Source organism: Candoia aspera, chromosome 9 (assembly GCF_035149785.1).
Source record: "Candoia aspera isolate rCanAsp1 chromosome 9, rCanAsp1.hap2, whole genome shotgun sequence".
Classification (NCBI taxonomy): Eukaryota; Metazoa; Chordata; class Lepidosauria; order Squamata; family Boidae; genus Candoia; species Candoia aspera.
Window position 1 is genome coordinate 15020943 of NC_086161.1, and position 123630 is coordinate 15144572.

Genomic DNA, 123630 nt, shown 5'->3' on the forward strand with positions numbered 1-123630 from the left:
GGACTGCATATATCCTTGCATGTACATCAGTTAGCTTTATGACTTCTGGGTAGAGCTTGAATGCAACAGCCAAGATTTAAGGGGTAATCCCATTGTGACATATGAGCACATCCATATCACCTCTCTGAAACACCTAAGGTGACTCTGGGCCAAATCATAAAGGAGCATCTCAGTACAATCTGATAGTCCTCAGATTAGGAGAAAACTTTGCCACGGGCCACTGTCAAGAATCTATTAGGGATATGCGAACTTCAAAAATTATTCAGAAGCAGTGGTTTGGACATTGTGCAAGTGCAGCACTTCTGTGCTAACTATTAGAGCAGCCTTGCTCAACCATTTGACCCTGGAGGAACCCTCAAAATATTTTTCAGGCCTCGGGGAACCCCTGAACATTCAGGCTCAAATATAAGCCAGAAGTTACAAAACTATTATATTCCTTTCATGGGTAGGCCTGTCTATATGCATTAACAGTGTTCTTAAACTCAAAATAAAGAATGAAACTTACCTCTTTAATGTGAAGTTGCCCAAATTTGAAATATTTTTTTAAATAAGCCATGATTTCCCAGGGAACCCCTAGTGACCTCTTGCAGAACCCAAGGGTGCCATGGAACCCTGGTTGAGAAACCCTGGGTTAGAGCCTTTTTCCAAGCAATAGTAGATGTCACTGTTTTAAGGAATCCACTCAATAAAGTTGGGTTGACTCTTAACAACCAAATTCTTTCTTATATACCTAACGATTAGGATCAAGCCAATCAAAGTCAAGGGAGTCATAGGAGCCCACAAGAATGCCTTTTGCACTTCTTATATTTAAACATTTGGAAAGGATAGGATGGTGGGAATTCAATCCGCTGTAACTCTAACACCAACTGGTCTGAGCTTTTCACATGTTAAACTAACCCTCCCTTAACCCTGTTAAGCACACAGGGCAAATGCAGCTAAGTTGTGCCTGGTTTTGTTTCTCTTGCTGCTGTTCAGAGCATCTTCAGTGAAGGCAACGTTGATCAGGAAAAAGCAGGGGGAAAGAACGCATAGGCACCCTTCTTAGATGGTAGGAATGTGATCAAAAAAAGATCCTCTACATCAGTGTTTCTCAGCCTTGGCAACTTTAAGCTGTGTGGACTTCAACTCCCAGAATTCCCTAGACCAAACACGCACACACAGCACACACACACACACACACAACTGTCCCTTGAGGGTGACTTGTCAGTGGACTTTAAATCGTTCAGTAGTTTATATTGTTTTATATAAATAAATAATTTTATATTTCTACAGCAATAAATATAGCCAAATGGAACATAGCGATTAAGACAAACAGTATAGTGTAATGGTCAAAGCATTGTACCAAGGAGACTCAGGCTCTGGAATCAGCTGGATCATGGAATTTACTGAGTGAATTTGGGTCAGTCCTCTTCAGTAGAAGCCCCTTCATAGGACTGTCATTATGAGAACAATGCACAGAATGGCTCTTCTTTTCATTGTTCTCACTCTGCAACCTTGTAGAGGTTGAGCCATTGTACAAGACTTTCCTTGCACACACAAGCAATGGAGATTTTTGCCCTGTGTCCAGAGGAGGACCCAAATGACAGCTGCACAAGGGAGGCCATTCACTGATCTTGAAGAGATGGCAACTGTTTAGCTCCCAAAGGAGCACATTCCAACCTCATCACAGAAAGGATATATAATTTCTTCCCTCCCGGTCACTATCTCTGCTGGCTGTTTATGGAAGCAGGGAAGTTTATCCTCTCCTTACTTTATTTTTTTCCTGTCTCGGGCAAGCTGGCTTTTCATTAACAGCCCTGTTAGTATTGGTGGAAGTTCTGCAGATAACTTCACATTGGCAAGCAGGAACTTCCCCTTGCTGCCTGTCGCTGTCCACCCTGAGTCTCTTTGCGCAGAAGAGAAGTCCTCCGCCCTGAAAGGGGCTTGGGGGGAAGCATCTTCTCACGCCAAGAAGTCCCTCCAAAGCAGTGGCATCAGCTGCCCCTGGCAAACATCAAGGGGTTATGTAGGAAAACAGCAGGAAATATCTTGGTGAGGAAACAGATTGGGTATTAGCGAGCTGATCTCCGGTTTGAGATATCAAGAAACAATGAGACTCTGGAGAATGAAGGTTGCCAGGTCTTCCTGCTGGAGACGGAAGAGTAAGGCATGGCAGATTGGGGGATGGAGCCTATAGGGGCAGGCCATGATGCTAAACTGGTTAGGAGACAGCAATTTGAAACTCTTGGGCTCCCCCTTGGACCAATGTTTCTCAACCTCAGCAACTTTAAGATGGGTGGACTTCAACTCCCAAGCTGAAGTCTACCCATCTTAAAGCCACTGAGGCTGAGAAACATTGCCTTGGACTCACCCTAATTGCAATGCCCTCTATAACTGATTCCAATTTCTGGACCAAATATCTTGTCCAGGATTGGTACATAGGATGTAATATTGTACTCAGTGAGAAATTGTTCCACAGTGCTCTACATGATGCCAGAGAAATTATCTAGAATGTATAAAGGCATTCCAAATGCATGTTGGAAATGTGAACAACATGAAGGGACATTCGATCATGCTTGCTGGACATGAAAAAAGCTAAAAAAAAATTGGATTCAAAAATACACATTGCCACAGAAGATTTTAAAGATTAATATTCAACTGAAGAAAGAACTTTTCCTTTTAGGACTGATGGATACACAGTTAGAAAAGAGTCAGGGAAGATTATTTCAGTATATGATTACTGTGGCAAGATTATTATATGCACAAAGTTGGAAAGATTCGGCACTACCCACCATGGACGAATGGATGGTAAAATTGACAGAACTTGCTGAGATGGCCAGACTGACTTCTTTGATTAGAGACAAGTCACTATTGCCATTCATCAATGACTGGAAACCCCTTATGGACTTTTTGGATAAAAAAGGAAGTGATTTTGTGACTTATGGTTTTGAGGATTAGAAAGAATAGGTTATAGAAAGAAGGGAATTAAGATGAAATCTTAGAAAGAAGGGTTTGATTAGAATAGAATTGTATGTATAACTGCCAAGAGGAGATTGGAAGCCATTTCTTTATATTTCTTTTCATGTTTTCTGTTCTTTTTCTTTTTTCTATATCCTTTTTTCTTTGTCTATTTTTTCCTTTCCTTTCTTTTATTTTTTTCTCTTTCACATCTACTATATTTTTTTCTTTGAACGAACTTATTATATATGTAAAATCTTTTTAATAAAAACTATTTAGAAATTGTTCCACTGTTCTCAATGTGCTGGTCTTCTTGCCCCATCCCCCTGAAGGCTTTCCCACAACACAACTGTAGAACAGATTAGATATATTTTGAATTTAATCTATGGAACTGCCAATGTCTGGTAAAAGTGATCATTCAACTTTGGAGCAAGACCTGAATAGAAATTGGGAAATTTAACCGGAGTTCATCGTTTCCCACCCCTCCCACCCCCGTCACTCAATTTTGGCTTGATGGTGAATTTTGTAAGTCTTGTAAAATTCATTTTGGTGCACAAGTTGCCATTTTAGGAGGGTGTGAATGAAAGGGCTTGTGAAAACCAAAACCCATCAGCTACTCTTATTTTACAATAATTCGATAATTGCAACCGAAGGAAAAGCATTGCAATTAACCTGCTGGGCTTCTTTAGAAACAAAACATTTCTTTCCTCTGAAACATTTTGGTAACTATACTCTCTGCTTTGTGAGCTGTGTTGCTTGACAGTCAGCTTCTGGGTGCAATTCAAGGTGTTGATTGTCACCCTGAAGACCCTATATGGCTCTGGACTAGGTTATTTGAGGGACCACCTTTTCCTGTATTCATCTGCCCATCCAATCAGGTTGAACAGAGGTAGATGAATGTGGATATAACCTTGATGAAGAAATGCAGGCACTGTTAAGGGAGGGAAAACTACAACTTAGTCCTAGGAAAGGAGAAAGCATGATAATAAATTCAGAATAACTCCACCTCGATTCTGCTTGGTGTCAGAAGGAGCAGGCTCTCAAGTTTCTGAGATTATACCCTACAGCAAAAAAGTAGCATTTATGCAATCCTTGCAAGGCCTGTTTCCTGACCAGGCCTCCCATTTATATGATATTGTCATCTGACAAGGTCTTAGAAGTAGGCATTTTTGATTGCTGCCCCCAGCAATTGACATTAACATGCTCTTAATGTTTAGGAAAGTCATCAAGACCTGATTATGTTACCAGGCTTGGGGGTCCCAGGGAACTGGCAACATTTTAAGGTGGCTCCCCTATTGTGGGTGATACGTGGTTGTTATCTCTCTGTGTGTTTTGTGGTTTGTATATCTTAACTTTTTTAACTTTTTAAATTTTTTAATAATGATGGTTTATATTTTTATAATGAGTGTTTTATATGATTGTTTTTATATTGTGATTTTAGTTGATTGTTGTACGCCACCCACAGTCACTTTCTGTGTGATGGGAGGCTATATAAATTTGATTAATAAATACATTAATTAAAATAATCCCTAGAGAGATCCCATCTGGTCCTTCCTTTCTGGGAACCAGGCAACAGTAAGGCATGGTCATTCCATCAAACATAGGAGGAGGGCATGCTGTGATTGAAGTTTTGAATTAGGTGGGCGCATGCTTTTATACATTTTCTTTTTCATATAAGCTTGATACTAATTTCTTTTGTGGGTGGGTTTATTATTTTTGAGAGGTTTGCTTTGCTTTGTTTAGTTTTTAGCTTGGTGTGTTTGGTGATGTTTCTGATCGTTAGCTGCCCAGAGCCATCAAGAATGGGTGGCCCACAAATAAATAAATATAAATAAATAAATAAATAAATGTTTTTGTTTACTTTGAACTGTCTACTGTACATGGGGGAATAGCTATTTTTCTGTGTTTTTAACTACATCTTCTTAAGACTACTCCTTAATGTATTTCTTCATCTTTATGGCTTTATTGATTTATTTTCCACATAGCTTGGAATCTACCCAGAAAATTTTGGCCTTTAGGCAACAGCAACAATAATGTGATGATCATGATGATGAATGTTGTAATGAGCTGTGAGAAAAATCTTGGGAGACAGAAGGAAGAGCTGCAGCCCAGACAACAGTCTGACAAGAGAAATCTGAGTCCAAAACAAGAATGGGAGTGGAGAAAGCACTGACCCTCCCTAGTACTTTGGGAAGTAAAGGAAGGAATGGGGGGAAGTGCATTTAGACTCGCAAGATTCTGTTAATGTAACCTTGCAATAAACGAAGTGTTAGTGCTCATGGTGTTGGTTTCCTGTCTGGGCTACCTGACAAATGTGGATAGTTATTCACAAAAAGTTATTTGATAATAAATGTGTTAGTATTTTAGATTCCACAGGACTTATGGTTCTTGTTTGTTGCAAAAGATTAACCATATCTGCCACTCCCTTGGAAATAATAAGAATTAAAAATCGTTTCTCTGACTGGAATGGAAAATTAACCCTAGTAATGCCTTCCAATGTTCACCTATGAATTGGCATTAGCATATTGAAATAATATGCAGATTTGTGCCTCCCCCCAGACCCATGACTGAATCCTTGCATTGTCCAGCAGTGCCCTGCACACGTGCATGGATCTCTTGGCAATGTAGAGCTGTAAAATCTTATGCCTTAAGGAACATTCTTCAGCCTAGGAATAATGAACCATCTTCTCCTGGTAAGATCTTCTACTGCAATACAGGAGGCATTGGATGCAATTCCAGGATCACCCAGGCTTTAGAAAGCCAAAAGTCATGCATATGTTTCCACTTCTGTATTTTTACCTCTTGGTGTTATCGGTCTGGAGTTGTCATTGTTTGGCCAGGCAGATGCTTCATTCCCGGAATCCAAGCTCTGGGTAGAGCATCTCTCACAAAAACAGCGCAGCTGTGAGCTCATGTGAGACTCATCAGGCCCTTTTTCTCTGCTCCTCTCAGCCAGAGCAGTTATCTCAAGATTCACCAGTTCTCTTATCTCAGAATTTCCTTAAGAATGTACTTCCATCACAGAGTTCTTTCTTGTGGCAGCAGACTTGGTCTCACAAGTGCCAAGAAGTTGTTAGTCACTTACCACACTATGAAGAGGAAAATCCAGCTGGGGCAGAAGGCTGCTTAAGGTCCTGGAATCATTTGGCTATTAAAGTCATGTGTTTCTGCTGCATTTGAACATTGTTGGCCTGGCTTTGGAAAAGTGTTCCCTCCCTCCTCCTCCCCCCCCCTCCCCCATGGGCAAGCTCTTTTTCCTGCCAAGCAAACAAGAGTTCTGAGTGCCTACTTACCCCAAGATTGCTGTACTAATATTTCATATCTTTCCCACTTTCCTGCCACTCCTGATTTTGTTATGCAGCATTGAGGGTAAGGAACAGGGTATAAAAGAAGCTGATTTAAATATCCCACAAGGACTTCCACACAGTATTGTTGCCCTTGTCTTTCTGTTCAGATGTGTGCTCAAGACTGCTAAGAAAGAAATTAAAAAGCAGAAATTAAAAACATAATACTTTAATCATTTCTAGCCATCACTGGGTAAAGTCTGTCTGCATGGGTGTACAGACACAAGAGCACAAGGGCATCCATGGACATCCACGGTTGGCAGGAGATGCCAGTGATGACACATGCTGGGTTGATGTAAGCATGCAAGTGTCAAATGTTCTAATGCAAGTGTGTAATCATGGTATTTGCAAGATTATGCCATTCCACACATCATTTTGGTGTCATTGTGGCTTGCTGCAGATGCTGCTGTCTGTCTACTTTACTGGTCCATCACCATAGCAAGTTATGTGACATTATAAATCACTAGTGTGAAAGTCTTTGGACACAGTAATACAGTTACATGCAGTGGTGTGTATGTGTAGAGATAGCTATAGGTGAAGATATATACTGTAGTTTCATAGAGGATTTCTTAAATTGCAACTTAGATTAGTTCAGCCTTCCCTATGTTTAAACACATAAGCATCCAACTGAAGCCATGATGACATCACACATGTCATGATATTTTCATGTGAATGATGCAAATTATTTGGTTTATTTCAGTCCCATCACTCCCTCCCCCACCATGAATGCTTGTTCTCACACCCTCCAGATGTGCTTTGCCTGAACACTCAGACAGTAGTCTGGAAGTGCCAGGTCTAGAGGATGGAGTAGTTGAATAGATAATGGGTATAGCAGAAGACATTTTGGCATAAAGAGAGTCTCTAGTTCAATCCATAGCATTTCTCTATAGAAAAATAAAATAGAGGGATGGTGGGGATGGGAGTGGGATTCTGCCAAGATTGAAAATATACTAATGTTCTGGGTAGATAGATTGGTTGGGAATAGGCTTATTCCTGGAAATGTTGGACACTCATTCAAATTGATGAAAATGATTTCAAAAAATATTTCACCATTCACCATTCAAAAAATGGTGAAATTCTCATGATTGAAGTGGGTTCTTCACTTACTTAGTTATGGATTGTGAATGGCCTGCCTTTCATTCTACAATCTTCTCCATAGCAGTCTGCATCCTCCCTGGCTTTCCATGCCATAATTAAGAAGACATCAGGAGGGAACTCTTCCTATAGAAGTTTTTTTTTTTTTACTAGCAATGTTACTTTTCTTGACTTCTCAGTCTTGAGAAATTCTTGGAGAACGTCTTTTTTCTCCTGGAGAAATTTGGAGTAATTGTCCACTCAATCTGCCCACACAGTTGGTGGAGAAGTTTGAAAGGCCATTTGGAACTAAGTCAGATGATCTGTTGGTCTAAGTTGCAGGTCAAAAGTAGAGGCACTTCCTGTTCCTTGCTATCTGTTCCCTTTCACCTGAAGATGTTGAAGCTTGGATACACAACTTTTATCATATCATGCATATGCTGTACTACCTCTGAACTATAGTCTCTCCTTAATGATGTGGCTTACTATAATGGAGATAAGAAGACCCTGCAGTTTCTAAGTTCATATGAACACCATATGTGATATGGGAGTGTGTGTGTGTGTGTGTGTGTGTGTGTGTAGCTGATATACTGGGATTTTGTCCCAAATTGCCTTGTCTATATTTGTTTATCTGTCTCTTCAGCAACGCAGAGAATTGGTTTCAAGAAGTGCCAGCCTTTGTCAAAGAGTGAAATAAGACTATCCTTAGCAGTGTTCCCCCCCCAAAAAAGTTTATATTTTAAGGGCATTCATAGACAGACACAGACACAAATGAAATGTTCCTGAGCAGTTGGCATGCATTCTTGTTTTAATCCTGATGAAGATAAACACAGTTCCATGGGAAAAACAACAGATAAGAATGTGGGGCAGCTGGGAACTTTGAGGCTAAGGAGAGTGCAGAAGACAAATATGCACACTGCAAGTCACTGCTGTAAGCCAACAATAGAGAAGGGTGCCTTGAATGCAAGGAAGGTCTTTGATTCCCATGCTGAAGGTCAAGTCCTCTGAGATGCTGGGTACCTTGACCTCCAACAGTTAGCCTTCAGTATGTATTTCATGAATGTTATGCATCAGGAGTGAGCAAACCATTTGACCATGGGTATATTGGAAATGTCGAGAGCATGCTTGTTTTATTTATTTATTTGTTTTTTATCCCACCTTTATTATTTTTATGAATAACTCAAGCCAGCAAACATACCTAGTACTCCTTCCTCCTCCTATTTTCCCCACAACAACAACCCTGTGAGGTGAGTTGGGCTGAGAGAGAGGGACTGGCCCAAGGTCACCCAGCCGGCTTTCATGCCTGAGGCAGGACTAGAACTCTCAGCCTCCTGGTTTCTAGCCCAGCACCTTAACCACTAGACCAAATTGGCTCTCATAATACTCTAATATTGTAGATGCTCTCATAAAAACAACCCTGATAAGGTTGTTCCTCTCCCATAATTTTCAGTTGGTTCCTTACTATCAGATCTTACCTTCCTATGTGGGTGCACACTGAACTGCACCCACCCACTATTTTTACTTTCTCCACATGCTTTCAGGTCCATCAAGAAACTGACATTTATATTATAAATGAGAGGCTAGCACTTTGCTTTACCATCTTTGTTTGCTCATCAGCTTCCCATTTATTTATTTACTGTATAATGAAAAAGAATCTTCCAAAAGACCTACTAAGGGTCAGACAGGTAGGAAGGAGATGTCTGTAATGAAATGGATATCCATAGGCACACAGTTCCCTTGTCCTTGTGTCCCTGAAGTCTGTCCTCTTTGCATTTAAGTCCCAAAACAAACTGATCTGAGGATATCTCTAGGGCAAGGCAGGCAGCAGCCAACTGAAATGGGTCTTTTTTGAGCTGCACTATTGTTAAGGAGAGCCAGTTTAGTTTAGTGGTTACTGGCACCAGGCTAGAAACCAGGAGACAGTGAGTTCTAGTCCTGCCTTAGGCACAAAGCCAGCTGGGTGACCCTGGGCCAGTCCCTCTCGCTCAGCCCTAGGAAGGAGGCCATGGCAAACCACTTCTGAAAAATCTTGCCAAAAAATTCCGGGGACTAGTCCAGGTGGTCATCGGGAGTCAAAGACTGATTCAAAAGCACAAATATATGTCATTGTTATTATTATTAAGTATGTTTATCTGCTGGTGAAAGCTAAGCTGGTATGCAGATTCCGGGGGTAGGGATGGGGGGACATTGTTCCAAAGGGCAGGCATGGCGACAGGGAAAGCATGCCTCCTGGGTGCCATAAAATTACACTGCTTTATTGATGGGCATGCTGATCCTGTCAGATCTTAGAGGAATGCATTGGGTAACAAATCCCTCAGCCAGACATGGCTATATTAGCAGGACCAGTTTTAGTGGCAGATTCTGGCATCAGATTCTGTGAAGCAATAGCAAGGAATTGGAAGAGATCACATCTCACGCATCATGACTCTGCTCCATAAAGTGCCTGTCTCTCTGCCTCAACTGCCCAACATAGCTTCCATTGTTCTTTCCCTTGGGGTTTGCATATGGAATGGGAGGGGAAGACCATTTAGTTCACATCAGGCAACAAAATACCTTGGAGTTTCCCTAAGTATTGAAAAAATACTTATGGAAAGCACCATTAATAGAAATAGAAAAGCCCCATTTGTCTATCTGTATAATCCATACAGAAAGTGCAAAAGCTGGGTTGCAGCTAAACCTCAAAAAAACCAAGATTATGGCAACCAGCTTGATTGATAACTGGCAAATAGAGGGAGAAAACGTAGAGGCAGTGAAAGGCTTTGTATTTCTAGGTGCAAAGATTACTGCAGATGCTGACTGCAGTCAGGAAATCAGAAGACGCTTAATCCTTCGGAGAAGAGCAATGACAAATCTCGATAAAATAGTTAAGAGCAGAGACATCACACTGACAACAAAGGTCCGCATAGTTAAAGCAATGGTATTCCCCATAGTAACATATGGCTGCAAGAGCTGGACCATAAGGAAGGCTGAGAGAAGGAAGATCGATGCTTTTGAACTGTGGTGTTGGAGGAAAATTCTGAGAGTGCCTTGGACTGCAAGAAGATCAAACCAGTCCATCCTCCAGGAAATAAAGCCAGACTGCTCACTTGAGGGAATGATATTAAAGGCAAAACTAAAATACTTTGGCCACATAATGAGAAGACAGGACACCCTGGAGAAGATGCTGATGCTAGGGAAAGTGGAAGGCAAAAGGAAGAGGGGCTGACCAAGGGCAAGATGGATAGATGATATTCTAGAGGTAACGGACTTGTCCTTGGGGGAGCTGGGGGTGGTGTCTGCTGACAGGAAGCTCTGGCATGGGCTGGTCCATGAAGTCACGAAGAGTCAGAAGCGACTGAATGAATAAACAAAATCCACATGCAGGTTTCCCTTCTCCATGAGAAATTAAACCTGAGGCTGGGAGATGTTTTTTGTCCTTGCATCTATCTCTGGTTTCATCTCTGGACATCCAGTTTAGGTCACAGCAGAGCCTGGCTGGTACAGGAATGGTACACCCAACATCCCTAACAATAGCTCTTCCGTTTGGTTCAGTTCCATCCCTGATTTCCCCGCCCCCATGGGGCAGGAGACACAGGCCCAGGATGCAGGGGCATCTGCTGATGTGACAGTGGAAATAAATCATTGCCCACAGGGCATTGTGTAGCACAGAGACAGGAAAAGGAATTCCAAATATTCTCCATTCTGTATATACACAGACAAGGTACAGCTTGGCAAAAACAGCCTGAAAGAAAGTATGTAGAGAGAAATAACTGTAACCTCGAAAGACTTAATGTGTTCACACAACAGACTAATTCACAGTTTCTTCATTATAGCTTGCTGACTAAATCATAATTGGCTGAGTTCACACAACATACTAAATGCCACGCTCCATACCCACGAGGGCTCCATCATTCTTTATTGTCCTTTTTATTAGATTTTTACAATGAAATAACTAAATGGAACCATGATGAAAAGCCAAATAGCAGTCAGAAGCATAATTATGATGCCCAAGGATACATCTGGATCCGACATACTGTATGTCCTGCAGCCATTCTGGACAAAATTGAAGTGAGAGTGACTGCAGCTCATGGCTGTGTTCGGAAGAGTACTCACTCATCCAGAAAATTCAGAGGAAGTAGTGAACATCCTCTGGCTGAAGTTGGGAAGATTTTTCAGTAGTCAGTCTTCTGATGAATGGGCATTACAACGTACTGTGTGTGCTTCTTGGGAAAATCCATTGTTTCTCAAGTATTGCATACAAATGTCATCATACAAAAAAAGAGCTTTCAAGTTAAACAGAACACTCCTAGCATTGCTGGGTTGTGTGCCAGAAAACATAAAATAATTGGGCCTATACTCTTTACTATGCCTTCTTTGGTGGAATAAGTCAAAAGTGGCTAACTTTATATGTTGAAGCAAACCAAATCAACCACATGTTGGCTTAGGGCAGAGAATGCAGTGACTAAGTTGGATTCAAATTTTTACGAATTTCAAGTATTGAAATCTTGATTTTGAGGGTATTGAGTATTCAATGGATTTCAAGAGTATTGAATAGAGTATGGAAATGTACTGAAATCACTGGGGCAACTTGATTCTATTTGAATTTGACTGATCCTTGGCTGACTTCCTGTGGTGACCTTTGATCAAGTTCTTGCTGTTGCCAGCCTTCTCCCCAGCTTTGAATGTTGTCCTTTCAAAGAAATTCCTTGACCCCTTCATTCCTGTGGAGAGGAAGTGGTGACAATCCCTTCCTATAACGTTCAGGCCTCTCAGAGTGGAGAGATCCATGCTAAAGTTATTCTTTTTTGCAGGATGTATGCATTTCCTGTGCCAGGTCCTCCCTGATAATTGGATCTCCATCTGGGGCCTTAAAGAAACGAGTCCCCATGGCACAGCAGCTCTCATTGAGTGGCAGGGATAGCGTCCTCCTGGAAGATCTCCAGAACTGCTATCCTTGCAGACAAGAGTCTAGAAAACAGATGGGTGGTGGCAATTTCTAAGACACCTTGGGCAGGATCTGTCTGGACTGTGGAAGAAGGGTGAGGAGATTACAGAGAAGTGATATCAGTTCAGAATATTTCTTTGTGCCTTATTGTTTCACTGTGCTCAATAACAACAGGACTTTATGTAAAACGGACTCCAAAAGCAAAAGAAGAGATGGCAGGAAGAATTTGAAGGTTCCACTTCAGGCCTTTTCAGTCCCCAGATCAAAATGCTTAAGGGACAGGAGAAAAGTAGAGTATTTTCCATTCCTTCAAGGACTGTTTCTTATCCAGGATTCTTTATTGTGCACCTTCTTGGGTGGTGGTGCATTTTGGATTAACACTGCAATTCAGGGCAGGGATGTGTAAGTTTTGGCATCCAGGTTTGTGTGGTGTGTCAAGGTCTGCACTGTAAAAGGGGTTGGGATCAGGGCCCATTTTGGGAGGCAGGTTTGAAAGGATGAAATGTGTGCCCAAAGCATCTGCAAGGCTTAAGACACTCATTTGGGTCCTTAACACATCCCCAAATACCCCACCCCCCGAACCACCAAACCATCTTTTTTTTTGGCACCACTCTCTCTGGGAAAATCAGGGGGGCATGTAAAGGCAAGCTGCAAGTAGCCCTTGGGATTGGCTTTTTGTGCCCTCCCCAAAACACATAGGTTAATGGCAGGAATCTCTCTACTTTAGGGAGTAAATCTGATCAGTCCTTTTCTCCAATTTTTTTGTAATACATTCCAGCAAAAGGCTATAAGGACTATCTCCTGTTTCTTTCATGGTGTGCTGTCTTGTTTTTTGCACTTAACTCATTCAGTTTTCTTATCAGAACAGTTTTTGTGAGTTTTGGAGAAATGCCATTTCTTCCACTCTGGTCATTTTCACCTATCTTTTTAGTCACTTTTTTTCTTGGTTATTTTTATTTACTTCTGTTATTTATTTATTTACTTCTGACCAATTTGATAGTCTCTGTTTTTTCCAAGCAGAGCACTTTTGAGCTTCTTGTATGATTTTTGCACATTTGATTTTAATCATAGTTCCTTATGAAACATTTATGTTGGTTCCCCTTCTTTTCTTCATCCCTTTAAATAGTACCACAGCAAAACAGTCCATTAAAATAAAGAAATAAAGCCATACCAATGTGGAACTGTTAAAAAGGAAACCTGAGTGGAACATACTGAAGCTTTTTCTCTTGAGATAAACAGCAAAGCACCACCACCTATTGGCCAAAATGAAAATTTGGAAATGCTGTTTAGTTGCAACATCTACTTGTAGGATCAGGCAGGATTGGGCAGTGAGCTTTGAATCTTTCTATTTGCTTGCTTGCTTGCTTTCCTTTGAGTGCTGCATAATTAAAACAATTTCATGACATTTTGTTATGCTTAGCCCTCATTAGCTGACTTCATCACATTGTCCTAAGCCATAGTTAGATTTTAAAAAGATATGAAACCACACCAAATGGCATAGTGGTAGTCCTGTCCATGTGCTCACACGCAGACATGAGACCAAGACCCTTCTCCCCTAAGAACACTTAGTTGGCAGAGAACCTGCCAAGAAATGTATTGCTTGATTGGCCATGCATAAAACAACTTAATAATTGCTTGAAGGAGAAGGGGAAATTCACCCAGGAGTTTAGAAAGAATGCCACTATGCAACTACCATTCTAGGTACTCTGTTTGTCTAATGGGCTTGAGTAATGAATGAAAACAGAGGGCCCAATATTCTTTGCAGGTTGGAAAGTTGAAGGAGGAAGCTACTGTTCAGCTTTGCAGTTATACTCCTGTTTCTTAAGTTAGGGACATGTGATTTTTTCATTTAGGTTTCCTTCCTGAATTCCTAATTGGAAAAAATCATACATCTTTATTAAGGAGGTAGGCTAATTCAGCCGTTGCAAGCTTTCTCAATAGTTCAAGGAAAATCACCCTTTGCATGGAAGACAAACGCAGCTGTGGCAAAGTGTTTTCTCTTCCTTCAAAGGCACTTGAACAAGTTGATTGAGGGGAAATGGAATGAATGGGCTGTGGGCAAAAATCTGGATTTTGGAAGGACCCGGGGTTTCTGTAGATTGTGAGCCAAATGGAGCTGCTAGAATAAAATTTATAAATAAGGCAGTGGTATCATTTGAATGCCTTTATCTGTATATTTCAGATTCCGCACATTGCAAATTGAGTCCCCTACAAAGGAAACGTACACCATGAGATCAGGAAAAGAATAAAAACAAGCATGGCTATATCTGGTTGTTTAAAGATTGTATCTGTTTTACTCATGCACATCTGAGAATAAAATTGCACCACTTCCTGCAGCATCATTGAATACCAGGGGTTGGATAGCTCCTAAAGCTCACATACTGTACATAATCATCTGCAGGGGTTCTGAGTTCAATTTCTTGAACCCCACTGAGTAAGATCTGACTATGTATCTCTGAGGATTCCTGGTAAGGATGAAATGGGTCTCATACTGCCCCCTGATGGTCAATGTAAGTGAAAACAGATTGATCGGGTAAAAGCCAGAATGTGCTCTTTTTGAAACAAACAGATAACTTTTAAACAACAACCCATTTATTTATTTTTGTTACCTTTTTAGCAAATTTGTTGTTTTAAAGTGGTGACTAGTTGTTGATTGGATAGGAAGGAACACCAAAAGAAGAAGAGCTATGTCATGGTTTTGAACTGGAAGCCATTTATGGGACTTCTTCCCACAGGGCCTGCCCTTGGCCTCACTTGGGCTGACTTTCAGTGGGCCTTGAAGAGCCATTTGTTTAATTTTATTGGACTGTTTAGGTGATTCTGTAGTTTAAATGCTACTATTGTGAAAATGGATTTTAGCAATTAAAAGAAAAACATTGTGTTAAATGCCAAAATGGGTCTTATACAATGGTGATTGGCAGCTCATTATTTCTTTAACTCAGCCACTGGCATTTGATCATAATAATAAAAAAGAATGAATGCATAGATCTACCTTCAGTGGTAACCTTGTTACGTGGATCAATGAAATGCTACAGGGGAAGATCCAGAACTGCCTTCCTCCATCCTGAGAACTGGTCCTGGTGCAAACCTTACTTCGGCAACTTTTTGCTTTGTTTTTCTCTCTCCTCCTCCTCCTCCTCCTCTTCTTTCTCTCCTTATTTGCAAAACATCCATCCAGACTAACTCAAGGACTTCCTGTCTTTACTGTATTGCCAAACCTCATCTTCCTTTACCTTTTGAAACAAAAGCAACATTGTGGCTGAATCTCTTTTTTTTCAAAGTTAAATATTAGACTTTGTCTTTCTCACGTCAACCTTTAGTCATTCTACATTGCTTAACTGGTTAGCAAACACATTCAGGAATCCAGAAAAAGCTATTTCCTCAGAGAGATAGATGGAAAGGAAGCATTAAAGTTATTGTTATGACTCATGGATTGTTGATGGATGAAGCAAAACAGGCAGTAAAAATTCTCTCTCTCTTCTTCCTCCTAGGCATCCACACACACACACACAAAGACTGCATTCAAGGTTTCAGAGAGATGAAAAACTTCACATCTATTTCCATAAATCTCCTCATCTGGTAGGTAGATTTGATTTTTGGCAAATTGTGAATACATTTCCATTACAATTTTTTTTTATCTGCTTTCCAAAGTTACAGATTAGCAATCTTCTTCTGTGGCTATCCAAAAACTGACTGATTTAGGGGCTAAAGTTCTCTGTTTCTCTCTCAAGGAGAGGAGACAGAGTTAAATCAAAGCAAAATAATAAAGTATCTAATCCCACTCTCCTTAAGGCTGGAGAAGAGTGACTGAGTGGTGAGCAGAAGGTACTTAATCTGTTGCAAAATGGCTGAAGGGGGTGCCGTGTTCCTTCCCATGGTTATATCTTGTACTCTCTGCCCCCATTCTGACGGATTGCAAGAGAGCATAAATCCATTATAGTACAATGATAACACTACAGGAGCTTCAAAACTCAGAGAGAGTGGCTAAAAGTGCCTAGAAATGAATATACATTGGTGTATGTGTCTCATGTTCTATTTCCTCACTTTATTTTCCACTTATTAATACATCTTGATATATTTCAGCAACTGTCATTATTTGCATAGCTATTTCTCTTCTTTTTTTTAATAATTAAGGCCCACCTGTTTATCAACTGGCAGCAGACTACAAATATTATCTCCCGTCTCCAACAAACACACAACAGTGTTATTACATAAATAAGCCAGTTCTTTGTTTCCCTTCTTTACTTTGGGAAGCTATGGGGCCCATCAGAACGTCATGAGGGAAATAATTTCCTATCAGAGGGCTTTTACTTTTGAACTGTTGATGTTGCAGTTTTTATATGACTGCTGCACAATGCAGATGATTGCAGACCCCTTCACCACTTCCTTGGTAAGAAAATGGGAATCAGAGTGGTTTCGCCTGGGGAATTTAACAATTATATTCACAGACAGAATTGCCGAGATGAATGAGATGCATGGGGAGATCAGTTTCATTCCTTATAATGCTTTGATAATGGATTCATGGCTTTATAATGCTTTGATAATGGATTCATGGCTTTATATAGCTGCAGAGAGTCATTTTCTCTGGAAATAAGGCAGGGGTTAGGGAGCTCAAAGTCACACACATGAGCATATCTATTAAGAGTCGTTAGTCATGAAGACTCAATATTACCTGAGCAGCATATCTTCAGATAATAGTTGCAGGGAAAACGGTAGGATTTAATGTGTCTCCATCTCCATCCTATGAGCAATGGTGACTGAGAGATACAAAATTCTGGATTAAGGTGGACTTTGGCCCAATCCAACAGGGCTATTCTTATGTACTTATGAAATCTTACACAGAAATAAATGTGAAGCTTATTTTTTTCAGTTATACTGCCACATTCCCTGTGCTTTAAGCTTCCATTATACCTGCTCCTAATAGAAGACCTTAACATTCCCTAGTTTATTTTTTTAAGAGACCATCTGTTCAGAACATATCCAAATTTTTCACAGATACTGTCTCCAATTTAAAGGCTGTCTGTATTTATGCCACTGGAAAACATAATATTATTCTGAAATGGAGAATCAGGATTTGGGGGTTTACAAACTCAAACAATTCAAAGCTCTCCAAACCAGGACAGGGGGTACATTAACTTGAGATAAATGGAAGGATGTTAGTACACCCAGGTTCAAGCAAATAATTGCTGCCCCTTTAATCCTTGGACTCTGTCCAGGGTCCTAAAACGTCCACACTTTCAGAAATTCTGATGCTGACTTGCTGATCACCCTCTCCTAGACCTATATCCTCTTGACTTACCAGTTATGGGCTCTGCTTTACTAGGAAAATATGCACTTTTAAATAAGGTTAAAATTATTGACTAACTCCACCCAACATAGCCTAATATAAATTTCCCCAACTTGCCACCCTCCATTTCAGTTTGTCTGGTACTTGGATGGGCCATCTTTTGATGAGATGGAATTTACAAGCTGGGATTACATCATGGCATCAGCTGGGCCAGAAAGACTCACAAAGGCTACTACATTTTAGATTTGACTACCTCCTTAAGGTTGTTAGAATGACAGAATTTTGCTTCACAGAGGAAGAGGAGGAGGAGGAAGAGGAAGAGAAGGAGGAGGAGAAATTTCTGACAGAGGTTTTGATAGAAAAGACTTCCTGGATGAGCCACCTTCAGCAATTTGATGGCTTGCCACATGGGGGAGCAGCAGCAGCTTCTGAAGGATACCAATCCTACCAAGCAAGTCTTGGTATAAAAAGATGAAACCATCATAAATACAATCAAAATGAAATCAGACCCACGATCATTATGATAACGGAAGATAGAAATGGTTTGTTATTGAAGTTAAATACTAAGGGACAGCCTGCAGTGTCACAGAAAAGATTAATGGTCTGAAAATACTTGTTTTCTGATTTTCTTTAAAAATCCTTACCATCTCTCCTCATAGAGAAACTGATATTTATCTGCATAGTACCAGGAGGGTGAGTGGGGTGAGCAGAGATGGAAATGATTGTTCTTTCTTCCTTTTCCTTACCTAATCCGGGTTTGTTTTCCCTGCCGCCTCTGTTTCTGTTGTGTTGCTTAATTTTTTAACAATTTGTAAACCACCCAGAGTCGCTGGGAATTGGGCGCATATAAATTTAATTTATTATTATTACTATTACTATTGCTTATTTTTCAAGCTATATAGGAAGAATTGGAGAGATGGATTCTTGCCGTGCAAAAAACCCCGGTGAATTAGTCACATTTCCAAGTGAGCACAGGAATTACTTCTGATCCTGCTACTGGTAGTTTAACTTCGGACTGTAGCAGCGCTTACAACTTGACATTTTTTCTTTGTGCTTTGAAATGTGCTGTGCTGTTGGCAGAACCCATCCTTGGCATGAGTTCCCAGGTTCAACCCAAGAGGTCACCAAGCAGGACCAGACTGCGAACCTGGGATGTGGGAGGGGTGTGAGTGTGGAGGTAACTCCTGGAACTCACATTCACCATGCTGCTAAAGTGTATGGCCTATCAGAGTCAAGAGATAGGTTTAATCTCAGTTCTGCCAACATAGATGAGACCCTATCCATTTGGAGCAATTGTGCCATCAAGATTTTCATTCTCCCCCCTCCATTGGAAAGGATGGCCCCAACCCTCAAAAGTTTGCCCACTGCTGATTTTGCCCCTATAAATCTTGATCGACCAATGCTGTAAGTTACTGGTTGTGTTTGCATGTCGCAACCAGTCACTCAGCCACCACCCCAGGGGAATTACTCATCCCTATATGCCAAGAGCACATGATCACAGATACCTTAGTCAAACACGGAAAAGCTATTTTTGACCCTTCCTCCAATGTAGATCAGGAACTGTCAACTGGTGGATGCAGAAAAAGTAAAACAGATACATGCGAATGTGTATGTATATGTATATGTACAGTATATGTACTGTATATGTATAATAAAATCAACTGGAATACAGTCAAAAGTGCTAGCATTTCCATTTTCAATAAATTCACTTAAACATATTCCCAGGCTTCCCCCAGGAAGGATACAAGAACCATATTCATCAAAATACCATTTTCCAATTGCAACTAAGAGTGGTTTGTTCTTTTGGTTTGATGTGCCACTTGGTCATCTTCCTCTTTCCTTCATGTGTCTCCTTCAGGACTCAGCAGGAAAGAAAAGGACAGAGATTTGGGCCAGCTGAGTCACACTGCTATAACAGTTCCTTGAGTTACAAATGCCAACTTGTGGCCATTCTTTTATCAGCCACAAAAATGCCAAGGACACAGTGGGGCACACACAAATGGCACAGACCACACCAGATTCAAAGCTGTGAGGTTGTACATTTGACCATTTGTATATTCAGTTCATCTGTTGGAGAATTTTTCTTCTCCTTTCCCCTCCTGATGAGAAGGAAGGGAAGGGAAGGGAAGGGAAGGGAAGGGAAGGGAAGGGAAGGGAACTAAGATACAGGAATTTTCAGATAGCAAAGCAGAATGGTTGCAGTACTGTCTTGGGCATAGGGCATCTGTAGGTGTCCTCCAATAATAAAACTTTCTTTCACATTCACAGAAAAAAAACCACATAAGGGACAATGGGCATGCTGATCTGATACAGGATAATCTCAAAGAATATTTATTCAGATGTCAACTCAGTGGCTGTGTTCACATTTCACATTAAGTCACACTGTAGCTGTTTGGTTTTGACTTTACATGTTGTATGAACCAACCATTCTGGTTTTTAAACCATAGTTGATGGATTAAGATGCCAATTGTGGATTATTCAATAAAACAGCTTTAAAATGGTTTAGCATGAGATTCAAGCATGGGAGAGTCCTTGGCTTCAATGAGGCTCCTTCATCAGCATGTACTACAGATTGCAGCACTAGATTTATACTGGGGATCCCCCAAATCAACACACTGGGATTCTCCTTAGCTCCTCCCCCACTTCTTGCCAACACTAATCCTGCTCCTCTAGCTTTACTGACACCCATAACTCCTTAACCAATAGTTAAGTTGGAGAAAAATATGGGGCTGGGATTCCAAGTTGTTTGGAAGTCCCACTGGCCTAGTTTATAGAATGCACTAAGCCATAAGGTGGCTTGATTTTGGCTCAATAGGTTATGCCCTCTCTGCCAGTGTGATTTGAAGACATTGGTTTATGGCTTCTCAACTTACTGACCCTGGGGGAAACCCTTGAAATATTTTTCAGGCCTCAGGGAACCCTGCCCATTCAGGTTCAAATATGTTTATTTATTTATTATCCAGAAGTTACAAAAGTATTTTATTTGTTTCATGCCCAGGCCTGTCTATGTGCATTAACAGGGTTCTTAAACTCAAAATAAAGAATGAAACTTACCTCTTTAATGTAAAGTTGCCCAAATTTGAAATATTTTTTTAAATAAATCATGATCTCCCAGAGAACCCCTAGCGACCTCTCGCAGAACCCTAGGGTTCCACAGAACCCTGGTTGAGAACCCTTGGTTTAGGATAATGTAATGTATGAACTCAGTCAATTGTGCTTTACTCAATAAATCCCAGTTAAAGAAACCCTAATTTAACATAATGCATGGAGCCCACCGTTGCTTACCAGGACAGTGTGTCCCCAACCTGTTGAGTATCTAATTAGCAGTGTTTTCTTACACTATGTTTTCTTCACCTTGATGTTATCTAAATGCAATACAGGGAAAAGACCATCTGGCAGGTGTGATTCTTCCATGCCTTTCACTATCATCTCAACAGGTGAACAGTTCACACTAATGCAAGGTCACACGGCACCAAAGGCTTCTGTTTCTGCCGTACTTCCATGGAGGAGGAGCAGGAGAAAAGATGTGGCTGTAAAATCTCACACCACGTAGTTTCACAACTGCTTCTAAAAACCACCCAAGAAGGCCACCTCAGGGATGATGATGATGATGGTGATAATGATGATGATATCCCCCACGACCAAGGCCAGGCCACAGATGTACAACAAAAGCGTAAATACATATTTAATATCAATAAGCAGCATAAGTGGAGAAAAGAAATTATTGACTTGTCAAATTATTAACAGGTCTCCTTGGGAGATTGAACTGAATTTGCAGAAACTGGGAAGAAGAAAAGAAGATCATGGAGTACCATATTATGATTCATCCTCTGGCATGTTCCCAAGAGAGCTGATACAGTACTGTACCTGCAAACATAACTCCAGTTTTGTATCAAGTTTAATTTTCTACCATAACTCTTCTGGCTTCTGAATACACATTATTGCATTCTTATTGCCCATTTTTTCCAGGACATAAAAAGTTCTTTCCCCTACCCATTTCCCCACCCAACAGCCCTCTGAAAGAGCCCTTGGCTCAAGGTTACCTAAGACTTGGATTAGTTTTGAAAGCTGAAGCCACAGTTCCTCTGCCTAACACATCACTGACTTTAACGGACCTTCAAGGTTTTTTTTTTTTTTAAACATCAATAAACTGAAATTTTCAGGTTATTAGTTGCTACATTAACTACATCACTCTGTGCTTTTTCCTTCTGTACTACACATGATATTGTACATTTAAGAATATAGGAATAACCCTGTTGTATCAAGTCCAACAGAGGCCAACCAGACGCTATGATCCTATTATCTTCTCTTATACAGAGTGGAAATAATGATCTCAGCCAGGAACGGTTAAGCGCTGGCCGTATACAGTTAACTGCACGATCGGATAACTTAGAACAAAACAGCTAATCGTTAAAAAAAATTAAGGAGAGCAGAGGAGAGTGCTAATAGTCAAATGCCTTCACTTCATCATCTCACCAGTATGCTATGACTGACAGTGCAGTTTGCGAGCACATGACTTTGGCATTGCATTTTTGTTGACAATGTTGATTTTGATTTTTAGGCAGATTTTTCTCCCCTCCCCACTTTCTCAGTGGACAATTTTATTTTATTTTATTTTATTCTGGGAGATTATCATCTACCAGAGCCCTTGGGACAAAAGTAAATAAATAAATAAGTCAAGATTGTTTATGAACAATCCCTGTCCTCTTCTTAAAGGTAAAGGTAAAGGTTTCCCTTGACATTAAGTCCAGTCGTGTCCGACTCTAGGGGGCAGTGCTCATCTCCATTTCAAGGCCGAAGAGCCGGCGTTTGTCTGAAGACACTTCCGTGGTCATGTAGCCGGCATGACTACATGGAACGCTGTTGCCTGCCTGCTGAAGCGGTGCCTATTAATCTACTCACATGGGCATGTTTTCGAACTGCTAGGTTGGCAGGAGCTGGGACTAGCAACGGGAGCTCACCCCGTCACGTGGATTCGAACCACCAACCTTCTGATTGGCAAGCTCAGCAGCTCAGCGGTTTAACCCGCAGCGCCACCGCGTCCCTGTCCTCTTCTTACACCATTAAAAAAACTTGCCCATTGATTCCTACTCTTTGCTTCCCCTTTTTCACCAACTAGCAATATCCCCTCATTCTATGAGTTAATTTACTCCAGAACTTTTGATGAGGTACTTTCTGAAAATCCAACTACATAATACAGCATTGACAAGACTATCTCTGCCCACATCTGACTGTCCAATCAGTATCATCTGAAAATAAACATAATCATAACATCATTCGATTTCTGCTTCAAAGAAGCCCTTGTGTGAGTGTCCCAGAAAGGAATTAAAGAGAACAAAGATTTCAAAAGCTGCAGGACAGGATATAAATGGTACATTAACTTTCTCAGACAAGAACAATAAAGTCTATTATGATGAAATAAAATTGAAAGGATTAAGACAGCAGCATCAACAGACAAGTGGCAAATCAAGGGCAGCCCCCATGACTTAGGTGAAAACAACATGGGAAACCCATGAGTTTACTGAAGGAGTGTACCAAACAGATAAGCCTCGGGTCTGGCATAATCAAATGAGATCACCAAGCATGGAAAAGCGAGAGTCACCTTTAAGTAACATGGGACAAGACAATGCCTAGTTCCTCAGATCAGCTGGAGAAGGAGCAGATGCCAGCAATCTACCCCAGCAAATGCAAAGAACCTCTCCTGAAGTTTGTTTTTTTCCTACCAAAACTCACTCCATTTGATGAACCAGTATTTGCTTCTACAGTTTCTTCCAAGGGAGAAGACAAATTATGAGAAATTAGGATGGATCAAGAAGAGTATTGACTGATTGATTAGATGTATGCCCTGCAATATATGTAATGTATTAGATGTATGCCCTCCAGAAGCTCAAGGCCATATACACAGCACTCCCTCCACCATTTTTGTCCCACAACAATGAAAACTTTGTGAGGCTGGGGGGAGAGAGTGACTGGTTGAAAGTCACCAGTGAGTTTCCATAGAAGGTAAACTAAAACCTGAATTTCCCAGGCCTAGTCTGACACCTTTGCCCAGGTTTCTCAGCATCAGCAACTTAAAGCTGTGTGGACTTAAACTCCCAGAATTCGCCAGCCAGCATGGCTGCCTGGGGAATTCTGGGAATTGAAGTCCACACAGCTTAAAGTTCCTAAGGTTGAGAAACACTGCCTTAGCCACTACACCCTGCTGGCTGTTACACTTATTTAATTACCCACTGGCCAAGGGCTGTATGATCTTCCCTTTCATTGTGCACTCTACGGCCTCCATGGCTTTCCACATTTCCATCGCATTCCAAGGGAAGTCTGCACAAAAAAGTTCTTTATGGGAGGCTTTTTTCAGTGCTACTGTCACAGTTAAGGAGAAGGGCCTGCCCTTGAGAACTTCTGCTTTCTCTGCAGAAACTCAGAGGAAGCATCCAGCCAGTTTCTTCACTGGCGAATTGGGTGGAAAATATCATCATGCCCTGCTCTAATTGCAGCCTTCCTTGGCAGTTGCCCTGGGAACTAAAAGCAGCAGGGCTTTATGGTTTCACCCATCAGCCCACAAAACTAAGAGTGATGCATCTGCTGTTCAAACATAGAGACTGCCACCTCCCTCAGGCTAGATATACTATAATTGAACAAAGACTCCCTTGAGTCACACTCTGGTTCTGTTGAGTTCATGGGCTATGTCCAAGCAGTTTTCTTGACAACCAGTGTATTATTTCCTTCTTCCTTGTTTTTTTTCCCCTTATTTCCTAATCTCATCTACAGCCTTAGAATCTCCTGGTGGTCTCCTCTCTATTGCAATCCACTCCCACGTCCACCCTGCTTAGTTTTTCCAGATCAGCTAAGTGTTGCCACCTAGCTTTGTAAGGCTAGAAATAAATACAGGTAGTCCTCGCTGAATGACCACAATTGGGACTGAAATTTGGTTGCTAAGTGAAGTGGTCATTAAGCAAATCTGACCTGACTTTACCACCTTTCTGGATGCAGTCACTAAGCGAACCACATGGTCGTTAAGCAAATAACGCAGTTCCCAATGATTTTGCTTGCAAGAAGCCAGCCAGAAAGGTTGAAAATGGCAATCACATGACCACAGGATGCTGCTAAAGTCATAAATGTGAACCAGTTGCCAAGCGCCCAAATTGTGATCACGTGACCACGTGGACACTGTGATGGTTGTAAGTGTGAGGACCAGTCATAAGTTGGTTTTTTCAGCACTGTCGTAAGTCCGAGCTGTCACTAAATGAATGATTGTTAAGTGAGGACTACCTGTATCAGCCTGCTTTGAAGAAGCAGTCTTTCTTCCTTTCTTCTCATGTTCTGCCTTTTTAGTCTGAAAGTAGGCATGAATTTCCTCCTTACCGCACTGTTCCAGGGTACAGAGGCTGCCCTCCACCCTGTATCAAATCATGGTTTCTTCAACCACACTTCACTCCAGAGACCACAAGGGCTGAGTTCACACAAATGTGCTAAAGAAACCAAATGATCGCATCGGGCCCTGTGGGAAGCTAGATTTTGTAAAAGCAGGTAAAAACACAACCAGCTCCCTGAATAAATAGCCAGCCTCAGCTGGAGTTCCTTTTACTCAAACCGCAAGATGGTCTTGGAGCTCTCCATGGCTTCTGGCCTTCGCTCCTTTTCCAGGGAGGCCTTCGGAGTAGCCAAATGGCAAATTGGCTCTTTAATTAGTGGCTTTTCCCCCTGTACTCTGGCTTCCCGCCTTGCTGCGCCAAGTCAAACGGTTGACCAGAAAACCTGACCGTTTATCAAGGAGTTGCAAGCTTGCAAGAACTCTCCGCCTGCTTCCTGCGAGCCACAGGGTGGTTTGCTGCTTCAGGGCTGAGCTCTGACTCTGGCTCACCATCTCAAAGAAAAGGGGGCGTCTTATGGAGCAGGAGGGGCCGTTAGCAACCCAGGGAGGGGGAGAAGATGTCCGGATCGCGGCCGCGCTCCGTGGCGCGGACCCGCCTCCCTCGCAGGGCGAAGCGTGCCGCCCGGGGCGGGCTCCAGGACTACACTTCCCAGGAGGCTTTGCGCGGCCCAAACACGCGGGCGGGGCGGCGGGAGCTGCGCTGCGCTGCGCTGCGCTGGAGGCGGTTGTCGCCCGAGAGGAGAGCGCGTCTGCGAGCGGTGTCTCTTCCCGGCCATGTCCGCCGCCTGCTGCCGCCCCCACCCCGCGCCGGAGCCCACGCTGGGCAGGGATATCCCCGGCCCTAACAAGCGGCTCGGCTTGGCCGACGGAGTCGCCCTGCCCCTGGGCGACTACAGCACCACGCCTGGAGGCACCCTCTTCGGAACCACGCCTGGGGGTGAGCGAGCGGCACGAGGGGAAGCCCTGCGGGGTCCTCTGAGCATGGAGGGAGTGCACGGAGGGGAAGAGAAGTGGTGTGCCTCTGAGCGTGCAAGGAGTGCCCAGAAGGGAAGAGAGATGTTGAGAGTGCCTCTGGGCATTCAGGGAAGGGTGCAGGAAAAAGGGTTGGAGCACCAAAGGAAGGTAGCCAAAGAAGTGTGGAGTGCATCTGAGCACGGAAAGAAGGGCAGCAAAGGGGAGGAAGGAAAGTTCAGAGAGTTTCAGGCTTTGGAAGAGGGGCGGCAAGAAAGTGGGCTGGAATGCCCTGAGCATGGAGAAACTGCTGAAGGAGGGATGAAAGGTAGGGTTACGGTGCTTCTGGGCATGGATGCGATCCTGCAAGGAGAAACGAAAGGCAGGGTCGGAGTTTTGGTGTGCGGGACGTGGTCAATCCAGGGCTTACTGGGAAAGGGTGGTCAGCGTGGTAACTCCTTTCTAGTTATGCTCGCGTGCTTCTGAGAAGGGACAGAAAGCCCCTTGGATCCCGCTGGTCATCAATAACCCCTTGGATCCCGCTGGGTAGGAAAAAGGGGGACCCACCCCAAGAGGGAACACCAGAATGGGGCTAAATCTGAGCTGGGTTCGGACTGCTTCTCCTGGCATTCTTCCTCCACCCACCCCACCCCACCCCGGAATTAGGGTCCTTAAGAGGTGGCATATTTCTTTGAGATGGGCGTCCAAGGTCTGGGCCTGCTTGGTCAGGTGCATGAAGTCTCCCCATTTCTATATAATTGAGTCCAGGGGCCACAAAAAAACATAAGCAGGGTGGAATATTCTTACTTTCCTAAAGGGAGTGGGGAGGGACATGATGTAGAGGAACATCCCTTGCAGTTTTCCTGCTGGAAAGAGCCTTTCCTCGGCAAATGCCGTAAATGGCCAGGAGAGAAATATCCTGTCTGAAACTTGCTTATGGTTATGAGGATCTTGGCTCAGGGAATGCTGTTTACCTCCAACTTGGTGCCATTCCAGGTGGAGGTTAATTAATACTTAGATTCTCAGTTGCTCCCCTGAGCGCTTAACAGTGCCGAGCATTGGCCAGGGAGGAAAACAATGTGCTTCAGAGATTATTTGGAATTTGGATACTAGAACCATTTTCGGGAGACCAGCAGTTAACCATGGGATGTGAGGAACCGTCTTTCTCCAACAGAGAAGCCCCTTTTCCCATTTGTGCTTTTCTGGGAGGGTGCTGTAAAAACGGGCATTGCACCGACAGCTTTCTGTCCCTGGCTTTGGTGCAGGAAACCTCGTGCTGATCTCTGAACTACGAACTCTACAGAACAGGCTGACTTTTTTTCAGTGTGAGAAGATGGGCATGGCACGCATATCTGTACTTTTCAACTGCTGTTTGGACTGGATGTGTTGAGTAAAGGAGGGGTGAGAACATAGAGCAGATAAATGTAAGATTGTGACATTTTGATGGTGGGGAGGCTGAGAACAAGATGTATTCTCTGCCTGGGGTGTATGAATAGGAACTTTTCCAGGAGACCAATATCCAATGCAATAAAATACAATCTGTACTGTAACTCATTTACTTTTTAAAAAACAATCTGAGCCTAAATTAAAATGCATTTGTTAGAACCAAGGCCCCTTCAAGCCAGTAGATTTGCTTCTTTGTAAATATTTCTTTATAAGCCACCCCTGTCTCAGTTGCAGTCTTAGCGGTACAGGGGTAAACTTTTGCTGCACCTGGTTGTGAGAGTAGGCAGGAAGGGACCGATGGATGCTCTAAAAGGCAGGCTGGTTCATGCAATTTAAAGGTTTGATTCCTAATTACTGATTCAAAGCAGTGGATGCCTTTAAGTTTGGATAGGTTTAGGGAAGCTTTAGCAGACAGTCCACTCTTGGGGGCTGCAGAGGGCACACCTGACAGGTCATGGGATTTGGGCATCAGTAACTGCAACTTGAAAGAAATCACAAGGATGGAGTCCTAAACTTGCAAGTTTTTGTCCAACAAAATGTGCCGCTTTGCTCAGCTCAAGCCTACTGTGCCTTCTCCTGTGTCCTATTATTCTTTAATACACTTAACCATATGTTCATTAAAAAGAGAATAACCTGAAGTATTCAGGAGAGTGCAACATAAGACGATATTACGGTGGGTACACCGTGTTGACACTTCAAGGGAAGCATGAATTTCAAGAGCAATTCTGTTTGGCTTCAGAAAAGAGGAATACTAATACTAATTCATTAAACTTGTATACCACCCAACTCTCAGTGACTCTGGGGGGCTCACAACAAACAACGAAATAAAAGATAAAGATAAAAGATGGTAAGTGCAACAAAGCGAGGGGGTATCACTCTCCCTGAGTCTTCACAGCTCTTCTATACAACAGCAGAGCGAGGACCATCCAGATCTGGGGGGAAAGTCTTGTTCCCCGGGGAGGCGCTGCTAGAGAAGATGCGCTTCCAGAGTCCCGATAGACAACACTATTTAATTGTTTTCTACGTTTCCAGTTTCTCCACACGATCATTTTCAAACCATATCTGTGACGTGTCCAAAGTGTGACAGAAGCAGTCTCCCTCTATTGCCAAGCAAAATGCTCATAGACATAATGTTCGAATTCTTGAAATTGAAAATACCATTTCTGTAGTGCAGACAACATTGAGTTTCAAGGTCTGGGCTCTTCCCTTTGAGTTTCTTCTGTTATTTAATCATTCAGTAGAGTTGTGGCATTGTCAATACAAGCAAAAAAGACTGGAGGAAGGAAGGAAAGATAAAAGAAAAAGAAGCACAAACAGTTCCTTTTTATTTGACTGATGAGCATCAGTGGGTGAATTTGCATGCTTTCTCAATCAGTAGTGTTGTGGAAAAGCCTGTCTGCTGTTGCAATCTGAAACGGTGCCATTAAAAGCTATTGTTGCTGTGTGGAGGAGGGTGAATTTACAGCTGCTTTTCACTAAATCAAAAAAATTTATGATGTGGAAAGGCAACATGAGGTCTTTTGATTTTCTAGGTCCTAATATTGAAATGACGGGGGGAGAGGAATTGGTGGAGCAAACTAACCTAGATAATAAGGGGAGTTTCCCAAATTCCTTTGGTTCTTTTGAGTAAATCTTAGGTGGGCCTAAAGTGGTGCATAATGGGGTTTAGAGACACCATGCTATGAGCTTTTTGCTTTCCCACATTGGTGCACACAGTTCAAGGACCAGTGTGAGATTTGCACAGATGCAGTAGGAATCCTTGTGCTACAGAATTCTGGAGCTGGAAGGAGACATGTCCAACTCTTGTTTGTTTTGCATTACATAATGGTCTTTGGCTGCCATCCAGACTGCCTCACAAGGTAAGTGTATTCTCATTTCTAGTGGCACCTTGATGAACCCCAGCAGGTACAGATTTGTGTTATGAACAAGTCCCAAGATGTGCAAAGCAATTGTTTACTAACTTGAACAGTTTAACATTGGAGAAGCCTTTTAGAAAACCTGTGGTTGCTTCTTCTGGGCTTAAGCTTATTGTGTGTTGCATCATCTGCCACTCTGAGAAGTTATTTGCACACATTGGTTTGCTTGCAGAAAGTACGAATCAGAATCTGGTGATGGAATTTTTAGTCTGTGATTTGAATGCAGCCTGAACATTTTCTTTCTAACTTATTTACTTTTTTAAAAAAGTTTGGCCCTGAAGTAGAGATAGGTCTGAACAACATCCAGATCCTTTATTTGTTGCTACAGCATTTAACACAGCTACCCTTCTGGAAATGATAAAGTTTGTTAAAAGTCATGGTGTCCCTGCTGCTCCTGGCCACCAATCTTTAAAATGTAGGGAGGATGAGTGGGTGCCGAATGCTTTTTGCCTCTGACTCTAGAGCAGAAGAATGTCCATAATGCCAGGAAAATGACTGCCTGCAGACTATTGGATGACTGTTGATGATCCCCTCCACCCTTTCGGGAGGTGAAAAAGAGAACAAACGTGATGGAAGACAAATAGTCTGACTGTAATGATTGCGAAGGAAGCAACATTTCCTTCTTTGAAATGTGCTCAGAACCAGCAAAGAGAGAAATAATCCTGGATCTTCTTAAAAGCTTTGCAACATAACTTTTCATAGTTTATAGCCCACTTGGTCAAACAGATGAGTATTCTTAGTCTGTTGGCACAGGAAGTGCGTTCCCAGATGGAAAGAACCAGTGGTAGGCAATGGAAGCAGAAAGTGGTGAGATACCAAAAAAAAAGCTTATGATTAACACTTAGATTAAGATTTTGACCTGTCTTTTGCAAATGCTGTGGATGAACACAGTTCATCCCGCTTCTAGATTAGCTACAGTGTAGGGGAGTAACCCTTGGGAGGGAAAGCTTTTTGCAGAAAAGGTATTTCTGGAGCTGAGCTAGAACACCATGGGGGAGAGGTGAGGCTTGACACACTGCTGTGAGGGTCAGTTTGTGAGCTGAGAACTTGGAGAAGATAACCCATGATCGTAAATCTGAAGATAGCACTGTTGTGCTGCCTCAGTTACGTTTTGTTCCTAGCCAAATGCAGAGAGGCAGCTTGTTCCACATGCCTCTTATGCTCCTAAAAATTGAATAAAGATAGTGATTTGTTTACACTTTCCCATGCCTTTCTCTTTCTAGCACAGCCTTTCTCAACCTTCCAGCCATGGAGGAACCCTTGACATACTTTTCAGGCCCCAGGCTCAAATATAGGCCAAAGTTACAACATTATTATATTCGTTTCATGTGTAGGCCTGTCTATATGCATTAACAGGGTTCTTCAACTGAAAATAAAGAGTGAAACTTACCTCTTTACTGTGAAGTCACCCAAATTTGAAATAACTTTTTAAATAAATTGTGATCTCCCAAGGAACCCCTAGTGACCTCTTGCAGAACCCTAGGGTGCCACAGAACCCTGGTTGAGAAACCCTGGTCTAGCAGGATAAGTTTGCATCATGCAAACTGCTAACTTGACTAAAACTTACTGTTTTCCCATCTGCTCTAAAGCTGAGTCTGGGAGAACTGAGGACAAATGTGTGGTTGAAATTGCCTCTTTGTATGTCTGAAGGGGAAGTGTGGTTTCGAATGTGGCGGTTAAAGTCCCGTCAGTTACGGCTTTTTCATTTCAAGCCTTAATTTATCAAAATTGTCTCTCCTTGACCCCGGGGAAGTTCCCTCAGTCCACAGAAGAAGGAATGCTCCTTTGTAGCTGCGCAATAAGATCGATGGCTGATGGTCCTATTTGTGGTTTGTTTTTAACAGTCTCAGATTGCCCCTGGGAACTTGGCCAGTATGACCAGTGTCACAACATTTATGCTAATGACACGAAAGGATCTGCTCATGATGAACACTTCAGCATTTGGTGGCCTCTGAAAAGTTCATGGGCTTGGCTTTTGTGAAGCCCTTTGCAACCACAGGAGAAGAAGACTACACCCAGGGACAGTGGTAGCTGGGCATAATTGGCTGTTTTTAGGCAATTGAGAGGTGAATCAAAGAAAGTAAGACTGTTTGTTAGCCCTTCACAGTAGTCCAGATAGGAGCACAACTATGAGTACTAAGGGTTGTAAGGGTACATTAACGGAATCTTGCAAGACTGAAGGTATTTCTCACCTCCTTTCCTTTTATTCTCTGGTGAACTAGGGAAGGTCCCTTCTGAAATGCTTCCCACACCCCTTTTCCTTCTGTAGGCTGAGATACCTTTCTGCATGATGGTTGTCTAGTCTGCAGCTCTTCCTCCTGTCTTCCAAGGTCATTCCCACATACCATTACTCTGTTTCCCTTTCCGAACATGCTATTAAGGGCCACTCACTGTTGTCCAGGGAGACCTCTCTTTCATAAAGACTCAGGTCAACCTTCTCCAAGCTGGCATTGTCTAGATAGGTTGGGCTCCCTCTCCCAGAATATCTAGCCGGCGTGATGTTCTTCTGAAAACACTTGGGCATTGCAAGCCAATACATCTGGAAGCACCAGGCCGGCTTTAGATCTCCTTGCGGAGAAGAATGTGTTGACGTTGTAAAATGTGAATCTGTTTTGGGATGCCAGCTGATTAAAGAAACTTCCATTTGTTGTTTTCAGATGAACTTTATCAAATACTGTTTCCTGTGTGAAATGGCCGTGGAATAAAATGGAATGGTCCACCTGGAGAAGCATGCTAGCCAACATGCCTTCCCGTTGCAAATAGATAGCCTAGAGCAGTGTTTCTCAACCTTGGCAACTTGAAGATGTGTGGACTTCAACCTCCAGAATTCCCCAGCCAGCCATGCTGGCTGGAGAATTCTGGGAGTTAAAGTCCACACATCTTCAAGTTGCCCAGGTTGAGAAACACTGGCCTGGAGTATGAGAGACTGATTTTTGTGGTGCATGTTCCATGCAGCTTAACAAGGAAGACCAAGGGGAAAAAAAATTCTGCACTGAACAAAGCCATATCATTCAAGGGCCAAGCAACTGTTTTGCCTTCAGAAGATCTCAGGTCCATTATCTGGCATCTTTACCCCCACATCACCCCCAGAAAAAAACAAGAACCTAGAACAGCACCCAGGACTTAAAGCCTCTCCTTGTGTGGCTTGCAGAAAACCTTCGTAAGCAACGGACATCCTTGGAATCCCCTTGGCAGAAGTGTAACTATTGAGACTGGCATTAACAGAACAGCGCGACTCTTTCCATATGCCTCATCCACACCTAGATGATCGGTGCAGATGTTTTGTATGAATGCGATGCAGGGAGGAGATCTGCTTTTGAAAGAAAAAGAGCAAGGGTGGGGGAAATAGGAGTGGGGGAAATAGAAGGAGGAAGGAGTTTTAGGTATGTTCACCCGCCTTGAGTTATTTATAAAAACAATAAAGGCAGGATGAAAAAAAATCTTTTTAAAAATCCCATCTGGTAGACCCAACTGTTTCCTGTTCTTAGAAAGCAGGCACCTAGGGAGTAAATGACTGAATGCCCCCACCCACCCACCCACCCACCCACCAACCAGCAACTGAAGATCTTTCAAAGCCCTCCATTTCTAACCCTGCCCGCCTCTGTTCGGTTAAACAAACAGAACTCTGAGCATGTGGCTGAATATAAACTCAGGGATACAGACCTCCAGTGAACCTGTTATGAAATGTTCTTGTAATAACTGGTATGGTGACAACATTTCTAGGAAAACGGGCTTTGTTCTGCAGGCGCTCCAGCAGCTGGCAGGCATCAGAAGCAGCAAGGCCGCTTGTCTGTGGATGCTGATTCATGGCTTTTTAATGTTGGGTGGAGCGCTGATATGGTGACTCCCAACCGTTGATTTCCTCCCCACCCCACCCGCCCACCCACCCGGTCTCTGGAAGTCCATCCATGTCAAATGGCTTGGAAAACAATTCAGCTCTAGTTCCTTCAAACAGAGGGTCTGGTTTTTCGTCGTCCAACATAAACCGTTTTTTAAATTTGTTTGAAGGGGAGGTTCGGTTGAAATATAAACCAAGGAAATGATACTGCCTGGCAGCAGAGCTTAGGTCGTTAAAGAGAGCCAGGTTTCTTGGTGTAAATGTAGAAGCACGGTGCTCCTTAAGAGGAGAATCCAGAGCCCTTTGGCTGTTGCTGGACTACAGGTCCCATAATCCTGGCCTGGCCAGTTGGAATGACGAATAGGGGCCACAGGTTCTCCAGCCCTGCTTGAATGCATCATGCAATGTGCTTTCCTAATCTTTGCACCCCTCCAGATGTTCATTTTCCTTTTCTGTCTGACTTGCTTGGCTCCTGGCTGATAGTTGATTTTCATCTTTTTGAAAGTGTGTGTGTGTGTTTCAAGCTCTTGCTTGTTGGCAGTTGTTTTGTTGCGGTTCTGTTGGAAGGCCCTGCCTGTGTTAGCTGTTAGGACAAATATTGTGAGTGATTTGTAGAAGACCACCAAGAGAACTTGTGGCAAAGGGCCAACTGCAAGCCATTTGCAAATGCCTGTGAGGTATACCTGGTGGTCTTTTTGAGAAAGGCAAAAGGTGCCTCTGAGTTAGAAGACATAATGGGCGGTGAGAGTAACCTTGGGAGGCAGGAGGAAGAGCCAGAGCCTAGACAGCAGTCTGATAAGAGAAATCTGAGTCCAAAGGTGGGATGGGGGTAGAGGAAGCATTTCAGAAGGCTCCCTCCTTCATTCTCTGGAAAGTAAAGAGAGGGCTGCGGGAAGCACTTTCAGACTTGCAAGATTCTGTCACTGTAACCTTACAGTAAAGGTAGCATTAGTACTCATGGTTTTGGTTTTCTGTCTAGACTACCTTGAAGGGCAGACAAGCAGGACATCGCAAGATCCAGGGTGTTCAAAGAGCATCCAGCTTTTGAGGAGCAGGTCAGGGCCTACATTCTCAAGTATAGGCGGGCTCTGGCCAAAAACTAAACATCATTGCTCTGCGTTTAAATAAAAACGTAATTAAAACTGAGCTGCTTTAATTCAGTTATTATGATTATCCCCATATTTTTAATAATCATCTAGTTAGCTTGAAAATCCAATTCAGTAGCAACTTTTTGAAGAGCACTGGGGGCTACATCAAAAGTCTTGGGTGGGGGGGCTACAATTCCACCCTGCCTTTTTTTTTTTAATTACTGAAATTTAATTAAATCTTAAGGCAACTCCTGAAAGATTAACCCATACTTTGCTATATTGCTCTTATTCCAAAGATGTCCAGTTGCAGCTAATAATTCTCCATCTAGTCAGATTTTCAGGCCACCCAGATCCATCTTATGTACTGACTGATCAATGTGGTTTGATTTCTACAAACGTGGCTATGTTTTGCTTTGCTGTTAGTGAAATTTGCTGTACTTTGGCTGCTTCAGCGTTAGAATTATTAAGTTTTATTACAGGCTTTACTTGCTGTCTCAGAATTTGGTTTGTTTGTTTGTTTTTTGTTTGTTTTTGAATTGGTCAAGGACCACAATAAAGTTTACAAATAAGGCAAGCTTTCATGTTGCAGTTTTGACCTTGAATCCTGGTTTTAGTTGCTGGGTTTATCATTAAGCCCTGAAAAAAGGTCCTGATTTTCTTGTTTCGGGTTTTTAAATGATTTGTTCTTAAAGCTGTATTTGGAAGCTGCTTGGCCAGCCCAGCGTTGAATGCAAATTCTGAAAATATACACAATTTTCCTCTTAATTCTCCGCCATTACATTTCTGCTGGAGGGCAACTGCAGAGGCAGAAGGAATCCAGCTCAGAACTGAGTAGAAACAATAAAATTACTGGATGTTTATCTGAAAAAGTCTATCATAATGGCAAATGGTGTTGCTCTTGAATGCGTAGTAGAAGAGAGCCGTATTTCAGGAGCAGTGAAGGTGAACAGAGCATACGAAAATGTCAAGTTCTTAAAACAGAAAAGAATACATCGCCAAAATTAGCTGTAATGATTTCTCTGCTGTTACTGCACGGTCCAGTTTTTTGAAAGGAAGCCTTGCACATTTTTCTTTTTCCTGGTTGTTGGAGTGGCAAATGGATAAATTACATGTCGACAGTTGAAAAATTTAAAAAGCATGTAGCCTGCTTTACTCATGGGTGACGAGCTAAGACTGGTGGCTGTTCAGTACTTGATTGCCTGATGTAGAATATATATTTCAAAGCCGAAAGGAGTCACTTTCCCAGCCCAGCCAGAGGACTTGCGAATGTCTTTGTTAACTGCCTCTGCTCAGAAGCAAAATAAGGGTTGACTACAAGGCTCCCTCTGGTGGTCACATAGAAAAATAGAAGAGAATCTCTGTAGCTCAGGGTTGAACCGTGGAGTCCCTGGTGCTCTCTGAGTTTGGTTGTTTGCTTGCAGACGTTTCGTTGCCTGACTAGGTACCATCATCAGTGCGAGTGGGTGTGGGGTTTGCTCCCTGTTCATATACAGTAGCTTGCCCTGCCAGCGTTGGTGGGGGTGCGGTTTTCTCCTTGGTAGTTCCTTCGTAGTCTCCATGTATAAAAATCTGTTGCAAGAAATGGACTGTGTTTCCTTCCTGCTCTTATGGTCTCCCATGAGACCTTTCTCATGGTCGAGAATATCTGGAAAAGGTTGCAGCACAGGAAAGGTCATTGCGACTCCAGTGTTGTAGGACCACCTCTGCCTTTCTTTTTTCTTGAGGGCTGGATGGCAAGTAGCTGTTTAAGAAGAACCAGCAATTCTGGATGACTGAGTAGACCCAGAAATAAGCAGAAGAATCAGATCTGTTAGCAAGCTTTATGCAGCCTCAGCCGTTGCAGTTTTACAAAGAAGCGTACACGTCATCCTATGCTTTGCTACCATGCTTGTTCTGTTCTTCTCGCCTAAAAAGGGAAAACAAGGCTGGTACGCGCTCCTCTCCTCATAAAATTGTCTAGATAACCAGATGCGCCTGCAGATAAGCAATAATTTTATGCTGCTTACTTTTCAGTCGCTACTTTTAATCATGTGGGCTTCAGACCGTGTATTATAAAGACGGATTTACTGGCCAATTTTTATTGTTGTGGAAAACCATGGTTTTATGACCATGGGTTATAATGAACCTCAACAAATTTTGCAAGTCTCTGGACTTCTCTGCATAATCCTTCCCTTTCCTCCTCTTTTATACTACAATGCAGGGAATCAGAAGTTTCTGCTTTTTTTTATCGAAAGCAACCTGGTTCTATCCAGTCTTAAAGAGCAAAGGAGAAAGACTAAACTATGGTGCGAAAATAAGCCAAAATCAAACCCTGATTGGGGAAGGAGAGTGATCCTTGGCAACAGAGGCTGTCAAATGTTAAAAATACAGTCTAAATAATATGGCAGGTTAACTGGAATTTGTTTCTGAGCAAAATTTGGTTCCTTAACCCTCTGAAGAAAGCAGTAATTTGTGGACATCTTTCTCTTTTAGGTACCCGCATTATTTATGACCGCAAATTTTTAATGGCGTGCCGAAATTCTCCAGTTGCCAAAACACCACCTTGCAATCTTCCAGACATTCCAGGTGTTACAAGTCCAAGTATGGATGAGCTCCAGACTGAGACCAGCCTCATCCCTGCTGACGACGAGAAACCGGGCTTAGGTGTGTGGTCACCTGCACAAATCACAGTACATGGTTGGTGGGTTGGGTTACAGACAATGCCTCTCTCTGTGCAAAACAAACACAGCCTGCTTGGTTTTTATCTATCAGTCCCCATAAGCACCATAGATGGTCTACCATAAGCCTTGGGTCTGCTGACCATGTGAGATTTTATGGGTATTGTGAAGCCCCATATGGCCACAGGCCTAGGACTCCCTGTCTCTGTTTCCTAGGATAATTGCTGCCAGGGACACTGAGCCTGTGTTCCATTTAAATTTCCTACACAATTCTACATCAGTAACTGCATCAGTTACTCCAAAGAAAAAGGGCTGTTCTATTAGTGCAGAATTAGCATCTGGGCCCACTTAAGGCTCAAGTCAGCCCTGTAGAGGTCACAGGACATGGATGGTGGGTTGGGTGATGGATGGTGGGTTGGGTGATGTAAATCTGGGTCCAAACCATTTTCTTGTGTTCAGAATAAGTTGGTCTGTGCATTCAGAATAATGCTGTATCCCAGGTTGCACATCTAAACAGCACTGGTGCATGCTTTTCTCTATTTACCAGAGCCGAATTAGTATTTTGTCAGAGTGGAGTTTGGGGCACCAAAAAGAGGATTGCCATAGCTTTAGCAAAAAAAAAAAAAAAAAGACAACACTGAGTAATAAAGAAATGTAAGAAATGCCGCATTCAATTGATGTGAGGTGCAATTAATGAATATGTAGAGTTTCCTACTAAATGTGGTGATGGGTGGATTTAGATGCTAGGAGAGAAGATTAGATCATTATAGAGGAAGTGCAGCCCATCAGCAGCTGTTGAGAGTGTTTCCTCCATGTTCAGAAGCTGTGTATCTGAAGACCGACCGAACATGGAATTTGTTTTCCTACCCTGCTTATGGACGTTCCACAGGCAGTTGTCTGGAAGCTTGAGAAGGACCTTAATTTACATTTTTTTTTCTCTTTGTTTTAAACTTTCATATGCCCACTTTACAGCTTCCATCAAAACCCTTTTTGTGACAGTAAATTTCAGTGCAATAAATCTTTAATAAGCATATCAACATACAGTATATGCATGTTTATATATGATATAGGTCATAGAGTGAAGAGGATTTTTAACTGCTTAACTCTCCCAGGGAGTTTTCAGAATACATTATGGTACCTTTCATGTCAGTGAAACTTTGGCTTAGTCCCAAGAGTGTTGGGTGTGTGTATGTTTTTTGTTTTGTTTTGTTTGCCTAAACAAAACAGGTCCTACAATTATGGATTGTGGTTGCAAATGAACCAAGATAAGACTGGCAAAGTTTTCTGGAATTGCCCAACTCTGAGCATCTTGCTTGACGGCTTTACCGCAGCAAAACAGCTATTGAAACTAGTAACCAAAAGGTTTTTTTAAAGGGGACATTTTGTTCTCTGCTGGGAATGTTGAAACAAACTTTGCAAAGATGATAGGCTTATTCTGTCTCTGGACTGCCAGCTTTCAGAGCAATAATCTATTGTCTTGTCCCTTGCCAGGCTGGACTGTTGAAGGACTATAAGCTGCCAACTATATGTATGTTCCTTTTCCTAAAGTTGTACTTACGTTTTTATTCTTTAATCTCATCACAACTTCTTGGAAGATAGTTTTTTGAAATGATTGACCAGAGTTAAAACTGGAATGAGCAGAGTATGATCCCTCTTCACGTTAAGGAAAGCTTTGAGGAGTAATTCTCTTGCCATATGCGGCATCGAAAGAGCGCACATCAAACTGAGACTTCCTCAGTCGTTTCTGTCTTTTACAGGTGAAGAAGCCCAGTTCGATATCGATATCTGAAATCTCTCCTCTGAGAATAGTGATGATGTTTTATTCCTGATGAAGATGAGATTATCATTAACGCTTCCAGAAATGAGAGAGGCTTATAGAATAGCCCACGCTCTGCAAAGCTTTCAAGGAGAAAAGGTTCATCGTATTTAAAAAAAAAAAATGCTGGGAAGAAGATGTTTCTTACTGCCTAAAGACTGAAAACACTGGTGGGTGTCTCTGGGTTTTGGCTTCCAGGGAGGAAGGTTGCAAAAGAGAGAAGGAATGCGGTTTTCTGTTCCTGTGCCTCAAGTCCTAGGGCCTTTGTTCCATAAATGTCAGTTCTCAAGCCAGAGACTGATGCAGGGAGACACTCGTAATCATGTTGGATGTAGGCGATCAATGCAGTAGCAGGTTCTCTTTTATTCACTTAATACAGAAGTGGGTGTCCTCTTAATCCCCATCAGTTGTATGTCCCCTAAATCTCCCCCTTCTTGCAAGGGAAGAGAAGCCAGTGCTCTCCTCTCTGGCCAAAGCTTTTCTGCAGCATCAGCACCCATCCAGCTGTGGGAGAAATGTAGCAGGGTGAGGAGGAACCTGGCCGTGGAAAAGAGTTAGATGCTTGCTCAATTGCTTTGCATTGCAGTTTTTTCCTCTGATCCATAAGGAGCCTAAGGGTCTGACGAAATCAACTCATTCATATCAGCAGATTGTTTGATTTCGCCCTTGAAAGAAACTTCATTTTCTTTTTCGATTTTGAATGTGCTGGAGTAAGCAAATGCACGTTCTCTCTCTCCCTCTCCCTCTCCCTCTCTTAAAAGAAAACAAACAAAGAAAAATGTGCTTAAGGTGGGAAAATGTTGCTGTGGACAAGCAAGTAGCCTTGCAAGTATTTTTCTTTCTTTCCTTTACAGGACTACATGTAGATCTGTACACATTCTTCACTGTACTTCAACCAATAAACTGTTAAAATTGGCATAGGAGTTTTGGAGGAAGCTGATTGGTGTCATTTCTTTGCAGAAACTTTCCAGTGGTCTGTGCTGGTTGTACGTTGCTGATAATGTTCTGCAATCTGTGCACTCTTCCGAAGTGTGGGCTTTAACTCCCAGAATTCCCCAGCCAGCACCACCATTGCTGAGAATTCTGGGAGTTGAATTCTAGAAAGAGCCTAGGTGAGGGAAGGCTCTTTTAGGGGGAAGGCATGTTTCAGCTCTACCCAATCCATGCTGGATCTCACTATACTAAGCAATAATGTTTAAATGGGGATTTTACTGCATTCTTTGGAAGCAAGTGGTCCTCACACAGTCATGTTAGTACTTTGCAAGCTTGGGCTAAGGCTGCTGAAGGCAGGGTTTCTTTGTGTGATAATAAGCCCCATGTCCCTGGAATTGGCTCACTTGTTTGTCCACCAGCCATCATCCGCCTTGCCGTAGCCAGCCCTACTGTTAGACAAGAAGAGACAGCTGCCTCCAGGGGTGAATGCTTGTTGGGAACAGCAGCAAGACGTTAGAAAGCAGAACTGCCAGCTTTTCATGAGTTGTTTCTTGTACCTTCAAAGCTAGCCTGTTGCTTTCAGCTGCCACGGGGGTTCCTTCTCTAGTATAGAAATGCTGTCCAATTTCCTATCGGTTTCTGTAGGCCAGGGTTCTGTGGCACCCTGGGGTTCCATGAGAGGTCACCAGGGGTTCGCTGGGAGATCACGATTTATTTTAAAAAAATATTTCAAATTCAGGCAACTTCACATTAAAGAGGTAAGTTTAATTACGTGCAGGCCTAACCATAAGATGAATATAATAATTTTGTAACTTTTGGCCTGTATTTCAGCCTGAATAGGCAGGGGTTCCCCAAGGCCTGAAAAATATTTCAAGGGTTCCTCCAGGGTCAAAAGGCTGAGAAAGGCTGTTGTAGGTAGATGTTGGTATGCGCCATTTTGTTTTTTTGCTTAGCCACCAAAACACCTTCAGCCACCAAAATACCACCAAGACCTGTGTCGTTTGGGCAAAAACCCAACAGGGCTTGGGATTTAGCTATTGTCCTCCACCTGGCCTTGTTCAATTGTCTTGTTACTTCAGAATTGCCAGAGATGGAAAGCTGCAGATCCAGGAGGACGCTGTGCTGCTGCTCTGTGCTACCATGCCTTTCAGGGGGATCCCTCAAGCCTCCTCCTTCCCACTCCTTTTGGAAGGAAGAGCCTGGAATTCATCACATTTTGGGCCAGACAAAAACTAAAGGAGAGAAGGGGACTTGTAAATTGTCCGGCATTCAGGAGAGACGTTTCAGCACTTTTTTTTAGAAAAAAGGCCATAATATTATTTCCTTTTTGGTGCCTCGTGAGAAATTGAAAAAAAAAAAAAAAAAAACTTGAAAAATTCAATGCAATGTGTTCAAAGATATATTTGGACAAAACATCTTCATTTCATTCTGCATGGGATAGTTCGGGTGTAGGGAGCTCATGTGCAGATTTCAAAGCTAGTGTTTTTTCAAATTTTACAATTGTGAGTATCTTTAAGTATTAAGTGTTACACATTTTGTTTTTGCGATTTTTTTCTTTTAACCTCCCTGCTTGTAATTATCTCCTGCCCAACATACTTATAAAAACATGAACATACACATATATACCTCTCTATCTCTGCATCCCTCCTCTTAATTAACTCCTGATTATAAATTAATTTAATAGTGTTTCTGAGAAGAGTGATGAAACAGAGGGTTGCTGAGAGGTGCAGTCTGGGTAATCTCATAAATGATCTTTGGCAAAAATCCTCCAATATAAAATTCTTGGCTAAACTCCCTTTCTTTGTGTATTCCCTTGTTAAAACAATCCATGAAGCCCTGCATTTCAGGTGCCTGAGGGTTCAGATGGAAGACTTCTGGCATGTTAACACTTGAATGTCTGCCAGACTGAAGGCAGTACTCAAGAAGTCATTTACAAATGGGTGCCCTCTTGAGGTTAAATCTGCTCCTGTGCAAAATGCAAATTTTTGTTAAGGCAGGTTGCTAAAAGATACAGCAAAGTTAACTCTTTTCTATTCATGAATAAGAGGCAAAATCTCTCATGACTGAAATGGTCTTTTTCCTGCCTGCCTTATGTATTTCTATTTAGGAAATGTATAAGCTATTCATAACTGAGTTTCCAAGGCGAGTCTTGTTTATGAGTGCAACAAATTGAAAGGCTGGGACAGAGATGGTACAAGCTCTGTTGGTCCCTATAAGATGCAGTTCACTGGCTGCTAAATTTCAAAGTGGTGGTTTAATTTTGGTTTAATGTGTTGAGTGAAAAGTAGAGTAATAAACTCAGAATGAACTGGTTATATAGAACCATGTGAGATCCAGTTTGGTGTAGTGGTTAAGGCACCAGGCTAGAAACCAGGAGATCGTGAGATCTAGTCCTGCCTTAGGCACGAAGCCAGCTGGGTGACCTTGGGCCAGTCCCTTCCTCTCAGCCCTAGGAAGGAGGCAATGGCAAACCACTTCTGAAATCTTACCAAGAAAACTGTAGACTTATCCAGGCAGTCTCCAAGAATCGGATACAATTGAACGGATTAAAAAAGAAACCCTTTAAACTAGTGAACTGAAAATAAACCGGGGTATGTGAGAAAGATCTGACATCGTTGTGGCAGATTTCAGTTGCAGTGTTCTGATCTAAGAGTGTATGAATCTGCCTTCTGAGACAGATTCTTGGCCCATCTGGAATCTACCATCTCATCCAGTACCTGGACATACCTATGACTGAACCAGGTATCTTTAGGATATGAAACAGACCCTGCTGCTAAACATGGTTTCTTCTGGAATAAGGATTCCAAACATCTATTTTAGTTGGGTTATAAGATAAGAATCTTTCTCCCCACACCCTTTCTGGTATAAGCTGGATAAATGTGTAACTTCTACATTGTTCTTGCTGATTGTAAGAGTTAAAACAAAATTAGAAGCTGGAAGGTGAAATAAACGGTCATGTCTTGCCACAGCAGCCACCTGGCAAAGGATCGGGCAAACTGTAGATTGTGCTGTAGATAATACTTGCTTAATATCTGTAGTTCTGCCTGGCCTGGATTTTAAATTTCAAGCCCTTGGCCACTATTTTAACCATCTCTGTGTGTCACTGTCAACCTTGCTGTGTTGGAAATAAGTTTTGCAGGCTGCAAGCAAATAAAATGTCCAGTGTTTTCTACTCTAGCAGTAATTGCTGATGTATCCCAAGTACCATAGAAAGTTCTTGGCCTGGCTGAGAGGAACCACAGCTTCATATACAGTACATACCAGATGCTTCCAAGGCACCCTATTATTATCATGCCATATGTCACTCATCCTTCTGCTTTCTAACTCTGCATTTGCATGCTAAATTTGACCACGCTAAGAAAGTGGCAGCAATTGCCAGCAGCCACGGCAGGGAGGAACATCTTGCTTGGAAGAATCTCCTGGTCGTAGCAGTTGTACCTCCATCAGCAAGAGCCAATCATCCAAAACTGTGGTCAGCAGAAGATAGTCCCAACCCTTCTTGGCTGCTGAAACATGAGATCAGGATTACCCCACACTCTAACTTTGGACACTCTTTATCCTGTACTGAATGCTTACATTTCAATAGGAAAAGGACCTGGGTACTGTGTATGGGATATAAGTTAATGTGTTTCCATACCAGATTCTACAATACGTGCAACTGTATGTCTTTCTGCTGCCATAATGTCTACTGGTTAGCAACATCTCTAAAATTTATTTATTAAAAAGAATCAAGAAAAATTTCTGGCTTCTGGTTTTTATGGCTGAAACAGCAGGCTAATTTTAGCTGCTGTTCTTGTTTCTCTGTTTCCTACTTTTCACCAGGTATCTCACCTGATGAAAAATTCTGGGGACCTCAACAGCTTGCAGACATGGCTACTTCTAATCAAGATATTACTCAACTGAATTTTAGAATTTTTTTTTTAAATTATAGGTTTAATAATTGCAATAATAAGAAAAAAAAACTTACACACCTTCATCAGTGTTTCTCAACCTTAGGAACTTTAAGATGTGTGGACCAACTCCCAGAATTCCCCAGCCAGCATGTCCACACATCTTAAAGTACCCAAGGTTGAGTAATACTGACCTACATTATATTGATGAAATGAAGAGCATGTAATGCAAACAAAAAAGAGTTTAATTCAGGTCAGGTCTAATTTTCAGAGAAAATGTCAGATGTGTACATACGTGAGTGTGTATATTATGGGTATGTTAAAAATCTTAAGAGCTCTGGGGTACCTCACCATTTGATTGTGGCATACTTTTTGCTGGATTAATGTATTAATATTCAGTGATAAATACCTATAATATTGGTGCAGAAAGCAAGAAGAGTAAAGGCAGTCAGATCATGTAGCAAATCAGTTTCCCCTTGAATTCCTGACATAGTCTTATTTCATTAATTCTACCACCATATGTATATTTATCCAGGCATTGTAATGAACTGGATTCTTTAGATGCTTTAAAATCTTTCAGGAAAGTGGGGCTGCAATATATGAAAGAAACAACAGGGTAGAAAGTGCCTCAAGGGAGAAAAGATGCTAACTAGCATTTAATGGGAGACTCAGCCTTACAGACATTCCTTTCTCTGCCCGTTGATGCAGATCTCTGTCTCAGTGCATCTGAAAACAGAGGTGTCCTCTTGCCCTGCAGAGTTAGGCAGCCTCTCCTTAGCACAGCCTTCTTTTGAGTCCGAATGAGCACACTCAACTATATTCAGATGCAAAAATCAAATCAGCATTTCAACCATTCTCCCCAATGCTAAATACTCCATGCAGCATGGAACAGTTTGCACCAAATCTAGCATGGCCTTTGCCCACGGCATAAATTTAGCTCCCTTTTTATTTATTTGAAACATTTTCTGCATTTATTTCAAGCAATCAAGGAGATAGAAAGATGCACTGTCTGGATTCGTGCTTTTTGTTAAACACAATGTGGTTGGGTTGGGTTGGGTTTGTGTCAATGCTGGCATAATAACAATACAGCTCAGCCAGTCATGGCTCAGAAACAGGCCATGATTAAGCAAACTCTCAGTGGGATGTGTGAACGAAGTCAACAAAACAGGCTGCCTTTTATTTCCGTGCAAAATGTGCTAGTTTCTTTTTGGTGAAAAAGGAATTCTGCCTGAAGACGTAAGGGCACAGAGGAGCCATGTGTCCTAATAGTTAAGTTTATCCCAAACCGAGTGTCATTGAGGGCCCTCATGTCCCTAGTAGCCTTTTTTCTCTGGTAGACAGCTTTGGGTAAATTATTTTGTGTTCAGTTTGGTGTGGAAATGCACCTTCTGGCAAGACAAGTGATGAATGTCTAATCCACTGAAAATAAAAGAGTCACCTTTAAGTAGAGCTTGACTCCTGCTGACTTCATGATATACAGTATCCATGTAGTTTTCTTGGCAACCATACAGATGTGGCATGCTGTTTCCTTCTTCCAGAATTTTTTTACCCCCATTCTTGATCTAGCTTATAGCCCTGAGATTTTCCTGTGATCTCCCATCCAAGTACTAACCAGCTCTGACTCCTAATAGCATTTTTTGATATTAGCCAAAGAGGACTAAGTTCAGTGACACAGTCTTTAAGAAAGCTGTCAAGTCTTCTTGAGATGTAAACCTCTGTGTGGGCTTCAGCTCTTCAGAACACAGATGGTAGAATGCTCCACCACACAAAATAAATCCCTAGTACAGCCTTCTCTATTCTAGGAGACTCCAGAAGTGTGGAAGGAGTATAGGTTCTGTTCCAGTCTTCCAATAAATGTATTTAAGGAGGATCCCCCATGAACTGATCAAAGTTAAGAGCAGTGAGAATAATTTGATGTTGACTTCTTCTAAGCATTGGTGGTCTAAGTATGTAGGACATTCTTTAGACCAAGTCAGACTATTGATCAACCTAGTTTGTTATTGTCTATGCTGCCTTCCACAGCCTACTGCCCTCCAGATGTGTTGTCCTACAACTTCCATCACCCCACCATCAGCAGTAAGCAGCATCTCAAGATTCCAGGCAGAATTCTATCCTGGATTCAGTTGGAGGTGCTAGGGATTGAATTTAGGACCTTCATCATTCAAAGAATCACCCTGAACCCCTGAATGATGGCCCTTCAGATTATATGGCTGATCCCCACTTGCTCAGAAAAACCTTTGTACCCAATGGAAGCCAGCTGGAATTGGCCTAACACCACCACCACCTTGGAGATAAAAGGAAACATATGGGTTCCTCCAATCACTGTGTGCTGGCAAGGTGGGTGGCATCACAGTCTTCCTTCTTCTTTAAATCACTGTATCACATATGTCTTTGCCCTTGGTAGATGATGCTTCATGTGAGGTGGGGAGGAGAAAAGTTAGGTTCACTCCTCTCTGAGAAATCATTTGGGGTAACAGCTCCTGCAAATGAGCCTCTAGTCACTCCTTAATTGCTGTAGGGTCAAAGCGGTGTGAAACTTTGTCTGCATATGAAGCCAATGCTATTCCTCCAGGCTTGGAGGCTAGCCTCAGGGGCAAGGGCCAGACAAGCTTTGTTTATCCACAGAGGCAGATGTGGATTGGAAGGCAATGCTGTCCTCACCACTAAACCACATACACACACACACACACACCCCTATGCTCACAAGACTGCCCCTTCCTGCCATGTATTAATCAGCAGAAACCATGTCAAGAAATTCAGAGGGAGCTTCAAGGATGCACCATACAATATTAATTATGTATTGTGCATGTGTGATAAATTAATATGTATTGTCAAGACATTTGCATTGAGGCATTTATTTATTTGTTCAACCATTGGCTATGTTCACACAACACATTTAATCTGGTTACTGAATTAAACCTAACCCAGGGTCATATAATATACTGAACTCTAATAAAATGGGTAGGTCTGTACAACATAGTAAAAACATAACCAAGCCTAAAATTAACCAAACTTAGGATGTTACATGATTCCAGCTGCTAGGCTTTTACTTGACTTGGTTAAGTGTGACCCAGAGTTCCCTCAAAGTAAGAGTAAGAGATCAAATTTGACATCACGAAATTTGCACTACAAGATTATTCATGAATACCAATGGTCTACAATAGAGAAGAAACCACACTGATTTGTCAGTTCCATCGCCTGGTCTGTAGCTAGGAAACATCCATCTTGGGTTGAAGCAACTCATCATTCGGACTCAGTCTGCTTTCCCCGTCCAGCTGCAAAAAGAGGTTGATTTGGGCCCAGATCACTCTATTCCATCCTCACAGAAGAGTCAAGGATGGTCCCTTTCCTCTAGCCTCTGAATGTGTCTATATTAGGAGATAGAATGAACTAGCTACCCTACAACTCCCTTATGCCTTAAGGGGGTTGGTAGAGTAATCTGTTTGTCACATGGTATGGTTGTACTTCCTGCTCCCATGTGGCCAAATTAGTAATAGTCATTAGCCAAATCAGAACCATCTTGGTAAGCAAACATTGCAGATAGGCAAAATCTTGGTCTAAAAGCCAAATTGGAAGTTCCAAAGCAATCTTCCACATTTCCTGCTTGAATTGTCTCAATTTAACAAGGAGAATGACCAAAGAATCAAGGACTATTTGAGCAGCACTCACCCCACTTTTTGGATATGTGATCTTCAATGGGCACATCAGTATGTCCCTCCTGAGAAGATTGTGCAAACACAAAATTAGGTCTCTATGAGTGTCAGAGAAATGCCATTCCCATGTATGCATAACGTTTACCACAAGAGATTCTTACAAACATTAATCAATGCAGTCCTTTCTCTGACAAAGCAGAGGAGGAAAGCCTTCTCAGTCAGAATGCTGTACATACAATCAGTACATTTCTACTCTAATGCATGGAAAGGAATGTAGATTCCTCCAACTCACCATTGCTTCCACCCTCAGCACCTGCATTTTCACTGAAACATGCCTGAATAGGTCTCTGCACTAAATTTAGGTGCCTTACCCATCCCTTCCCATCTATACACTTGTGCTGGGTCACTCAATTTCTCCATCTCCATAGATTTGGCTGAATATCAACCAGACCAAGACAGAAGAAAATGCAGAGATGCTAAGGGCTTGTAAAAAAATCAATCCCTGGCTTAGAGAAAGCAGCTAGAGATTTCTTCCTCTTTCATAATGCTAGATTTCAGGAGAGGTGCTGAAATGAATGTTCTTCTCCAGCCTGTCTGGACTGCAATTCCCTCACTGCCCTCCTCACCGCCAGCCAACATGGCCAATGAGAGTGATTCCTCAATATATTACAAGGCATCAAGTGGAGGAGGCAAATGCAACACATTCCTATGTGAACAGTTTTGGTGAGATTGTTTCTATTGGTTCATCCTTCTGTAGTGCTACAGCCCTACTTGGCCTCACTTCTTCTCTCATCCTTCCCTATGTGTTTCCCATGAATGACAAATGTACAGTAATGTATGCCTTAGTGAACATACATATGCTATCTGCACATAAACGGAGCAAATCCACACAGTTAAGAACAGTGGCCAGTCAACTGGATGCGCAAAGTGCTACTTTTTCAGATCTATGCCAAAATGTTGTACCATCTTGCTCCATAAACTCTGGGCTTTACGCTTCCATCTGTAAATGGCCACTTATTTAATGCAAAGCATTTTTTTTCTCAGACAGGAACCAAATTCCAGGCACTGTATAACAAAAATGCAGCAAAGACCCATAGTTTCAATGCGGGGAAAGTGCTTAGCGGAGAAACTGCTTGGTTTCTGTGGTCAATCATAGAGATGTGAAGTGACCTTTAATTTACCTTGCTTCTTGTCAGGACAATTAGCAGTTTAGGAGCATGAATGATCTTTTTCCTCCTCATAATGCAGATTTGATCCCAGTGTCTGAATTGCCACCTCTCATGATGATAAGAAGACTCCCCTGGGATGGGAGGGGGGTGTCTTTTTGGTTACACAAACACCCATTACACAAAAGATCCCAGACTTGTGATCAAAGGCCATGACACAAAGGGAAGGAAAATATATTCTTCATCTTTCAAAGGAGGGCTTGGGGTGGAGAGCTGCTTACCATGCCTGTTGATAAAAGAGTACAAGATCCAGAAGTCCTGTTTTGTCTAGAATGAATTTCTACCTTTTGTTATAAGTCCCTTGTAAAAACTCACCGTCCCTGTTTTTTCCCTTTCTAATTGGGGGGGGGCAGTACTTGTTAAACATTGATTAAGATGTTGCTAGTGTTGTCATTGTAGAAAGTTCTGCTGTAGTTTCTGAGAGATTAAATCTCTAAACAGGGAGGTGGACATGAGACACCATGCAGGGCAACGTCTACCATACCGGATCCTATACATATGTCTATTCTGAACAGTGAGAGCATATTGCTACTCTGTGGTTTGTTCATTAATTCTTATCCTAATCTTTCCAGCAGACATTAAGGGGAGTATACATAGTACTCTGTCATCTAGTTTCAACCCTGCAAAAATAACTGCATGGTTTTTTGAGCTGAGAATGATCTCTGATATACTTCTGGGGCTACAAATGTGTCCCTCTGCCCCTTTACTGTTCTGTGAAAATTCAACTGGGAATTGCAAGAAAAAGACTTCTAACATCCACAATTGGGTAATATCTTTATTAAGATCAAGCAAAATAGCACTAAGGAATGTGCAAGCTTGTGAGTTCTCTAGATTCCTTTTTCCAGCAAGATGTTTCAGAAGGTGGTCAAGGGTTGATTAAGCTTTATTTCACTGTTGGAGAACAAAATGCATCAGACCACCACCATTTTATTCTCTTTTAAAGACCAGAGTTGGGGAGGGGGGCTTGAAAACAAGCACTCCCCCATCCTAACCCAGAACAATGCAGGAGTGAGGAACTTCTTACCCTCAATAGATATCCAAACTACGAATCCATGTGTCCACTGTAGTCCCATTGCTGGCTGGGGTTACTAGAAGATGTGGTTCAGAACTATCAGGGAGGGGGCATGACAGCCTCCCCATCTCTACTTTAATTATCAGCCTAATCAGCAAAACATAGCTAACTGTGGCATTGTTCAGGTTTGGGCAACTTGCCTGCTTTCAGGATCCTCCATTGTTTATTCCACATGTTTCTTTTTCCAACCCAAAGTCAATATTCTATAATTACTGAACACTCTTACTCTTTGCATTTGGGAGGGGAGGAATATGTTTGTGTGTCTGTGTGTTACTCTTTAAAAAAATCCTCAAAAGGAATGTGAAATAATTGTTGGAAGAAGGGTGGGAAAATAACTGGTGGGAGAAAGAGATGGAATGGAGTATCCTGCAGGACGGCATTGAAGGCTGGCTGGCGAACAGGAACAGGAGATCTTCAAAATGGAACATTTGGCACCAGGTTTCTCTTGTTCAGTCCCATTTGTCCCTCTTTCCTCCCACTCCTACTGCCAAAATAAGTTCTTTGTTTTTAAATCTGTTTGTTTCAAAACATTTATAAACCCCAGTTTTTATGATGAGATTGTATCTGTCTTTTTAAAAAAAATATTACTTTTTAAAAAAATATTGGATATAGATGTAAAATTCCTGCATTTTCCCTTTAGATTCTATAGCCGTGTATGTGTATTCCCAAATTTTCCTTTTCTCACCTTTTCCTGTTTTTTTTTTTTTTTTCCTTTTATAATTTTTGGACTCATTATCTATCTATTTATTTGTTTTAAATGTTGAGATCCATTTCTTCCCCAGTTTCTTTGTGATGTTCACGTACCCATTCATGATGGGGTATATAAAGTTCTTATCAAAACACAGCAGCCAGCTTTTATTTTTCTGCATTGTATTTATTTTAGAGCAATGATGGCAACAATATAATCTGTGATGTTTTGTTACTACAGGTTCTGTTATTAGCACCAACTATACTCTTGGTCATTCAGAATTACTTAAATACAGCTCATTCAACAATCCTGTCCACATACCAATGGTTGACCTAGGACACCCTTAGTTGTCTCTAGCTATCAGGAAACTCCCTCTCAGAGCAAGTAGAGTTTTTAATGTGTCCCTTGAAGTTTAGAAGGTTGAAATAGATATATGAACTCATATGAATGCTGTGCCAGTATCTGCCTTGCATTTCTCAAAATATGTTTTCCATCACTCAGAGTGTTTGAGAATTTCTTCTGGATTTCTTTTGATCAGATTTCTCAGTTGGCTTGATTGGGGGAGATGTCAGAGGATGGTACTGCCAGTATCCTTGTTCCCTGTGAATCATCTCTCCGTTAATCTGTAGCTTCCCGGCCACACATGCTTCCCAAATTATAAAAGCCCCATGTGAATGCTGAGGGCCTCCCTTGCAGTTTAATTGAAGCACAGTAGGCTAAAGATTTCTGGAGAGATTATTATAAAATAGAAAAACAGTACATTCACCCAAGCCCCAAAGCAACCTTGTAACTAAACAAGTGCAAGAACACCACATTACATCTCCAAGAATGTGATGGAAATTATCTTTTCCTTTAAGGGAACTTTCAAAAGCATATTCTCTTTCCTCAATTTGAAAGAGTACTGGGACAAAACATGCAGGGACATTTTTTTTTCCCATTCGCTGACTCAAGCCATCTTCCTGAAAGTGTCACTCGCCTAAGCCCATACAAGTTCTGCTAGATCAAATGGATGGTCCATCAGATCCAGCATACCAGGTTATACAACAGCCCATCAGATGTTTTTTTAAAGTCCCCAAATACAGCATTAAGCAATAACCCTCTTCCGTGCTTATTCCCCAGCAGGTGAAAGTGATGTTCAGAAAGATATCAATATGATGGCATCACAATCATTACAACTTAGGAGTCTTTCACTAAAAAAATAAAATAAAATCCCATATTTATGTCTCAACATGATGAGATAGATGTGGAACAAATGCTATGTTGGGGGGAAATGTCACAGTTTCATTCTCTAGCAGAAGTTGTTTCAAGTACCAGGAAGATCCTAGAAAGTTTCCACTAAAATAGACTTACTGTGCTGATAATGTCTTATGCATTTGCATTGACCATCCTTATTTAATTTGAAAAGATTTTGAATCTACTTTTCTTGTAAAAAAAATGTTGGTGAAGCTCTCCTATGGGGTAAGGATTGCATTTATATTACTTTCGAAGCGGCTGAGGCAAGCTACCCATCCCATGTGCCTACTTCAACCCCTGTTCTGCTAAGGATCTTGCAGACAGGACTTTAAAAGAACAGCTTGATCTCCATGTGCTGAGGAAGATGCTTCTGCCTTGCTCCAGCAAAAATTCTCTGGTCCTCTGCTATAAAGGGGGCAGGTAGTTTATGTTGGGGAGTTACTTGCAGGAGACTCCCATTAGTCAGCCAGCAATGGTCCATAAACATCAGTTGCAGCCACATTCGTCAATTATCATGTCCTCATGGTGACGGACCCTTATTCTTCCTTTCTCATAATACAGCATGGACAATGGGCTTAACCTGATTGGAGCACAGGATGGACAAGGTACCCGGCTGGGTTGGTATGCCTTCAGCAAGCTCTGTGAAACAGAAGAAGAAATCATGAGCATCATCTGCAAAGAGTGAACCTAGAGAGGTCAAGAGGATTTGCTATTATGAATTGGGAGATCCTGATTTGTCATGACTTCAAAACTGACCAAGACCCTGGCTGGACTCTGATTCAAGTGAGGAATCACCAACACATTCAGAAAGACCAGCCATCAAAAGTGGGGTCTCATGTTTTACTTTTAGACAGATATGCCGATCAGACCAACAATCAAACAACAAGCCGCTCTGAGTCACTTGCTGAGAAGGGCAGCTATAGAAATAGAATAAATAAAATAAATAAAATAAATGAATTGCATTTCAGTATGAGCAATGGGAAAGCATCCTCTATTTCCTCCAGTAAAGTTTACTTCATTAATGTATGATTGTTCTGTTTTTGTTTATGCTGAGCAGTATGGTTTGCAGATCTTCAATGAGGTGTTTTGCCTTGATGAAAGCTTCAGCAAAGCATCCTTAAACTCTGCTTCACAAAGCAACATGGCCTCCTAACTTATAAGAGCAAAGTGAAACTTTGAAACGTGAATCTATATTATAACCTAGGATGTGCATACTTCTAGACATAGGCCACTCTACTATTGTTTCTTGTCTTTCCAGTTCCTCTGCAAAGAACTGGAAAATATCACTTTGCCAAGCCCCATGGTCTCTCACATGCTCCTCCATACCTGAATATAGGCGTGGTTTGTTGGCTTGAAAGTCTCATCTACAGGTGATGGACAATCTCCTTCACATCGATATGCATTATACTTCTTGGGATGAACAATCCAGCTTCCAAAGCCAGTCTTATCAAAGTCCACCATCATATCGACCCTTTTACATAGAGATCTGCCTTCTTCCCCCAGACTGGAGGATTGGAGAGTGCTCACTTTAATCCTTTGCTTCTGTTTCCTGTTCCGCCGATGCCGACGGCCTCCAGCCTCTTTGGAAGTGTTATAGAACATAACGTGCTTGGACATCTCTACAGTCCTAATGAGACTTGAGCCCTGAGAAGGCTCCATGGGTTCCTTATCTTTGGAGAAGACTACCAAGAGTGCTCTATCAGGCCCATTGTCGATCAAAAGCTGTTGGCCCTCTCTAGAATTATTGTGGACACACTTATCTTGGAATGTACCAGCTGCTGGATTACTATTGTCCCCAGATATATTTGTCTCCGCCCAGTCTTGCTGGGGGACTTCTGCAGTCTCAGGGCCAGATGGCAGCCCTTGGTGGAGCCAAAAATGTAACAAGCTAGTGATGTTGAAGACTTTCCAGGGTGGATGGCCGAGGGACATGCTACTCACAAAAGAACCAAGGAACAGCCTATTTGTGCAAGTCTGGTTCCCATAACATGTGTGGTTGTGGCTGTGATAAATGCGCACAGTGATATTTCTAGATTGAGAGAAGGTCAGCAGATGAACCCGGAGCTGGGCCAGCCTGATATCATAGCTGCTGGAGATGGAGGTCATGTCAAAGGAGAAGTCCCACTGCTTCCCAAAGTGGAATGAAGCTGGAAGACAGCAGAAGGGTGGTAATTACAAAACAAAGCATGTGCCACAAAATGTTAGCATAGATTCCAAAACTACTCCAAAACATATAATAAAGGAAGACATTTCAATGGAAAATGAAATAAAATTTATGAAGGAAAATGTGGTGTCTGAAGAATCTTCGGCTATGCTCAGAGGTGTAATTGGGACACTATTGTATTTTGTTCATGTAATGACTCCTCTACTACTTCAAACTTGGGAAACTAATTTTTCTGAATATTTGCACTCAAAGATGATTGTACACAGGGCAGTTTGGTAAGACCCATAAAGTCACCAACCCATTAACACTACTTTCCCTAAAGGTTTTCAGTTCTTAAAATAATTTACAAATTGGTGTTCAATAGAAAGTGCATACATGTTCCACTGTGTACATAAAGTTGTGTGGGTGGGATGTACCCTATGGAGAAAGATTATTGTTCAGTTTGCCAAGGCATATCAGTTATAATGTAAAGATGGAGAATCATTGGATTTTTTTTAATCATATGGCATAGCAGTTTGGTGTTGATGCTGCTTTTTCTTGCTGGGCAATCCTTGTGAGGTCCAGCAGCCAGATGTGTAGACTATGGCAAGTCACGTTGCCTGGACAAGTCATGATGCCTGGGGTGCACCACGAGGAGGCTAATCTCCATTGCACGGAGTTGGCCTGAGAGGGAGCGACTGGCCCAAGGTCACCCAGCTGGCTTTCATGCCTAAAGTGGGACTAGAACTCACAGACTCCTGGTTTCTAGCCCAGCACCTTGGGCCGGTCACTCTCTCTCAGCCCAGCCCACCTCACAGGGTTGTTGTTGGGGAAATAGGAGGAGGAAGGAGTATTAGGTATGTTCACCACCTTGACTGTTTATAAAAATAATAAAGAAGGGATAGAAAATAAAAAAATAAAAATAAAAATAAAATCATTGGATTATTCCACACAATTAATGACCTAGAACAAGTGCAGAAGTTAGGGCTAGTTCTAACTGAATTATTTCTGATGCTTAATTAATTCTCACTTAATTCTTGCTTAATTAATTCTAGCTTAAACACTATTACACATGCAGTCAAAATAGCACCACCCATATAAGAGAGAATTGTCAACAGTCTTTGATTTAAAGAAATAATTTTAACATTTCTTGGGAAAATAATCCATAATTGGGGTGGGGTGGGGAGATAAATAACAAAAATAGTCCAAGGAGGCTTAAATATCTTCATTATTCATAGAATACCTGGCTGATTGTTCTAGGAATGGGGATTTTTTAAATCTATTTATTTATTTTATTTGTACACTGCCTCACTCCCGATGACTCTGGGCAGTTAAATTCAATCCTTGACACTTCTACTCGCAAGAGTAAGATCAGAACAGACAATACTGGGCTGGTCAAATAAAGCATCTCCATTTATCCTTACAGTTGGAAAATTGAAAGGGACTTATAGCTAATTGGTTAGCTCATTTCAGATTTTTTTCTTCTGAGATCCAAAAACTTTAAAAAGCATTCATTACATGAACTAGTTTCATATCCTCATATTCCCATCACTTGATGTTCATCACTGAGGCCCAAGATCTACACAGGGAATATGTCAAACTGAATACCTTTTGGATGTGGGTTCCAACCTTTGCTTATTGTGTGAACCTAGTTAATTACAGTTCATTTATAAATCATGCTTAAGCAAAGACTTAGAATCCTCCATGTCTAAGTTTAGGCACTAAGATCAAATAGCTTCCTGTAGGAACTGAGTGGAATACTTCTCTGCCACACCCTGCTTCTTAGCTAAACTACAGTCAGGTTTTGAGAAAGATCAGAGAAAGTTAATCATGCTTTTGTCTCACTGAAGAGAATGAGACTTAAATACCAAGGTAAGCATATGAATTCCATGAGCATCAATAGCAATCAAGACACTTAGTGTGCATTCTCACTCATTTAGAAATATAAGACCGATTGCACACAACAATGCATTCTTAATTTGCTAATTAGCTCTTTTGGCTGGCATCTAAGAGAATGAGCTGCAAATTATGCCTCTTGCCTCTGTCCTATACTGGGAAGGTTGCCTTGGTAGCCAAGCCATTATCTTTCAACTCCAGTCTCTGCAGAGAGCCAGTTTGGTGTAGTCGTTAAGGCATCAGGCTAGAAACTGGGAGACAGTGAGTTCTAGTCCTGCCTTAGACATAAAGCCAACTGGGGGGCCTTGGGCCAGCCACTCTCTCTCAGCCCTAGGAAGGAGGCAATGGCAAACCACTTCTGAAAAACCTTGCCAAGAAAACTGCAGGGTCACCAGGGAGTCACCAGGAGTCAAAACTGACTCAAAGGCACACATGTGCACACACATGCACTACAGGGTTTGTAACAAGGAAGACAACAAGAAAAGGCAAGAATTTCTGTTTAAAAATGCTCTGTGAATTATTCTCCTTGAATTTCACAAATACAGACATCGGCAGCCTGTATTTAAGCCTTAAAGGAAGTGAAAATGTCTGAAAAAAACGAAAAGAAACTAACTTCAGCATGGGCCCTGCCAAAACAGCTCCATGCACCTCTTCAAGCTACTGCTCAGGCCTCAGTGTCTTCCAGATCATTCTTAAAGTCCTGCATTGATAACTTAAAATCCTGCATTGATTTTCTATTGATAACTAATTGATTAACTGTTTGAAGACTCAGATCTCATTAAATCCCAAGGAAATCTGGAGTCCACATCTAGGGTTGCTTTGATAATCCCTTCCCATTCCTACTGTAACATCATTGGGAAGCTATAATTATTTATTAGGAGTTCTTTTAAAAATTGTCCCTTTCACTTTCTGAAGTAGTGCCAAAAGACTGCAGGGTGGGGCAGGGGCAGGGGGAGGGTTAGATAGTTCATGGCATCATATTGGACTTTGGATAACAAAAAGAAAGAGCAGAAGAAAGCTGGGAGTTCACACATCTGAGAGAAAGTTAGAGGCACAGGTCTGTGTATGTGTTGAGAGATCCCTGGGTTGACTGGATGTAATCCAGTCAAAAGGATCAGGTAGCTGGGGATGGGAGTTGGTTGTTTTATTTATTTATTTAACCCCACTTTTATTATTTTTATAAATATCTCAAGGCAGAGAACATACCTAATACTCCTTCCTCCCCCTATTTCCCCCACAACAACAACCCTGTGAGGTGAGTTGGGCTGAGAGGGAGTGACTGGCCCAAGGTCACCCAGCTGGCTTTCATGCCTAAGGAGGGACTAGAACTCTCATACCACACCTGATTGGCTCTTGGGCTGAGAGGGAGTGACTGGCCCAAGGTCGCCCAGCCGGCTCTCATGCCTAAGGCGGGACTAGAACTCTCCTACCACGCCTGATTGGCTCTTGGGCTGAGAGGGAGTGACTGGCCCAAGATCACCCAGCCGGCTTTCATGCCTAAGGCAGGACTAGAACTCACAGCCTCCTGGTTTCTAGCCCAGCACCTTAACCACTAGACCAAACTGGCTCTACATCTTGAGAGTCCCCAATTACTAAGGTAATTATCATCCAGCCTCTGTACTCTGTTGTTCACAGTGACTGGTGAAGCGGCAGCCCCTGCGATTAATAGCCCTTCCATTAATTGTCATGATACCCAATAAGGTGCAAGCAACAGAATCATCTCCTTTCTTGTGGCAATGAATCCCACCACATTCTGAGTGGTGCAGAGCTGTGAATATATACTGGGAGTTTCCTTATGAGGAGGGTGTGCACGTGGAGCCTGTGTTCATGCTCTTCATCTGGGCTTGCACAGTATAGTAAGTTAGGCAAAAATGGGTTCGGTAATCAATGGCCTAGAAATACTCAACCACTGTAGGGTGAACCAACCTGTGTATCTACATGCGAGAAGGAGCCTGTCTGTGGAATGTGGAAACCCAGTCATGGTCCTGAAATGGGCTTGCCCATGCAATCCAAGAGGTGGGCACTTCTGCAAGCCTACTTTCCCTTCCCTTGAAAGGGTGAAGGAACCTGCCACCCTGCCCCTTTCACTTCTACCTGCCAGCAGGCTAGTGTTCCCCACTCCCCACTTAGCTGAGCTGGACCCCCTCAGCTTTGGGGAACTTTTACCTGCAACCTTCCAGGGCATCTTTCATGAACCACCTGCATTTATTGGCTCCCCCCCCCAAAAAAAAAATAAACAAAGGAGCAGCATTTGTCACTTTGGTACCCCATTTCCACCCGTGTGTGTCTGCAGGATGTCAAAAGAGCGAAGGATGTGGATTGGGCCTGTGGGGAGGGTCCTCCTTTGCAGACGGCTGCAGGGGGTGGGGTGGGGGCTGCAATCCACAAAGAGGAAGAGGGGACGGAGGTCTGGAACAAGGCAGTTGCCCCCATCCCACGGGAAGGTTGTTCCAAGCACAAACCCAGCCCAGTCCTGGCATACCTCCTATATATAAGTATTATTATCATTATCATTATCATTATCATTATCATTATCATTATTTCGAGACAACCGCGGAACTTACTTCTGGCCACCAGGCTGAGGATGGAGTCGGATTCTTGCAAGGCGGAGGCCTCGGCGGAGTGGTGGCTCAGGTGGCTGCCGGCGAGCAGGGAGCGGTAGAGGTGCAGCATATACACCGGGTACCTGAGCGCGGCTCTGGAGTGCCTGAGGCGGCCGGGGGCTGCGGCGGCGGAGGGCTCCTCGGCTCGCTGCGGGAAGACACCGGTAACTGCAGGCTGGGAGCTGGCCGACAGGTTGAGGAGCACCAGGGCCCAATAGGCGCGCTTCAAGACCGAGGCGAATGTGGAAGGCATCTCCGGAGCGGCCTTGGCGGCGGAGCACGATTCGTCCTTCTCTCTTTCTTTTTCTCCTAAATGAGGATTTCCTTTCCTTTCCTTTCCTTTCCTTTCCCCTCTGCAAAACCTCCCTCCCTCCCTCCCTCCCTCCCTCCCTCCCAGGAGAAACTCTGAGCAACTTCTCCTCCTTCCAGCCTTTTCTCTGTCAACAGTCCTCCGAAGCGCGGCAGTTTTTATACCTGGGCTGCCTAATCTTGAGGGCCTTTGATGTCAACAAGCTGTCAAAATTTCGACGTCCTCCACACGGTCCCTATTCTCATGCAACTCCCCACCCTGCCCTGCGCCCTCCCCCACCTCGAGGAAGGGGTGATGAAAAGCAGCAATTAATTATCCTTCGCCTTCCCATACATCACTCCCAAGCGGGCTGCGAGCAACGCGATTCTTTCACAGTTGCTTGAAAAGAGCCAGGTCTCCGATGGGTGCTGTTCTGCCACCCCCTCCCCCCATTCTGACTCTCGGGTGGATCCTTTCGGTTTTGATCCTTGGCTGCGAGAATCGGGAAACTCAGATCTGAGAAGTAACTGAGCAACTTGGTTCGTTCTGATCTTTTTAATCTCAGGGGAGAGGAGAGCTGATGTGATAGAAGTCCTGGCTAGGGGAAGGAACTTTATTCGTTTTATTTCATTAATTTTTATTCCAAGTCTATCTAGCTATCCAGTTTTACAAGCACTCTAAGTATAAGAGTATATGTGTGTGTGTGTGTGTATTCATTTCAGGATGTGTTCCAAACTTAAAAGCCTAACCTAAAACATCTTTCTCTCTAAAGGAGTAATCGTGTCACCCTTTTGTGGTAAAAACAACAAAGAGTTTTCTGGTATTTTAGGGATTAACCTATTTATTATCTCAGATGCTTCTCTGAGTCACAGTCCCTTTCATCAGACGAAAGTGATGATTAGCCTTTAAGATTAATCAAGACTTTTTCTTTCCTTCACCTCTCCAGAAGGTGACTGGACACTCCCGCTTCCAAAGACTTATCCTAATCTATTGCAACACTGAAGAGATATTTTAAAGCACAAAGATGATAAAAGGATCTTGTGATTTACACCAATGTTCTCCTGAGGTGGAGCTGCGGAAGGTGCACTGTTGTGCAGATGAATGCTGCTGATTGAATTGCTGATCTTTGAAGTAGTGGAAGAATCATTCTGTTGTATTAAACCTGGAAAATGCTACCTTTTTTTATTTTTTTATTTTCTGAATGTCAGTGTTGTGGAATTCCCAGCCAGTGTTGAGTTTGGTTCAGACCAATTTGAGGGAACCACGGTGAGGAAATCAACTTGGGTTCTTTCACTGAATGAAAGAAGACTGTCTATTTGCTGAAATTTACTTGTATTTATTCCATTGCTTTATATCTTGCTTTCAGTCTGGAGCTTTTTGCATTTTTGCCTACAAAATTACCTGTGGGTGTATGTGATTGGCTCAAATGACCCTGTGAGGTTCTGTAGCTGAAGGTGGACTAGAATTTGGGCTTCCCTAATCCTAATCCAAGATCACATTGGCTCTTTTTTTTTTTTGGGTCTTAATGGACTTTGCCAAACAAAGCACGATAACCAGATTTAAAGACCAGTTCATGTTAAAAAGACTTGCTAATCTGATGTCCTATAACTGGGCATCTGTGCTCCATGCACAGATTTGTCCACTTCTCTTTTCCTAAAAGTGTAAGAGCCTCTATTTTCCAATAATCTTGCTTTTCAGTTTTGCTTTAAAATAGGATCATTCCTAGTGCATTTCTGCTTTCTTGGATTTTCTTTTTAAATTATTCTATCAGATTTCATGATTTGGATAAATTTCATTCATTCATTATTTTCTTGATAACTTTTGAAAAGGGAGAGTTTACAGATATCCTAATAAAATCAACAAAATGTGATTTCATGGAGAGGGGGAAAAAAAGAATTTTAATTCAGCCGTAGATACAGGCAGGCTGTTGTGTTTTATTTTGCTGCTTCAGCTACACCAGATGGTTATCAATTTCACACTTCCATTATTTTATTTAATCATTTATTTAAATGTTACATTATTTAATTATTTACATTTCTAGACCAACCAAAACCCACAGCTTACTGAGCAGAATATAACAGTTAACATGTTTCTTTAAAATGAAGCAATGCCAAACAATAAAACATCAGCATGAAACAGGAGCAAAATGAACAACAATCATAACAGAAATAAATGAGTTCCCTATTGTTATGTTTCAGTACACAATATCCATGAATGCATAAAGAAATGCTTACTTAATTAGAATTACCGTTGGAAATATATGGTTGAGCAATATAAAGATGTGTAAGTGCTTTGAAGGAAAAAGAGACTGAATTGCTAACCCCTGTGAGAATATCAATAATCCAGCTTGACCCCTTGAATCCGGCCTCCTTAAAATAACATAGCTGAGCCTCAAATTCTCCATAAGTCTGAGATCTGAGAATAGAATAGCCAAGAGGTGTCAAGAAATCAGGAGATGTGTATATTTTAAGATGATGAATTCTAAGGTCTGATTCATGGGTACCACTGATACCACGGGGGTCTGAGGTCTCTCTCTTTCTCAAGCTAGAATGATGCACAAAGCAGTGATATTCCACTGAGACTTATGAGGTATCCTCTCCAAGGCCTTGATAAGCATTTTCTTGTGTGTGCATTTCTAAACCTAACTAATCTTCACAAGTTTATCAGACGCACAAATTTATCAGGCCACAAAAAAAGAAAAAAAAAACGCGAATTTATTATTAGTCTCCATGCTGCCACTGAATGCTATTGTGTTTGGCTGAAATATACTAACACAGCTGTTTCTCTCAAAATTATTGCTACTGAAAATACTCTGCAAATAGTCTGATCCTATGCCTGTGAAATGCAGGCACTGTAGCATCTCCCCTCCCTCCCTCCCTCCCTCCCTCCCTCCCTCCCTCGCTTCGTCTCACTTACTTTTTTCTCCTTCTCTCTCTCAGTACAACTATTATTATGTGTGAGGTCTCTTTTCTTTTACCAAATACGATAAACTTGGGGATAGGGGAATATCGACCCTATTTGTGCTGGCCTTCCTTTTCAGATTTATTTCAACTTTTCTATGATAGGTTTTTACTGCCACCAAGTGGTATTATAATTTTTCTTCCTTTTCCTACCAAAGATAGTTTTCATATACAGTACTGGAGCAGCAGCTTGTAATTAGCCTGAGCTGATCCAAAACAGGAAAGCATTATTTCTTAAAAATACTTTGGATACTTTTCTTCCTTAAATTGCCATAACCATACAACCTTTAAGGTACTAAAGTTTTGTTGTGTGATCAAGGACCACAACTGTTACCACCACACACAGAATCACTGTTGTGCATAGGAATGAATTTACTGTGGCCAAGAGTATTGTCATTTGGTGATCAGAGAAGAATACCCTCATCTAATGCTGACAGAATGGTGTGTCCTTATGCTTTATTTATATGTTTATTCCATTTATATGGCCGCACATCTCAAACATATGATCCTAAGCAGCTAATGGAATATAACATTGAAATTTAATATATTCTATTCAAGAAACAGACAAAAGATAAACTGGTATCTAATGGCTGAGCCACAGACTAGTTTTAGCAAATTGCCCATAGTTTTGAGCTCCCAGACATTTAATTATCGAGTCCCCCGATGGGAGGAGATGGGCTGGAACAAACTGGATAAAATAAATAAATAAAATAATAAAATAATAGAAATATTTTTTTCAGTGATCTCTGCCTACTAACATTTGTGCTATCGTCACTATTTTTATGAAACTCCATGTTTGATGGGCTTGCCAATTACAGAACAAGATGATTCCTGTTAGCCCAGTATTGATCCCTTCCCGTTACTTTGAGACAGAAGTTTTTTCTTTTCTCCAAAATATGAAAGAAGTGATTGCAGTTTGGTTCAAAAGTTGTTGGGAGAACTGGGCTGCTTTGCAAGAAACAGTAGATTGCTGTCCTAGGTGCTGAAAAAGTTGGGAAATCCGGGTTTGATTCTAATCAGCTTTGGAAAAAATTGGGAAATCTGATGAATTAAGGATCATGGGTTGCCATGGCAGCTTTTTACATTACAGATCTTCCAGATGTCATCCAACAACCTCCTTTACCAAGAGCTATGTGATCCATGAACCTCTGATACCGTATCTCCCAATGTGCTAAACTTCAGCTAGTTCATTTGAATTATATATATTTGTAAATTATTAAAAATATATGGGCAGAAGTTCTTAATTTATTTCTTTTAGTATTAGGTCTTATATTTCCATGTTTGTCATTATTCATGTTTTGTTTTGAAACCACCTCAAGAAGGTTCTTTGCCTTTAAGACAGTGGATATCACTTCAAAGTGAAATAATTAAATTAAATTGTACAGATAAAACATAAGACAGAGAGTGAATCACCTTCAGGTTCCATAAACTGTTTTGGGGTTTTGTTGCATAAGCACTTCAAGATTCATTCGGAGCATTCTGAGATTAAAGAACATGTTTTACTATCAATTAACATATCTTGATAATTTAGTCTTCAGCACAAGCTTGTACTTCAAAAAGTCTTGTTATCAAGATTCAAAAGCTGCTGAAAATAATGGGAGTTATTTATCAGTAACTTCAAAGAAAAACTTAACATATGATGATCTTTTTAAAGAAATACTTAGAGCTTAAAAGATGGGGGCATTTTTAGAAAATTAATTTCATGAAATGATGCTCAAATAAAATGTATTTTTAAAATATATTTTTAGATAGAATTTTAAAAGGAATAATATACTTTACCAACCACGATACTGTGTTCTGACAGAGTACATCACTGTATCATACATAGTTCTAAAAACCTAGAATGGCCCTGGATTTAGAAAAAACAAGCACATCTTGTTTGTGATGTAATGATGTAATATTTGTTTAAGAATATGAGCAAATCTAACAAAATAGATGATACAATGTTTGGACTGTCCAAATCACCTTGAGGGCAAGATTTTTGGGAAGACTACACTACAACATAATTCCAAGAAATATGTTCCTGTAGCTTGCAGTAACTCAGCTCCCCCTTTTTCTTTCTCTCATATTAGTTATATTCTGTTTTGCTTGTAAAAACAAAGGAATTTATACCTTTGACTGCATTTCTGTAACTGTATGTGAGAGTGTGATCCTCTAAACATGGTGGATTTTCTGGCCAAATCCAAATGGAATTGTTCTGTAATTTTACTAAATATGCTAAATAATGCAGTGCATATGCAAAAAGTTATAAATATGTTTTTATGTTCTTAAAGCAGTAAAATAAGTACATATCTGATGAGAAAGCAACTAAGGTTAAGGTTTACATGTAAAGTTTTCTTCATTTTTTAAAATAGAGCAGGGAGTATTTAAATTTACTAAACATTTTAAATTACAATGTATGTGTAATAAATGGAGTGTATTTTTTGCATACTATTTTAGGGCCATGTAGCGCTTCAGATGCAATGGCCAAAAGATGCTTTGGAATTTGCAAAAAGGAAATGTAGTTCTGACCTGCAGTATGTTTAAGCAGCTCCAAAGCAGAGAATGAATCAGACACAATGCACAGGCCTAATGAATGTCAGCATCAAGACATTCTGAGAATCAGCCTTGCCTCAAAAGTGGATTATTAATACATTTATTTGTAGTATTTTTCTCTCCACCATACCACACCACACATCAGTGCAGTCTAAAACTCACATGAACAATCCACCCATATACAGAGAATGAAGGAGACTGAAATGTAATGAATGGGTTCAGCAATAATATATTATAGTATCATAATCATGGTAAAGCAGTTTTGGGCTTTTGTACTTAACTTTTAAAAAAAGATAAGGGTGATAAAAATATTATCATATATAACAGATCAAAATTATTTTGGAGTTAAGTGACCTAAAAAGGTGAGCAATAGAACAATAAATAAAAATAAAACATTATTATGCATGATAGTATATCATATGAATATAATATATTGCAATATAACAACATTGAACGTTATGATATATTATAGCAATATTATGGTTATGCTGCTGTCTTTGGGTAGGATAATTAAGAAAATTAAAGGCTGTCCACTTTATTACCGCCTAAGCTGAACCCAATTAACCCTATCAGGTTTACACTAAGAATAGAAGATATAAAGGGAGCTAAATGGTGTTCCCCGTAGTAACATATGGCTGAGAGAGCTGGACCATAAGGAAGGCTGAGCGAAGGAAGATCGATGCTTTTGAACTGTGGTGTTGGAGGAAAATTCTGAGAGTGCCTTGGACTGCAAGAAGATCCAACCAGTCCATCCTCCAGGAACTAAAGCCAGACTGCTCACTTGAGGGAATGATATTCAAGGCAAAACTGAAATACTTTGGCCACACAATGAGAAGACAGGACACCCTGGAGAAGATGCTGATGCTAGGGAGAGTGGAGGGCAAAAGGAAGAGGGGCCGACCAAGGGCAAGATGGATGGATGATATTCTAGAGGTGACGGACTCGTCCCTGGGGGAGCTGGGGGTGTTGACGACCGACAGGAAGCTCTGGCGTGGGCTGGTTCATGAAGTCACGAAGAGTCGGAAGCGACTAAACGAATAAACAACACAAAAGTTTCTGGAACTCTATATAACGTGTCCATTGCAGGCGCCGCTTCCAAGCCAAGCGAAAAGCTGTGATGCCCCTTTAAGGACAAAAGAGGGTGACGTTGCCCCTTTAAAAATGTGTGGGAGAATCGGATGAATAGATCTCGCGCAGATAATCCCGCGAGAGGTGATTTCCAAAGCAAGATGGCGTCCGCGGGAGTTGGAGCATCAGCGCCTGAGGATGGAGGAGAAGGGGAAGCCACACCACCGGCTGTTCCGGAGCCTATGGCTGGGGAAGCCGCGGGGCCAACTGAACAGGCAACTGGGGACTCGGAGACGGGGTGAGACCTGGCGATATGGGGAAAAGGATCGAAACTGGAGTCTTCCTTTCTATTGGCTAGGAGCCTTGAATCCAGTGGGGCTCTCCTATTGGCCAGAGGTCTCGGATCCGGTTCTCATTGGTCAGAGCTTTGACGTTCTGCCCAATGAGTTCCGCCCGGGTTCTTTCTCCCCGCCTGTCGAATCCCGGGTTTTGCAGCAGAGCTTTCAATGGCGAGATGCATCGAACCTGCGCCCCTGCTAGATGCTAAGACTACAGTTCCTAGAATTCCCAGCCAGCAGTAGTCAGTCAGTCCTACTTCCTCCATCTGCCTGGTTCCCTGTAGATTAGTGGGCGGGGGCAACTCCCCAGATTCCCAGCCAGCCAAGACCATGCCTTCTGGGACATAAAGTCCCAAGACCTCTGTAGGACAGCGGGTTGGCTGGGGTCGCTGTAGCTGCAGTCTCCCTTTGCTCGCGCCGGAACTCTCGTCCCTGTTGTCTGGAATGGAATCCTACGACCAGACATGTTTGCTTGCGTCTAATGCGTGAGCTGAGCTATAAACCATGATTTCTGGCTTAATATGTTGTATGAGCAAGCATTTGCTTCACTAAGTAAACCATGGCTAAGCAAACCACGGCGTAACATGTTAAATGATATCACCATTGCTGTTTCCTACTCAGCTAGATAAGCTCGGACTTGATTTCTTCTCTGCTTCATTCCTTTTAATATATAGCTGGTGCAGATTGGGCTGTACTTTAGTTCCCATTCTGTACATACACTCCTCCTGTAGTGGCTACCTTGCTTAGCGACCATTTGGATACCATGATGGTAGTAAATTCATTCTCCAACCAATGTGCATATTTATGACCAAATTCCGTGCATCTGACAACAGTGTGCACTGGAGGAGCATAATGCTGGTGCAGCTGTGCAAGAGAACTTTATCTGAATGAGACAGCAGCAACCAGTGATCTTTACAGCATGTCTCTCCCTCTCTCTCTCTTAGTCACATCTTCACTTAGTACTAAATGAGGAGTGGGTGTGAAGCAGCTTCTAGGGTTGACTTCTGCTGTCTCTTGTTAAAAAGCATGAGGTTAATGATGGGGAGGGACATCTTTCTGTTTAAAACCACTGAAAGTTGCTGCTGATTATACAGTAGGCAACACTGAACTAGATGGAAAAATAGTCTAGAATAAATACATTTGTTGTGCTTCTCTATTGGCATATACCAGGCCAGGTCTGTCACATTTACTTGCTTGAGATGTGATTTAGTCTTTTTTTTAATGTGGTTTTGGCTAGCTGTTTTGGGTTACAGCTTTCCACTGGGTTCAGACATATAATCTGGTCCTTGGAGAATATGGGAGTTCAAAGCAACTGGAGTACACCACATCTATCCATTTTCTGAGAACCAAACTTATATGATGATTAGGGCATTGAACTAGGAGCTGGGAAACCTGCGTTCAAATCCTATCTCAGCCATCAACAACTTTGGGCTAGTCAGTTCCTCTACGTCTAACCTGTATGACAAAATTATGATGGGGATAAAATTGCAGGAGTGATTACTACATATGCTGTACTGAGAAGAAAAAGTGGGATATAAATTTAATGTGACTAAAGTAAAAATATGCGTATTTGCCAAATAATAGTGTTGTTTCTGTCCCAGTGGGCCCTCCTTAACTGCTGAGTATGAAGGGAAATCTAGTGAATAGAAATGCTTGAGATGGCATTTTTGCCTGAACGGATCAAATAATAGATGATGGATAAATATGTAGAAAATAGCATCCTATGAAGTTCTGTTTTGTTTTCAAGAAAAAGAAAAGACAGCCTGCTTTGAAACAGCACATTCTCCATCTCTAGCTTTTTTAACGATAGCATTTTACTAATTTAAACTATTTGATTTCTGCCTGTTAATCAACAATTGGGGATGGGTGGGTGGGTTGTTTTCTGTAAATAAAAAAGTAAATTGGGATATTGGGGTAGAACAAAAGCACATAAAATTCCAAATTCAGTTTAAATTTAAAGATGCTAAATGCCAGAATCAGTGGAATCATTTTGTTAAACCTTTTAAATAAAAATAATACACAAAAAGTTACAAGCCTAATAATGACTTTTAATGCTTTTCAGGGGTGATGCATCTCTGGCTGATGTCACTGCTACCCTGGAAACAGAATCATCCAGTGGAAAGGATGCCTTGGTATGTTATCAAAACCTGTTCTGCACAGATAAAGCATGTTCCGTGATTGATGTGTCTATCTGTTAAAAAATAGTCTTTCTAACATGTATGCAAATTGGAAAATATCTCATTTGAATTTTCAGTTTGAAAAGTAAAAGCAGTGTAAATTTGCAGTTCAAGTTGGTTGGATTTAAAGATTCTTCTTGATAAAAGAAATATATGCACATTTATACAAGTCCTTAAACCCTTTAAATCAACCTGAAGGTACCTGATTTGGTAAATCAATTTAGTGATTCAGTTAGAAGGGATAATTCAATCAAACTGAATCTTGAAATCAAAACTCAGACAGCCATAGTAAATAAGGCTGATTTGACAACGATGTAAAAATATTCAAGATACTGCGATTTAGATTAAAAAGAAATCAGAATCAAGCATTAGTTTTTCAGTTGTTTGTGTTTAGCACAACAGTGTGTTTAGCACAACAATACATGTCCTGAATTGTGGAGTCCTTGGTGCTCTCTGGATGTGGTTGTTTGCTTACAGACATTTCCCAACTAGGTAACATCAGTGCGAGTGAGTGTGGGGTTTGCTCCCTGTCCATATACAGTAATTGTCCTGGATTGTAACAAAAATGGGGAAATGAAATAGTGTGAAGAAATCTCAGCAGCAGAAGTTGAGCAGGAGAGGATACAGTGGTTAGGTAGGGAGAAAACCATTCATGCTTGGAGGGAGGAAAGTATTTTAACTGTTCTTGATGCTCTATTGTTACCCTTCTGCTAATGTTGTTACAGGAAGGCATGGGGGATGGTTCAGAAGTCATGGATAATCAGACTAGCTCTGTGGATGAGGATAATGGAAGACAACTTGGAGAGATTGAATTGCAATGTGGGATTTGCACCAAGTGGTTCACGGCAGAAACATTTGGAATTGATACCACGTATGTAGTAGCAGCATATTAATAGAATCTCTTTTGATCAGGACAGGTGTTCAGTAGAAGTAATTGAACCATTCTCTCCAAATGTTGGTTCTATGATTCCAGAAGAGGGCAGCATGAGCTCATATATGAGGTTGGTTTCAAATAATTGGTGCATATCAGTGGAATGTGGAGCTTCCCTTGTTAAGTAAACGTGGCTTAGTTTCCTTAACACTTTGCTTACATAATTATTTACAGACAAACAAAAACTGCTTGAGACATTTTTCACTTTATTTTGTTGCTTAGCAATAGGCTATTGGCATCTTTATAGAAAACATCTCTTTTAACAGGAATAAAATAAGGTTCCCTATTACATTTCAAGAGACATTTAGTAGAAGAGAAATGATAATACCAGAGTTTTTCAGTTTTTCATACATTCTTTAAATTGTAAGAAATGGTTATGTCCCAGCCTTTCAAAAGTTTTTCCATTCATTAACATGGGCCACAAGATGATGGAAGGCCAATCTAAAACATTAGTTCTGTGGTTCAAATGAATATATCATTAAGTAGAAACCTAGACTTCATTGTGGCTGTTTTGTGATTCCTGTGTGCCTGAATTCATATATCACCTTAAGCCATAATGTAATTTGTGTGGCTTTGGCTTAGTGTGTTGGGTGAACCCAGACAGTGGTGGATTATTTAATGAATTGTGGTTATGCAGTTTAACTCAATATTACAGGCCTTTTTAAAAAATCTATATTTAAACAACATTCTGCTCTCTAATAAGCTGTCTGTGGCTGAGGACCTTGTTTTCCTGTTCCTGTCTGTGTTGCATTAAGAACACAAAGACCTGTAAATATTAATCAAAGCAGTTGTGCCAACACAGCTGTATAGACTGTAATCCTTAACTCATTTACTTTTGAGTATGCCCAGCCATTTCACATAGAACATCCAAGCATTTGCAGCTTGAGGATTTCAGTCTCACATGCTTACATTTTCCCCTCTGTACATTTCCATGAAAGTTTGAGGCTGTTTGCTTGCTGTTCTTTCTCAGAAATGTTGACTCTGAAATGGTGACAGCCTTGGCTTAAGCTGAGTGGAGAAATGCTGTTTTGCTGGCTTATTGTGAACAAATAATGCTAAAGATGTAAACATCTATAGAGTTAATCAGCAAAGTGATAGGACATTTATCTTTAAAAAAAAGAAACCCAAGGTGTTTTAATGAGTTGTAAGCTACAGGCTAATTCTTAGCCCAGTGCCCATCAGATAAACAGACTGATATCATGATTGTCCTCTACCTACTCCATGATTTGCAACCATTCTAACCCATCTCCATCTGCATAGGGCATCTCGTACAAAACCAGATCAAAGCAAGCATTAACTTCAGATGTCTCAAGAGAGTGCAGGCTCTGTTGAGAACCTGAAAAATTCCTTGTATCACTTGGTAATCGTATTTATGATGTTAATAAGGGTGTTCCTTGCTGACTCCAAATTTAGTAGTTGGGTAGGCCTGGAGGCTTTATGTTCAAATATATTGACTTGACTTTGATGTGCAGGTTATGAAAGGGACCAGACTAGAGGCTTCTTATCTGTTTTTGTGTTTATTGTCTCTGTGTGTATGAGGGGGAGGGGTGGCAGGGTGTTAAATTTCTAAAGTTGGAAGGAGTCAGGATGTGTCTGTACGGTTTTCCTCTATTACTTGAGAAGAGTTGAGTTTGGGATGTATTTAAGTACTTAGTAGGTGAGTTATCTTTCACATCAATGTATCTCTTCAGCTTTTTATTAATATTACCTCTAGGTTTATCCTTGAGGTTTGGGGGAATGGGCAAGAGTCTTGCATAATGGGTTTTTTGTTGTTGTTGTTGTTAGAATGACTTAACATGCCCAAGTGTTGCTACATCGAGTTTATAAAGTCACTATACATTTTTCTTCCATCTGATTTATTGAGAAGAACCACTGAATTGTTGTTTCAGATCCTGCCTTCCTTTTATGACTAACTACAGTTTCCATTGCAACATTTGCCATCATAGCGGAAATACATACTTCTTAAGAAAACAAGCAAGTAAGCCGGTGGGGAAAAAATTGCTGTACCTATCTTCTCACTCACTTTCATTTATAAGTTATAAACTTGAAGAAATGGGATTATCTGCGGTACCCTCCATCCTTTAGCCTAAGAGTAATTAAGCCATGAACACTGCATGAGATACCTAGGGATCAGGGGCTGCAACTGGCTGGCAATATTATAGCTGTTTCCAGAGGCTTGATAGATGCAGAGGAAGCTGCTTTATACCATTAGTCCATCTAGGTTTGTTGGGCTGCACTGATTGTTTGTAACATTAGCCCATTTAGATTAGTTGATTGATGAACTACAGGAGGTGTTCTGCATGCAAAGCATATGGTCTCTGAGTGGACTACTCCCCTCTCTGGTTTCACTGATTGTTCGTTCTGGGAGACATCAAATTTACAGGTAGTCCTTCCTTGATGATGATCATTGGGACTGGAATTTCCATTGCTAGTGTGATGTCACATGACTGTGCTGCTTAGCATCAGCAGTTTTGGCAGTCCCCAGTTTCTGTCATTAAGTGAATCACCATGTGTTGTTAAATGAGGACCTCCCGTGACTGTAACTTCTGACTTCCTGCCAGCTTCCCCATTGACTCTGCATGTCGGAAGCTGGCAGGGAAGGTCACAAATTGCAATTATGTGACTGTGGGAGCACTGTGATGGCCAGAACTTTGAGGACTGGTTGTAAGTACCATTCGTTCAGCGGCGCTGTAAGTTCAGACGGTTGCTGAATGAGTGGTTGTTACCCAAGGACCATCTGTATCACCAAAACTGGTGAAAGTTCCTCCATAACCTTTTTCACTCATCTCTCTCTTAACTCCTGATGCTTATTTCAGACTATAAAGTATTATTGAAGAAGCTGGTCTCCTTTCTGTGTCTCTTTTCTTAAAGATTTAAAGGAAATGTGTCTTAGTGCTTTGGCAAATCTGACTTGGCAATCAAGGACGCAAGATGAACATCCCAAAACCATGTTCTCAAAAGACAAGGTATGGATCAGTTGTTCCTGCTCTGGTTCTGGACCTCTAGAATGGCTGAATTCATGTAGTACAGCTTTGCTAGTGGTGGTGAATGAAGCCGTGTTCTACCAGAACAGTAAGATTTTATGCTTATGTGATTGAATATTTATTTAATATTAAAAATCTGTATATGGTGCTTACCATGGTTGGGCAACATTAAAAGGCATTTAGGACAATAACAAATGCAATTAAAAAAAATGTCAGTGGAGCCAATGGCGGTGAGTAGTAGAGTGTTGCTGAAATGAACAAAAGTATTTTCCAAAAGTTTGCAAGAGCTGAAGTTCCAAGAACCAGCTTCAAGAACAGTTTCCTGATATCAAGTATGAAGGCAAGCCTGATTTGGTAGCAGGGATTCTTGGGGTGGTTTAAGCTCCCCCGCCCACAAAGTGAGTGCTTTGTGGTTTCAAAAGAGTGAGAATAAGCTTTGTGCATTTTGTTGAATGCTGAGAACCATTTCATACTCCCGATGAGAGGTCATTTGATCAACTGTGCTCTCTCATGCTACACATCTCATATAGAAAACTTAAATTTTCTTTTTGGCAGGAATGTATGTCCGAAGAGCATTCAGTCATATGTCCTGCTGTTGGTAAAAATGGGGTGTGCATGCCTATATATATGTATATATGAAAGAATGTGATGTAATGGTTAGGAATAAGGTATTGGCCAGGGTGATTTCCCTGTTTCTCAAACTAACCTTGTTCAAAAGGCTATTGTGGAGAAAAAAAAATGAGGGGAGAATGATAGTTGACTTGTGCTCCTTGGGGAAAGACAGAGTATAATCTATTAAATCTTTGCAAAATATGTCTCTTGTATATATTTGTTATCCACTCAGAATTCCAGATTATCTCCATGAATTAATTTTATGGAAACTGCCTTTAATTGCGTCTTAATCTGTAACTTGCCTTTTGTGTCATAAAGCAAAGGCGATGTTCCAGATCTGTGGATCCATAATAAACTTTCATAGCAATTTGCCTCGATGCATTTAGCCTAGCCATGTTTGTATCTGTAAATCTCTCTCCCTCTTATGATGAAAAGGCTGGAAATATAGTAGGAAGTTAGTTAAATTTGGTAAAATGCTTTGGCTGCAAACTCCCCTGTCATCACTGTATTTGATTTTTCAAACAGGACATTATACCCTTTATTGATAAGTACTGGGAATGTATGACAACACGGCAAAGACCAGGAAAAATGACTTGGCCAAACAATATTGTAAAAACAATGGTAAGTCAAGATGAACAAATCTGCCATTTTTCTTATTGATAAGGTTTGATCCTGAAGTTGGGGAAAAATGCATTGGTGAGTAGATAAATTATCTCATTTTGTTTTGTAGTTTAATTTCTCAGTCTGGGTGCAGAAGCTTATATTACTCAATGTTTGACCATCTGATCGTGTTTGAATGCTTTATTCTAGTGTAAAGAAAGGGATGTGTTTTTGGTGAAAGAGCATCCGGATCCTGGTAGCAAAGATCCAGAAGAAGATTATCCCAAATTTGGACTCCTAGACCAGGTGTGTCAGTGATACAGAACTTCTTCCATTTCAGCACAGTGTAAATACTGACAATACTGAGTAAAGCTCTTGATTTGGGCTCTTTTTCTGAGTGATGGAAGGATCTTGAAAGGTAGGAAAGTTCCAGTCTAACGAGTATTACCCAGAAGAGCACAGATGTGGGGGAAAAGAGAGAAGCAGCCATTCACTGGAAGGTGGTTGGAGCCAGGTCTGGGTTCTCTTACCGTAACGTTCTTCCTTGAATAGAAATATAATATAACGCATAATGTTTTTCCTTGAAAACTGGGGGAGGGCAGCCTCACAGTGACTATTTCTCTCCTGCAGTCCAGAGATTAACATCTCAAAATGTTTTTTTTGTTTTGTTTTTAGATTTTTTTATCCCACCTTTATTATTTTCATTAATAACTCAAGGCGGGGAACATACCTGATACTCCTTCCTCCTCCTATTTTCCCCACAACACCAACCCTGTGAGGTGAGTTGGGCTGAGAGAGAGTGACTGGCCCAAGGTCACCCAGCCGGCTTTCATGCCTAAGGCGGGACTAGAACTCACAGACTCCTGGTTTCTAGCCCAGCTCCTTAACCACTAGACGAAACTATTTTTATAAGTTCTCTAGTTATTTTTCAATGATCTGCTCACTAGTAGGATGCTAGTCTTTTGGAATGCCTGAAATCACTTTCAGATAAGAAAGGCAGACAATTTTTGTCTGCTGAAGAATTTTGTTGGGGCAAAATTTGCCATTCTTAACATATTGACCTGGGGAAAATTTCCACACCATAGTGGGATTCATTTCTGAGTGAACAGGAATTGTAAGATCTGGGGTGGATACCCTTTGCTTCTTTTTTAGGACCTTGCTAATATTGGTCCTGCATACGATAACCAAAAACAGAACAATACTGTATCTACTAGTGGAAGTCTAAATGGTAAGTTTATTTAATTTTTTCTTAAATTAGGAAATAGGAATTTAAAATTTTCAGTCCTCAAACCCTGTAGATGATTAAATATTTATAAATCAAAATATAGTTATGTTTACATGCTTTGTTTATTTGTATTCTTTGGGTTTTTAATGTATCTTGTAATTTTTTTTGTTCTTTTTTGTATGTTGTAGCAGTAAACAAATAAATAGTTAGATTTAGATTGCAGCCCTATGCGTGATTGCTTGAATGTTCCTCGGTATTAAATGGGATAAACTCCCAGTTAAGTATCCATAGGAGTACATCTTAATTAATGAATTAATTTTGAATTATATAAGGTTGGAAACCATGCTCAAGAATTCTTTCTGCATTAGGTTTCCATTGAAAGGTATACCACGTTTGTATTTGTGTATGAATCTATGTTACTTATTGCAAGAAACGGTGTGGATTCTTTTTCAGAATTGGAGAGTGCAATTTGGCTAATACTCCTCAATTTGGTAATTGAGCTACAACTTTCCTGGAAAAGCAATCTGGCAAATTTAAAAATGTAATGTTAAATTGAAAAAAAATATTTCAGTGGTTCATTCAAGCCTTCACTACAGATGTCCTTTACAGCATGAACTTGTGGCTGTGCATCTCTTTTACTACATATGGCCGTGTTTCTCTTAAAAATTGGTTTCTCTTTAATTATTGGATTTAGTTGCCATTGCCAACAAATCTCATACAGTGGATGAAAAGGCTGGCTGAGGAATAAAATCCTTTCCTGCCAGTCCATTCTGGTTTCATGCTAACCATGGAGGAAATATGTCTTCCTCAGCAGCTAGAATGAAGACCAAGCACACTGGGACTGAGGGAATGCCCTTGTCCCCTCCCTCCTCTGCTTGGCCTGTTTTCATGCCGGCTGTAAGAGGAGGTAAGTCCCTTCCTCCATTTCTGAGATGGAATCCAGGGAGAAAAGGAACAGAGAAATTTACAGCCTTCTAAGAAGTTATTAAATGAATTTCTAGTAACTTAAGTTTTCTGAACATACACACAAGGGCTGGTATTGATTGTTTAATTTCCATTTCATGTTATGGTACTTTCTTCTCTTGTTAAAACTCGACAACAACATGGTGCAACTTCTGTTCTTACAGGTGGAGCCTCTTTGGGAGGTGAATATTTGCTTTTCAGCTTCCTAAAACTTAAGTATTGTGTGAAAAGCCTTTTTTTCCCTTTTATTTTGTTTTGCCAAATTGTCGTAGAAACTAAGAATAATTAATCCCAATTTGTAAGTGGCACATTAAAAAATGAATGTGAAGCGTTGACAAATGGTTAAAGGTCATATTCTCCATTTCATTGATCACATAAAGAGTTTAATTTTAATCCAACTCATTGTATTGATTTGGTTTCTTTTGGAGAGGGTTGGATGCAAATCTCTAGATGTGTATCCTCGGTTCCTCCTTTGTAAAATAGGAAGAATCTTCCTCGTGGGGGTTGTGCAGTGTAAGGAAATATTGCTGCTCTCCCCGACCCTTACTGTATAGGCTATTAAAATAAAGAATTGGTGGCGAGGGTTTCAGAAAACACAAGTTTTGGCTCTCTGTCTCAGTAAGCTGCTATACATCACAATAAAATCAACATTCATACAACACTGCCTTCTGAATTCAGACAATCAGTTTTTACCCTGCTTAGTTAGTGTGCTTCTCTATTAGCTCTTACTCTATAGTCCTACGAGAAGGCTAGTTCATGGATTCTGAGCTTGGACATGGGAAAAACCCTGTTCAAATACAAAGTTTACTGGTTGATAAAACACTGGCTGGGTTCGGGTGTCACGCTGGGGAAAATGTGATTTGTTTCACTTGGGTATAGTGCATTATCTGAACCTAACCATTGTATTTTATACATGGGTGTCTATGAAGGGGAGCAAATGCCAAAATGTGTATCATAGCATTGAAATGTCACAGTGCAGACTCTTTTTGTGTGCATGTCATAACATTGCACAGAAATACATCAGGGGCAGAGCTTGCAGTGTGATGTCACAATGCACGTTTGATCATTTTTAGGGAACCAACAGTTGCTGATGTCCCTGGTTTGGCAAACCTTGTTTTAGAGTTTAATGCATTTGAATCTAAGTCATTGTAAAATAAACTGTGACTGGGCAAAGTGCAAACTGAGCTTGTCTTGCTCAGCTTAGTCTACTTCATAAAACTGTTTGGATGATAAAATCCAATATCCTCATGTATGTTGCCCAGATATCAGTAGTGTATGGTTGAAATGTAAATATAGTCTGTGGAAACCCCATCTGATTTTTGGCAAACAAGTTGTTCCATGCTTTTGAAAAGGTTGCTTAAGCCAGTCAGGAAATACCCCAACTCCATGAGATAAAGAACTTGTTGCCCAAATTCAGGTTGGAAGGTGGTACTCCAGAGTTGGAAAGAGAGAAGACTTTTTTTAAAAAAACAACATTTGAACCTTACTGTGTAATAATGAAAATAAAAAATCTGTAGTTCAGATTAATTGGTAGTAGTGCAGAAGATGATACTCTGTTTAGAAGCTGTGTTTCCTTAGAGTGCTGGAAAGGCTGATTTCAAAGCTTATTACTTTTGCAGCTTTGCTGCCCTGCGCTAATGTTTAAAGGTGGCTCTCTGTAGTCCACCAGAAAGTTTGTCTCTGGGTTGATCAGAGGCAAAGAATTTGGAGGCTAAGAGATCTGCCTCTGATAGTCACTAGCTACACATACCTTTTTACATTCAAATCAGCAGCCCTGAATTACTGTTCTCACTCACATTTGAGTAGCAACTTACACTGGACACTGCTGTTCATAATGTTTTCCAGGTTGGATGGGCCTGAAGTTTTGATTCTCAGTATTTTCCCAGACTCATTTAACAACGGCATATAGACACATGGATGCACATACGTATGAAACATGTGGCTAAACTGGAGAGACAGAGAATGAGAGGAAGAGAGAGAGAGATTTACATGGGCAACACAGCAATGTTAATGAATGATGATAATAATCAGTTGCCTGTTCTGCAGAAAAATCTTGTGCTTTGGTTTATCAATCTTCTGGACTTTGAATGCTTGAGCCGGGTTAGCAACTGTGTGACCTAACTCTTTTGTGGAGTGCTCACATTAGGGGGAACCAGAAAGCAGCTGTGCTCCTTATTTAAGCAGACCCCTTAGCTGTTATTTATAAAATTATAAAACAAAGAAGCAATTTCCCCAAAAAAAATTAAAATACAGGGCTTGTAGACAGTATGAAGGTCTTCAATGTCTTCTCTCCTAATTTGAGCAACAGAGTTTTTGTGATTTGAAGTAAGTGGAAGTCTGAGTTCCCCATTTGTTATTGAATAAGATCCTACTTTTGTCTTTGTGTGATTTGAATCTCTATGAAAGAAATTAGGGTGGTTCTTTCATTTAATATCAGCCCAGCGACACACATTAGGGTGATGCCTGTGTCTCACCATTTTGATTCCCAAGTTAGAACAGGCCAGGAAGTGAACAAAAAAGGAACTGTCATCTTAGAGCAGTGAAATTCTGCTTCTCATCTGAAAGACATCTGGCTTGGTTGAGGTTCAAATGTACCCAAGGGGATTAGGGCCAATTTCTCAATCATATCAGTAGATGATATACATTGGTGGTGTTTCTCTTTCCAAGGGGGTCTTGTGGCAGGAAGTAGTGGGAAAGGAAGAGGGGCCAAACGCAAGCAGCAAGAAGGAGGAACTACAGGAACAGCCAAGAAAACTAGGAGGTAAGTCCAGCAGAACTTGGCTTGATTTTAGAAAGAATGGAAAAGGAGAACAACTCCTGTCCTTCTGTTTATTATTACTTCTTTATTCATTTATCACCTTTCTGCATAGTGCTACCAAGGAAGATCAGTTAGCTCAGTGTTTTTCAAACTTGGCCGCTTTAAGATGCGTGGACTTCAGCTCCCAGAATCCCCCAGTCCAGAATGTCAGTGTATGATCTCCTTGACTCGTTTGTGAACAGACCTGTGTTGATGTGGAAAAACATGATAGTATGAATGGGAGAGCAAACGTCCAAGGGACTTCCCAGCTTGTAGACATCTGTCTGAGCATAAGGATCAGCAAGAGAAGGCCTTCTTATAGCTGCTGTGAGAGGCCTGTTTAGGTGGGGGAGGGGCTTCTCATATGTTGCTCCCAAGCTATGGGAAGCATTGCCTTGTAAGTTGTGGTCAGCCTTGTGTTTCTAGGAAAATTACTGAGACTTTCCTCTTCGTGCAGGGCTCTTGATCTACTACTGATTTTTTTGCTACTGTATCTCATTTTCATTGCTTATATTTCATTTTAGATAGTTAGCCACTTTGTGATATGCCTAGAAGGGAAGGGGATAAATTGAAATAATGATGGTGATCAACACTGACTAATTAAAAGGATCTGTTCCTCTCACTTTCCTTGCTTGGAAGGCCGAGAGGGATGCGCCATTTACTGATTCATTTTGCTTCTACAGTGATCCTTTGTTCTCCGCTCAGCGTCTTCCACCCCATGGCTACCCGTTGGAACACCCTTTTAATAAGGATGGGTACCGTTACATTTTGGCGGAGCCTGACCCCCACGCTCCTGACCCAGAGAAATTGGAGCTAGACTGCTGGGCAGGAAAGCCTATCCCTGGAGACCTCTACAGAGCCTGCCTGTACGAACGGGTCCTTCTAGCTCTGCATGACCGAGGTACAAGCTGTTCGGCCTCGTTGAATGTTTCCTGCCCTTGGTGACCAGGGCTGATTAAGAAGCAGCGATTGTGCAAAACTGGATTATTTCTGTGTTTCTTAGAATGAGGCTATTTAAAAAAACAAAACCAGCTCTGAAAGGTGTGCCACAGATTTTGGCAATGTGATCTTGGGGTTGCAGTAAATGAGAAGGTAGATCATAGATCTGCCCTGAGAGAGTGTCAGATCAAATGATCTTATTTGTGGAATTGTATCCAAAAGTCATGAAAGAAAAGGAAAAAAACAGCAACTGATCACCATGGGAAATCATGAAGCCAAACTGAGGAAGGGGTGTGTGTTTGGAGGTGATTTCTGCCATTGGCTTTTTTTAAATTACAAGGTAATGTATAACTGAGAGCCAGTTTGGTATAGTGGTGAAGGCGTCAGGCTAGAAACTGGGAGACTGAGTTCTGTTCCTGCCTGAGGCACAAAGCCAGCTGGGTGACCTTGGGCCAGTCCCTCTCTCTCAGCCCCAGGAAGGAGGCAATGGCAAACCACTTCTGAAAAACCTTGCCAAGAAAACTTCAGGGACTTGTGCAGGCAGTCTCCGAGAATCAGACACGATTGAATGGATTTAAAAAATGCATAATTAGAAACATCTTTGAGAGATGGTTGTAATTAATGGGTATGTTTGTACTTAAAAAGTCCAGGGTTTAATTCCTGACATTTCCAGGGAAGGGTGTTTTGGTATCTTTGATATCTTGAAAGGCAACAGAGCTCTAGAGAGCCATTGCAATGGCAGGAGGGTTGATCCGGAAATTTCCTCCAAATATCCAGTACGTTTAGTTTGCATTGCATACGGTGGTTTGCAAAAATAAACATTTCCTCCTTATATCAGATCATTTTCTGACTGAGGCCATATACTTTCAAAGAATAATCCCTTAGGGGGGGAAATGAATTTTGAAACTGTCAGACTTGCCTAATACGTTGTATTTGAAGTCAGGATTTGTCAGTGATTGCTAATCAACTTAGCAAACCGAAAACATTCGTCAATGAAAATAAGAACTAGAAGTTCCCACCAGATGTTGCTGGCTGCCAGTCAAGATACACTGTGGTGTATCAAACGGACTGTGCCAGGAATGTGTGATCCAGCAGAGAGGAGAGCAGGGATACTTCGGAGACTTTCTGTTCCTGGGAGTTGCTTTGTTTCTTCAAGATCTGCAGATACATAATGCGTTAGCATTCCTTGCATTTCTCCCTCCCATCATTGCAGCTCCTCAGTTGAAGATCTCAGATGACAGGCTGACGGTCATTGGAGAAAAAGGGTACTCAATGGTACGAGCCTCACATGGGGTGCGGAAGGGGGCCTGGTACTTTGAAATATCTGTGGATGAGATGCCTCCAGAAACGTCTGCCAGACTTGGGTGGTCTCAACCTTTAGGTAAGCCTACTGTCCCTTCTTTGTGTCCCATCTCTTGTTTTCTTCCATTGAGGACCTCCAGGTATGTTGCAGGCATTGACTAGGGCTTAGATTGGGCAAAGGGGCTTTTTCACAGACATTCAGCCTCCTTTCCCAGACTCTGCACGTCCTCCTTATCCTTCAGGATACATCCCTCAATTTCAATTAGCTTGGCCTGTTTCCTTGGTCCAGGGGCTCCCCAATTTTTCCAAACCAATAGAAACCCAACATTTATGAATTGTCACCTGACTTGTGTCCTTCCCTAATTGTTTTCCCCACACATGGCTTGTAACCTGTACACGCTTGTTGCACAGGCAAGGGTATGTAGGAGCAGCAGTACCATTTAGGGTGCCAGGATCTGCTGGCAAGGAACAAAATTCCTCTTCTTCCACTAAAATAGCCAGCTTCCTTCCCTCCAGATAACATTTTGATGCATTCTGTAGACAAATACAATCAAGTACTTGAAAATATAACATTTGGTTTTCTGCAGGGAACCTTCAGGCTCCTCTAGGTTATGACAAATTCAGTTATTCCTGGCGTAGCAAGAAAGGGACAAAGTTCCATCAGTCCATTGGTAAACACTATTCATCAAGTTACGGCCAAGGGGATGTGCTTGGTTTTTATATCAACCTTCCTGAGGACACAGAAACAGCAAAATCCCTGCCAGATACTTACAAAGACAAGGTGGGTCTTCTAATTAAGCATCATTTTAATAGAGGCAGCTGGGCTCTTCCATAGGATGCCTCTTGAGCTGCCTGAGAATAATTAGGCTGGCACATAAATAAATAGCTCTGATGTTTCTCATTGAAATTCTAGGATAAACTGGGAAGCTAATGAGGCAGCATGTCTTAGGATCATAGGTGTTCTTCATTTATTTAAAAAAACTGGCATAGGTACTTTAAAAATGTAAAACTGTAGATAATCTGTGTGTCTGTGTATACATAGACAAGCAGGTGGGCCATTCCTGCCTGGTGCAGGAATCAAAACTAAACCATCCCAGGCAAATATCTGACCATCTTCTCGAAAACTGAGCTTTCTATTCAGTCTGCAACAGAAAAAATAAAATAAATGTCTTTTATACTTTTCATTAAAGTAGGAAGGAGCTGTCCTATGTTAATTAAAAGAATGCATTGCAAGGAAGTAACAAGCAGGAACAAAAACAAGAGATGCTTCTTGTTTGCTTCCATTTATTTATACATTGTTCCATTTTTACCTAGTTTTCCAGCGAGGAACTTTTGGGGTATTACATGGATTCCACAAGCCATTCCCCTGTAACCCTTCCTTCTCAAAATAGCCCCATGTGGCAAATTTGCTAAGCAGGAATTTGAACCTAGATTTTCTCAAGATTGATGGACTATGGGCCATCAGGTCATCGTCAGCTCATGCCAACTGCATAGCTAGGCCTTCTCCAGGAAGATTTTTTTTCTCAAGACTTACTGGTAAATTATGGGATCTGCTACCGTATGTTTTGATGGCTGTCAATTTGCATAGTTTTAAAATAGAATAACATGGCTAGTTGCTACTAGCTCTTTGACAGTGTATTTTATCCAGTACCACCAGCGGTGTGCCTTGAAACATCAGGAACATCTGATTGGCCAGTGAAACAGAACAACGTTCTGGGGAGTTCTTGTTGTTATTTAAGATTGAGTTCCTGCCTTTGTTCTAGGAGCTCTAGGCAATATATGTAGCATTTCCTTTTCCAATTTTATCTCCTCAGCAACTTTCCTATGTGGTAGATGAGGCTGAAAAATTATGATTGTCCCCCAACAACCTAGTGATTTTTCACGGCTGAAGGTGGACTTGGAACTTGGTTTTTCCCCAGTCCCAGTCCAACATTGTTCTAGCAGAGCTCCTAATTACTGCTGTAATGATGCTGCTAACTTTGTTATTGTTTTATTAAAATACATTTCTGTCTTGACTTTCAGCATGCAGATCTTTGCAACATACCTCAGAGTATAGCTAATATATGCAGTCCTTGATATTTATAATTGCTCATGTTCTGTTCTTTTGCCCATCACAATCCCATGAATGTTTCTACTCTTGCTGGAGGTAGTGACTTCTATTACAGACAGCAAGGAACAACTCGCTGAATTGCTGAATTAAGCAGTTGAAGTCACATTTGTCGCAATAACCAGTAGTTGTATTTCTGTCTCATCATTGTTTTAGAAATGCATTCCTGCTTTGATGTGCTCTCCCATGTGTCCTCTTAGGCTTTGATCAAGTTCAAAAGCTACTTGTACTTTGAAGAGAAGGACTTTGTGGATAAAGCTGAGAAAAGTTTAAAGCAAGCTATCGGAAGCCAAGTAAGTTGGCCTTTTGGAGCAGAAATTGGGTTGCTGAAAAGAATTGCATGGAAGTCGTCGAATTGGAATGCTACCTCAGTGCAGAAATTAAAGTACCACCCCCCCCCAAATAAAAAAGAATGGCTGCCTAACCTCTGCTCTGGGTCATTCAGTGAGATGTGGTTTGGAGACAACACTAAATTAGGAGAGGAGAAACTATTGCTGTCCAGGAATGACTAAGCTACAAGTCCCTTCAGTCCCAGGTAGCGTGGAGGGATACCAGAAGGCCAACAATATCTGGAGGGTTGCATATTCCCCACCTCTGCCTTAAATTATGGTGTAAAGTTATGGTAGGCTTCTGAAACTAACCATAAATCAGAACCAAATTGTGGTTTGTTAGAGTTGTCCCATAAGATTTTTTGTTTTGTCCATGTGTTCAACATTATTGTGAAACCATTGGAGGAGATTGTATATTTTCAATCGGGTTGCCTCCATGTGCTATCCTATCTTTGCTGGCTGTGGAATTCTGGAAGTTGAAGTCCACCTATCTTAAAGTTGCCAAGACTGAGAAACGCTGATCTACTGTGTGACTGTTACTGAAATTCATTTCAACAGTGAGTCGCTGTACCACCATAGCAAACTGCAGTCTAATTGGTTAAGTGATAAAATAGTAGTCCAGTTTTTTAGCCATCCACTGTTAATTTTACATAGTGCATATAACATGTGAAACAGGAACAGCTGTTTCCTCCATTCATCATCTGCATCAAAATTGGTGATGTCTGCGGACAGCCTGTCAAGTGCTCCTCTCCTTAGAAATGCTGTTTGAAGATCACCTGTTCAAAAATGTACTTGGGCGATTGACCCGTAATTCAAATTTGGAAAGTTTTGTTGTGTTCTTGTTTTTTTTTTTCCTTCCTCCTCCCTTTTTTCCCCTTGTGCCCTAGGCTCTCTGAGCCCAATTTTGCTTTACAAGAATTTAAATGTTTATCTAATTTTTTAAATGAACTCTGGAAAAGCTGAGGATCCTAAAGAGTACCTCAACTGCAGAAAGAGTTTTGTAAGCTGCATTTTAACGGTCATATAAAGTTGCAAGTTGCACATCTCTGGTGTAAGCAAATTCTTAGGTATTCTTTCTGCGCTTTGGCCTGTAACATAATGGCTTTCAAAGATAGTTTGTATTTCATAAAATGCATGACTTAGATCTTGTGATTCATTTTGGATGCTCTACAGAAGCCCTTTCTGCATTTCCAGGAGAACACAGTGTATAGCCCAAAGGGCCTATGGAATGCTCTACTAAAATACAACAAGTAGAGGAAAGGACATTTTGCAGGTCAAAGGGAAGTGTCCAAAGATTACAGTCACACTCTGCTGCTTGTGGTGATAGATGTCTGTCTCTTTTAGATAATCTTCTATAAGAATGGTACCAGTCAAGGAGTTGCATACAAAGATATTTTTGAAGGTGTTTATTTTCCTGCAGTATCTCTGTATAAAGGCTGCACGGTATGTAGAAGCCAAGTGGCTAAGCTCTTTCAGATCTGTTTGCTTTGGGTCTTGATAGGATGTGCAAGGGCCAGATCCTGAAAGCAGGCTTATTCTAGCACAATGGGTGGATTGTATATCAGGGACACATATATTGATGCAAGATTGTGCCTGCCCTCAAGCTCCCCAGACACCTCTCCCCACTGACCACTCAACAGCATCCATCCTTACATGCTTGCATGTAAGGGATGTGGGATGTGGGAAGTTTACCTTCTCTGCCTTTAGAAAGTCCCATAGCTGCTAATCATGGGACTGAAAAGACCACAATAGTTGACTTGAACTAATTAACTGCATAGCAGCCCATCTCTTTAGCATGGGGGAAAATGTTGAGAAAGTCTTACAGTGCATTTTGGGAAATATTTGCCTTATTCAGTCTTGCATTTAACAACTACAATCTAGGACAGTGTTTCTCACCCTCGGTAACTTTAAGATGTGTGGACTTCAACTCCCAGAATTCCCCAGCCAGCCATGGAAATTGAATTCTGGGAGTTGAAGTCCACACATCTTAAAGTTACCAAGATTGAGAAACACTGGTCTAGGAGCTATTATGGGTCAAGAGTGCCTGGAGTCTCATATAGACTGGTGGAAGAAAAATAGATAACAATCACTCCTCTGCAAATTTACACAGCAGAGGAAGGAAAAAATACTTTTTTTCATGGCATGTGCTGAAATGCAGAAGATTTCTGAAGGAAGGCTGTTTCTTTCTGAATGTTTTACACAACTTCTTGGCAGAAGCCATTCTTTTTATTAGATTCGTTAAGAAACAAGAAGCTTATATTTTCATGCTGATCACAGAAAAGGGAGTTTCCTGTGCAACACACATGGAAATAGAAGTATCTGACTTTTTTTTATACTAGTAGAAAATTTTGCAGTGTAACTTTTTTGGGGGGGTGATTATTTATAAAACAGCTGTAAAGCTATATGAGGAAAGGAATCGTTTTATTTGGGGTTAAGCTGTCCTTCAGTCTTTTCCATCATAATTTTCCAGACGTGTATCCTTTTGTCCCAGTAATACCCACTGAAATATTGGAGGTACAAGGAGTAGTACTGAGCAATGCAATAACTGAAAATAAATAAAAATAAATCCTTCCCCTTTCATAGGTTTCTATCAACTTCGGGCCCTACTTCAAATACCCGCCAAGAGATATTAGTTATCGCCCGGTAAGTCAGTGATCAAAATGATGGGGAATTCTGGGAGTTGAAGTCCATACATCTGAAAGTGGCCAAGGTTGAGAAACACTGATGTAGGCTCTAATATTTTGCCCTTCAAAGGATCCAAGTATGCAGGTACAGACTAAGTCTTAGTTGCTTGCTATGTAGACACTAAACCAACAACTCACCTTTTTCTCTTTCTCTCCCTCTCCCTTCTTGTAGGTCAGTGACATGGGCTGGGTCGCTGTAGTAGAGCACACACTGGCAGATGTCCTCTATCATGTTGAAACAGAAGTTGACGGGAGACGCAGTCCACCTTGGGAACCTTAAAAGATGCTGTGTATTTATTTTTTATTTTTTACAAAAATCTAACATGCTCAGTGGCAGTAGAGGGAAAAAGGAATAAAATGTCTCTTTTTTAAGTTTCTAGATTTGTGCAGCTCTTCATTCTTTCTTTTCATTATTTTTCTTAATTCTTCCTCCTATAAGCAGAGTCAGCAGTCTGTTTACAAGCCAAAGGGTGGCCCCTGGGAGAAGATAGGAAATAAGGTTTCTGCAGATCCAGGGCTACTACAAGATAAACCAAAGTATTCTTCTTTCCAAAATGACTCCCAAGAGAAAACACTACTTTCCAAAAAAGGTAGACTTGACCTCTTCCAGGCAGTGGGGGATTTGGAAATCTAGAGATATCCTGTATTGAGTTTGATAACTGAAAGATACAAAATCCATTGTATCTCCCACCCCACCTCTGGCTTTGAAACGCATCGTGGGAGAAAATAGGCACAAAATATGAATAACAGAGAAGTCAAGGGATGGGTGATTTAATCTGTTTTCCATCAATACAACAGGATCTTGATGGGACAGAATCTGATATGCTTATTACTGCATAAACCTTGTACATCACAGTGCTGTGGTGTGTGCCAGTTTGTAATTTTTATTTTTAATTTTAGTAAAGAAACAAAACTAAACTAAAAATTTTACAAAGATAAAAGCAAATGGATAAAAAAGGAAGTGAATAAAAATATGGGATTGGGCATTCACCATAGACAAAGAATTTTGGGGAAAATATTGCTACTTCAGCTATTAAATGGCCAGATTTGACTACATTTATTTTTCCTTGTAGGGTTTTTAAAGTTCTTTGTTGAACCAAAGGAGTTTCCTATACTTTAAAATGTAGGGCCCATTGAAAGACGTATTTTAGTTTCCCTGTGTTTTGCAGGAACAAACCTGGCAGCTAACAACAGGGGTCGAATTAATATTTTAATTGACTCTATTTATGTTTTAGGAAATGTGGACAATAGAGCACATTCACAAGGTTCATTGTGATAGACTATGGAGTGATTTTTACTAATTTCAAGGACAACTAATTGAACGCTTCCACCAAAAATAGTAATATAATCAATCTGTTTCCACCAAGACAATCTAGAAAGCTTGCAAAATATAATACATTGTAGTTTTAAGAGAGTGTGGTGCCAGCTATGGATTGTCTTCAAGTTGCTGAAGACAACTTGCTGAAATAAGTTGAAAAGGCAAAAAGTTTGAAAGGCATTTTATGCCATAAAAGGGGCAACTGAGATTCAAGTTTAAATCGCAAACCATCCTCCCATTGACTATAAACCTTGTTAATGGCCTTCAGTGATTAGAATTAGATAGTATACAAGAATGTTTGAAATTAATTCATTTGAAACAAGCTGGAATGTTGGGGCCAATCTTTTCTCGTGGCATTCCAGTTCACAGCTGGAGAAAAGGGTTATAATAACAAAACTGGATTTTATGAAAAAGGACAGAGGAATGGAATAAGAAGCAGAGGACATTGGAAGATTAAATCTGTACTGAGGTGATAAGGGAAGAAGTGTATGTTAAATCCTGTTCTTATATTGTCAGGGAAGGAATACAGAAAGGAGATCCACTTTATATTTCCTGCAGTTTTTAAAGTGAAATTTAACCACTTACAGCATATTAGATACTCCTTTGAAAAAAGCACACACAACATTCTTAATTTTATTCATTTTTCTTTTTATTCATATAGCGTAGATTCACGAAATTGTAACCACAGAGCTGCCTCCTTGTTAGATCTAAAGCACTAATTTAGGTTGTAAATACGCCTTTGCCTTGCTCAGGTCATAGAAACTCTTTTCTTTTTCACGTGCATCGAAATACATACTGTGTTGTAGTGCACTGGATATCCCACACATCCCAAGATCTGCTGGTTGTTTGAAGTAATGAAAACTGAATCAGAAACATTTCACGAACCTAACTAGAATAAATATTAAATAAAATACCTTGTCTATTTGCAAAAATAAATACTGACAGACTGGATTTTGTAGGTGGCTGTGGGAAAGTCTTCCTGGTTTGATTTAACCTTGCTAGTGACTCCTGGGGCTAAAGTCCAAGTGATGTGACATTAGATGCACCTTAACGCTTAGCACACAGGTTTTTAACATTCCACTAGCATTAATCCTTTTCTCCCCTCCAACAGGGCTGCGTAAAGTCCAATCTCTGATGTGGGCATTTGCTCTGGGGACAAATTCCCCACTGCTGATGACTTTTGGGGTGGGGGGCAATATATGGAGGGAATTGAAGTGAGATGATCATTTTGTCTGCTACAGATGCTGAGTTAGAGTTTGAACTGTTGGCAATAAACAATAGCGCAGTTATGTTTTTCTGGTATTTCTCACCCTCACCCCCCCAAAAAAGACAAACCAAAATCCTCTTTGCTATTAAAATAGTGCAGAACAGACTTTTTTCAAACTCTTTCAGGCAGAGGAAAAGCTTCTGCAATATATAATGAGGACAGAATAAGCAGAGATCCTTACCAAGTAAGCAGCAGGTTTGTAAATCCTTGAATCTGACTGTTTTCATATGTGGAATTTTGGAGGGTATGATCCCGAACTGTTATTTGGCTTCTAAAATGTAAGCTACCATCAACTCTGGTGTTTAGTGACTGTGTTATCAGGCAGGGACTATCTACCAGTTTTGGTTGATCTGAAAAAGTAGCTTTTTACCCTTTCCCTTAGGCTAAGGTTCAGATATAATTAGGTAGCACGTTTGAAAAACCTAGGATACAACTGGCCTCGAGGGTTGGCTACACTGTGCATCTATCTCAGTCCTTTTCAAACTTGGCAACTTTGAGATGCGTGGCCTTCAACTCCATGCTGGCTGTGGAATTCTGTGGTGAAGTCCACCCATCTTAAAGTTGCCAAGTTTGAAAAACCTTGATCTACTTGCCAAGGGTGGATGGATTGTCTTCATGCTAATCTTTGGAATTTCCCATTTTATCTATCTTCTCCAAAGAAGAAAACAGAGAGGTGGAAGACAATAATTGCCACACATCTTGATTGGTTTCTTAGGCCTGCTAGGGGAAGCAAACAAATGAGGCAGAAACAATAATAAGGTGGAAGGGATGAGGCAGGTCTAGTTTCCAGGAATAATTAGGCATTGGGCATAATCTAATACTATGCATAGTTTGTGTTTCCATGGCACACTTAAACTGGATCCATGGAGGCTTAGTGTTTTGTGGAAACGTAAAAAGGAAGTTAGTTGACCAGGTCAACTAATGGAGTTAGATTTAAATTTAGCTCTAAACAAAGTCAATATTGCAGAATTCAATTAACTCCACTTAGATGTATCATAGGAACTAATGGCCCTGGAATTAATCCTTACCTTTCCCAAGATTTAGGAGCCACACCATGGTAGTAAAGAACAGCAAAAACAGGCAGGTAGGGCACCCCTCTGTCACTACCAATCTTGTCACTATTGGTAGTGACAATCCTGGTTTGGAAAAGAGGTTGTAAATGATGGGGAAGGAAATGACAGCTTCCTCTAGCACCTAGGAGGACTGTAAAAATGGCTGCTGTAATACAACCCCAGCTGATCATCTGCTGCCAGGTGGGATGATGAATCAACTGATTGTGAGAGGAGGTGACAGCCAGCATCTTTTAACTAAGGTATCACTCTGGACATGACACTTTTTCCTGTAAAAGTATTTTAGAGCATTCAGAGCAGCCTTAACTACAGGTCAGACTATCTGTCTACCAAGCACTGTAGGCATAATTCTCCAAATCCTTCTGCAAAGCTCCTCTCATCTCCTGGTTCCTGTCAGTTGCTTGAAATGAAGAGGTTACAGACAGAACCTGGCATCATGTTATAGGTAAGTATCCAAGATAGGTTAACCACTCCAGGCACACTGAATAGTAAACCAGGTACAGAGAGCCAGTGCAGTATTGTCCAGGTGGAACAGTAATCTGTTCATCAAAGATGTTGGTTCCTTCCTCTTTTAGTCTTGAACCTCTCTGGTTGACCATGGGTCCCAGTGATGTCCTATTCTAGCCTATTACATAGGCTTACTGTGAATGTAACATGCAAAGAGGGAGATCACCTGCTTCTCAATATAGTTCATCCTGCCTTACCCGTTTCAGTGTTTCGAAGTTGATCAGAAATAAGATGCAACATCTTGCCCGTGCAAGCAATAGGCTAACCTTGGGGGTCCCAGCAAACTGCATGGTTGATATCACCATTGATACCACTTGGTATCACCTTCAGTACCTGCCAACTGAGGCAGATATCTTACTCTGCCAGAGTCCTGAACCCAACCTTTGTGCACATCTTTCTAAGGGAAGGCTGTTAAACATAAGGATGCAACAAAAAAGCAAAGAAGAAGTCTGCATCTTAACAGGACAGAGGAGTTAATTTCAAGAGTGATAAGCATCAATTCTCTGGGAATAGAGTCTTCAGTAAGTGATCCATGAGTGGGATGGAGTGAGAGAATTGTCCAGGAAGAATTGCCAGGTGGGGAACTTTCTTTTCAGTATCTGATGGCCTGCGCAGATACAGATTTGGTCAAACGATTGCGGAGATGGTTAGCAAAATCCATTTGGGTTTGCGAAAGAACTTGGTTGATTAGTGTCTTCGGAAGCCATCCCTGGAATTAAAAAAGAAAAAGGTAGGGATGTTAAACCTGGTTGCAGGGCAGTTAGAAGTAGACTCAAGCTCCCTATCAAGAAAAAGAAACATCGTAGTTCAGCAGTTTCTGGAGAGCTACAAGTTTTGGACCGAACTTACAAGATTTTTTTCTTATTTCTATAAATTTCATAAATTTATTAAGGCTGCATTAAGGAATTTTATGTTTCTGGTCTGAAATTTGCTACTACGGTAATAAGTTTCAACTATGAAAAGGGAAGTGGAAATCTATTTCTCATCCAATTCTCCATGCACCCATTTAATCAAACTGTGAACCTGTTTTATCTTTGTACTTTATGATTTTCTTGTCAGCTGAGATTCTGTCATTGATCACAAAAATCTTACACAACTTTAGGAAAAACTTCTGGCACTTTTTTCTGAGGGGGGGGGGTGGAATCAAAAGTATAATACTTACACAAAAGGAAGACTCATCTCTTCCCACTCCCAGTAATTCACTTTAAAATGGGAGGGTTGCAGATAGAGGGTTTTATATATAATCCTCTACCTTCTTTTGCTGATGGGGGAAAAATCTACCTTAAATTCAGGCTTCTCTTCCTTTTAGGCAATGCAAATATTCCCAGTTCCTAATCTAAGCTGGAGACAGCCCTACCACCACAAACCACTGTAAGATGGCATGAAAGTGTCTTTATCAAAGTAATGCCAACCATGATTTAACCTGGTTTGCCATATATACAGTACTTACCTTTAAATCAATGCTGAGAAGCCATGTTAACTTGGTTTGTGAGGGATCTCCTAGGACTGGACGAAGAACCATGCATGTGGGACCGTTCTCAGCTCTGCAGAAAAGGAAGAAAACATGGCATGGCACATCTTAACACATCAGCCGAAGAGAAGATGCAAGATGTCTCCTCATTAGTAACTATACTGTTACCATAAAGTCTGTGTCTTAGGGTAGCCTTCCTCACACCTGGTGCTCTCTAGATGTGTTGGGCTACAACTCCTATAATATTCCAGCATTGCTAGAGTAATCAGAGTAGAGTTCTGATTCACCAAGGCTGGAAGGCCCTAGATTTGGACATCTGTTCCATAACTGAACTATGTAGTTTAAGTAAAAGCAAGGAATACCTGATAACTCCTTTTTGTTCTGGCATGGCCGCGTAGGTGGTTGACATGCCAGCTAACAGGCATGTAGAACCACGCCTCCTGGAACAACGGACGCTGACGAAGTCTCTTGGACCAACTATGTTGCCAGGGGTTGCTGCAGAGGTTTCATGAGTGATTACGATATCTTTGCCAATCTTCTGGAGAATCTATGAAAAGATTGCCATTAAAAAGGAGGATGGAGAGAAGAAGAGGAGGAGGAGGTGGAGAATTTCTTATGGAGAGAGAAAGTTGGAACATTCCAAAATGTAGAATGAATTCAGCTTTGGATCACAGGCCAAAGAGCCAATGTCATGGAATAAGCAAAAAATGTATTCCCTCCCTTGCAGGGAAGGAGATGCTACAAGTCGATTTCTCCTCTTGCCCTTAAAGTGGAAGCTGTTAGCTTGTTAATGTGCCCTAACACTAACTCAGAGACTGGGGCATCTCTGATTATACACAGCCAACATACTGGGTGAATCTTCCCCACAAGATAGTGACTATCCAGAGAGTGGATAGCTACTGGGGTAACTAATACTCAGCTAAACCTCTTTCTTCCTACAGAGAATAACACGAATTTGCATATACTGTGTATGCCTCCATGTTAGAAAAAGGGTAGATTCTAAACATGACAGGCTCAGCTGCACAAAGATCAGGTCTAGAGGATGGAATCAATATTTGTTTCTAATAGATGTGGGACACTGAAGCACAAAGCTAGCTGTTGCAAATTTTATTTTTGCACTTTCACTTGCTCATGTTACAAATGGAGTTTACTGTACACCAGGGTTTTGTACTTGAGGTTCTCCAGATGTTGTTTAACTACAGTCTCCTGTAGTCTAAGCCACTGTGGTCAAGAATGAAGGATGCCCAGAATTATGATTCAACATCTGGGGAACAGAATTTCCTAATCCCTGTTGAATATTCTCCAGCAATCTAACCCTAGGTATCATTTTACTTTATTGCCATTCTCACTGAACGATAGTTATGCTTCTAAAAGTTTTGAAAGGGCCAGTCAAGCAAAGCATGTGCTTAATCATCCTTGCAGCTTTTATTCATTTCCAAAAAAAGGGTCTCTGCCTGCAGAAGCCTTACCTTGATTTCTTTAATATTTGGATTCCAATCTCCCATCTGCTCCATCTTGTCCACTAACTCATCATAGACACAATCCAGGGGTTGATCAACCACCACCTCAAGCTGGAAAACCTTCCCCACATCAGGCAGCACTTTGCTCAAGACCTTGTCACCATTGTCCTGTTGAAAAGCAAAAAGAGACATTGATCTAGCTGGTGTGTATAAGTGGGACTCATAGACATTCAGAGACAGCTGCAGCTGTACTACTGTCCTGTGCTCTATGCAGGGCCACCCTTGAAAGCTGATCACAGGCTCCTTTGGCTGAGTGAAGAGACCTGATTAGATTCTACTTAAATGAGCTGATTTCTGTTGCAGATCATTATGCTAAGACCAGCAATTTCTTACTACATCTCAGCCATTTCTACCTTTCAGCGACCTAGATGTTGTCATTATAACTGGTGCTTAACCTTGCTCTACTTTCTTCTCCCTTCCCAACTCATTTCTCCCCAAGTAAATCTTTCTCGATTATGCAATCCATCTTTAATAAATCTAGCATAAATGCAAGGCAGTTCAGACATGGCAGGAAGTATTCCGTTATGCTAATACATCTAGAGTTCATGCATTGCCTCCTTGCTGCTCCTCCTCTTGCTCATGCCAGGGGAGACTCAGTGTCCATTTGCAAACTGAAACTAACCATACTTCCTTGTGAATTCCAATGTCAAGTTTTGAGGTTTTTAAAATATGGTTAAGAGGAACCCCAGGCTTCTTCTCAGACCACATCTCCCTGACTTAGATGTCATGAGAAACCACAGTTAGTTTAAAGTCAGAAGTTAAAGGTTCTAATTTCTTCCTCGTGTGCATGAAAGAGGAGAGGGTTTGTTTACACCTATGAATCGTTGCAAGTCATTCTTCTAATGTAGAAATATGCAGTCTATGATTTAAAGGCTATGTGTGACCCTCAAAACTTTGAGGGTAAACCTAAAGCTTCAAAGTTGCCAGGAGACTATATTTTTAGTGGAACAAAATGGTTAAATATATTAGAAGAAATCATCAGATGTGTTTAATATTTTAATTGCTATCACTTAATCAAATTTTGACTTTGACTTAGCCCTGCCCATTTTTGAAAGTGTGACCTCGGTTGTGCCACTCAAAAGCCAAGTGCAGCCAAACAGTTGTGTGTCCCTCCCAAAAGGAGAAATCGTTTTTCTCCTTACATTTGATGTAGACCTTACTCTCTTTCTATTCTCATCTCTTTCCCCAAAATATAGTTACATCCTTTTTAAAAACAGCATTGTGACCTCCGTTACAACAGATGGATAATACTAGTTGACTTTGACTGATCTCTAAAAAAAAAAAAAATCAGAATAAATAATAAAATAATATCAGGTTTGGACCCAATCAATATTTGGATGGGAGACTAGGAAATTCCAAGCTAAACTGGGAAGTAAAGAAACAAACCATTCCCCAAACAAGGCATTGGCAAACCATTTCTGTATTGTTGCCAAGAAAACTACACAAACATGTCCATGTCATAAAGAGTCAAGCTCAACTTGCAGGAGTCCTGAGTTGCTTCCCTCAATCGGCGAAACCCAGCCTGGCTTGTAATCCTAGTTAGAACATCGTTGTGCGTCCTAACTTCCTCACTGAACATCAGTGTTGAAAGTTGAATCTTTGCAGATGGATGGAAAAGAATGATAGACACCTCTCAGAAAATTGTTAAGCCTACCATCACTGCCTCTGTTTTCCAGCCGTTTTTTTCTCCAAGAATATTCAGAGACTTCTGAAGAGCTTCCTCTCCTTGCTTGATGTATGACATCTCCATATCACTGAAAGGGTTCTCTTCCAGCCTAGAACCTGCACAATTGAATTAGATTTAAGAAACAGAAATCAAAGAAACTGCAATCTCCCACCACCACCAGCACCACACTCAAAAATCAAGGTGCTTCCTAGGAAGAAAAAGAAAATCACATCCTACTTGCCTAGTAGAGAACTCCTTCTGTGTAAGTTGTTGATCCACTGGGTAGGACCAGGCCTGGAAAATGCTACTTTCTTCAGCTCCTGGACAATGGCAACAGCTGCTTGTCTCTTCAAACCTAAGAGAAAGAAGGCACAACATTGGTGTGGGGGTGGGGGGGAGAAAGAAAAGGTATTCTGCACTGATTGTATCTTCACCCTCTTCCAGAGTCCATAAAAGAACAATTTCTTGGCAACCTCTAAATGTGTTGAGACTACAACACCCACCATCCCCAGCCAGCACAGCTACTGGGGTGGGTGATGCATGTTGTTGACTGCACATCTGTAGAGGGCTGCCACAAAAAGCTGTGATTCCATTAACCAAATTTCCCAGAATTTTGGAGAAACGAATCCTGCACTGAAGAGCAGAAGACTCTGTGCCTCCAGTTGGAGAAAATCATTAGCTCCGTCCTGCTTCAAAGGAAGGCTGTTTGCATTTTAAAGTAACTGCACATTTATATGGATAAAAGTTCATCAGTAGCTTGATTTTCATTCTTCTGCTTGTTTGTTTTTTGTCTGTAATATAAGGAGAACTCCAGGCAGTTTTTCTGTCTTCTGTGTTTGCACAACAGGCTTAAATTGGTTATTAAATTTATCTTTGGCGTGGTGGGGTTGTTCAATGCACAGCCAAACAAACTAACTTTACACTGGCTGTTAAGCCAAGCATTCCTCACCCCCACCCCCAACCCATTCCAAGGTTAGGATGAACCAAAGTTGGAACATTGCACAAATGCAGCTGGTAGGTTTATCACAGGCCTGGTTAAGTATATTCTGTGTATACAACCAAGTGGTAAAAAATTGTAGAGAAGTAGGTTCATCATATCAGAGGTTCATGCTAATCAGCACAGAGAATGGCTGGATTCTGCTAGAAAATGTCAGAATTAGTTTCTCCTTATTGGATCCAAATGAGAATATTGTACAGTAGGTTCATCACTTACTGTATATATAGCCAACCTCCCAGTAATAATCCAAAGAGTAAATTTAATGGGTCAAATTAAACAATCAACATAGCTATGAAATCAGACGCTCTCCAAACATGCACACTAAACTTTATGACTCTACAAGTGTTTGAAAGAGGCAAATATTTTGTGAAGGATGAGTCCGGGAAAACGTTCACTAAGCCTCAAGATTTGGGGCAGAGCTGATAACAAATGTTTCTGGGGTGGGCCAGCCATGGCCCTCCCAGACGTTGCTGAAATACAATTCCTAGCAGCCCAACCAACATGGCCAATGTTAAGGGATGCTGGGAGCTGGAGTTCAGCCACAACTGGAGGGACACAGGTTCTCTACTTGATACAGATTCTCTGTATGAGAGCCATGGGCCAAATCTGGCTCTCTGCTGAAGTTTATCTAGCCATTGATTATTTTCTGTGGCAGGAGAAAAATCCTGCTAGTGCTGAGCCTACTAGAGGAAGCCTTGGAAGATGGAGATTGGTCCATCCAATCTACAGTTTTGCTTCAAAGGAGTGGATCAGGGTAGTTCTTCAACCAGTCTTTCACAAACATCCTAAACGATCCCTAAGATTACGTTTGTGGTGCTAATAGTCTTGATTCATTCCCACCACAACCACCACTGGTTAATGATCTGTAGAAAAAAAAGAAGCAGATTTTTTTCCCTAGCAAATGGCAGCCTATAACCTCTATCCTCCCCTTCACCATCCACCATCCTCTTTGACTGGGTCAAATATGATGTACTGAATCAAACCATCCAGCCCAGGGTTTCTCAACCTTGGCAACTTTACGTTGTGTGGACTTCAACTCCCAGAATTCCATGGGAACCCCATATATGTCATGTTGAGATCTGGGATGGATGAAATCCCATGCTGGCTGGGGAACTCTGGGAGTTGAAGCCCACACCTCTTAGTTGCCAAGGTTGAGAAACACTGGTCTAGCCTATACTTCCCCAATTTATTGCCTTCCAATTATGCTTGTCTTCAGTTCTCAGAATCCTGAACTACCAAAAGGGGAAGTCTGATTGCAGAATTGGCATTGCTAACCTTAAGTAGTTTTATCTGTTTTCCCATTTTGAACCAAGAATTTTCTGATTGTACTGCTGGGTTTCCCTCGAGACACAAAATGGAGATCTCTCATTTCAATCTATCCTGGACAATCAGATAAGACATGTGCAATCAATATCATCAGCTTGGTGATCGTAAAATTGCTTTAGAATTACCCAGCAACACTTAGACCAGATGATCCCAAATATGATTTATTTCACATGGTGGAAGAGCTAAACTAGTTTAGTAGTGGAAAAAAGAAAAGAAATCTCTTAACGACAGCCAAAAGGTTGGGCAGAGTCAGGATTGTACTGTTACTGAAAAACGGTACTTGTGACTATTTCCCAGCTTTAATTTGCTCCCAGCTCCCTAAGCTCCTGCTTGTCCCATAAGGAAAACATGCATAAAACACTCTGCTGATCTGAATCTTGAAAATGCCATGAAAAGAAAGGGTCAAGCCATTCCCCTGTTACTACACTACCCACCATCTAGGACTGATTAAAAAAAAAAGTAGTACTATGCCAAACATTTATTTTGCATTTTTCCCCATCATTCTCCTGTGATTTTGCCTTCTATTTTTCCCCACAAAGGAGAACAACACTTTGGTAAATTTTTCATGGCTGGGATGCAGGACTTTGGCATTTACTTAAATTATTATGTGATTTTGGAGCTGTAAGTATCCTTTCTTTTCATTGTACATCCTCTCTCCAGCACTTCCCATACTTGAAATAGATCCTGAGAAACACAAGTTCAGGTAAGATCTCCCGTTTGGGGAGACAGCAAAGTGACAGGGAGATGTGCAACAGCCCCTTGCCACAGTAAATAAAGCTCAGGAAAAATTCTAAATCACTCCAAGAATGAGGTTTTTAAATCTAAACACCTCTTTTACAAGGGAAGAAAACAAGGGGATATTGGAAGTTGGTTTTGGGCACAGTGTTAAGAAAATAAACAAAGAAAAGCTAGATAGCTCTTTCACATCTAGTTTGGCCCAAGGATCTGAAATAGTAACCTTTCCTGTACAAATTGCACCCTTGAAATATTTATCCAGATCAGGGGTGAACAATCTTTCTTGAATTCAAGGCCATGCTTCAGACTTGTGTAGGAGACCAAGGGCTCAGAAACTTGGGGACAAGAAAGTAGGTATGGCCAAGTAAAAATGTGAGTGGAGCCCGATTACTTGATAGAGAGGAGGAGGTTGGAACATTTAAATCAAAGTAACCAAAGTTTTTCACATATATGTAGCTTAAAATTGTTTACTTTGGAACGCAAACTACATGTGACCCATGGGCCATAAAAGTTCCCCACCCCTGATCTTGATAATATATAGCGGGGTACATAATGGTTAATACAGAAAAGAAAATTAATGCACCATGATTAGGAAGAGGCACTTGAATTACTGAAAAAGGCATTGCAGAGCATGGCCTGCGATCAGACGAAACAGCCACCTTGCTGAAACTTAGCAGATCTGAGTCTGGTCAGTGCCTGGATGGGAGTCTGCTTGGGAACCCCATGTAAATCATCTTGAGATCCAGGACAGATGAAAGGTAGAACATAAATATTCCAGATAAATACATCAACAAACATCATTGCCATAAGCATTTCTCACTCCTGCTTTTGAGCCATTCTTTGGCTCGTGGCACTTCTTCTGTGCCACTTTTGACCAATTGTCGGGAAAGAAGGAAGGCATTTTAATATGGATCAATGGTTACTGTAAGACTATCTAGAGCTTTAGAAGGAGAGGGAGTTGGTCCTTTGCCCTCCTGTAATGGTCCCAAGATATTTCCCCTTCCAAGCTGCTGATAGCCTCAGAAGGAAAGACTTCTTCCGGCGTTAGTGTTGGCATTTGAACTGGCAATGAGTCCTCTGCAGCACATGACTTGGGCAAAAGCTTGATGACGCCAACCCCTAAAGCCACTGACAGAAAGCAGAGCTTCTCTAACTGTAAGGCTGGGAGAGAGAGGGTGGGAGAGAAAGAAAGAGTAATAAAATCCTTAACTGCCAATGGACAAATCTTAGGCCATTAATAGGCAGGAAAAGTTTGCCCTCAATAACAGCATGCAGGGCAGAAAGTAACAGCTAAAACGCCTCTCTACGAGAAAGCTTGGCTCTGAATAATTGCTTCTTGGGTTCTCATGTGAATCTTTTGAGCTATGGTGGGTAAAGGTGCTGGATTAGTGGCATGCAGTCTGAATTTGCAGAACATTTTTCTTTTGTTCAGTTCACATGTAGCCTTGTTACACTTCATCTGATGTACAATGTTTTTGCCCATGAGAATTCAGCAGCCAGAAGAATGTAAGCAGTGCCTTCAAAGGAGAGTGTATTTCCTATCACATTCATTCTGTCTTATTCTCCCTCCTTGCATTCCAGTTCTCCTCCATTCCACCTGGATCCTAACAATCTCCAAAACTAATTTGAAAAGGGAAGTACATTATGCTGTTGGTTGTAGCATCTTTCTGTCTTCACTGTATATATAATGCATGATAAAACAACGCACAAAATAATCCCAGGAAATGTCAAGTTAGCATTTCAACTCCGTCATGAACTCTTCTGGGGGCTGCAGGGAACCCATCCTGCCTGTCCAGAAAAAAATCATTAATCTTCCATCAACCTCTCTTCAAACTTTGCCTGTAAGCTGCACTATACCTATTGATTTGGCTTGATCCATACTGATTTCCAAAGCAAAAAAAGGACATAGGTGGACATGGGAATAAAGCATCAGCTTTGGATGCAGAATCAGGATCAATCTTCTCAGCCTGGCCTGTCTTCCAAGGGGCTGCACCTGAACTGCCAGCCTGAGCTATTCAAGAGAATGGTCCTGAATTTGGCTAGTCTGATTTGACCAATCATCAAATATTGTCTCCTGTCTGCTCTTGCTGTTCAAGAGCTCTGTTACTCATCCTTACCTGTCATGTTGTGCAAATGTCTGTAGGAAATGCCGGCACAAAGCTTGAATGTTGCTGGCAGCATTGTGAGAGTCCTTAAAAGTCTCAAAGGATTCCTGACTTTTGTTTCCACTCCTTGTATCTCTGAGCCCCAGGAATTATCGCTGTCACTGGAGGCTTTGCTGGTCTCTTCCCTTAAATACAGTGGATGAAGGATGCTATTTTGTCAGCTGGGAGATAAGGAAAGACATCACTTACAGCAAGCTGGCAGACACCAAGGCCAATCCTCTCTGGAGTTCGTGGGGGGGGCGGGTAGGGACAAGTGGCAGGCATTGAAAGTGCAAGGGGAAGCCCCACCCAAGGGCAGGCTGCGCAATCCCTGAATGGTTTAAGCCAGCTTATCTCCTTTTGAGGGTTGCCAGATGTTCTCCAGGCAGAGTCGCTGTGCTCCAAAACAATCCTAGCCACCAAAGCTTTTCTCTCTCTTTCAGCAAATACTCAGTTCTGATGCTCCTGTTAAGGCCTAGCAGCCTATCAGACTGGGAATGGGAGTAATTGGTAACTGATGCAGGACCAGAGTAAACAGAGGCATTAAATTAAATACCTTTGTTGTCTAGTGGTGCCAACACAGCACAGAGTTATAATTCAGATGAGGTAAACTGCAGGATTCCTTCCAACACTGAGGATATTGTGATTCTATTTATTCCACGTATCAATATGCTTCTATTATTTAAAAACAGTATATCCCAAGCTTCTAAAGTGATCCAGGAAAAACATAGGCAGGAAGACAAGTATAACCATGCTGAAAAAATGTAATAATAACACAAAGGCACACCAAACAGTTGGCAGGACCTTGAAGATCATTACCTTCCACTCCTTGCTCAGGGCAAGATTTGCAGAAAAAAGAAAAAAAGGAAGAAACCAAACAGAAACCATTAATGAGTAAAAAGGAGGAATGAAAAATCCTAGAACACACTGAAATGTAACAGCAATAAGCCATAAGTATTTAGAGGCCTTCATCAGAGACAAATGTATAAATGCTTCAAATCCTTAACATTATTTACAGAACAGAAACACAACCAGAATACAAGTCCTGGTTAAGATACATTTATATATATTCACAGAGCACTCTGCTTGTACTGGTCTACGACCATAATAAAAATTGATTGATTGATTGATACAAGTCCTGGTGCAATAGAGAACAATTCTATGCCATCTTTCAGATATTTGAAACACTTTTAATTAACTTCCCTTACTCAGTCTTTAGAGATGGCTTTCATGAGACAATCAGTGTTGCCTAAAGACCTTGCTGTGGCACAATTTAAAAGGACAGCCTTCATAAAAAATAAATACCAGAACACCATTAGGGGGAAGAAACATTTTGTCATGTTTACAATGTACTTCCTTATTTACTCTGAATCATCTACTATAATAGTCACATACACATTTGCTGAGAGACACAGGGATGTTTAAGCTAAGATCTTTCACTTTCCTATTACAGTGCTGTTAATTACTCTGCACAGAAGGGGGCAGCTCCTATCAGGCCTCAGCAGATGCAGAAATGCTAAGGAGACCCAGATCTAGTTAATGCTAGGTTGGGAGATCACTAGGAAAGCTCAGAACTGTAGGCTAGTCTAGGAAGATTTTAAAAAAGAAAAGATATTTCAGAAGAAGGCAGTCAGTGGGAAATCATACCCAGTCTATGACGTCACCAGGATGATGAACTTAACTTAAGGGAGCCTTTATTTGTTTGTTTATTTAAAGCACTCAAGTAAACCTATGGTTTCATCAATTCTCAGCCTTAGGAAGAAGACAAGGGCAAATCATTTCTGCCAATGTTCGCAAGAAAAATGCATGGACTTGTCCATGTAGTTGCAAGGAGCCAAGACTGACTCAAAGGAACAAATATTTTAATATATTCATCCTTGTAATCCTCAGAGTCAGAATAATCTTGCATGAAATCCTCTTTGTCAGTGGAGGTGGGGACGTCAACTATTGTTCCTTTAGGAATTTAAGTCCTGGTTGGGTTCACTTTTTATCCTTATGACAGTCTAGCGAGGTAGACAACTGTTTTGAAGTCAGCTTCTATATATGCTTCAGAGGGGAATTGAGATTTGAATGCAGGTTTCCAAAGCCAGCATCCAATATTCGAACAATCACCCCAACTGGCAGTTGGTCTGATGCTTTAAAAATACATACAAAAATTTTCTTAATATGGCATATAGTGTAGAGTAGTGGTTAAGATGTTGGACTGGGACCAGGAAGAGCCAGATTCAAGAGCCTCTTGACCATGACCTCATGGGATGACTTTAAGCCAGTCACTTTCTCCACCCGAGCTACTTCACAGAGATCATTGTTAGGAAGATAAATGAGGGGAACACCAGTGATAACACCTTGAACTTTCAAGAGAAAAGGCAGCACATACATGCAATTTTAAAAAATAGCTTACAAAGTTAAAAAGTAACACTGTGACTGTGACTCTTCCATGGGACTTTGTGGGAAGTGCTCCGTCCATATCACCACTGAATTCTAGTCATGTGCCTGATGCAAATGAGTTGCAAGCAGACGTGGAAAAAAAGCATCTTGGGGCAGGTATATTGCAAACTTTCTCTTGCTAGCATGTCCAGTTCTTTGCAATGGCTTTGTTTTAGTTCCCAGTTAAACCTCTGTATGCAAAGAGGATAATGTGGTAAATGTATCATGCACATTGGGCCTGTTTATTATACTGTTCCTGGTTTTGTTTAGGTAAACATGGTACTAGGGCAATTGTGCAATCTGTATTTTTATCTTATTTGTCTTTAGTTTCATTGTATCCTCTTCCCACTTTCTCTAACACACTGGTCTTCAAGAGTGGCTAAGCCATGTTGGCTTGTAAGGATGATGGAGAGAAATGCAGGGCAACTAAGTTCGGAGGCAGGGATTCCAAGTCCCAAGAGATGTACTACTTCTGCCAGAATTATATTAAACATTTAGAAGTGGTCCTTCAAAGCAATGCATGTTTGAGTTCAGGATGCATCTCACTTGTGAAAAGTTTAAAAGCCACTGCAATTCCCTCCAAGACACTTATACTCACTCCCCAACCACAAAGTAGTTAACATGCTTTAGCCCAGCTTGTTTAGCTAACTCAGTCTGTATTCTTATCTATGATTCAGTCTGTCCTGAAAACCCCAGAATATCTGGTTAAATGGCCATGGAGAAGTAAGCTGGATACAGGGAGACCCAGTCCCTCTTTGACAAGAAGGAAGGGAGGGAGGGAGGGTGTGGTTGGTCTTCCAACATGGATGCAAACCTCAAATGCTGGGTCAGGGGGAAGAATCCCTGCTCCAGCTCTGAATGTATTCATATTTCTGAAAATGACAACCTGGGTAGCTTGTATGAGTGAGTCTGCAGTGTTTACCATCCATTCCACATGGTCACATGGTAGATGGGACAGAAGAGAGAATAGAATCATATTTTCCAAGTGCAAATATCAGAAAATATGATTTCCCAGCAAGGAGAACCCTGTTTGGATGACTTGCAGTAACTTCAGATATGACAGACTTTGAAAAAGAATGAACTGCGAAAGGGTTTTGTCTGTCAGCCATGTTGTTTTTCTGAATGACTTCACTGCATCCCCTACCCATAATTCCTGCCCCCCCCCCCAGCCTGCCAACACAATCAGCATTAGGTGTTATAGTCATAGTGCCCTTTCTTCCCAACCTCTTAGCATATTCCCCCTTCTGTATATTTTCCCCTCATTTCTGCAGACATTGGGACTTCCCCTAAGCATCCATGCTGCAGTTAGGGAATTTCACACTTTGGACTTAGGGACCTGCTCTTTAGATGTTCATGTTTTTACTCTACTGGCACTAGAGGGGATAAGCCAGCCCAGCTGAACTTTGAATGGGGATAGGAGGAATGGTTTAGCTTATTCTGGTGAGAAGGGGCCTGAATCTCTGCCCCTCACATTCCTGCCCTTTTTATTTTTTTAAAAAAAATATTATGGTAGAGTGGTGGAAACAGTGTTAATGAAGGTTCTTCACACATGGCTGCTGTAAACCTACATATTTCTTGTTTGTAATAAGGAATTCAAGTATTATGTACACTATTGTCTGGATTAGAGAGTCCAGGGTGCAAACTTCATGTTGTTGATATCACTAAGCATCTTTCAGATTGGCTGGAGGACTCCTGCCTTGGCCTGCCTAACCACACAGCATATTGGGCCTAAGTGAAGTCTCTGAGGTGTTGCTGTCTCATTGAGCCTGCATTGAACTGAACTTTCCAGATATCTAGACAGGAAGTATGAGCTTCCTAAAAGAGCTGGTTTCACTCCTCCAAGACAGGAGAAGGTGAACAAACAGGGACAAAGCCTTAAGAATCTTGAGAACTGATTGAAAACAACAGAGAAAGAGGTCCTGTGCTGCAGCTCCTATCATGTCTTGGGAAGAAACGGGAAGGGAGATGTAAGGATGAAAAATCTGAACCACACACTGGAAGGAGAGTTTGGGATTTGTCCTGGCTTTCCCTCAGAGAGCTTTGTTCCACTGAAAGAGAGACAACTCCCTGTATGTGAGGGTTACAGTTCTGCTGAAAGGAGGACATTACGAGAAAGGCTGAATGAATAGATTGCATCCTGGGACAGCTCTGGGGAAGTTAAGCAGCTAGGTGGAGTCTCCATTAAGTGTATCATTTCTGCAAGGAGAGAATCTCTTTCTGCAGGGAGGTTTATAGGGTTAGGGACATGGGGAACTGCTCATCCTGAATAAAAGCCAGATAGGTTATTTATCACATTTATCCCCAAGATTCTCAGCACCTCTGTTGGGGTGAGGATCACACCTAGCTTTTGCTCCGATAGATGTACTGCATATCAAAAACTAGACAAGGCCGGGACAAAAATTAATTTAATATACATTTAATAAAAATGAATTTATGTATTGCATATACATCCTGCCTATTCTCTGGCCACACAACCCTATGTGGCAGGCTGGAATGAGAGAAGATCACTCAGTGAGCTCTGTGGTTAAGTAGGGGTTTTAACCTGAGTGTCCCTGGACTAAGATCAACACCTTAACACTATGCCTCACTGATTCTAAATGAATTAAATGCAGTTACTATCATAATTATACTAATACAATATGAATCCTGTTCTCTATTTGCCATATTAAGCATTACAATGCTGTGAAGTTTGTGTCACAGCTGGATGCTGCCAGCTAGTAATGCACCCAGTTTCTAGAACCCGAGAGCCTCGGACTGAGTGTCATTTTAGCCCATGTTCCATCAGCTATTTACTTATTAATCCTTTGCATATCCCTGCTACTGAAACACTCCTGTTTGCCAAATCTATTCCACTGCTTTGTACAAGAAAGATACTATTTTAACAATCCATTTAGAAATGCAGGAATAAACTAAATTCCTTGCATAGCTAGTTAGTTTGGGCAAAGGTGGTAGAAATGGTGGGGGTTGTGGAAACGTATTGTGTTTTTTGTGGGCTCCCTCCATATGCCGGTGAAGCTTTACACCATATTGGCTACTGCTGAGTTTTTATTTTGTGAAGCTGCCCAGAGTTGTTTGGCTAAGAAATGTGAATAAATAAATAAATAAATAAATAAAATGGATGTCCATAGGGTGGGAGATTAAGAGGAGGCGGGGGGAGAGAAACAACATCAAAACATGTGTGCAATCATTATGGCTCGTCATAGACACTTCTCTCACACAACACCCTCATCTACATTTGTGGGTGGGGTGCACTGGGATTTTTCTGATCAAGAAAGTGACATTCCCATTTTCTTGGAGCAAAAGAAGTTTCTGATATACTCAAATTAACCTACTTTTTTTCAGGTTTGCATGGATACATTGTCCTAACTAACCATGGTGTCTGAGTTTGCACAGAACACTCTAGGTTAAAATGAGATAGGTCATTTTGGAGTTTGGTGTTCAGTGTGTCACCCAGATCCAATCACTATTACAACGAGTGTATTTATTTCTATAAGCTTAGATACCTGAACTTTCACCAAAAGAATGCAACTTAAATAAAACTGGAGAAATGTATATTTAGTACTTTAAATTTAATCCCAGCTATATTTATACTGTCATGATGGTATTGTGCAGTTTCAAGAGCTCCCTATTTTCCAACTGAGTTTCTTTATAGAAATTCTCATGTCTCTAAAGTTTGTTGCTAGCATTCTTCATGACCCATAACCAGAAGCTATATGATTCAAGAAACTTTCTAAGCCAAGCAGAACTAGATTTTTCCTGGGTGAAAGACAGGACCGTGCATCTACCATTTGAGTCCTATCACAGGAAAAGTTCACATGTAAATTTGAAAAGTAGGGCTTACAGCACAAGGGATACCTTTACCATCTACAGTAAGAATGCTGCAATTATCCTTGTCTTCTTCTAGGAAAGCATCATCTGTAAATAGTTCAATTTGCAATAGATCAAGATAAATTAAGATAAATTAAGCCCAAGGTCTAGTTTGATAAGTCAAGCAGAATAACAGGAAACAGGTTAGACAAGACCCACAAATGAAAAGCTAGAAAATAGATGCTGTTCCAGCAATCTGCCATCTTTTCAGTCCAAGATCACAAAGCCGCATCCAGGCTCAGGTGCAGGCCACTAGAGAAGTCCTTGCAGGAATTCTGCTTGGTAAGAGGGACTTTCTCATTAGTAGTCCATATCTTATATGGAATGTAATTTTGTCAAACAACTACTTCTTTGTCCACAGGTTGATGCTACTTATGGAAGAAATGATTTCCAGGAGGGCCATGATAGGTTCAAGGAAGCCAAATGAAGTTTATCTCTTCATTTTTCCCCCCATTGGATGTTCACTTTCTAGCATTTTTGGTAAGTAGAAGTGAGTATATAATCTTTTCCTCCTCTTCCTTCCCCTTCCATATTAATTTATTTTAGTAAATGCAATCATTTGCATTCATTGTGCTGTTTAGATTCATACATGCACACGCACACACACACACAGACACAAATAAAAATCCATTCAACCATGTCCAATTCTCAGAGACTGCCTGGACAAGTCCCTGCAATTGTCTTGGCAAGGCTTTTCAGAAGTGGTTTGTCATTGCCTCTTTCTGAGGGCTCAGAGAAAGTGACTGGCCAAGATCACCCAGCTGGCTCTGTGCCCAAGGCAGAACTAGAATTCACAGTCTCCTGGTTTCTAGCCTGATGCCTTAACCACTACACCAAACTGGCTCTCTATAAATGTCATATTGCCTCCCAAATAGCTCCCAAAGCTGTATTAAGGGCACTACTCAATACAGATGTGTGCATGCTTTTGTATGAATCATACAACTGTGCTTTTGGATCCTTAAGCAGAGATCAGGAACAGACAAGAAAGCTTTCCAGTTGTCTGGCTCTGTCTTTTTTTTTTTTTTTGGCATATAATAGGGTTACCATATCTAGCCTGCAAACATGTGGACTAGAGGGCATCAAGAAGTTTTTTTTTTTTTAATGCATCTTTTCTGCCCTCTAATGGTTTTCTGGATTTTTGCTGCCCATCTCTCCTAGCTGTAGCATATAAATGAAAATAAAATTAATAGATATTATGAAACCCAGAGTGATGTTAAATTATGAAAACTTATATGCATGAGAGGCAGAGTGTTTAAAACACAAATGATGTGGCTTGCACTGCAATGTACTTGACCTTGTTTAGGCAGCTGATGACTTCCACGAAAAATGTTAGATGGTCCACAAAGTGGTGGGGGATGAAGGAAGGATGCAGGTGTTGAAGAAAGTATGGATTTTACAGTGACAACTTCCTAAATGAAAGAAGGACATCGGCCATCTCTTAAAACTCCTCTCTGGTATCTGTGAAACAGGCTGTATTAGCTTTCCACAACAGGAGGGCAAGATGCTGTGCAGGAGATGATAACAGTCAAGGATAAGCTGACATTTTGCAGTGAGTTACAGCTGTAGGGATGCTCTCTCCAAAAAGCCAGTAGATTGGCAGTTACTTCCTTTGACGTCAGTTTGCGTGCTCATTCACTGAGATGCTGACCTTCCAGGTTACTGTCGCAAGTAGGCAAGAAAATGGGGATGTCTATTGAGGGCTGGCAGCTTTGCCTTTTCTACCAGGCAGAACTGCACCCAGAGGCAACGCTATCCAGTGGTTAAAGAGCCACCTTAGGGATCTTTCTGGCTGTTTCCCTCCATGTTACGTGTAGTTATGAATGAATGGGGATTCTGGTTTTGTGATATAAAGTCCTCCTCCCCCTCCTCCTCCTCCTCCCCACTTCCGTGAGGGAAATAGCTTTCCAAGTGTGTGGTTCTGCTGCTTGCACCCATCTTTGGATATTCCATATTCCATGCAACTAATTGGCTACGACTAGAACTTCTTGGTTAGCTATGTGTTATATTATCACCATATTTAGAAGAGGAAGACTCTCACCTATTTACCCATCTGAAGGACTGTGCAAGCCACCTACACTGATATTGTGCCAAATTGTGGGCTAAATGCTGAAAGTTAATCTGATGGATGTATGCTTTCGTCAGGAAATATGTTTTGTTCAACTTCTCCAACCAGGAGGAAAAAGCTCAAAGATTGTTCTCCTGAGGCTAAGAGGTTTTCTGCACTTTCATCAAGAAGAGGCTTCCATTAGTTTTACTAATATATCAGCTGCCTGTTCTTCCTCAACTGTCACTTTTCAGTAGCCATGTCCCCAGATTATTTGACTTGCAAATCTTCCACCCATGGTTCTTTATTTGATTTATGTAATGAATGTGTTTATGTATTTATGTCCTATAGCACTTTAACTTGGGATAAGATATAATCAGGACAAGCAATAAAACAAAGAGCAAAGGACAATAAAAATGATAATGTTAAAGACTGGTGTTTGAATTTCCCATTTTTTCCTCTATCCTCCTGCCCCCTCCTGTTGTTGTTGTTGTTGTTATGTGACATGTCTCATAATTGTTAAGCAAGAGATCAGGGATGGTAATGCGTTTATTGATCTGGAAGCCCTTAGAAAAACGCTTAAAAAATAAATCCTATGGGCCAGGTGCAACTAAGGGTGAAACCCAGTAAGAGTTAGCTTAAACTGGGAGGAACACCTTGGAGGGATGGTCTGTCCAATCATACTCTGGTGATGGACTTCCTCTAGGCAGGCTCCTATTGGCCTTTTACTGATGCACATCTGTAAACAAAGGAAATATAGACAAATTTCCATTGCTTTCTTGTGTCATGGAAACTTGGATGTAAGATATAGATCAGTGTTTCTCAACCTTGGCAACGTGTGTCTCCAGCAACTCAGTCTTTGCGCTGGCTCCTTTTTAAGCTGTTTCCTTTGCGCCATTTCTCCTGTGGAATCAATCAGGCTTCCTTTTGCTTGGTGTGCTTTTCGGCTTGCCTTTCTCTTGCGCTGATTGGCAGCTTTGAATTTGACTCCTGACTTCGCCCAGTCGGCTCCTCATGACTTTCCCACTCTGCTGAGTCATTTAGACTTGTGGTTTCCCCATTTCGCCTAGCGTAGGTTTTGATTTCTCCTTCCTCAGCCTCAGAGTCAGGCTCAACTCTTACAGTGAAATTCTTGGGATATTGGAACAAGATGATGAAAAAGAGGATGGGACCCTTGCTCTTACACTAGTTGTGTCAAGAGGGCAATTTCAGTCTGCATCACCTCCATGGAAACTAATAACTGGAAATCTTCCATTTTTTACTGTAAAGTTGTAGGAGTCCTCTCCTCTTTTGCATCTGGCTAGCCTACAGATTCAAAAGATAGGGTTCAAATACATATGTGATTAGTAGCTCTTACTGAAAGCAACTTTTTTTCAGATGGTGACTATTTCACCCTGCACTGAAAGAAGGGTTTCATCTATGAATTGCACAACTTTCTTTTTGTTTTGCCCAACATAAAGTGAATGACCATCTTGTAGATGTGCTACCCAGATGCAATATGTTGGCTGGGGAATTCTGGGAGTTGAAGTCCACACACCTTAAAGTTGCCAAGGTTGAGAAACACTGATATAGATCCACTATAGAATTCGTTGTCATTACACTTGGGGGAGGCATCAATTTAGATTGACAGGATTTACAGTAGTGCAATTCTCTCAATGACTAGAGAACGTTGCTCTTAAATTAACAGCTGGAAGAGCAGAGGAGGCTGTTCTTTGTCTGTATTCATGAGCTTCCCAAATGTATCAGGCTGGCACTGTATGCCAGAATGCTAGACTGGATTGACCTTGGGCTGGTCTAACAGGTCTCTTCTATTTCTATTCATTTCTTCTTAACCTGATAGTGCTAAATCTGGGAATTTTGTCTTACTCATGGAAATGAGTAGGAACTCAACTCTCCCCTAGTTTGCTCTTAATACTTAACAACAAACAAACAAACAATAAACCAAGAGATCATATTCACCAGCTCTGAGTTCAGCTAGAAGCCCCATGCATTTTCTTGAATTCTTTCATTTATCTATCATGGGCTGCTAGCTAATACATCTCTCTCATTATATATTCATTTTAGAACAATCTGGAGGGCTCCAACCCTCCTGGCCTTCTGGAAGGCATGAAGACCTGGGCCAGGTCCTGGGCCAGAATACTTGTTGAACCCAGTATGGGTGTAGTTGTGTTGTGAGTTTGTTATGGTGCCTTGGCTATTGTATTAAGGTTATTTTAATTTTGTTTTGTATTCTGTGATTAGAAGTTTTGTTACATCTTTTTTGTGGATTGTTAGCTAACCAGGATTATATATGTAAGGTAGGCAGCCATATACACTCTCAAGATAAATATATAAAATCTGTTGCATCAATAATACCAGAATCTTATGAAGATTTTGATGTTTCTTTTATGTATCTTGACTTGCTTCAGTGTTTCTATGTGCAGTTTCTCCATCTGATTGTTGGGATACAGCTATCATTATTGGCAACCCTTAAATCATGCTCCAGTTACTTCCAGAATCTAGCAAAAGAGGTACAATTACAGTATAATAGTGGTGAGATGGCATACATTCTTCCGGAAGGGTAGCTAGAATCTTTGTAGCCAAAGGATAGTTGATCTGAACAAAATAAGAAAATGAACAGAATAGGGTAGAGGTTACCTGGAAGTCTCTAGGTATGATAAAGTCTCAGATAAGAATAAATTATGTTTGCGTGTATAACTATAAATTATGTTTGTGTGTGTAACAAAAGTTGGCTATTGATGGTTATCACCCAGGAAGACTGTAAGTAATTTTCAATATGAGAGACAATATACCTCTCAATGAGTGAATTTAGACATTGTGCCAAGCCATAGTTTGTGTAATCACAGTTTATTGAATAAACCACCATAAGTTGCATTTGCACAAGACATGAAGTCATAAAACATTATTTCCAAATCATAATGGTTGGCCAGATACAACATGCAAAGCCACAACCAAAACCCCCCCAAACAAAACTATGTTATGGCTGGTATGAGGTATGAACTGAGTCAATAATATTTGCTGTGAATATATTTTACAAATATATATTTGTATATGTATTTTAAAAATCATTACTGGGTTTATAGGCTAATCCAGTCACAAAAGCAAGTGCTAGATTCAGTAAACCATTGGTCCTATTTGGCTGGGCTTTTCTGATGTCCAATTCTGGGACTGAGCCAAATGCAGAGCAAGCAACCTATGCTGATGGTTAACTTTTATTTATTTGAAAATCATTGTAATCACAGAGTTAAGGGGGTCTTAAAGATCATTTGGTCTAGTATGCCTTGTTGATAGAGAAAATCCACTGTTATCACTTCCCTCTTGGATAGCCTTACAGCATCTGCTTAAAATATCTACAGAAATTATAAATTCCTGCAGGGCATTTTCTCTCTCCTCTAGGTAATGGAAAACATGCAGTGACAGCCAGATGTCCTTTAAGAGTTTTGGACTGTAATGGCCATCATTCTGAATGTTGGCCAAGCTAATTGACTGAATTCTAGTTCACACTCACTGAAGGAGATCCAGGCTGTCAAGTGCTTTATTTGTGTTCTATGTACTGGGCCCAGGAAATACTCTATTCGCTGCCAGGAATTTTATAACTTTACTGAAGAGTAGAAAAGGTAAACCCGCAGATGGAAACTATTATTCAGCACAAATTTCACATGACCAAATCAATCTTTTTTTTTTTAATTGAAGGCAAGAAAATGAATCAGTTCAAGAACATTCTCAACAGTTGTGTCAGTATTTTGGGTTTCCTCTGTATATTCCTGGTTATTGAACCATTGACTTCAGCGTGGCCAAAAATGGAAAAAGAAAAAATAAATCAATATAGAATGTAGTGAGACTTCAAAGGGCCCAAGGACAGGATGATATTTTATTCCTGCACTATGTAACAAATCAGAGAGAGGAAAAGCGAGAGAAAGAGAAGGGGGTAATACTGTAGCCTTAAATCAAGAGAATGAAGGAAAAAGCTCTAGATAAAAACCATGATGCCACACTCACATGTTTGAGCTGAGCCATTTAATACATCATTACTCAGTGCCAGTTATTGCTTTCTTGGGTCCCCTCCTTTTCACATGTTCTTCCTTTGACTCAGGGGGTTACTCACTTTCACACTTGCACTGTTTGTCAATAAAAGACAAGTCCCTGAGGTGCAACCAATAGAATTATCCCAAAGCCAACTGTTAAATGCCTATGCTGGAGGGGAGAAATACTGGTTGTGATATCATTGGTTGCAATGTACTTGAGTAACAAATGTTTTGAGATGAGATTGGTAAGAGGACTGGATAGAACCTGTTACTGGAACAAAGAAACATTCGTCCTGTTCTGTTGGGGCATCACACAACTGGGGTCTATCAATCTGGAACAGAGATGGTCCAAGAGTGGGAATGAAGTCCTGTGAGCGAGATTGAGGGAAATGGGCAGGGTTAGCCTTTAGGAGAGAAGGTGGGTAGAGGATATGACTATACTTTCCAAATGCTATAAGGTTGTCACACAGATTTCTTGTCTGTCATCCCAGTAAACAAGATATGAAATAGAGATACAGAAAGGCAGATTGTGGTTGAACCAATCTTCTAAGGAGTATTAGTTTTACTGAATGTGGACTATTTTGCAGCCTAGTCATGTTTTGGTTGTATCAGTTTTGTTTCATAAACCATCTTGCTACTTTTGTGATGTGAGGACAGTCTATAAGTAACTTTAATAGAACAATAATGTGTACTAAACACAAGATTAACTTATTTGATTATGTTGACTGGGAAAATAGTCCGATTTGCCACTAATTTGGAATTCCCTGGTTCAGCTCAAGTCATGAATTTACATTTTTTATTTATTATTATTATTATTATTCAAAAAGAGAGTTTCTTGGAATTACAGAGTCAGCTACAAAAGGTCAGTTTTGTACAAAGGCTCCATCTGTTAGGGAAAGTTGTGAATCAGATGTAATTTTTAAAAGCGATTTTTGAAAAAGGACATTAGTGAGGTTTTTCTTTAAAAAAAAAGGTCTATAATACAACAGACTATAATGCTACCTTCCTAGCAGGGAAAGCAAAATGACTAGTTTTATACGGATCCAAACCTGTAACCAGTTTTATTGGTCCATCTAAAAATAGGTAAAAGTCTTTCTTGAGTTCAGTCTGACTCAAGTGCCAAGTGACGTTTCCCCGGGGTCTGATGCAGACAAAAGTCTTTTTCTTCACTTGATCCCTGATCCTTTTCAAACTGGAGATGCAGGTAGTTCTCCCCACAACTTTCTACCTGCAGTGCATGGGCTGAGCAATGCCACTCTCCCTTTGCATCTTTCTCCAAACTCATTCTGCCCAATGAATCATGCTCTCTCTTTTAATTTTGAGCATCTCCGCTTCTCCACTGCCTGAAATCACTTCTCAGTGCCTCTTGCAGCCTTTTGCACCAAGGACCCCCTATCAAAAACAAACCTCATTTTCTTTTGCCAGAGATAACCTCCTGCCAGACTTTTAAGGGAGTCATAAAAAGAAAAGAGCTAGCACTTGCTCAGATAGGTGGAGGAAGATCAAACACTGGAGCTGGCTGATAAAAAGTAATTTTTCCACCAGCTATAGAAGCAAATTGCAAGAAGAGATCATGGCTGCTGAAGCTTCTTACATTATCAGTTTAATAGCAGAAGCTGTTAAATTGAGCTCAAGCTTCTGGCAGGAGTAAGAGAATGTACAGTTCCAGCTGTCCACATGTGGAAAGATGCACATGTTGCTCAAGGCCTGCATATTCTTTGATACAGCATGCATATAATCAGGAGTGGGTCAAGGCCATAACAGGCCCTGAGCTTGCAAATTGCAATGGATCCCCTACTAATTCTGAACACATATGCTTAAAATTTCTATGCACTAAAACAAAATGATAACAAAGCAAAACAGACTACTCTCTTGTGTGCAACAATAATGCAGGAAAACCTATGATAATACTAATTTTCCAAGAAAGCAAAAAATATTAAAGCTGTAGCTGATGATTAGATTCACACATCAGATGAAAATATGGTTTATTTAATCATGGTTTGTTGAATAAGCTGCAGAGACAGGGTTCCCACTTGCTGCTAAGCCATTATGAGATGGGGGGGGGGGTCATTTAGTATACTGTGTGAATATAATTTTAGAGCCCAAGAGGCACCAGAATGTTTAAATCACTCATTCTTGCTAAGTATGGTTCTAAACAAATTCCAAAAGAAAGCAACAATAATTACTAAAAAGTGCAATCAGCAAAAGTAATGAAAGATGGCAACACATAATTAATAAGGCATTTAAACATAGAGGCAAATAGAATAAGCTTTAGCTTGCATCAGAACATTTGTAATGCTAATGCCAAAAATATTTCTGAAGTTGCCTTCTCCCATCTTAGTGCCCTTGAGATGTTTTGGACTTCAACTCTCATAATCCCCAGCCAGCATGCTTACAATGGAATATGGGATTTGAAGCACAAAATTTCTGGATGGCACCAGGATGGACAAGGTTAATTTACTTCCTTTGTTATTTCATAGTAACATATGGAGGAAGATCCTGTCCTGTAAGTCTTAAACTATGGAAAGGATGTATGGTAGAGGAATGTTCCTCTGAATATTGAACACTGAACATTTCAAGATCTCCTTTCCTGCCTTTCCTTGTCTGAGAACACATTGCTTTATGTGCCTTATGCTGTGATTCTTATGAACTTCCTCTTTAGTTTTCCCTAGTAGCCCTCTAGGGTTTACTCCTCTAGGCAAGAGCCATAAAAATATCGTAGGCTCTGTATGAAAGATGGGAAATTTTGCCCTGGCCTAGAGGAATCAGGATCAGACTTCCAGGAAAACAGCACTTGATGGCTTCTCTCTCTTGTTTTATAGTCTCTCTGGGTTTCTCAGAGAGACTATAAAGAGTTGGGGAAAGGGGAAAAAGAACAGAGCTTGAGGACTCTTCCATTTGGCCAAGAACATGGGGCTGCTTGAAGAGTAGGTGAGTGAATGCCCAATTGCTAGTCTTAGGAAACTGCAGCTACCACAGAGGAAGCAAAGGGCGGAATATATCTCAATTAGCTTTAACCCTGCAAAAGGAAGAGGCACCCAAAAGAATGGAGTTATTGTGGACAAGAGGAAAGGTACTTGAGTACTTGATCTTAACTTAATTGACCCATTAGTTGTGAAACACACTGTTAACTAGATCAGCACATGATCAGGAGTCTTGATAAGGTTGCATGTCCAAGTGTCTCCCTTGGGTATGCAAATCACACCAAAGTATACAGCGACAAGGTAGAGGTTCAGATTCATTATTTTCTTTCCCTAAAATAATATTTTAACACTGATTAAGAAATATGATTAACAGGTTGATACTCTATCAAATCTTTTCCATCTTTTGATTGCTAGGATTCAGCCAGCCTGTCCATTTCAGATTTGGTCCAGAATCAGGATGAGAAGCTTTGCTTTTTAAAATCCATGCCTTGCAGTTAAGTCTGATGTTTGGTGTATGCACACAATATTGTCTTCAGAAAGAGAGGACTATTATTCAACACCACTGTACAAAAATAGGTTGCACTTCAAATTCCTGGATATGAGAATTACCAGCCTTCCATGATGTCACAGGAGAACTATCAAACATGAACCCCACATTATTGGGAAACCTACAAATTGCCAAACATACTTACATGTTTCTAGCCTCCACCCAGAACAAATCACCAAATCTATCATCTATAGCCAGGCTCTATGCTATAATTACATTTGTTCTGGCCCTCTTGACAGAGATGATGTCATGAGTAAGGATGGCGAGCAGGGGGCTCCCATCCAGACGGTCAAGCGCATGCGTAGCACTGAGGAATTGTTCAGCCATTCAAAGAGACACAGATCGGGACCGCCTTAACCCTTGGGGGTTATATGTCTGGGTTTTCCCACGCTTCTTCAGTTTGTTAGGATTCCTGTTAAGTACTAGCAATAAATATTAGAGACCAGTTCCTTGTCTCAGTGTGTTTCCTGGCTGTTAGGACAGATGCTCAGCTGATGGAATTAAACCAGGCATTCGGGAGCCTGAATTACCTACCCAACGAGATTAGTAGACAAATCAGTAGAGCCAGATCAATTCCCAGGGAGGACCTATTAAAAGTTGGACCACAGAAGCAGAACAACAGAATACTGCTAACAGCTCAAACAGCTCAAACACATTATTAATAAGCCACTGTCCACACTGGACAGTGACACCACATTTTCTCAGAAACTGGGTGGCAGGCCCATACTTGCAGATCAATTTCCACCCAACCTGAAGCAGATTCTCACAAGCAACAAGCAATAACAGAATAAAGATACTACTATGGGAACCAGACCCTGCAACAAACCCAGATGTCTACTTCACTCCCACTTCTATTCCAATGGTATCATCACAGGTCCCAACAAGTGCAAACGGAACATTAGAGGCACCTTCACAAGTTATTCCTGTAAAATGTTATATATGCCACAATCTCCCTGCGTTGCTCCCCTGAATTCTATATGGTACAAATGGGACGAACTTTGCACAAAAGATTTAATGGACACAAATTTCTCGTCAGGGTTCGGAACAAGGACAAAGTCCTATCAGAGCGTGTCAGCCTCCTAGGACACTCTGTTCCAAACCTCAGACTTTAACAGCGCCATTGAGTGAAAGATTGCTGAATTCACATACATCTCAAAAGCTCTTGACAAATACAATAGGTTTTTAACATATTACAATTGTTACATGATAAGGTACTTGTAATCTCTCTTACATGTAACCTGCATCTGCACAACCAACCTATCTTCCCCCTCCTTTCCCCCACCCTCTCCTCATTCCTATTTAAATCTTACATCCATCTACCCATTCTATGCAGCTGATGAAGTGAGTTGCTGCTCGCAAAAGCTTATGCCTTTTAATAAAATTTGCTAGTCAGAAAAGGTGCTACTAGACTCCTTCTGAGTTTTTGCTACATGGTTCTCCTCTTACAACCTATTGTGTTTCCATCTTGTTGAGATCCATCTTCAGTTGCCTGATACCAATGAAATTGTATGGCTTTGAAATCTGGACCCTCAGAAACAGCGAGAGCAAGACTCTTTTGAATTATGGATGTGTAAACGTGGTTTTGTAAAAATTATGGATTAATAAGAGTAGCATGAAAAGCCATCCAACCAAATAAAGACTGATTGCCTTCTTGAGGCAATGAACAGCAAACAGAAACTCACATTTTCTGGAAATGTGATGCTAATGGATGAAGGCTAGAAAGAATGATTATGCTTGGCAAGAGAAGTGGAAGAAGGGAACACAACAAATCAGATTCATGAATGGGATAAAATAAATTGCTGAAATGACCTTGGAAGAATTACAAGTTATTGTTGAGGCAGGATGGGATGTCAAGCATTTGTTCCTCCCTACAATCCCCCGGAGTCCAGCTCAGATTGATGGCAGTTAAATAACCTCCTTGGCAATTGAGTTGGGGCCAGCTGTATCCCATTTAAAATCTGATTTTGTGGATTTCACCTAGACCCATGTAGTAGTAATACTTTATTACAGTCATTGACCAGCAGAAGGAAGGAAGGAAGGAAGGAAGGAACTATGAGACAGCAAATAAAATCCACAATAAAACCCAATGATTATAAAACTGGTGTGGTGAAAGTATGTATTTTACAAATAGTGAAACAAAAGTTAGCTACATTAAGAACTAAAGAACTGAAATCACTCTGATTGGATAGTAACTGCTGATCTGGGTGACCAAGCAATCTGACTAGATGGGCAGTTATTAGCTGCAACCAGGCATCTTTATAATGGGAGCAATATTACAAAATGTGGGTTAATGTTTCAGGAACTCCCTCTCCCCAATTATTTCTACCTGTCCCACCCAGTCCAGCAGGAGGGGCATGCTCCAGGAGCTAAGGAGTGTCAGCTGGTGGGCCCCAGAAGGAGAGCTTTTTCTGTCTTGGTGCCAGCCCAACATCATTCCACCTTAGATTAAGTTAGCCCCTGCCTTGTTGGCCTTTTGCAAGGTCCTAAAAACCTGGTTTTCTGCTCAGGCCTTGGGCCCCAGAAGTGTGATAGAGCCCATCTCTTGGCTTTGTTGACAGTTATTTTATGAAGTTCAGCTGCTATGTGTTTTTATTTTACATTTTATATTTTATTTGTTTTTATCTATTTTATTGTAAGTCTCCCAGAGTTACATATATGAGATGGGCAGCTATATAAATGAAACAAATAAATAAAAACTCCTTCACCCCAGGGACAAAGTAGGCACCCTCAAGAATGGCTTTTGGTAGGGCAGTCAATCTTGCCAGGGTTAGGGTTCTTCTGAATTTGGGAACTGTTATTTGGCTTAGATATCTAGCCATCTTGAAAAAAGGTGAGTGATTGAATGAATATTTGAATACCTAGGCCCAGGTAAGCAAACACAGTCAGGTGAACATTAAGGTGTCCCTGTAGTATCTTCCTCTGTCCTCTCCCCTGAAGAGCAGAATTCTAGAGGACTCCCTTTTTCCAGTTTTCTAATAGGGAAGACTTGGAAGAGAAAGGAAGGAGGAGGGAGATTGCGTTAGTGCCAACTAGGGATTATGGAGGCTGTGGCTCCATGCCTAGAGAACATGAGGTTGACAAAGGCTATGCAAGGACCTCAGCATCTTGTGCTTGCTGTACCAATGACCTTCAAAGCCATCTCAGCAGCACTGAAGGAAAATTTAGAATGTCCCAATGGATCGGGCAGGGCCATTCGCCTTGACTGAGGAGTCCAAGGCTGTGTGGCTTTAATACACAAACAAACAAATAAAACTGTGACAGAGCAACAACGGCCCCCTACTGCTTCACAGCCACACCCAAATCCATAAGCCTTCCCTGCTTACAAAGAGGTACACTGTGTAAGAGTTGAATGGGAAGGAACACAATTCCTTTTTAAAACTTCGGATGTATTTGCTTGGAAAGTAAGTGCATTTCTTCTGCCCTTTTGTGACCGTAACTGATTTATATAATTTAATGATCTGCATAGTTTAATGTACACCATTTTAATGACTAGAGCTAAAATATAATTTTATTTGTGTGTATCTTTTATTGCTGCACTTATATCTGCTGCCAAACTGTCCCTGTGGGAGGAAGTATATCCTAATGGGATTACCATCTGCAACAGAAAATGTTGCATCCTATTAAAGACATAATCAATTCAGAATTACTGGTTGGGTTATTTTTTTCCTTCCCAGAACTGAGGACTTGACTAGTGGAGCTGATGAGTTGGCTATGTCCCATAAAGCAGTGTACAAATATTCTCTGAAGCCTGAGCACGTAATGAATATAATGAATTTTGATGAGGGTGACTGTAATCTGGCTCTGTGATAGACTGAAAAGTGTATAGCTCATATACGCTCAAAAGTCATCATAGCTCCATATTAGAACTTCTGCTGAGTAAAATCCAAGTACTAGCCATTACCTTGTTGAGCTCATTGAAAGAAGATAGGAATTGTGTTCTGTCTTCCTCCAATCATGTTAACTCTCCAAGAAGTTTAGAGAACAAGGACAGTAGTTTTTTTTTCTTTACCTCCAATTTACTTCTGACTACAAAACACAGTTGATTGCAGAACTATTATCTCTGGTCTAATGATGGCCTATGATCTCTGGCTTATGATAAAGAGTTTTCTGTTTGAGTGCAATGAGCTTCTCATAGTGATAACAGAGTTGACATTAGGCAAATTGAAAGGAAGGGGGAAAAATAAATTCTGTGCACAAAAATTTAAAATAAGCTCTCCTAACAAAGTTATAAAGATGTCTTTACTCCAGTAAGATCTACAAGTAAGGAACGTAAAAATGCTCATAAAAAAGTCTTTGTGTGCCATTAAAAAAATGCAGAAATACAGGGGATTTTTTTAAATCTACCCAGTGATTAATGTATAAGCAGAAGTAAAGGAATAATGATTGTATCCTCTCATGCAATTTCTTTTGTGACTTATGGTAACCCCAGTATTTTTCTTTTGTAACTATGGTTATCCCAATAAAGTTTGATCTACTGATGACCATGCAGTAGGGTCTTTTGTATGCACAAAAGCTGGTAGAATGATGTAGCCATACTGCTTTCATCATTTTGCTTCCATGAGTACATCATTTTCAGATCATGTGCCCTCCTACTCCACATTCCAGTTCAACTCCATTTTGCTCCTGTTGGGCATTATATAGTCCCCATGCATGGACTAACCTTTTCTGTGACATCACATCTAGTGTTGTGTTGTGTGTGTGATTGATCCAGTTGATCAACTAATCAATTGTTGGGTTATTGCAAATAGTCCTTTCCACCTTTCTCACTTGGAAAATTCACAGTCATTCCTTCTTTTATGCTCACAACAATGTAGTGAGTTTCATAGCAGGAAGGTAACTCAAACAAGATGTCACCCTTTGGAGACAAGACATTATAATCCCAGTTCCCATGGTTCAGACAGGCCCTTGACTTTGGGGAGAGGTCCTGAAAAGCCACCCATTTGCTAATTAGTTAATTATTATGCAGTACCTTTTCCTACCTCAAAAGGGACAATGGGATTTACCCTCTTCCAAATCCAGATGACTACTAGTTGGTGACCAAGAATGTACATTTCTGGTATTTCTTTGCTGTCATCTAGAGGTCCTCTGAAGTTTTTCAGCCTACATTTGGGCTTAGGCCCAAGTTATCTGCACCTTCATCACTCACTTTTTGGTCCGTAATGAGGCACATTTTCCAGGTGTCACTTTTGAGATGTCTAACATCAACACCACATTCTGCTTTTTCTAGAGCAAGGCTTATACCCACTTTGTGGAATCAATTGCTGTGCTTGAGGTCGGGCCTTTCCTTGTTACTGTTTAGGAGGCAGATTAAGATCTACCTTCTTATCCTGGCCTTTTTAAATTTTTGAAGTTTTTAGCATTTAGCTTTAATGTTAGTATTTTAAAACAGTTTTAGAATTGTGTTATGTGCATGAATGTGTGTGTGTGTGTGTGTATTTACATTTGGGGCAAGTGCTGTCTCAGATTTCGAAGAAACTGCCCAGTCTTAAGTATTCTGCATTTGTTCCTTCATCTCTCACACGCTTAGGCAAGACCTTGTTCCAAGATAATGGTTTTGTGTACTGTTTGATTTTCAGATTTACTGACAGATGGAAGAATTGAGTTCTGTAGTGGTTTATTAAAAAAGAATGTACCATTTGGTGCCCTCTTTCATGTTGGATTTCATTATGCATTTTAGCTGATAAAGGTAAGGACTTTTTCACTTCCTCTTTTCCATCACTTCCTTATGCATGCTTTAATTTTTTTTATTTTATTTGCTCATATTTTAATGATTCTTCCCTTATTTCAAAAGGCTTTTTCATACGCAGTACTTCAAGGTGTTTTAGCAGAGGAATGCAGATGAGGATGAGGATGATTCAAAAGTTCTTCCGTTGTTTTTCATATAGCAACAGGAACTATAAATCTTGGCCTACTAGACATTTTGGCCTTGGATGAAGATCTGCCCACTATTAAGAAGAAATGCTTGACCAAAAAATTGGGAAATCCGAAAGCAAGGTACGTCATTTTTTGGTCCTTGAACAGACAGGTCTCAGTTGCAGAAGGCTGATTTATCAATACAAGCTGGAATTGTCATTCCAAAACACTGTGGATTAGCCATGTCTATGCTAAATACAAGTGTACATACTTACATATGTATTAATGAGATAAAAAGATAAAAGAACACTCTAGGTCCAGTCTAAAGGAGTTATATTTAGCATCCAACATAATCAATGGGATTTATGTCTCAGCTAGCAACCCATAATGATTTCTACAAAATACAAGAGCAGCTAACAGCATAGCTCTATACATGTCTTATTCAGGAGTATAGCACATCAAGCTTAAAGAACCTTATTCCTGGTGAATATGTTTACGCTTGCAACAAGCCAACATTATGAGGAAGGAAGACAGAGAATCCATGGTGGAACAGCTGACAGATCTAAAGTAGTACCAGGCTTATGTATTTAGGAACCCTCTTCACATCTGAGCATTGATGGTAATAACTTTGGCCAATGGCCCCAAAACCTCCTTAAGCCGCCTCCTGAGTCATTCTTGGAATGTTCCTCATTCCTCCATCCACTCATTTGCTCATTGCATTTCTTTACCACCCATGAGCTCAGCTGCTTGGGCAGCATGCAATAAAATGTGCTAATGAAAGCAAAGTAATATAAAAATAGCAGTATTCTTCAGCCATTAAAACTGGCATCAGAGCTAATGAAGGGGCTGAGGTTTTTGATGGATGAACTTTCTTTGGGCATTGACAGAGGGAATGTGACTCCACTGGTCGTTCTTGATCTCTCAGTGGCCTTTGATACCACTACCTGTGGTCCCCATTTTGGATTGTTGGACTCTCTTTCTCAGGCAGACTGCAAATATTAACTTTTACGCTACAACTGCTCAGTCTTGACCCTCAGGATTCCAACTGGTCTCTAATATTTTTCGGTATCTACATGAAAGCACTGACGGAGATCATCAGGAGATTTGAGTTGGATGCTATAAGTATCTTGATGACACCTCAAACTTTCTTGGTAATCTCCAGGAAATGGTGAGGCTCCCCTGAATCCTTGCCTGCTTATTAAGAGGTCACAAGTCCAGAAAGGTGGTAGAAGCTCCTTGTTCTGAATGGAGACCTTTGGGTCCAAATGTGTCTCTGGTTTCCCAGTCTGAAACAATGGGCAAGACCTTGTTTTATCAGTATCCGTTATGCCAACTGTGTCCTTTCCTGCAAGAAAGTGCCTTAAAACTTAAAAAAATGGTGCATGCATGGTAACCTCCAGACTTGACTATTATAAGATGCTCTACATGGGGCTGCCTTTGGGTCTAATCTGGGAAATTGAACCAGTACAGAACTCAGCAGCTAGGTTGGTCTTTGAAAGAATTCAAAGAAACCACATTATATCTATCCTAAAAGCATTGCAGTAACTGTTCATTTATTTCCTGGTGAAATTAAAAGGGTTAATTATTCTGCTGAAAGGCTTACATGGCTTTGGCCCAAGCTACTTGAGAGAAATCCTCTTTCTGTATGATCCTTTTTGCTCACTAAAGTCAACAGAGAAGGGGTTGCCTACCTTTTCTACAGCCTCATGTTATGGGGACTTAGGATCCAGTTCTGTCTCGAGGCACCCCAGTGGTAGGTACTCCCAGGTGAGCTACAGGGCCTGATCCCTTGTTTGGCTTTTAAAAAGAGCCTGAAATCTACACTTAACAAAAAGGCCTTCAATTTCTGATTTTAATTGTTTTAAGGATCTCTGGCTGTCCTTTCTCTTTTGTGTTTTATTGTAAAGTGCTGAGAGCTTCTCACAAGCCAACATAGTAAATTATCCCATCAGGTAAATCAAAAAACCACCACAACAGCAATCCAAACAGCCTGGTGAAATTAAAAAAAAAAATCTTCATCTGGCACCAATGAGAGTGTAAAGGAGGCATCAGGAGAACCTGCCTGAGAAGAAGATTCTACCAACTGGCTCTGCTGATGAGCTGGTTCTTTGGTCATTCTTCTCACCTCACTATATGAATGCAGCTAGAGAGGAACTCAGATAAAAGTTCTTTGGGTAGGTAAACATATCCAGTCTGTTCCTGGAGCCCAGAGTGTTCCAGCTTTGCGGCAAGAGGAATCCAAGGGCAGGCCTCTTTCTTCACCCAGGAGAAGAGACTCTGGCCCCCAGGAATCCCTGCTAGAGACCTTGGGATTGCTGCTGCAGATAAAATATTCTGAAGACTGAAAAGACACATTGCTTTCATGATTGCACAAATGGAGGTTGCATCAGGCAACTGTCTTAAAGGAGACATTTCCAGCATACCTGCCAACATTTCGTGGCTACTTCAATCTGCCTTACCTAGCTCATTGTACGGTGCTGGACTATGACTGTAATGAATCTACAGTATCTATCTGTATCTGTGTATTATCTTTCACTCTGGGAAAGCTCTAAAGGGATCATATTCATGTAAAAGAGACCATCACCTCTATGGTGAGACTGCTAATGACTTCACTTGGACAAATCAACAAATTTTTGAAGTGGTTTGCCATGGCCTTCTTCCAAAATTAATTTGTTTTTACTTCCCAGTATAGTCTACAGTCCTGATATTCCTTGAGGTCTCTCATGAGGCCTGACCCTGTTTTGCTTCCATGCTCAGATAAGCTCAGCCAAATGCTGCCATCTGCTGCTCCAGCCTTTATATAGGTTCAATCAAACAAGGCATTCAAATAATCAATACTGTATATTTACTTCATCGCTTTTATCTTGACCTAGAACATCTTCCCAATTCAAATCCTGGGGAAGACTTGAAGAGTTACCTCTGGATGGGACTGAATTAAAGTGAATGAAGCCCCTTCAAAAGGCATTTCCATAATAAGCCAGAGCATGTGTTGCACAGAGCTTTCCCTACTCATCAGCTTAAAAAGCTGCTCCTTTATATTTCTGCTTGGAAGTGAATCTCACTATGTTCAATGCTGTTTACTCCTTACATAGAAT

At 41.1% G+C, this 123630-nt stretch overlaps 4 protein-coding genes across 4 annotated transcripts; 2 read left to right on the forward strand and 2 right to left on the reverse strand.

The window, feature by feature from the left end:
• Positions 1–25637: 25637 nt before the first annotated feature.
• On the forward strand, positions 25638–39392 carry EIF4EBP1 (eukaryotic translation initiation factor 4E binding protein 1). The gene is made up of 3 exons (XM_063311605.1): positions 25638–25875; positions 36650–36820; positions 38592–39392. Exons 1-3 carry the CDS (start codon positions 25713–25715, stop codon positions 38621–38623), a joined length of 366 nt encoding a protein of 121 aa, XP_063167675.1. The 5' UTR covers positions 25638–25712; the 3' UTR covers positions 38624–39392.
• A 12210-nt stretch (positions 39393–51602) lies between these two features.
• On the reverse strand, positions 51603–58371 carry NODAL (nodal growth differentiation factor). Its single transcript, XM_063310962.1, has 3 exons — positions 57949–58371; positions 52672–53492; positions 51603–51984 (listed from the first exon to the last, which is right to left on the reverse strand). Exons 1-3 carry the CDS (start codon positions 58238–58240, stop codon positions 51832–51834), a joined length of 1266 nt encoding a protein of 421 aa, XP_063167032.1. The 5' UTR covers positions 58241–58371; the 3' UTR covers positions 51603–51831.
• A 6615-nt stretch (positions 58372–64986) lies between these two features.
• ASH2L (ASH2 like, histone lysine methyltransferase complex subunit) lies at positions 64987–85206 on the forward strand. The gene is made up of 17 exons (XM_063310878.1): positions 64987–65137; positions 67240–67309; positions 68080–68225; positions 70175–70263; positions 71157–71251; positions 72407–72502; positions 72692–72787; positions 73634–73709; positions 74834–74851; positions 77337–77430; positions 78150–78367; positions 79619–79786; positions 80295–80488; positions 82015–82107; positions 83488–83586; positions 84727–84786; positions 85000–85206. Exons 1-17 carry the CDS (start codon positions 65001–65003, stop codon positions 85105–85107), a joined length of 1857 nt encoding a protein of 618 aa, XP_063166948.1. The 5' UTR covers positions 64987–65000; the 3' UTR covers positions 85108–85206.
• A 2263-nt stretch (positions 85207–87469) lies between these two features.
• On the reverse strand, positions 87470–99007 carry STAR (steroidogenic acute regulatory protein). The gene is made up of 7 exons (XM_063311246.1): positions 98822–99007; positions 93888–94001; positions 93635–93762; positions 91930–92088; positions 90823–91007; positions 90440–90533; positions 87470–89698 (listed from the first exon to the last, which is right to left on the reverse strand). Exons 1-7 carry the CDS (start codon positions 98883–98885, stop codon positions 89582–89584), a joined length of 861 nt encoding a protein of 286 aa, XP_063167316.1. The 5' UTR covers positions 98886–99007; the 3' UTR covers positions 87470–89581.
• Positions 99008–123630: the final 24623 nt, after the last annotated feature.

Excerpts from the sequence above, each read along its gene's own strand:
- NODAL (XM_063310962.1), bottom strand. The coding sequence starts at position 58,240 with ATGCCTTCCACATTCGCCTCGGTCTTGAAGCGCGCCTATTGGGCCCTG. Across the intron at positions 53,493-57,948 it reads CCTCAGCCTGGTGGCCAGAA|CTTCATTCCACTTTGGGAAG; the intron begins GTAAGTTCCGCG and ends GCTGTCTTCCAG. Across the intron at positions 51,985-52,671 it reads CAAACCACGCCTATATTCAG|AGCTTGCTGAAGGCATACCA; the intron begins GTATGGAGGAGC and ends TCTGTTTCACAG.
- ASH2L (XM_063310878.1), top strand. The coding sequence starts at position 65,001 with ATGGCGTCCGCGGGAGTTGGAGCATCAGCGCCTGAGGATGGAGGAGAA. Across the intron at positions 77,431-78,149 it reads ACAGCCAAGAAAACTAGGAG|TGATCCTTTGTTCTCCGCTC; the intron begins GTAAGTCCAGCA and ends TTGCTTCTACAG. Across the intron at positions 82,108-83,487 it reads AGCAAGCTATCGGAAGCCAA|ATAATCTTCTATAAGAATGG; the intron begins GTAAGTTGGCCT and ends TGTCTCTTTTAG.
- STAR (XM_063311246.1), bottom strand. The coding sequence starts at position 98,885 with ATGCTGCCAGCAACATTCAAGCTTTGTGCCGGCATTTCCTACAGACAT. Across the intron at positions 94,002-98,821 it reads ACATTTGCACAACATGACAG|GTTTGAAGAGACAAGCAGCT; the intron begins GTAAGGATGAGT and ends TCTTTCTCTTAG. Across the intron at positions 89,699-90,439 it reads TTCTCAGCATTGATTTAAAG|GGATGGCTTCCGAAGACACT; the intron begins GTAAGTACTGTA and ends TTTTAATTCCAG.
- EIF4EBP1 (XM_063311605.1), top strand. The coding sequence starts at position 25,713 with ATGTCCGCCGCCTGCTGCCGCCCCCACCCCGCGCCGGAGCCCACGCTG. Across the intron at positions 25,876-36,649 it reads CTTCGGAACCACGCCTGGGG|GTACCCGCATTATTTATGAC; the intron begins GTGAGCGAGCGG and ends TTTCTCTTTTAG. Across the intron at positions 36,821-38,591 it reads CGACGAGAAACCGGGCTTAG|GTGAAGAAGCCCAGTTCGAT; the intron begins GTGTGTGGTCAC and ends TGTCTTTTACAG.